General features: G+C 43.2%; 1 protein-coding gene across 2 annotated transcripts; it reads right to left on the reverse strand.

The window, feature by feature from the left end:
* Positions 1-23,369: 23,369 nt before the first annotated feature.
* Positions 23,370-111,891, reverse strand: LOC124720100 (zinc finger protein 234-like). Of its 2 annotated transcripts, none has more exons than XM_047245392.1 (10): positions 111,671-111,891; positions 111,278-111,347; positions 99,779-99,856; positions 91,108-91,176; positions 90,084-90,140; positions 88,880-88,948; positions 87,426-87,482; positions 65,204-65,263; positions 44,469-44,506; positions 23,370-25,035 (listed from the first exon to the last, which is right to left on the reverse strand). In XM_047245392.1, exons 1-10 carry the CDS (start codon positions 111,691-111,693, stop codon positions 24,348-24,350), a joined length of 1,209 nt encoding a protein of 402 aa, XP_047101348.1. In that variant the 5' UTR covers positions 111,694-111,891; the 3' UTR covers positions 23,370-24,347. The 2 variants fall into 2 exon arrangements, with proteins under 2 accessions (XP_047101348.1, XP_047101349.1); XM_047245393.1 differs by having other exon boundaries at positions 111,576-111,690.
* Between the last annotated feature and the right edge of the window lie 32,288 nt (positions 111,892-144,179).

Here is a 144,179-nt window from a genome sequence, read left to right on the forward strand (position 1 = left end):
TGCCACCAGGCGTGGCTTCACAAGTAGCCACTTTCCTGCTGGACTCCCCACCGGTACAGGCCAATCAAGAGGCTGCTGACCTGCCAGCAGAATCCCAAGAGGATGCGAACATTCCAGAGGCAAATCTAGAGCAATTCATTCTAGAAGAGGAGGCCATGGAAGTAGCTGTACCATCCAGAAAGAGACCAGCGGATGACGATGGAACGTCTGCAGACTCTTCTTCTGCCCACAGGTCCCAGCAGAAGAAGAAGAAGCCAATCGCGCCTGAGGGCGCCATAGCGGACGACGACGCCGCCCAAGAAGATGAAGAGGGGTTTGTCGTCCCGAAGCGGAGGCACACGGCCCGAGCAAGGAAGCTCGAGCAAGTGCAGCCGCTTCCGACGGCAAACTCGTTCGAGTGCGTGCCAGCTGAGGCAGAGAACGATGCCACGGAGACAACAACGGTTCCGCGAAAAAGGGCGGCACCTCCTCCAATTAATATTCTGTGGAAGGGCACCTTTCACGCCTTCCTAGCTAAATTCAATGAAGGTGTGTCCGCACCTCCCAAAGTTAAGACAGCGGGCGCGAGCTACTGCGAATCACGCTTGCCAATATGGAAGACTACCGAGCTACCATGAAAAAGATCAGGGATGAGGTGCTGTTCTGCTACACACACGACGCAGAACGACTTCCTCTCCTGAAGGTAGACTTCAGACACCTTCCCACGAGTATGGAACCATCGCATCTCAAAGAGGAACTCACCGCCTCGGGATATGGTGTACGCACTGCGGGTCTCATGAAATGGCTCAGGACGCGGAGGGACATGCCTCTGTTCCTGGTCGTTCTGGTCGATAGCGTTGAGGCATGCAAAATCTTTCAACTCAAAACGGTAGCGACGGGAAACGTAAGGTAGAGCCGCTCAAAGCAAAAGGAAGGAGGGCCCAGTGCTTTTCATGTCAGGGCCTTGACCACGTGGCTCACTTCTGCACTATGCCGCCCCGCTGTGTGAAATGCGCGGGATCGCATCAAAGTAGAGGATGTAAGAAGCCTAAAGAAGAGCCACCAAAGTGCTGCAATTGCAGCGAACCCCATGTAGCGAGCTACAGGGGCTGCAACCTATTCTGGAGAACAAACCGTCGAGGTCGCGGCAGAGAGCTGCGTCACGTCCGGTTCAACAGCGGACAAGTTATGCTGCAGCTGCGAAGGGCTCAGATACAGCCCACCAGCGGCAGCAGGAACCACCCCCCAACCCCACGAAAGCGCCTGTGGTAGTAAAGCCACTGCCAGCTGCCACAGCTGACCCCCAACCGTCCCCAGCAGACACCCAAGGCAGCAGACGGGGTCCAGAACGCCCCCTCCCCCCCCCCTCCCCCAAGCCACGCACGTAGACACACAGGTGGGCGAACCTGTGGCTACTGCCACACCTACACCGGCGGCTGCATCTACCACGAGGGCTGCCCCAGAGCATCCCATCAATACCGGAGTGGACAAGACACAGCTAAATGCACTTCTGCATTCTTTAAACTCTATGCTACATCAACTGTCCATACTTGTCCAGGCAGTCACGGCAGCCCTTCAGGCCAGCACCGTCCCAACGCGAAACCACCATGGATTATCCACACATTCGAGGTCTTTCAGTTTGCAGATTCAACGCAAACGGCCTGGTGAGGCTGCAAGGTGAGTTTCGCGACTTCCTACAGGAAGAGGCAATTGACATCTGTCTCGTCTCGCGAAACTCACCTTAAGCCTGGCGTTCAAGTCCGGGCAGCAAATTACGCCTGCTACCGGTTTGACAGGCCGACTGCCAGTGGCGGGACGGCAGTCTACGTACGGCACACTCTGAAGCACCACTCCATCCACCTCCCTGACGTCGTAGCCATGGAAGCTGCGGCGGTCAGTGTATCCACAGCCATAGGTCAGATCACCTTCATAGCGGCCTACAAGCCCCCACGTGTGATCATCTCCGATCAGGACGTCGACGCACTACTGGCAGTCGGTGGGCGGGTTTACATTGCGGGTGACTTCAATGCGAAGCACTCGGAATGGAACTCCCCCCTCACGAATGCCAGTGGCCGTCGCCTTCTCCAGCCTGCCCAGAGAAACGACGCCATAGCACTGGGGCCATATGAGCACACGATATTCCCTGCTCGACAAGGTCTGATGTCAGATGTGCTGGACATTGCTTGATAAAGGGCATTGGGCACCACATCTCTGCCTCGACACGTTGCGCACTGTCTTCGGACCACGTACCAGTGCTTTACGACGTGGAATTGTCGGTGCTGCCCTACCACCACGCCGCCCCAACTTTAGGCGCATGAACACAGAGCGCTACCAAGAGGAGGTCCTCACTCTCTTGGATGGTGCACCAGATCCTGCTGCAGTTGGCACAGACGCTGCTCTGCAGCACCTCACCCAAGAAATATTCAGGGGCGCGGAGGCAGCTGCTCCGCCGCCGCCACGGCAGCCACCGGTACACTCCCATCGCCCCCCGTCAGAAAACAGGGAGACGATCAGGGAGAAAAACCGACTCTTTAGAGAATAGCAACTAACAAGACAGCCTCGCACCATAGCCCGCCTAAATCACATGCACCGTGAGATAAAGGCAGCGGTAGAGGCTCACCGCAACAGTGAATGGGCAGACCTAGTGGCAACACTAGACACTGCAGACGGCAATGCGTGGCGCATCGCGAAGTAGTTTCTGAGACGTCGGCGTCATGCCCCACCTATCCAGGTAGGACACGACGTTATCAGCCACTCGGATGAAAAGGCGAACGTGCTGGCTGACCACTTCACAGCGTCTTTCACCCCAATGGAAGACGTTGTGGACGTGGAACACGTCCGCCTAGTTCAAACACAACTACCCACCTTCCTGGCAGCCAGGGAAGAGGGTGACGAAATAGAATCGGTATCGGTGGAAGAAGTGGCCGCGCAGCTGCCTCAGCCCCAAAACGGTGGGAGGGGATGACGGCATCATTGGTACCCTCTTGCGCCAACTTCCAGCAGGGACCCACCGGAACGTGACAGGCATCTTTAACACAATCCCGCGTACGGGGATCTACCCTTCCGCGTGGAAACGTGCGGAAGTGGTAGCAATCCCCAAGGCAAACAAGGACCCCAGACAAGTGGCATCCTACCGTCCTGTGAGCCTTCTGCCCACACTGTCTAAGGTCTTCGAGCGACTATAAGCAAAGCGGCTCCTCAGGTACGTGGAAGCCGAATACCTGCTTCCAGACGAGCAATTCGGTTTTCGCAAGGGCCACTGCACCGTACACCAACTCTTGCGACTCGTGGAGGAGGCCATGTGAGCCCTGGAAACCCGGGAATACCTAGGGGTGGTGTTCCTGGACGTTTCCAGGACATTTGACTTGGTGTGGCATGACGGCCTCGTGTACAAACTTTTTGTGCACGGGGTCCTGACGCCACACGCGGTGTTACTGAAATCTTATTTCGAAAACTGCACTTTCCACATGCGCTTGGAGGAGGGAGTGTCCACCCAACGCCCAATTCAGGCTGGAGTGCCGCAGGGGTGCATACTCGGACCCCTGCTGCACTCCCTCTACACTGCTGACGCTCTGTGAGTGGCACAAGTGCCGCTGGCGCTATATGCCGACGATACGCCACTACTCGTCCGAAGCATGAACATTCTCGAAATGAGGCGTTGACTCCAGCTTGGAAGATGGTCCACGAAATGGCGGCTCAAATTCAATGCCGCGAAAAGCCAAGCAGTCATATCTACAAAACGACTGCTCCCACCCGATCTTGAGCCGGTCACGATCGCGGGATGCCCCGTCCCGTGGTGCAAGACCGCTAGGTACCTCGGGGTTACCCTCGATCAGAGGCTGACGTTTCGTCCCCACATTCAGGATATAAAGGGTAGGGCTACAAGACGTCTACGGACCCTATACCCTCTACTTTACCCGACCTCGACTCTTCCCCCCCGCCATGGCATCACCCTATACCTGGCACTGGTCCGTCCAGTGCTGGAGTACGCAGCCATGGTGTGGGGCAACGCAGCTGAGACACATATTGCCGAGCTCCAGAGGGTGCAGAACTGGGCACTACGGCTCGCTCTCCGGTTGCCATGGCGCTGCCCAACAGCCCGATTACATGAGCCGACCGGGATCCCGCTGCTCAAGGAGAGATTTCGTCAAACGGCAAGACAGTTCTACCAGGAGACCAATAGGTCACAGAACAGGCTCGTACAGTCACTGGGCCACAACATCCACCGCAGGCCGACCACACGTTGGCCTGACCTGTTGCGAGACTAAAATCTCGTAACAGTCAAAGGATGCCATGCATCCAAAAGGCCAGTTCAAAATTAAGTCAGTTCCCTAAATTCCACAAGTCATGTTCTGCAGGAATAGCGCTAGACGCTCACCCTGCCATACCACGAGCATAGGACCGCTCGTTAGGAAAGTGAGTGAGTGAGCTACAGGTCAGACGCTGACGAGAGGCCGAAGCAGCCACTTCGGTGACAAGCTGCCTCCCCCAGCTCTCATCTCCTCTACGAAGAATGCCGAGAAGAAGAGGAAGACTAAGAAGAAGAAGTCGGCGTTGAAGAACCTGCAGCATACACCACACAACCTGTGTGGAAAGCAAAATTGTGTCGTGTAAGAGTCTTCGGACTCGCAGGTCCTGCAGCTTGTTGCAACTTCTTCCTACGTGGTTGATCTGGGAATTGTTCAGCAACAATTCGCAGAGCACCTAGGGAACGACGTGATCCGGGGCCCCCTTCATGTGGGACCAGCCCGCAGTCACTAGGCCAGATTTTCTGTAGCCCCCACTTCTACACGCCACTGTGGACAGGGATACACTAAAACCTCCCTCACCTTCTCCTGATGACTGTCTAGAAGACCAGAGAGAACTCCTCAGTGTTCTACAGGAAGCTGCCGCGGCAGAAGAAGTAGAATCACAGAACTGCTTCAGTGGAGTCGTGCTGCTGCTGCGAGGTACCTTCCTTGGGTTGTAGCTACAGGGAGAGTGATGTGTAATACATGGGCCTAGCCCTCTTAGCCTCTCCTCTCCTGCGGTCTTCTCCCCTTCACGTGGGCCCGCTGATTTTCGCAGAGTAGAAGACCGCACCAGGGGCTTGGGGGGGTTACCAGCCCCCCCTCGCATTATCCCTTTCAAGTTGGGGGCAGCATCAAAGTGAACACAAGTGGTGGCCCTTCCGCTGAAGGTGCCACCCCAGCTTCCCCAGCACCTATCCGGCCAACCGGCCGTGACGGAGATCCGATAGCTTGTGTAGCCTCTTTTGCCTGCAGTGAGTGCCACCGCACATTTACCACCAAAAACGGTCTCGGGGTCCACCGGCGCCGCCAACACCTAGCGGCCGCCAACGCGGAGATCATCACGGAGAGGCATCGCGCGAGGTGGACCGAAGAAGAAGTCCTATCGCTCGCCAAAGCAGAGGCGGAACTGTTCCTTGAGAGGGACGCACGGTTCTTCTTTGTCAACCAAGAGCTGACTAGGATGTTCCCCGACCGAACGCTCGAGGCAATCAAGTGCCAACGGCGGAAGGCTGCTCATAAGCAGCTGGTCCGCAACTTCATGGAGGCACTTGAGATCGGTCGGGGGGAAGAGCCGGCGTCCCGCCGGGGAGCGGAGAGGCCGCTGCCCGACGCGGGCGATGACGCTGCGCCGTCTACTGACGCAGCTGAGGACTTCGCGGCCGACACCACCAGGCCGCCATCGGAGGGGCCGACTGACGCCGCCATCTGGGAGCATCTGGCGGAGCTCCCTGCTTCCGCCCAGCGTTTCTCTGCTCTAGACCGAGTTATTGGTCTGGGGCGGGGCACGCCGCCTGATGTCATCCTGGGCATGCTCCCGGATGCCCTTGCGTCGGTCGGGTCCAGGGGGGAGAGGACGAACACCAGGACACAACGGCCGCGCCTGCCATCCAAGCGGCCACCTGCCGCTCCGCCGCTGCAGAAGCGCAAGCGGCGCCGCTGGGAGTACGCGCGGACGCAGGATGCTTTTCGCAGGTCGCGTGCACGTTGTGCGTGTGGCCTGCTGGATGGCACCTTGCTGCAGCCGCCACATGACATCCCCGGTCTGCTGGACTTCTGGGCGGACCTCTTCACAAAGCGGGCTTCATCCGTGACCGCCTCCTCCCGCACTCGGAGCCTGTCGCTCTTGAGTGCCTTTGGGGGCCGGTCACATACGAGGAGGTCACTGCTGCCTTGCCGCCCAGGGGATCGGCAGCCGGGCCGGACGGCCTTACTCCAGCGGAGCTGCGGCGCCTGCCGCACGAAGTCCTGGTGAAAACCATGAACCTCTTCCTCCTGGCCCGCGCCCTTCCTGAGCGTCTGCTTCGCGCGCGGACGTCACTTCTCCCCAAAACGGCTGCACCAACATCCCCCGCTGACTTTCGCCCCATTACCGTCTGCTCGGTCCTGGCGCGGGCCTTTCACAAGGTTCTCGCGTCACGCCTGATGCGTGCGTGTGCTGTGGACGAACGTCAGCGGGCATTCATCCCCCGGGATGGGATGTTGGAAAACACCTTCATCTTAGACACTGCTCTCACTGACGCGGTCCGCTCCTGTCGCTCTGTTTTCGTGGCGTCGATCGACGTCTCTAAAGCATTTGATTCGGTGGATCATGCTGCCCTCCGGTCTGTGCTGAGGGCGCATGGCCTGCCGGATTGCTTTATCGAGTACGTCGAGAGGTGCTGCGAGGGCAGCGCGACGGTGATAGTGGGCGGCGCGGGCGTGGGAGTGTCTGTGCAGCCGTCAAGGGGCGTACGTCAGGGCGATCCCCTCTCCCCCCTCCTCTTCAATTTTGCGGTGGACTATGTCTTGAGTCAACTTCCCTCCCACATCGGAGCTCGGATCCTTGGTCGCAGAATCAACGCTGCGGCCTTTGCAGATGACGTCTTGCTGTTTGCATCGACCGCGAGGGGCTTGCAGTCCCTCATCGACGCAGCCGTCGCAGCCCTCGCACACCTGGGGCTGCAGATCAACGCCCGGAAGTGTTTCACCCTCGCCTTGGTCGCGTCTGGACGTGACAAGAAGGTGAAGGTAGACGTAGATGCTACCTTCAAGGCAGGCAACACCACCGTGCCTGCCCTGCGTGTGGGTGAAACCTTCCGGTACCTGGGCCTGCAATTCTCCACCGCCGGTCGCTGCGTCTTCAATCCCCGACGTCACCTGGGGGAGCAGCTAGACGTCATCTCCCGAGCTCCGCTTAAGCCGCAACAGCGCCTCTACGCTCTCACCAATGTGCTTCTGCCTGGCCTGTACCATGGGCTGGCTCTCAGTCGCACCCGAGTGGGTGCCCTGAAAGCGGCCGACGTGACCATCAGGGCCGCCGTCAGGAGATGGTTCCGCCTTCCGGCGGACACTCCCCTGGGCTACTTCCACGCTCCTGTTGCCCAGGGGGCCTCGGCATCCCATCATGCCGATGGATGGGACCCATCCTTCGCCGGTCCCGTCTCCTGGCCTTGAAGAAGATGGGACCAGCCTTCGACGGTGCAGGCCTAGGCGAGGTACAGCGTGAGATTGAGGTGCTGGAGCGGCACCTTACGTGGGAGGGCCACCTCCTCAAATCGTCGACGCAGGTTGGAGAGATGTGGGCCGCGCGCCTGCACGTTGCCTTTGACGGTGCGGCGCTGTCATTGAACTGGAGGGGTGTTTGGTCTCCTGCGTCGGCGAAGGACCTTTCTACACTTGGTTTTCGACCCCGAGAACTGGCGGTACTCAGCACTAGGCTATTGCAGAGCTGCTGCACGAGCTATCGGATCTTCAAGCACATGACGGCGCCACGCCCGATGGAACGAGCCGGCGTCGGATAGGCTGCTGGTTATCTCTTCGCCTTGACTCCTGGGGCCTATCCACAGGAGGAATCATCCGTCTTTATTCTTGTTTTCTCTTGTCTTTCTATTTGTGTTTTCTTCCTCATATATTTACATTAGTTCTTATTTGGTGTCGCCCTGTAAGTCCCCACCCCGGTGGTAGAAATTGGCGAATTACATCGACCTAATATTATTACACCACGACTATGTAATATATATGTGTTATTCATGTCAAATGAATAAAGACGGCTAGAAATACGCCTTGGGGATCTACCCCAACCTGGCGTTTACTGCAGAAGAAGAAGAAGCAGCAGCAAGCCGACGACGGGGCGACCACCAGCATGGACAAGCAGCCTGCAGCCGCCAGCCAGCCGCAACCCCAATGGACATCGAGACGGAATCACGAAAAAAGAAGAACAACGAGACTCCGCCCGCCGCCCCAGCGATGGAAGACAAACCAGTGGGCAACTACAAGAGAGCCAAGGGGACAACCGACTCTGAGGGCTTCACTAGGGCCACCAGGACGGCGCCACCGTGCCGCGTCACGACCGCCGACCCGCCCCCACTAAGGAATGCCTTCCAGCCACTGGACACCAGCGAGCAGACGAACGGCAACACGCCGCCGGCTGCAAGCGCACTCACCAAGTCCAGGAAGCCTCCTCCCATCACGATCAAGTACGAGAAGCCGTACATTGAGCTACATGAGGAGATCCAGGAACTCACCAACGAACCAATCCCGTCCAAAGTAGCAGGCAATGACATATATCGCCTCCATACCAGAACGCTAGACGATTTCACTCGGGTCATAGAAGAATTGAAGGAGAAAAAGCTAGAATACTTCACCTACTCTACTGAACCCGTGAAAACGATCAATCTAGTCACGAGAGGGCTCCCTTACAGTTTTACCGTAGAAAACCTACAAGTGGAGCTAAAGAAGCTAAAAATCACGCCCAGGTCGGTGACCAAAGTCAAGTCGCCAAAAACCAAAAAAGATACTCCACTCTTCCAAATAATAGCAGCAGATACCCCTGAGAACAGGACAATCAGGGAAATCACCTCTATTAGGGACGTGGATGTCACTCTCGAAAAACCCAGAGGAAAACGAGGCCCAAGGCTATATTATAACTGCCAAGGGATAGACCACATAGCGAGAAACTGCAAGATGCAAACCAAGTGCGTGCGATGTGCCGGAAACCACGCCAGGGAAAACTGCACAAAGGACAAGAACGCTCCACCCACATGTGCCAGATGTTCCCAGCAACACCCTGGGAACTAGACTTGGCCACAGTTTCTATGTTTCGATACAGTGTATTGATACGTGGAACTGTTTCAGTGTTTCGGAACGGATGTGGTTCACTGTTTCGAAACAGTGGTGTTTCATTCTGCCCCTGTCTCGGATAACCGGCCCAGATTACGTCTCGAGCCAGACACAGAAACTGTATCGTTGTTTCAAAATAAGGCTGTTTCAGTCCACCAGTGCTTGGATCGGACTAATTGTATCGAAACAGTGATGTTTCATTCCGCTCTGTGTCGGACGAGATTCGGGCCGGCACAGATACTGAAACACAACATACCATTTCGTGAAACACTTTCTAGAGTGTCGAAATCTTTTTGACAAGCAATAGCATGAAGCTTAAGATATCCGAAAATAAAGCTTCGTTTGTAGCTGACTGTCCTATTCCGAAATGGCGAAACATCTGCTTTATAAACACTAACCAAACAATAAAACAACGCATGCTATTCACATTCTAAATAATAAATATTAGAAAATCATTCAGTTAAATTACTTTTTTTATAACATACGCTTCTCTGTTATGTACAGTAATCATATTAATAAACGCAACTAAGCATACAACATTTTGAATGAGAAAAGGCGTAGAGTGACACTTATTAGACATATACACAAATTTTATGTAGGTATAATTGCAAGCAATCTGTTTGACATATCACTTGCAGTGTAATGGTGAACGGGAAGCATGGTGAATTTATAGTAACGGTTCTAAACACCTTGAAAGTCAATTTTTTTCTGTTATATTTTGTTATTTATTCGAATTATTTGACGTTATTTGTGAGTCTATAGTCACTGTGCCTATTATCCACAATGATTCCCTTTGTGTGCATGGAAATTAGCAGGATGGGTATATTACTTGTACTAACGGAATGCGGGAATCCCAGTAGCATATCCGTTGTTTCTGCAGTTTGCTCCCACCTCCAGTTCCGTTCGTGGTGATTCTTCTGTCTTCAGCTATGGCTGTCAGCCAGTTGAAGTGTATGAAAGCCACACGACACGAAAGCACCGCATTTGCTGCAGAAATACGAAACTGCCAAGACGCCTAAGCGATAGTTTCATACTTTCTGCGACATGATTAGCGCTCTCGCACCTCATTTGTGCTTATATGGACATACTTCTACAGTAGACATTCAAGATGATAAAATGTGTAGGTTTATTAGATTACAAAACACAAACTGTTTCACTGTTTCGAAACAGCGTATCTAAACATTACATTGTATTGTTTCATTTGTTTCGAAACAGTTACGTGTGCCAGTTTGCCCATCTCTACTGGGAACTACCTGGGATGTGAGGCTGCAAAGGCATACAAAGCACGGCAACAGGCACCTGCAGCCAACCGCAACGCGGCAACACGGCTGGGATACACCTTTGCCAACGCTGCAGCACACAACAGACGGAACAACAGTCTCCAGCAGGCCGCAAACAGACCCGTAGCAGCTGCCAGACCGACAACCACCCTCACTGAAGCTGATAAAGGCGCACCAGCAACGACAAGGACAACCACTGCCAACACCACACTCATGGCAGCACCGCCGACTCTGACAAACAAGATAGCATCACCATCAAGGACCAAGCATCCCAAACGAACGCGAGCCACACCGCCATCGTGAGGAGGCGCCCATCACTAGCAGTCCGGAAAAGAAGATGGACACCTAACAAACCAACACACCCAGTACCAACCACTGCAACCAACTCGATGACCCAGGACAATGCAGCCGCTTTTCTGGAAGTCGTGCAAGTGGCTACGACAACCGCAATGGAGGCCATTGTGAAATATATTCCACAGCAGATAAGCGCTGCAATCCAAGCTGCCATGCAGGCATTCCCACAGACCAACCCAAGGAACCAACATGGGCACTAGACCACAAGGATTAAGACTATGCTTGTGGAACGCCAACGGAATCCGACAACAAGCGAGTGAATTTCGTGACTTCCTGCAAGAATAAGGAATTGACGTCTGCCTTGTAACAGAGACTCACTTAAAACCGGGAGTCAATGTCAGGGCAGCGAATTACAGAAGCTACAGGAACGATCGGCTTACAGCAGGAGGTGGTACAGCGGTCTACATCCGTGCACACCTCAAACACCACCAACTACAACTACCTGCACTGCAAACCATGGAAGCCACGGGGGTCGAGGTAAAAACCAGCAAAGGGCCAATAACATTTGCAGCAGTATACAGGCCCCCACAAGGCCAGCTACAACCACAAGACATTGACCTACTGCTCTCCATGCCAGGCAACCTCTTCCTAGGGGAGATTATAATGCAAAGCACACTGCATGGAACAGCAGGCTAATCAAAGTGGACGTCATCTTCTGACGGCAGCGGAGCGTAACCATGCAATCATAGTTGCGCCACACACAGCCACCATCTACCCCACAAACAGAAGAGAAGATGTCCTAGACATCGCAGTGGTCAAAGGACTCCCCTAAACGGTAACAGCCAGCACAAGACGTGTACTGTCCTCTGATCACATTCCAGTAATCTTTGACCTCGAGATGGAAGCCACACCAAGAGAGGAATCAAAGATGGACCTCAGGGGAGTAAACTGGGAAGCCTACCAAGAACTACTAGCCGACAAACTGGAAGCTATCCCAGACCCAGACGGAGTAGGAGTGGACACGACACTTCTGCACATAGTAACCAAAGCCATCGACACGATCGAAGCCGCCACCATGAGACAAACGCAGCCCAGAAACCATGCCAAACCACTACTGCAAGAAATAAGAGACCTCATCAGGAGGAAAAATAGATGCCTCAGGGAATGGCAGGACACGAGAAATCCAGCGACGAAAAGAGAAGCCAACAGAATGCAGAGAGAGATAAAAGCTGAAGTTGAGGTGCACCAAATCTAGTCCTGGGCAAGCAAAGTAGAAGCACTCAATCTCAATGACCAGTCAGTCTGGAAAACCACCAAACACCTGCTGGGGCAAGGTCAAAGAATACCCCCACTACACGTGGGGAACGACGTAGCCTGTTCACCCAACGACAAGGCAAACGCCCTGGCGGACATCTTCGAGAGAAACTTTCAACCAATCGAAGATCCCGTGGACCAGCAACACACTGAAATGGTGGAAGAAACACTCCCCAGATTCCTGGAACACCAAGACCACGACAACGTAATCGAACCGATTACGACAGAAGAGGTAGCTGCACAAATTGCAATACTAAACCCGAAGAAAGCAGGCGGACCAGATATGCTGACGAACAGCCTCCTGCTAAAACTACCGCCTGCAGCGGCCACCACGGTAACCAAAACATTCAACAACATCCTGAGTATCGAGCAATACCCCATAGCCTGGAAGCATGCAGAAGTAGTGCCGATACCGAAGCCCGTAAAGACCCCAAACCACCAAATAGTTATAGGCCAATCAGCCTACTACCGGCACTTTCAAAGGTATTTGAAAGGATTTATGCTGCGACACGTCAGCGACGAGAAGATACTGCCGGATGAACAATTTGGTTTCTGCAGCAGCCACTCCACTACACACCAGCTGCTCCGAGTCGTCGAGGAGGCACCGGATGCCGTAGAGCGCCGAGAATACTTCGCTGTGATCTTCCTCGACGTCTCAAAAGCATTCGACTGTGTGTGGCATAGGGGCCTCCAATTCAAACTACTTGATCTGGGGGTGCCCGTGTCGCACGTACGGCTGCTACGGTCCCACATCAACAGTAGAACATTCCATGTCCGGACACTAGATGGCAACTCGACCGTCAGAAGAATCAATGCCGGAGTTCCACAAGGCAGCGTCCTCGGACTGCTGCTGTACATATTATACACAGCTGACCTACCGTCGATAAAGAGGGTACACCTCGCCCTGTACGCCGACGTCACGGCCCTGTACTCAAGAAGCAGGAGCGCGACACACTTCCAGGAAAGGCTCCAAGGAGCATGAAATGAGCTAACCGTGTGGGCGACAAAGTGGCGCCTGTCTTTCAACGCCTCGAAGACCCAGGCCCTCGCAATCTGCAGGCGGCCCATACCGCCAAACGACCAAGAAGTCATCATACGAGGCACACCCGTATCCTGGACGCAGACGGCCAAGTACCTGGGAGTAACGCTAGACAGGTGCCTGACATGGCGCCCACACGTTGAAGACATCAGGACAAGGGCACTCAACAGACTCCAGGCACTGTATCCAGTGCTCAATCCCACATCAACATCCTGTTGCCCGAACAACTTTGATTCCACGCTGTGGACTCTGCAGTCCAGCAATGCCTGCACTTGGTACAGCACGTTTGTCTGGCCAGGGCACAGAGAGAATCCACAGGAGCAGTATTCCTGGATACAGAGAAAGCATTTGACCGCGTCTGGCACGATGGCCTAATATACAAACCAGATCACATAGGGTGCCCAGAACATCTCATAAAGATCATCGACTCATTTCTTGCGGAGCGTCACTTCATTGTAAGAAATGGGACAAGATCGAGCCAGATGTGACCTATTGCGGCCGGAGTTCCGCAAGGTTCGGTTTTAGGTCCCGTCCCGTATTCAATTTACACTAACGATATACCTGAGCAGGTCAGCGGAGTGATCGCTCTCTACGCTGACGACACAGCTATCTACAGGAGTAGCCGCAACCTCGATTTCGTACGGCTAAAGCCGCAAGCCCACCTCGACTCCGTAACACAGTCGTGCAATTTGTGGAAATTTTAAGTAAATCCGAGAAAAACCCAACTGATATACTTCACAAGCAGGCTAAAACTCCCAGACCAACAACTAACAATTGGTGGTCCGGACCTAGCCTGGCGAAATTGCATTACCTACCTCGGGACGGAGATCGACAAGACAACCGCCTCACATGGAGACAACACATCAATAAAGCGGCAAACAAAGGGTGCGCGCTCCTGTCCCAACTGAACCCCCTTCTGAGGGGAGTTCGAATCACCTCAAAATGCAAAATGCTTCTCTGGTGCCAACTCGTGCTTCCGGTCATCTCGTATGGCTCGAAAGTGTGGTCAATGGTGTCAGACACTTTACTCGCACGGCTACAACTGCTACAAAATAAAACCTTCCGTGTAATCACAGGTGCCGACAGATACGTCCGCAACACACAAATCAGAGAATTCTTAGATCACCCCACCATCTATTCCCTCATAAAGGAAAAATCTGCCAAACTTTATGAGAGGACACAAGCATCACCCCACCTCCTCATTCGAAATTTAGGCTGCGAACATCCAGACCTTCAGCATAAAAGACCTAAACAAACCGTTACGCGCCACTTTAGGGACATTTAAAACACACAAACATACACACAAAACAAACATTTACACAAAAACACACACACAAACCAAACCATCATCTTCACGAACCCCTTAGCGCATTCCTAGAAGTCAGACTGGCACAGCCCAGTGGCACTTCAGTACAAGAGAACAAACAGAAAGCCCGTGCCTGGCAGTCTCGTGTCGGGCTACCTACTTGCTACGTCGACGTCGCACACAGGGATGACACTACACTGTGCTACGACTGTTTACCGTACCGGACGTGGACTCTGCAGCCCAGTCACTGCTCTCGACCGAGCACCAAGTTGTGTTAGTATTGTGGACCTGTTTGCAATAAACAGATTTTGGAACTCACTGTGAGGTAACGAGCAAGTTGTGGCGCCCTGAAAATATTCTAAGTTCGGAGTTGGAGTGGCCACTCCGCAAGCCGGGGCTCGTCAGCAACCCCGTGGTGCCGAACATTGAGTGGAGCGAGAGGGTAGCCCCAGCGCACGGTCCAGGCCGACCCCGTGGCTGGGAATTCCACGTTGACGCTGTGTCGAGGACTGTCCTTTGTGTCGATGAAGGAGATTTGTATGCCAGCAGCGCCAAAGATGGCGGACTTTGTGGGCAGACATTTCACAGTTCACGTAGGAATTAAATAGCCAGAGGAATCATGATACCTTAAAAAAAAAAACATGAACATTACCATTATCTGCAGAACAATTTTGAGGGTGTAATCAGATTATCAATATCTTTATTAGTTTAAAGTTCACTATGTGACTCTAAATTATACAAGTAACATTGAGCATCAAGTTGCCAAAATCTAAACGGTTCATCCGATTTTGTCAATCGACATGTCTTTAGAAAGCTATTAGTGTAAACCTAAATTGGTATGAATTACAGGCATGTAACTTTAATAGCACACGAGTTATTGGAGGTCAAAGTGGCCCATTACTACTGATCGCATCAGGCCGTAAGTACTCCTGAGTTACACAAAAAAATGGTAGCAGCATGTTTGTAAATGTATTTATTCGTCTATGTCTTTGTTTATGTCTGACATATACTATTCATTAAGAAATTGGTCAAATATTTACGGTGTTTTAGAAAGCACATACACATTAGGCTACTGGCCTACCTTTTGTTCTATTCCTTTGATATATGTTTGTTCAATTTATTTATGTATTTAATAATGTGTGTTGGAGCATATTTATGGTCCCGCCGTAGGAATATTTATTTAATTTCAAGTTGTTTAAATGTAAATCCAGTATTTCATATGGGTCTCAATATGTTCGTGAGTGTGCATTGGCTTGGAGACATGGCGGGAGCGGTCTAGCCAGTCACAGCACTCCTTACTATGATAGGCGACTACCGAAGTCAATGGAGAGACTTTGTGGCAGTGGGGGAGGAGTATCGGGTTGCTCAGGACATGAGAGTGCTGGATGGAAATGTGTGATGGATGGCTGCAGGCAATACTTGGAGAGCGTTGAGCAGTTTGCACACGGTTGTCGGAGATAGAAATATTTCCTAGTGCCGACTCGTGCACTTGTGAGGTTTCCACGGATTCTGCATTGAAGACGTAGTATGCGTTTAGAAGTGAATATCTCGCAAGCTATGTTGTTGTTCGTAACTAATTACGTGAAGTAGGAATCTATTGTTTCCCTGTTATTCAACTTATATTTTATTTAATTGCTGGACCATCGACACACATAAGTGTTTTGCAGAAATATACCACATTGTCAAAGTACTTCTACTGTCGTACTCATCATTTAAAGTCATTAAAAATAGTACCTGCAGATTTTATTTAATTGCAATCTTTCATTTATAAATTCCTATGTTACATTGAAAATTCGCAATTGCCGAGTGGTAGGAACCTTCGACCATTCGATTCATGTGTATATTCATATTGTAGACTCGGCAGTATTTGGCTTCCAATGCAGCAACTACGTATCCCAGCCGCTAGACAACAAAACCAGCAACACTTAGTCCGAGGGTCACATTTTTTTTGAAAGCTCGCAGACACTTGCAAACACTGAGGTTATGCTTTCGCTACTAAATTGTTTCTCACAGTGAAAAAGGTAAGCACTAAAGAGGAAACAACATTATAGGCAAGGTTTGTTTCAATTACGAAGCAAGTAATGTCACGCAGACGAAGAGATTAGAAATCGTGTGTATGTAACTTTTGCAGGAACTTCAGAGGCACAGTGGACAGGTAGTGAAGTTTGTGAACTAAACACAACAATGTCATTTGCTGAAGTTCGTCTTTCCCTGATTTAGTTCACACAGTGTTGGCCAGGCTTAAAACATCCTTGCTGTAAGACCACATCCCCAGAATTAATCATATTATTTAAAGTCCAAAAAAGGTTGCAAACAAACAGCCCTCTAAGCAAATACTTAATGAAAGATTCCTTTCTATCGAGCTAATGTAGACTGAGCTACTAAATGTGTTAACGGTACATACATATATTGTAATTTTCTAATAGATAGTTATTGTTACAGGCAATGTCAAACTGCTGAACAGCATGAAACAACAACTTCTACACAGAACAGTTCCTTTAAAATTTACATCTTATACTGATTCTTCCGAAGTATGTGGGGGAACTTATGATACGAAAGTAAATATTCCAAGGAGAACACACAGTGCAGCTAGTTACCTTCTGGCAGAAACAAATGGAACACCATAAAAGTGTGAACCATTTCCAGACCTGAAAGAAATCATAAAAATGCCTGCTAGACAAGTTAAAAGAAAACTCTGTATGATATGTGATGATACTCCTAGAAAGCAAAAAAATGAAATAGAAAATCCATAATATGAACATATCATTGAAAAACAAAACTTCCTACTTGTCAATAGTTAAGCGTAGATTGTTGCATTGTAGGAGCTCAAATAATATTGCACATGTGCTCAGCAGTTTGTTTCCCATCTGATTACTCCAGGGCACTGGCCGCAATTCAGCATAAGAGCAAAAAACGTCCGTGGTCTTCTATTGAGAAAAATCTCTCAAATGTTGTTTCACAAATCTCCTGCAGCATATAAATTTTTGTGAAAATTTGCTATCTTATTACCTGGACTGTCCACTATTAGACGATGGGTTGGCGCCACAAAATTTCTATCAGGGTTTAACAAAAACCTTTTTAGTCAACTTAGCAAGAAATTTGAGGCACAAACCTATTTAGAAAAGGCATGTGTAGTATCTTTTGATGAGATGTCAATGTGTCATCTGGAATATGCAAAAGATCTCGATTTAGTAGGTGGTCTAGAAGATTTGGATGACAGGGGAAGGAAATCACTTCCTGCAAATTAGGCACTTGTTTTTATGATTAGAGGCCTCTACAGTAACTGGAAACTGCCCGTTTCATATTTTTTTTGTCTAATTCAGGAGTAAAACATTCAGATTTTGTTGGGTCTCTTACAGCAACTAATTATTTTATTGCAAAATGCAAACCTAGAACCAAAATTAGTTGTTTGTGATCAGAGAGCTAGTAAGTGTTGTGAAGCATTTACAGGTTACGCCTGAAAGATGTTACTTCATTGCAAATGGACAGAGACTTTTATATTTACGATGTCCCACATTTATTCAAAAGCATACGAAACAATCTGCTTAGTGGCGAGTACATTTTCAACAATGGCGGTGTTTCATTCGAAGACGTCAGGAAAACATATGACATCGATACGAAGGACAAAGAAAGCAGAATGTTGTTAAAGCTCACCGACAGTCATTTGCAGCCTGATTCGTTCCAGAAAATGAATGTCAAAATGTTAGTCCAGGTCCTCAGCCATTCTTTTGCTGCAGCTACCAGAACTTGCGTAGTGACTAAAGAATTGCAGAATGATACAGCAGAGAACACAGCTGCTTAATTTATAGACTTTATGAACAATTTGTTTGATATTTTGAATAGCAGGACAGCATTTTCCTCTACTCCATATAGGTGTGCATTATCAGAACAATGCCCAGTAGTAATGGAAATGCTACAGAATGCAAAGGATGTCTTAAGTACCATAAATAAAATTGACAGACACACAAAATAATAATACCACCATGCATTACGGGTTTAATTCAGACTGTATGCTATTGCTCAGTTTTTTTCTTGAGGAACAAACTGTCGGCATTAAATTTTTACTGACTGGCAGAATGAATCAAGATGCTCTTGAGAATTTATTTTCTGTGTACCGTCAGAAAGGAGGCTACAACCGCAATCCAACAGTCAGAACAATAAGGTGCTTGATCCGAACAAGCACTATTAACTGGCTAATGAAACCTTCTGACGCTTCAAATAGTGAGAATGATGCTGACAACATGCTATTGCCCCACGTGATTTGGGGTGTTATTGAACAACTGTGTTACCCTCTGCCAGGCACTTAAATGTGATTTGCAGAGTTTCCATGTAGATGTAACAGGTGATTAACTTCAGCTGTTGGAGAGCTCTGGAGACATTGGAATCCCGAACACCCCTGGTTCCTCTATGGATGGCAATTATTTTTCTTCCTCACAGCAAGACCTTTCCTCTGAATGGTGTTCAGTAGTTTATTGTGCTGGCTACTTAGCACAAGCATGCATCGAAAAGTGTGGTTGTTTGAAATGTAAGGAGACACTTACTTGTAGTGGTGAGCGTCAAGATAAGAGGGAAATATGAGGTTCATTCAAATGATACCTGGTCAGTGCGTCTACCTTTGCCTTACACATAAGGTGGCACCACATAACTGCGGGTACGGTGGCGTCATCTATTGGCAGAAAGACTGAGGCGTGCACACTGTTTGATGTCGCATAGCGCCAGAGTGGTTTCACGCCGAAGAGAAGGTGGTCACACGAGTTATCGGCCACTACCAAACGTGCAGGCAAATAGCAGGAACGACGAGGAGCGATTCGATTTGTGGCAGCAGAGGGAGTTGGAGGTGGTGAAATGTATCGACAGACGAAGGCTGTATACAGTGAGTACAGTCCGAGTTGTTCAAGTGTTGTGGAATGGCGCAAATGATCCCTTGAGGGGGCGTGAGTCACCGGAAGACGATGCTTGTCCTGGACATCACAACAGTTTCAGTGGGAAACTGCTGCAACATCCATCGTACAGTCCCGACCTTTCACTGTACGACTTTCACGTGTCTGAACCTCTAAAACAAGCTATTTGCGGACATCGATTCTCAATGGATGACAAAGTGTGTGACTGGGTCCAGGCCTGGATCCAACAGCAACCTACTAACTTCTTGAAGGATGGAATCGACCAGCACGTGTCACAATGGGATAAATGTGTCAACAATTTTGGCAACTATTTTTGAGTATGTGAACTGTGTATAACTACATTTTTAATCTAATAAAATCATTACCATTACTTTACACAAGTGACCGTGTTTCATTTGAATGCTGTGAGGGATCCGTGATCCACGAACACAGATATTAGTATCTACATCTACATCTATACTCCGCGAGCCACCTTACGGTGTGTGGCGGAGGGTACTTATTGTACCACTATCTGATCCCTCCTTCCCTGTTCCATTCACGAATTGTGCGTGGGAAGAACGACTGCTTGTAAGTCTCCGTATTTGCTCTAATTTCTCGGATCTTTTCGTTGTGATCATTACGCGAGATATATGTGGGCGGTAGTAATATGTTGCCCATCTCTTCCCGGAATGTGCTCTCTCGTAATTTCGATAATAAACCTCTCCGTATTGCGTAACGCCTTTCTTGAAGTGTCCGCCACTGGAGCTTGTTCAGCATCTCCGTAACGCTCTCGCGCTGACTAAATATCCCCATGACGAATCGCGCTGCTTTTCGCTGGATCATGTCTATCTCTTCTATTAATCCAACCTGGTAAGGGTCCCATACTGATGAGCAATACTCAAGAATCGGACGAACAAGCGTTTTGTAAGCTACTTCTTTCGTCGATGAGTCACATTTTCTTAGAATTCTTCCTATGAATCTCAACCTGGCGCCTGCTTTTCCCACTATTTGTTTTATGTGATCATTCCACTTCAGATCGCTCCGGATAGTAACTCCTAAGTATTTTACGGTCGTTACCGCTTCCAATGATTTGCCACCTATGGCATAATCTTACTGGAATGGATTTCTGCCCCTAGATCGATGGACTTTATCCAGTTGGGTGATGGGCCATGATCCTGAACTTTTGGAGCCCAGCCAAACGAAAAAAATTGTTTCACCTTTTCATGTGTGTCTGCCTCCAACAGTCAGCCAAACGAATGCAATAGCAGGTCCCACTGGTAAAGCCGCTACAATCACTAGCTCGCCTTTCAAGAAATCACTTTAAGGAAAGTTGCAATTGGAAGGCCCAACAGATAAGCCTAGACCTAAACCAGGTCCATCAAACGCAATATTAGCCAGAGCCCTGTCAGAATGTTTATCTTTGGAAAGGTGAACTGCTGCAGATCAACAACACCTGCAACAAGACAGAAATAAGGAAACAAAAGGCAGCGTTACTCATCTTCCTCCTCGTCTGAGGACGGTTGTGTTCCTCTCGTCTCCACTGATGACGAAGACAGTGTGGACAAGGAGTGCCTATATTGCAATCACACTTACAAATTAGACCCAAGTAGCGAACAGTGGATCCGTTGCACAAAATATCTTCGTTGGGCACACGAATTGTGTTCTGGCATTGCCAAGAAGGGATGGAAAACATTTGTATGTGATCGTTGTAATAAATTAAGCAAGTACTGCATGGTAAACAAATGAATAACATCTCTATGTTGTTTAAATAAGGTTCTTGTATGTTATTTAATAAAAGTATTTGTTCTTATATTGAAGTGTACTTAATCCTGACTATTATCAGATAATAGGAACACAAATTTAAAAACACCAAATTGCTTGTAAGTCAGATAATGTACAGTTTGAGACCAAAATAATATCAGTAATGAAAACCTTTATAAGATATATTTTATTGGGATGCTTGTGGCATGCAAAAGTGTATTTTATTTTAAAATAGCATGAAATAAAGTATGTCAAATATAATTGTAAAGAAAAGTAACCGATAATTGGGCACTCTCGCCTATACTGTTAACAATTAGCAAAAGTTTCATTAATTTTCTGCAAATGATTTCGGCACTTGAGCAAGTTAAGTGAAACACTGAATTCAAATACCACCCAGCTTTGAAAAATACTATGTGCGAGCATGGAAACTACTGGCTTTAAGGCTTAAATAAAACCCAAGACTCTCAGAGAAAGCTATGCTGCTGTGTATGTTAGAAATGTAAATTAGTCACAGCTCCAAACCCAACTACTACAAATACATTTTTTTTGTCCTAATTTTGGAAGTTAGAATGAAGAATAGTCTCGGCCCGCAATGAAACAATGCCCAGTGGGAAAAATAATCTTTGAAAAACAGTATAAATCTACTACATCACATAGATACACACTGTAGCATACGTCTCTGTTGAAATTGTGCAACCACGATATCCCTCTCAAAGTTAGTGGACAAACCTTCTGTTGCCGTTTAAGCAGCACGGCTTATTCACAACCACCTCATCACATGCATTTCTCAATAAGCTACAATGACATCCAACACTCTGAAAATAGTTTCTGGAAATAAAACCCCTATTAATTGTAATAAACATACTATTTTACGTTTTGTTCTGCAACCACACTGTCCTCCACACCACCGCTCGACACCCTCGAGAGTGGCACATTACCAAATCCAATCGAGTGAGTTAAATCACGCATCGATTGGCAATCTGAAGTTGCACAATCCCGCCACTTTGACCAATACCTTTTTATCATCACTGTAAATTCTGGGACTAGTTCCACTTAATAGTAAATAACTGTTTTACAACTTTTCAAATGACATGCCCTTTCCAAATATTTAACCGTTGGACCTTGTTGCTTGGGCTTTGCACAACACAATTTTAATGACACGAATGTAATGAAAATCAAAATATATACTATACTACCATCAGCTACTGGGCAAAGCCTTTACATTGCTACCGGTCCAAATTATGAAAAAACACCTCCAGACACAAGGAGTTATTGAAGTGATAGTATTCCTGTCAATAGGTACACTACGTTCAACCACACACTATGCAGTATAAAAAACACGCACTTCACAACAAAATCCAAACAGTCAGCCACGTTACAAACGTCTCTCAGCAACGTACAAACGCTTTAGAAATATTCAGAAGTTTGTAACACTTTTTTTTACTGACACGTTTGGATCTTCTGAACAAGCAGCAGAGGACGGTACCTTACGATTTTCTGTAATCATCCGTAAGCTGTAGTAAAATACAGGGTGATTCAAAAAGAATACCACAAATTTAGGAATTTAAAACTCTGCAACGACAAAAGGTAGAGCGAAGCACTATCTGTCGGCAAATTAAGGGAGCTATAAAGTTTCATTTAGCTGTACGTTTGTTCGCTTGAGGCGCTGTTGACTAGGCGTCATCGTCAGTTGATGCTAAGATGGCGACCGCTCAACAGAAAGCTTTTTGTGTTATTGAATATGGCAGAAGTGAATCGACGACAGTTGTTCGGCGTGCATTTCGAACGAAGTATGGTGTTAAACCTCCTGATAGGTGGTGTATTAAACGTCGGTATAAACAGTTTACAGAGAATGGGTGTTTGTGCAAAGGGAAAAGTTCTGGACGGCCGAGAACGAGTGATGAAAATGTAGCACGCATCCAGCAAGCATTTGTTCGCAGCCCAGGAAAATCGACTCGCAGAGCTAGCAGAGAGCTGCAAATGCCACAATCAACTGTATGGAGAGTCCTACAAAAAAGGTTAGTTATGAAACCTTATCCCGAGGCGATGGATCGGCCGCCAGGCAGCCCGTGACAGAGCACTTCATGACTGGCCTCCGAGAAGCCGTGATCTTACCCCTGCGATTTTTTCTTATGGGGGTATGTTAAGGATATGGTGTTTCGGCCACCTCTCCCAGCCACCATTGATGATTTGAAACGAGAAATAACAGCAGCTATCCAAACTGTTACGCCTGATATGCTACAGAGTGTGGAACGAGTTGGAGTATCGGGTTGATATTGCTCGAGTGTCTGGAGGGGGCCATATTGAACATCTCTGAACTTGTTTTTGAGTGAAAAAAAAAAAGCTTTTTAAATACTCTTTGTAATGATGTATAAGAGAAGGTTATATTAAGTTTCTTTCATTAAATTACACATTTTTAAAGTTGTGGTATTCTTTTTGAATGACCCTGTATATCTACTATATCACATAGATACACACTGTAGCATATGTCTCTGTTGAAATTGTGCAACCACGATATCCCTCTCAAAGTTGGTGGATAAAACTTCTGTTGCCGTTTAAGCAGCATGGCTTATTCACAACCACCTCATCACATGCATTTCTCAATAAGCTACAATGACAGCCAACACTCTGAAAACTGAAAAATTATAGTTTCTTGTAATAAAACCCTTATTAATTGTAATAAACATACTATTTTATGTTTTGTTCTGCAACCACACTATCATCCACACCACCGCTCAACACCCTCGAGAGTGGCAAATTACCAAAGCCAATCGAGTGAGTTAAATCACACATCGATTGGCAATCTGAGGTTGCGCAATCCCGCCACTTTGACCAATATATTTTTATCATCACTGTAAATTCTGGGACTAGTTCCACTTAATAATAAATAACTGTTTTACAACTTTTCAAATGACACGCCCTTTCCAAATATTTAACCGTTGGCCCTTGTTGCTTGGGCTTTGCACAACACAATTTTAATGACACGAATGTAATGAAAATCAAAATATATACTATACTACCATCAGCTACTGGGCAAAGCCTTTACATTGCTACCGGTCCAAATTATGAAAAAACACCTCCAGACACAAGGAGTTTTTGAAGTGATAGTATTCCTGTCAATAGGTACACTACGTTCAACCACACACTATGCAGTATAAAAAAACACGCACTTCACAACAAAATCTCGCACACAAAATCCAAACAGTCAGCCACGTTACAAACGTCTCTCAGCAACGTACAAACGCTTTAGAAATATTCAGAAGTTTGTAACACTTTTTTTTACTGACACATTTGGATCTTCTGAACAAGCAGCAGAGGACGGTACCTTACGATTTTTCTGTAATTATCCGTAAGCTGTGGTAAAATATGGCGAACAGCAGCCCTCTAGCGTCGCGCCTTCCTCCGCCTCTGGCGGAGCCCCGCATGCACGCGCGCGTGCAGCTTGAGGTGCGTGCGGCGGAAGAACAGCTTGCCGCAGACGTCGCAGCCGTGCCGCCTGTCGCCGGTGTGCAGGCGCGCGTGCACCCGCATGTGCGCCGCCTGCGTGAACGACTTACCGCACACGTGGCAGGCGAACGGCCGCTCGCCCGTGTGGACGCGCAGGTGGTCGCGCAGGTAGCGGCGCTCGCGGAACGCCTTGCCGCAGACGTCGCAGCGGAAGCGCCGCTCCCCCGTGTGCAGGCGCGCGTGCCGCTTCAGCTGGCTCGGCTGCGAGAACACGCTGCCGCACACGTCGCAGCCGTAGCTCTCCCCCCCGTGCAGCCGCTCGTGCTCCCTCAAGTTGTCGGAGCGCCCGAAAGACCTCCCGCACTGGCCGCAGGAGTACCTCTTCGATTCGGAATGCGTAGCCGCGTGCCGCCTCAAATATCCGATCCGGCTGAAACCTCTGCCGCATATATCGCAGTACAGCTCGAAGAATTTACCACAGACAGTGCCGCGGTCCGATCTTTTTCTTCTTCTTCTTCTTCCGTCGTGAGAAGAATTCCGTACCCACACCTTCTTTCTGAATTTGCACACTGCAGCTTCGTCGGTCGAGCTTTCCGACAGGTCATCTAGAGAAAACCGTTGACACCTGTGAAATAAAAACAGAGAGGAAATTGTTTAACACAGTGCTTGCCTCTTATTCAGGGTCAGGCGCGGCTCGTAATTAAAGGCTCTGAGGCGGAGCCGCCCCATAATATACACTGCTGGCCACCGTAAATGCAACACCCTGAAGGAAGCATCCGAATCAAGTGAAATTTACACCATGAGTTTGCAGCGATGAGATATGCGACTGATTAGAATTTCAGCGCAGACGCACATCACGCGCGCCTGTGGCGCCACCTCATAGCGCCACTTAAGGCTTGGCGATTTCGACGAGTGTACGTTCGGCACGTGTGTTTACCTTGTGGTTGTTTCACAAGACGATCAGTTATGCCTCGTAGACAACAGCGAACATCGTTTGATCAAGTATCCGAGTTCGACAGAGGAAGGATAGTGGCTTACCGAGATTGTGGATCATCATACAGAGAAAAGGCTAGTCGTGTTGGACGAAACCAAACAACTGTAATGCGGATATGTGACCGTTGGATGCAGGAGGGTACGACGGACCGACGTGGTCGATCGCATTCACCTCGGTGCACCACTGCACGTGCTGATAGGCAAATTGTGCGCATGGCAGTGACGGATCGCTCAGTGACATCCCGAACCATAGCACAGCACATTGCGTCTGTAACGCATCATCCAGTGCCTGCGCGTACCATTCGACGCCGTTTACAGCAGAGTGGTCTGTCCGCAAGACGTCCATTGCTTCGTCTACCATTGACGCAGAACCACAGACGTCTCCGTCGCCAATGGTGTGATGACAGACGGATGTGGACGGCAGAATGGAATGACGTTGTCTTTACTGACGAGGCACGCTTCTGTCTGCAGCACCACGATGGTCGGATTCGAGTGTGGAGACACCGTGGAGAGAGGATGCCGGACAGCTGCATTATGCACCGCCACACTGGTCTTGCACCGGGCATTAAGGTATGGGGCGGTATTGGATATTACTCTCGCACGCCTGTAGTACTCATTGCCGGTACTTTAAATAGCCGGCGCTACATATCCGAGGTGCTGGAGCCAGTTCTCCTTCCTTACCTTCAGGGCTCGGGCACAGCCATATTTCAACAGGATTGGATATTACTCTCGCACGCCTCTAGTACGCATTGCCGGTACTTTAAATAGCCGGCGCTACATATCCGAGGTGCTGGAGCCAGTTGTCCTTCCTTACCTTCAGGGCTCGGGCACAGCCATATTTCAACAGGATAATCGTCCGCCCCGGTAGCCGAGTGGTCAGCGTGACAGACTGTCAATCTTAAGGGCCCGGGTTCGATTCCCGGCTGGGTCGGAGATTTTCTCCGCTCAGGGACTGGGTGTTGTGTTGTCCTAATCATCATCATTTCATCCCCATCGACGCGCAGGCCGCCGAAGTGGCGTCAAATCGAAAGACCTGCACCAGGCGAACGGTCTACCCGACGGGAGGCCCTAGCCACACGACATTTCCATTTTTCAACAGGATAATGCGCGACCACACGTGGCACGCATTGTCCAAAGGTTCTTCGTCAATAACCAGATTGAAGTGCTTCCCTGGCCGGCTCGCTCTCCGGATCTTTCGCCGATAGAAAACATGTGGTCCACGGTTGCTCAACGAGTGACCCAGATTACATCCCCAGCTGCCACACCAGATGATCTTTGGCAACGTGTGGAAGCTGCTTGGGCTGCTGTACCCCAGGAACACATCCAACGTCTCTTTGACTCAATGCCGAGACGTGTGGCAGCGGTGATCTCCAGCAATGGCGGCTACTCTGGCTACAGATTCTGGCAGGAACCACATGTCACAGACGTCTGTAAACGTAATCATTTGATACTTGGTCAACATGTTATCTACAAAATAAATTTTGTTGTGCTACCTCTTGTCTTTCTTAGTGTTGCATTTACGGTGGCCAGCAGTGTATGTTAAAGTAAATTTCGCAAGAACATATTACAAAATTTAAATTATCAGGACGAATTTCGCACATTTCCCATTCCGATTAAAATAACGACGGTCAACGTTTTTTGAACTGTTTGTATCGATAGATGTTTTCCGAACGGTTAGTAGTGTTTAGGCTGCGCCTTGGAACGTCCGTAAGCTGCATGTAGTAGCTGTTTGGGGGCGTGGCTTCTACATAGTACTGCTCTTTATGGGCGACCCGAAGGCTCAGAGCACGGTATAATAAGGTTGGGCAGTAAGCGCTCTGCTCTGCTATTGGCTGGCCTAGTGACGTCAGCGTGGAAGCAAGCGCTCAGAAGCAGACGACACGGCATGCGTGTTTACGTCAAGTTTTTGGCGGAAGGTTTTGTTTATACCAGAATCGAGATGTCTAAACTGCTTTTCTGCTGCTAAAATATTACAGTTAAAACTGATGAGTTATATTCTTTCGCAGCTTATGCCTCACACATCGGTAAAATATCAGATCACAACCACACTGACACACACTTGAAATTCGAAACCTCGGCTCAGATAAATCAGAAACTATTCATTTAATCGCATTGAAATAAATTTAATTAAGAGCTCGAAGTTGCACACACTTGTTTGAACAGCGTTCTGAAGCCGCTATAGTATTCATCAAAGTAACTTTATCTGTGTCTGAAAAAAAAAAACTGTCATCTGTACATGTGCTCTTATTATGATGTTTCTTATTTGGTGACAGCTTTTCCAGAATTTCCAGAGACCTCTTATGTAGTTCTCGTTCCTTATACCGTTTGGTTCTGTCTTCTGTTGCGGGTGACACATTGACAGTCGCACTACTGCACGGCAAATTGCACGAAGGAACTGCATCTGGCTTGAGCATTCTTTTTCGGGGCAAATTAAGCAATTCAGACTGTAAATACCTTAAGTAATCTGTTTATGCGAAATGGCGAGAACATATTCGTGCAAGCGCAACATTTACACTGCCTTAACATTTCGACAACCATAGTTTTTGTAATGTTTCAATACGCGGGAAACTGTGATACATTACGTCAGTTCCCTTTGTGCTCCGGTTGTAGGAAAAACAGCCCATAACAGCACAGCCTGGCATTGCAAAAATTAATTTTCTCACTCACTTGTAGATTCTCCAATAAGAATTTCAAAGGACGAACCATAAACTGTAGAGCTGGCGAACACAATGTTGATCCCGCTGTCCACTATCGCTCAGTATTTCAGTTCCGAATCAAATATCCATTACAGCAAAAACCGTTAACACTCCCGAATTCCGAATGTTTCCGCTGTTGACTGAGTACCTCAGAACAAAGAACTCAATCAAAATACTCCTTCAAACACAAAACACAAGAAAACACACACAATTCGAACTGTGTACTGTTTGGCACAGCTGCTTCCACCGTGACGTCATGCGCACAACTGAGAAAACACGTTGCTTTCTGCGCATAGCTTTCTGCGCCCCCCTGGCTCAGAGCTTGCAGCCTAAGGGTGTCATACCAACCACCACACGTTTTTCACGTTCCACTATCTATGTAATAAAGGAATGCAGAGTGGCCGAAACTTCGCTATCCAATCTCTGTCTCTGCACATCTCTACTACGCTTCGATGCGTCATTAATCGACGTTTAGTATTATTGTTTTGATAATGTTTTACATAGTTGTTTTTTTTCTACCATTGGCTATTTTATCCACATTTACAATACGTTTGCAAATATCCCGCCAGAGTGCACTAAACGACCGTAACCACAGGCTCTCTAACCGTATCAGTACTGCCATCTAGCGAGAGTTTCATAAGTGATTAGAGGACAAAGCGCGCGAAATTTGTCCCATTACTTTACTTTCCTTGCTTGCTGATGCTGACTGCTTTTGTTGATATCGTGATATTAGCAAGTTTCTTTTTCGGAGTGTATTTTGCAAGATTTTAGTGAGTTTTACTTGCTTGTGAATATCTGCGACATACCGCGAGTGTGAAACCAACGCAATGTGAATTCAGTGTGCAATTTAATAGGTAAAAACTTGGAACACGGCCATAGGATGCAAGTGAAAGAACTTGGTGCACACAGACCCGATCTAACGATCAATCAAGAACAGAAACAGTGCAAATCTAGGCAAGGATACAAACGCAGTTTTAATAGAGCAATGTACGATGCAGCTGAATGGTTGTGAAGCGAAAAATGCATTTTTCTGTTTCACCTGTCTTCGTACAAATAGTACTGATAGTGCCTGGAATGAAACTGGTATCACTGACTTAAAGTATTTTCACGCAAAGGTCAAAAAACATAATTCCAGCGAAAAACATTTAACTTCGAGCTTTGGAGGTAAACTACAATAAACGCCTTATATTTAGAACTGAAAACACCAAAAATATTAAGCAGCCGCAAAGTTAACATTCATCGCATTAAAGATCTCTCCGAAACGCGTCTTTCCATATGATTTGCAGCAAAGCGTCAGAAAATGTAATGATGACGTATAAAAACATTAACCAAATATTTTAACTCGAAGTCAACTTCTAATGATATTTAATAAATTAATACCTGATTATAGAAGATACAGTACGTAAAATTATGGGTAGAGAGTGATCTGCCCTCCCCCTGAATTCTTAGTTGTTTATGTCAGACTAATCTGTAACGTAACCTGAGGTCTATATTGGCTCCGATTGATAAATGCCGCAGCCTTCCCCAGTATAGAAACCACGAGCCGCGCCTGTTCAGGGTGTATACGTGGACAAGGAAAAGAAAATCCCGGATTCCCCGGTTAAAAACACACTTTCCCCCCGAGTGAAAATACACTTTTTCCGTGTTAAGTAACAGTATACTTCTCCTCGGAACTGTAAAACTTATCAATTTGTCGAGATTGAAACGTGCTTTTGTAAGCCAGTCGTAGCTCACGTCACGTGATCTCGCCAGCCGATACAGCGGATATTCAAAGCACACGACACGTCATGTCGTCAGCCAATAGCATTATCACTGTTAAGTAGCGCGTACACACAAATAGGAAAAGTAAATGGTTTAAATTAATATACATAGTGTTGCTACAAGAAAAGAAAAGCTTTCACATACAATATTGGTATCAACGATTAATAAGCTGCAACAGAAGCTAAACTTTCAGGTATAGCGTTGATCATCTTTGCGCGTGTTACACTTTAAGATACATCACACGAATGTGCCACTAAAATTTTTAACAAAGACATACATGTCTGATCTTCTGGGCTCGAAATTTTTCTAAATCGTCATCCTCAAGAGCTGACTTTTAAATGAGAGTCAAACGCTCTGTGATTAAAGAAATTCATCGCACATAGCTCATCTTGGGTAAAAGGAAATTTACTTTGAAAGTAACGCTTTTCAATCAATCATTCGCGATATTTTCCCGCGACCTGTTAGAAAGAGGTCCGTTTCAGCAGTTGCCAGAGGGCGCCAGATAACAGGTTTCACACCGTTCGCGCAGCTACGATGACGCAAGAAGCCCGTATGTTCGTACGTGTAAAACATTGAAAGATCTTACGTTACGTCATAAAAGAAACAAGACATCAGAGGATATTCCAAGAGCATCGGAACTTCGTGGACCATAATAACGTCCATAATTCAGTTTAAAGTGCACATTCGGACGTCCACATTCGGTTGTAAATTTTCTTGGAGTACCAGTACTGTATTATTTCATTCTTGGTTATGACATAATGCCATACTTGCAAGAAGACGAAAACATGCTCTTTTGAAATGCAGAGAACAGTTGAAACTAGCCAATAGTGTGGAATTAAACATTTCGTACAAATATACTGCCTCAGCGGAAAAGATTAAAAAAACCACATTTCTTTAGCAAACCGACAAAAATACCTTCATTGTTCTGCAAGGCGATTGATGTTTGACTGAAATTGCCGCCCGGGGCAGATACCCCGGATCGCTCCCAGCGAATATGGCAGCTTGCGCGCGACAGTAAAATTTTTCCGAGTAGCATCTTGCTACTGCTTATACAGCTAATAACAGCCACACTTTTGTAGCCAGAAGTGGGAGAACGTACTACAAATACGCGACTCAACTGCGCATGCGTATGGGCCCGCATGCAACTGCTCACACGAATACAATGTAAACAGTTATGACGTTACGCTCATCGGAGGCAATTTGTTGTTATGAAGCATTGCATAGTCTTCCTAAAGCCTTTGACACATTTTGCTGCTGGCAGATGCTTGTGTGAGCACTGTGTTTTGTTGTTGTACATGGCGCATTTCCTTTGCACCTTAATTTTTATTTTAGTTTTTTTCTCTCGTTCAGGTTTTATTGTTGCAGTATTATTCTGCAGTAGTGGGGTACAGTACTATCCTTTGTTTGAATATTTCTTACCAGTCAAAATAACAAAAATTTACCGAAAACTAAAACAAAAAATCGCGGAATTCTAAAAAAAACCGCGGAATTCTAAAAAAATTCCCGGGTTTTTCCCGTTCTCTCCCGGATGAAAAAAATCCCGGGTTTTTCCCGGATGTCCCGGTTTGTATACACCCTGTTATTGTAAACAAATAATCATTCTAATAGTACAGAATCAAGCACCATATAATAAACCTTCGCGCCCAGTACTATGATGTGACAGTTTTCTATCGACCGGAAATCCGAGTCCACGCGATCGAATCTCTCTCTGCAAACCGCTGTAAACTATAGCGAGTATCAGGGTCTCTATGACATTCACATATAGCAAGAGAATAACCAATTAAATTCCTTTTTGCGCACTGGAATTGTTTTATCTTTTAACAGGCCAATAGGAGCAAGATGTATGGAGTTGTGGTATATTTCTACAAGGTGTACAACTTTGTTTCCGCCGTTTGCCGATAGGTGGCGACAACGTAGCGGTCGAAAGAAACAGATCGCAGACGCCAGGCAGTTAGCTTGGACCTCGGTCAACATAACCTCATTCAAACATTAGTTGATTTGCGTCTGCATCATAAAGTTGTTCTTGATTGCAGATGTCAGTTTACGGGCCCAATTCTCGTAATTTGCGGGAGGTGTTACTGTTTTGTTTCAGTATGAAGAAAACAGCTGCTGAGTCTCATTGAATACTCTCCGATACGTATGTTAAGGACGCTATTAGTGAAAGAATGTGTACTGAGTGGTTTCAACACTTCAAGAACGGTGATTTTAATGTCTTAGACCGGCATAGTGGTGGAAGAGAGAATGTGTTCGATGACGCAGAATTGGAGACATTGCTGAGTGAAGACTCACGTTAAACTCAAGAAGAATTGGCACGATTAGTGGGAGTGACACAGCAAGACATTTCAAAACGTCTCAAGGCTATGGGCATAATTCTGAAAGGAGGACTTGGGTCCCATGTGAGCTGAAACCAAGAGAAGTTGAACGGCATTTGTGTGTTTGTGAACAGTTGCTTCAGAGCAAAAACGGAAGGGATTTCTGCATCACATTGTTACCGGGGATGGAAAACGGGTTCATTATGATAACCCTAAATGCAAAAAATCATGGGGATATCCCGGCCATGCTTCCACGTTGACAGCCAAACCGAATATTCACGGCTCCAACATCATGCCCTGCATTTGGTGGGACCAGCTCGGCTTGGTGTACTATGAGGTGTTAAAACTGAGTGAAACAATCACAGGTGCTCGTTATCGAACGCAATTAAGCGTTTGAGCAGAGCATTAAAAGACAAATGGCCGCAATACAGCGAGAGGCACGATAAAGTGATTTTGCAGCAGGACAACACTCAACCTCACATTGCGAAAGAGGTCAAAACGTAGTTGGAAACGTTAAAATGGGAAGTCCTACCCCACCCGCCGTATTCTCCACACATTGCTCCCTCTTGACTATCACCTGTTTAGATCAATAGTGCACGGTCTGGCTGACCAACACTTCCGATCTCACGAAAAAGTCGGAAATTGGATCGATTCGTGGATCGCTTCAAAAGATGAACAATTTTTTCGACGCAGGATTCGTACACTGCCCAAAAGATGGGAGAAAGTAGTTGCCAGCAATGGAAAATACTTTGAACGATACACATGTAACCAATTTGTTTCATTAAAGCCTCAAATGTTGGGGGAAAAGACTTTAGTCCCATTTGGTATATATATGGGACTAACTTTTAGTCCCATTTGGTACAGGTCCTCCACTCTTGAGCAGTAGTCTAAAATGGGCTGCTCCATTGTTTAGTCATCAGTATACTCCCAGTATCCAACCAATGAAGTCAAGTCTGACAATGTTGCTCGACACAATCTACAGAATATACTCATATAGGAACATTATAAGTAGGGGTTAATTAATATTTACTTAATTTGTCTGCCCACCTGGTCTTAGGTGCTTGTATGATGTTTGTCAGAGACTCATAGGCATCAGGGGAGCAGTTAAATGCAACCAATAGGCAAGTAACAAGTTTGCTAGTTCTTGAATCACTGTTTACACAGTGGTTACAGATCACCTACAATGCACTCACAGAAAACCATTAACTACTGACGAGAAAACAATGACACTTCGCCAATTCTATGTTTTAAAAATTCAATCTGTGTTTATCAGTACCATGCGAACAACATGCTACATACAGAGGGTTCAGAAAAAACAGACACTGGTTGACAGTCAGTATTAGCAGATCAAAAGGACATACACTATGTGATCAAAAGTATCCAGACACCCCAAAAAAACACATTTTTCATATTAGGTACATTGTGCTGCCACCTACTGCCAGGAGTACTCTGTATCAGCGACCCCAGTAGTCATTACATATCGTGAGAGCAGAATGGGGCACTCCACAGAATCACACACTTCGAACGTGGACACGTGATTGGATGTCACTTGTGTCGTACATCTGTATGCGAGATTCCCACAGTCCTAAACATCACTAGGTCCACTGTTCCGACTTCATAGTGAAGTGGAAATGTGAAGGGACAGGCAGAGCACAAAAGCGTACAGGCCGACCTCATCTGCTGACTGACGGAGACTGCCGACAGTTGAAGAGGGTCGTAACGTGTAATAGGCAGACATCTATCCAGCTCATAACACAGGAATTCCAAACTGCATCAGGATGCACAGCAAGTACTATGTCAGTTAGGCGGGAGGTGAGAAAACTTTGATTTCACGGCCGAGCAGCTGCTCATAAGCCACACATCACGCCAGTAAATGCCAAACGACGCCTCGCATGGTGTAAGGAGCGTAAACATTGGATGATTGAACAGTGGAAAAATGCTGTGTGGAGGGACAAATCACGGTACACAATGTGGTGATCCAATGGCAGGGTGTGGGTATGGTGAATGCCCGGTGAACATCTGCCACAGTTTGTAGTGCCAACAGTAAAATTCGAAGGCGGTGGTGTTATGGTGTGGTCGTGTTTTTCATGGAGGGAGCTTGCACCCCTTGTTGTTTTTCATGGCACTACCACAGCACCTTCTTTCTTCCCACAGTTGAAGAGCTATTCGGGGATGGCCACTGCATCTTTCAACACAATCGAGCACCTCTTCATAATTCACGACCTGTGGTGGAGTGGTTACACAACAATAACATCCCTGTAATGGAGTGCCTGCACAGAGTCCCGACCTAAATCCTACAGAACACCTTTGGGATGTTTCAGAACGCCAATACCGTACCAGGCCTCACTGACCAACATTGATACCTCTCCTCAGTGCAGCACTCCGTGAAGAATGGGCTGACATCTGACATTCCCCAGGAGACCTTCCAGCACCAGATTGAACGTATGCCAGCAAGAGTGGAAGCTGTCATCGAGGCCAACGGTGGGCCAACACCATATTGAATTCTGGCATCACCGATGGAGGGCATCATGAACTTGTAAGTCATTTTCAGCCAAGTGTCCGGATACGTTTGATCACGTAGTGTACCATTACAATTCTTGCATGGGGGGGGGGGGGGGGGGGGTCATTTTGTGTGTTTAAAGTGAACCCCATTAGTAGCCAAACGACGTCGATGCTGCTAAACTGTTGGCCAAACTGCTGCTGTCAGTTTTGCTGGTGTGACAGCCACACTGGATGCCTCAATGGTTTCTCACAGCTCATTCAGTGTAACTGGCTTTGTGGAAACCACCTTTTTTCGAGGTCCCCCAAAGGTAGAAGTCAAAGGTGTAACGTCTGGAGACCACAGTGGATACTGAACAGCTTCTCTTTGACGTATTGATCATCCAGGTAGATTTACATCCATGTGAGTTCTGATGTCTCTGGGGTAGTGAGGCAGAGCACTATCTTGTTGTACATAAAATCTTGTGTTTTCAAACACCTCTCGGCTGGTAGATAAAATCAGTGGTTGCAACATATGAAGATACACCTCAACAGTTATGGTACCTTCAAAGTAATATGAGAAAATCAAACTGCACAATGACACCACACCGTACATCAACACGCAATAGATTGACTTGTTTGTCCACGTGAACGCGAACATTTTCAGGAGTCCAGTACATGCAGTTGTGGCTGCTTTCAGTGCCGTTCAGCTTAAATTGTGCCTCATCAGATCAGATAACCATCCCTGCAGACTGTTCACGCTCACAAAGCATGCCTTCAAACCACTCTCGGTACTCTATCCCTCAATCTGGGTCATCCTTTTTCATAGCATTCAGCAATCTTGTAATGTACACTTTCCACTTTACAGCCTTCAGAATTCACTGTACGCTTGATTGGCTTAACCCACTTTCATGTGTGCCCTGCTTTACAGATTTCTGAGGTGACCTAGTAAAATTTTGCAGCACTGGAAGCTAGACTTGTTTACGTTTTTGGTCAGCCACACCTTTTCTTATGCACATCCTGAACACTGCCGTTGGCTCCAAATTTATCACGAATACGATAAATTGCTGTACGTGATGGTGGCCGCACACATTTTGCCACTGTCGTCGTACCTCCATTACGTTTTCGTGCTTCCAGTACCACTTCAATACGTCCTTGTGTTGCTCAAACGACAATCTTACTTCATTCATTGCTACACTGTCATCTGCTGGAAGACCCATGCCACCATCGATTGAGGAAACTATACACTATGTTACTGCACAAAATTGCAATAATATGTCCTCATTTTCCTAAGATATTAACTGTCAAAGTGTCTTCTTTATCTGGACTCCTCTGTATACAAACAACAACCTTTTTATTTACAGCCACTTCTTGTAAACAAAGATGCTATAAATTTATTTTATACAACTGAGTGGCAAAAATGTGTTACGAAAAAATTTTAGATTATAATTTTGGATGAAGTCTGATGGCCCAAAATTATATATTTTTGAAGTTACATTCAATAAAAACAAAGGTGCCTGTATCATGTATACAGATGGAGGCAGGGTCAGCAAGAGAAACCTATTCAAAGGAAATAATCTGGTGCAAAATTAGAATGTTGGACTGCAATTTCATCCTGGACTAAAATTTAGTTTAGGAACTGCTTTTTGTTTCAACGTGGCTTAAGCTGCCAGTAGTCTAAACATTATTAAAGGTACCAGAGGTAACTGTCCTTTCACTGCCTCGAACATTTATTTAATACCTCACAATACAATATTTTGAGGGTTTCGGCTGTATCCAGCGATTTTACAGGGCGGCCAAATTAACTGTGGCGAAAAATATTTATAAGACTGACAAGGAACTGGCCCTTGTTAATGAATAGGAAATCTGCTTTGGACCATCCTAGTAGAAGATCAATGACTGTATGGACATTTTCACCAAAAAGGAGCAACAGCACACACTATCTCGAGGCAACCTCGTCGTGAGTGCACGAGGGGTTCACTGACTAGAGAACAATCAGTCGAGACAGTGCAATCTTATGGTCACTTCTATTGCCTTCTTTCTCTCCTTGTTGGTATTTACCCCACAACCAGAAGGGGCTGTATCAAGAAACCAAAAAGTATAAGATTCCCAAATACAATTACGTTCAGTGGCAAATGTGAAGAAATAATTAACTTAAGGGATAGGAGGAAGATAAATTTATTAGGAATAAGTGGAAAAAATGGAACAGGTGAAATCGTAGTACCTGGGGAATGGTAAGAAAAAGGAAGCTAAGAATGGAGTTTGTTTTGTGCATGAAGATACTGAAACCGTAACAGATACTGCATACATAAATGGAAGACTCCTCAGAGCCAGAGTGGAATTAGGTGATAATCTCACAGTAATCCACTTATATGCCTCACTAGAGAAAGTGATTGTGGCAAGAAAGAGGAGTTTTTTGGAAGTATGGAGGTCAAAGTAAAGGAAAACAATATTATGGTAAGAGGGAACCTTTTTATGTAATTGAAGGGGATCTTGCTATCAACTGCAGCAGGACATTACGCGCAGTCAGAGGCGACAAATTAAAATGTGTCCTGCTGCAGCTGACAGCACAATCCCCTTCACTTTACATATAATGTTTCACAGCTGTGGATTCCATGTGGTGGCTGTTCTTTCGGACACGTTCGAAAGAACAGACACCACGCATTCATATAATACGGAACATAACTGCTTGAGCTGGAGTCTGTACATCAGACTACAAAAATAAATAATCTGATGGTATAAAATATCTTCTTCAAGATACAAGACAGCCATAAAATAACTAGGTATGGCTAGGACAGAAGATCTAGAACAGTTACTGACTATGTGATAAGAGAGATAAATTATTATACAACACAAACTACTGGAAGCTGTGCTCAAATTGGACTTATAAAGTCCTGAGCAAGTTGCAGAAAACCTATCAGCATCCAATGCTTCAAAATACCTCAAGCAGAACAGAAATAAAAGAAGAATGTTTTAGCCACACTATCACTGGAGATGAAACTCTAATGGGTCCTGTTACATTAGAATCTAAATGAGAATCCATACAATGGAGGCATTTCATACCACCAAAGAAAGCAAAGTTCAGGCAAGCAATGTCAACCCAAAATAATGTGTACTAGATTTGGGGAAGGCTAGGGATGGTGCTTGTGGATAGACACAGTCCTAGTATGTGTCGACATCCCACACCACAATACTGTAGTATGGCACTAAAGAAGCCAAAGCAAAATGCCACAGCCCATCGATAGTACGAGGTATCGTGCAGTAATTCGTTTTCTGAATCTGAAGGGACACAACACAACAACAACCTGTGCCAAGTTGGCGCAAGTTTACAGTAACAGTGCAGTGGTTAGGTGATGCGGATGCTTCCGAGGAGTTCAAATAAGTCTGAACGACTAAGAATGAAGTGGCAGACCATTTTACTGTGAAGAACCAGAAGCCCCAACAAAAGTGGAGGCACAGTACTTAGACTAGCATACCATAAATCAAGGCGGATAGCTGAGAAACTGAAAAATCAGACAGAGGACAGTTTTTTGCATGACATTTTGTACGTTACGAATGTCAGCGTAAGCTGAGTTCCATTACTGCTCGCACTCATTCAAAAAGCCCACCACCGAGGCAGTAAAGGGAAAGTGAGCCAATCTAGATTACATCCTCGGCTGCCTAATAATCGTGGGCTAGTCGTGGCTACACCACTGTGACCCAGAGGCAAATGAGCAGAGGAAGCAGTGGAAATGTGCGAATTCACCACGGCAGGGAAGATCGAGACCAAAACATCATCCGACAAAGAGATGCCGAGTGTGTATTGGGCTGTCGCAGTGTGGGGCTAACAGATTATTCTCATAAGGGGTAAACTGCCACAGGAGCACACTATCAAAATCTCATCAGGAGGTTACGGGAGGCTGTGAGGTCAATGCTTTGCAGAAAAATGACTGAGGGGGAGCTTATTTCAACAAGAATGTCCGTCTAATTCTGCACCACATACAGTCTCACAGGTTGCTTGTTTGGGCAATCAAATTTTGTCTCATCTCACACATTCTCCTGACACAGCACCTCAGGCAAAAAGCCATTGCACGACAGGGATTTCCAGAATGGAAATTATGTGGCTTTTGGGGTGGAATGTTTCCGTAATAGCAAAATGCAGACTCCTACAACTGGAGCCTCCAAGTCATCCAGTATTGGGAAAAATGTGATGCACCAAAAATGAATATGTAGAGAGCAACTGAACCCTTAATGTGTCTCTTGGCTTTAACTCAATTTTTCTGATGCGGTAATTAAAATTATGACTACACCTCATTTCGTGAAACCTCAACTAAACTGTGCCGAATAATCGAACAAGATATGTGGCAAGCTAGGTGAAGGGACTTTTTTGGTTCCAGATAATGACCAGCCATATACAGCTGAAACATAGTTGGGACCAGCATTATCACTTCCCGTACAGCCCTGCTCTGCCACCTAGCACTTGAGGAAGCATTTAAGTGGTCGGCAGTGTAACGACAACCTCACAATGGTTGTTGAACAGTGGTCGCCCAATAAGGTAGCAGCTTTCTTATGATAATGGAATAAAGAAGTTGGCTGGTTATGATACTATGTTCAAAAGCACATTCACGAATAGGATTCCATGTGGTACTGAAACAGTTTTACACAAATACAAGTGCGTGTACGATATAAGGAAACTGTTTAAAAACACGCATCTGTTAACCCGTCACTACAGGTGAAACCCTTACAGCTCCTAATGGAAGCCTCCATCACCTCCAGAAATTGTCCCCACAAAACTCTTTTCTCATCTTCTATCCGTTCCCACCACTGCCAACAATCTGACCTCTACGAAGGTCTCACTTCAGAATAATGGCCTCACAATTGGCCCTCAGGTCGAGGTGACTATACGGCACTCCGGAAATACCTGCTTTTCTTTATTTGTTTCCTCCTACAGCACCCATTCTTCAGAGTCAATAGAAGTCTGTGTAGGTAATAAAAATGCTCTCCATATCTCCATCTTTCTTATCCACAGTGGTTAAGATTACAATCTGGTAAACTACTTTAACCTGTTTAGTATGCTGGAGCTCTGTCCGTAAACTAGCATGTGGCCCGAATTTTCATTTTTTGAAGTAACATCTCTTAGAGGACCGAAAATGTCTAAGCCAGCTATGACCACATTTTTATACAAAATTAAAAGGAACATAGATAAATTAACAGATTTTACACCGAAACATTACACTATAGCGATAAACAATTGTCAGACCATAAAGCGGTCATTTAAATTGTTGCGGGGTTCTAGAGAGGCCTTTTTCTCACTTAACACCTGTTTTCAATAATTATATGCCTCGAGTTGCCACAATCCTGCACAACTCAACGGGATGCTCAACACACTGGTTCATAGGGCATACTCGATATCGGACGAACAAAGTCTGTACAAAGAACTCAAACACCTAGAAAATGTGTTTCGCGAGAACGGATACAGTAAACGACAGATCCAGACAGCCCTCACAACGACGGAAACACTGCAGAAACCCAGATGAAGAACAGTCTAAAGATGAGGAAACAAGCCTTGCCTTTCTACTGTATTCAGGCAACGCGACATAAAAAATTGTAAGACTGCTAAAACAACACAAAACTGTCACGGTCTTCCTACCACCATCCAAGATACAGGCCATACTGGGGACAGTGAAAGACGGATCTGGCCTCAAGAAAGCGGATGTATATGATATTCCAAGTGGTTCCGGCAAATCCTACATCGGTCAAACAATCCGAATAGTCAAAGACCGCTGCAAAGAACGCCAACGCCACACGCGCCTAGGCCAGCCCACCAAATCGGCACTGACAGAACACTGATTGGAAACTGGACACAACGCGAAATACGAAGAGACCAAGACTGTGGCCCTTACCAGTTTCTACTGGGACAGCATCTTCAAGCAGGCCATTGAAATTCACGTAACGGTCAATCTCATAAACTGAGACACAGGTTTTCAACTAAGCAAGGCATGGCAACCATTACTTAACTCCAGCAAGGAGTCACGCCACAAGCGGACACAAGACCCTTCTAAGACGGCTGCAGAGGACACTCCACGGGATTCTGCATCTTTCACCATCCAGCGCGATGCCGGGGATGGTGCGGACCTGGGTCAGTGGCCGTAATCGAAGCGTTGGCACTCGCAAACGGAATGTCAGCGGCCGCAATCGGACCATCGGCTCAGGGAATCGAAGCTCGACTGACGGACATAAATAACGCTGACAATGAGCAGACAGACCATTCCATCAGAACCACTTGATGATGCCGGAAATGTTATTGGCCGAAATACTGTCACCAGTTGCCACAACAATGCCTACAGCAGCAGCAGTACCTATCACACTTCACCAGCAAGATTCAACAGCAGCAGAAGAAGAAGCAACCACCTTATCTCCTCAGTCACCAGATGCCACAACAGTGCCTCCAGACACCATAACAGCAGTTACATCAATTCCTCTAGTAGCAGCTTCATCTACAATATCATCACAAGGAGGGAAGAGTAGGTATACAACAGTGGATGTGCTACCACTCCAAGTGAACAATTTTTTAGTAAAAGGCAACAAGAGGCAGAAATCCAAAAGATAAGCCCTGAAAAACGTTTGAAAACCAATCACTATAGTGTTCAGTGTGTTAGCAATAAAGCATGGATCTTAAAATATGTTACCTTAACGTTCAAGGACTGAAAGATATAGAACTTATCATAAATGAGTTTGGACTTGATAACCAGTTTGATATTTTTTGTCTGAGTGAACACTGGGCTAATGAGAATGAACTTGCAGTTGCCAAATTTGACAATTTTAGTATAGTAAATAGCTACTGTAGGAAAAAGCACATTAGAGGTGGTGTGGCAATTTATTCCAACCAGTCACTCAATTGTACAACAACCAAACTAGACCTAAATTCCTTGTGTGATGAACAGTACTTTGAAGTTACAGGTATAATCATTAATAGTCATAAGCTAATAGTAGTATCCATGTACAGATCACCAAAGGGAAGCATTAACATATTTTTAGAAAAAATGGACATGCTATTGAGTGAATTAAGTAATATTAAATGGCTACATTATGATATTGCAATAGGAGGTGATTTGAATGCTGATTTTGATGTTACTAAATGTAAGGGTGGTGTTGCAGATCTGGAAAACTTGCTAAGACAATACAATTTACATCATGTTAATAACAGGCCCACAAGAAACAAAGCATGTTTAGATAACATCTTTGTAAGCTTCAAGACCACTGAAAACACATGCGAAGTTGTAGTGTTCCCATTCTCTGACCATGACTCCGTATCTCTAAATTATGCAAGTAAAATTCCCCTCAATAGGAGCAATGCAAACAGACCTGTCCCAACAGTTGTGATTACCAGACCCATAACTGAGGATAAAATTAAAACATTTCGTAATTCCCTTGCTGACAGAGACTGGTTTGGCCATTGTAGTGTCGATGGACATTACACATCAAGCAATGATCTGCCAGCCAAAATAATATTTGATAGATTTTTTAATGCATTCTTGACCCTATTTAACCATAGTATTCCCAAAAAGAAAATCAAAATAATGGACAGCAGCCACAAATCCAGATCTCAAAACAGACAAAATATATGGTACACTAAACAGCTGACAGAACTAAAGAAACAAGTTTTGTTACTGTACAACATATACAATAGTATGAAGTCTGACTGTGCCAAATCAGCCTATGTGGAATGCAGGAATGAATACAAAAAAGCCATCCTGCAAGCCAAAAAAACCTACAATGCCAACAGTATACATAATTCCACCAATAAATGCAAAACTGCTTGGAAAGTAATTAACAGTGCTGCCAGAGATACTAAAAAAGACAAAATTAATATCCCACCACAAACACTCAATGAGTTTTTTATTAATTCAGTGAGAGAAATAGGAGACACAATTATCAAACCAGACATTAGTCCATCAGAGTTACTCTCCCAAAATTGGGGTAGACAGTCACTAAATACAAGCACGGTAACCTTCTCCGAAGTATCGCCTAGATATGTACAAGGGGTCATAAAACAACTGAAATCATCTGATAGCTTAGATATATATGGCATATCATCCAACCTGCTAAAAAAAAGTGTGTGACTGCATTCTCTACCCCTTAACCCATTGCATAAACAAGTGCTTACTTGAGGGATATTTTCCTGATGAGTTAAAACTGTCTAGGATTGTCCCAGTATACAAAAAGGGAGATAAAGACTCTCCATCTAGCTACAGGCCTATTTCAATAGTACCCACATTCTCCAAGGTAATAGAATGCATCATGTACCAACAATTATCATCTCATTTTGAGAATCTTGGAATAATTAATGCTACACAATACGGGTTTAGGAAGAATCTGTCGACCATTGATGCAATCAACACGGTAGTCAGTTACATCCTCAAAGTTTTTGAGAACAAAGGCTTTGCTCAGGTCTCATTCTGTGACCTAAGCAAGGCCTTCGACTGTGTCTCAGACTATTAAAAGTCTATCTCAACAACTGTAAACAGGTAGTTTGTGTTGGTAAGGAAATGTCAAACATAGAAAATGTTAAAGTAGGTGTGCCTCAGGGATCTGTACTGGGGCCCTTCCTGTTTCTGATAATGATCAATGACCTCCCCTCGTTTATTAGATCCACCACTGTATTGTATGCAGATGATACGACTTTTCTCCATAGCAGTAACAGTCTTAATGATCTTAAAACCTGTGCTGAAAATACACTCACTCATGCAGCATATTGGTTCAGAGCAAATAGTTTCCTGCTAAATGAAAATAAAACTCAGCAGATAATCTTCACTCTAAGAGACAAGCCACTATCTGATGACCCTAGTTCTGTTAAATTCCTGGGAGTTTATTTAGACGAAAAGTTATCCTGGGGCCAACATGTAAACTATATTAGTAGTAATCTATCTAGAGTAATTTATTTATTAAGACAACTCAGAAATTGTGTACCTGAAACATACATCAGATCATCTTATTTTGCATTTTTCCAGAGTATAATATCCTATGGCATTATCTTGTGGGGTAACTGTAGTCATATACATGACATCCTATTATTGCAGAAGAAAGCCATTAGGATAATTACAAATTCTTCACATAAGGCTCACTGCAAACCCTTATTTACTAAACAAAAAATTATGACTGTAATAAACCTCTATATATACAATGTCTTAATCTTTACGAAGAAGAACCTACAAGATGTGAAACGTAGAGAAAATGTACATTGTTACAACACAAGAAGCATCAAACACATATACACGCCTTACCACAGACTATCAAAATCAATAAATAGCTATGAAGTCACAGGGCACAAGCTATTTAATAAGCTGCCACATGCCATACAGGATCTTCCTGAACATACATTCAAAGAAAGACTGCATGAATGGTTTATTGCCCACCCGTTCTATGATATCAATGAATTCTTCAACTGTAAAATGCAGTAATCCAACAGATGACCCACTGTACATTTATTGTAATATAAGCTAAAATATTTCAGTAGTCAATACCTTATCACACTGTATTATAAATTGTAGCTTCATTTGAAGTTGTCAATTGCTGTAATGGCCTAAAGACAATAAAATCTTTATTATTATTATTATTATTATTATTATTATTATTATTATCGTGGGACTTCAACGATCGCGTCCGGCTGGACACCTGAGAGCCCTGGAAACAACACAATGGATGCTGACAAGCAGCAGGTTTTATGTAGGAGGGAACTGCTATGTCTAAATTCGACATCTTGCACCTGCCTCCTAACACCCCCCCCCCCCCCCCCCCCCCGAAAAAAATGAATATTATTGGCTAGGCACAGAACTTACCTCCTCCTTGATGACCTCCTGAGTGTTGGACCTGGTGCCTGCAACAATTTGCAAAATTAATTCAGTCGTACGATGACAGACAACAAGCATATCACACTAAAAATGCACATAAGAGACGAATGCAGCCCCTCTCCCATGTTCTGGAATTGAAATTAAAATTCAGGGCGCAAGGACATCAATGCTACTAATTGATTACGGCACTGCTCTGTTCAGTTTTATACCAAAGAATTACAGGATTTGTTAAATAAACCTAACACAATGAGCACAGAATACGCAAAGAGTAAGCCACAGAAAGGTGAGTCATGGAAAGTATTAGAAATGTGGTTAGCATTAAACTTATCAACATTTTTTATTTGTTTTAGCATTTCAAAGAAAGAGACACATTTTTGAAATTACGTAAGAAAGTATCAATTTCATTCATTTTTCCATGCTGAACAAACTGTGTCAACACTGTCATTTTCTCCACAAAAAGTTTATGTCTTTTGTAAGCCATACCACAATAGCGGCTAAGCCTTCAGTGCCCAGACTAACAGCAAATGACTGAAGCTTTTCAAGCAGGTCAGCTCGAACAGATTTTTTTTTTTTTTTTTGTCCTCCACTCCCATAAGGATTCTTCAGGAAACAAAAACTTCTCATGGGGTTCACTTCCTTGCTGCTTATGATAAACACAGGATTAGTTTGATTTATTGAAGTTTTTTCTAGGGAAGCAATGACAAGTTCGATTAATGATAAATTTCATTTATCAAGGTTTGCATTAAACCAACTGTACTCTGGAAGGAGCATAATGCATGTCGGATGAAGCAAGGAGAACATAAGAAATACATTAACAGGACATGTACACAAGGGGGAGACCCAAAGGAAATGGAATTTTTGTTATAAAACATTCATTTGTGAACCTTTATACAATTCCTTCAGTCACCTTCAAAGTACTCTCCATCAGGTGTCAATGCACTTGTCAAGTCTTTTTCCCCACTGCTTGAAGCATGTCTGGAACTCCTTCAACTTTGAGAACGTCCAGTGCCATTTGTGAAGTTGTTTTTGCTGCCTCCACATCGTAACACTTCCCTTTTAACTTTTTCCATTTGCAGGAATAGGAAAAAGTTGCACGGGGCTCGGTGTGGAGAATATGGAAGGTGGAGTGACAGACCATCCATCAAATGCCAAAGAGAGTGACTAAACTGGACTGTGAAATGAAAATGGACTGTGTAAAAATTGGGGCTTTGTACAGGTGCTGTTGACCGCGCAGCTGAGCACTCCACCAACCAAACAGTGGGTCATTCGTAAGTGTGTGTGTGTGTGTGTGTGTGTGTGTGTGTGTGTGTGAACAGTGTCACAACGAATGAACCAGTCACCTGACTGCCAATGTTTTGAGCATTTCCTCCGCACAGCCTCTCGCAGATGTCTTAAAACTTCCAAATAAAACTAATGGTTAACAGTCTGCCCAGAGAGTAGAAATTCTCAATGTACAATTCCACGAACAACAAAGAAGATAATGATCATCTTCAACTTGCTAGGTTTCTGGGTCATACGTGTAACATCAACTCCCATCACCTGTAAAGACTTCGTTCAAAAAGTTTGGATCACTTCCAATCTCTCATCAAGTCCTGGTACACATTCACGTGCACGGCTTTTTGCTCCTGTGTGAAAATACACGGAACAAATTTAGTGGCAGGCCATCTCTTGCGCAAGTTTTCACTCAAATTTCACTGGCACAAGTTCCAACCCACACATGTCTGACAAAATTTGATCACTCGTGTAACAATGCTTCTTGATTTTTTTTTTTAGATTTTTTCAACATTTCCCCTAATTTGGCTATGTTGCAGGAAATCCAGAATGAGTTTGCTCTTCAACACTCGTCTCATCAAGTCAAAAGTGCCCAAACCAGTTGAAAATGTTCATGTGGCTCTTAGAATCATCCTGGAAAGCCACTGTAAGTGTCTGGAGAGTCTCCATTGTCGATTTCTTTAAAGCAGGAAACGAAATTTCACACACACTCTCTTCTCAAAGTTGCCATAACAACTTCACAAGCAGAGCACACCGAAAGTCAGAGAAACACTACACTCACATGCTCAGCTACACACTGATGCCGTCTGTACAGTTATTTTGTAAAGGCCTCTACTAACCCTGTCTGTTGGGAGAACTCTGCACTATGAATGATAGCACACTCTCAGTCCAATTTTTTTTTGTGTTACCTCTTACTACCAAGTGACTATCCTAGTACCTGCAACCCAGTAATAGCTGCAGGCAGGCTGCTGATCTAATGGCTTCCACGTGCAACAAAAATTTTATTTTCAATATTTTGCATTGTTATTGATCAAATTTAAATATTTAAAATTCTTTCATAATTCATCATTAAGAAATTCAGGAGATATGACATCAGACATTGAGATGCTTGGAAACTAGCTACTGCTTAAAATGGCTCGCGGTAAAACTTCAACGTCAGGCACAAAGTTTTAATTTATTACTTCTTTACTACTAACTGTATTCACAAAACACTTTGCGGGCAGTATTTACACATCACTGAACGTATCTGAAAAATTATATTGTTGTAAGAGACAGGTCAGGAGACAGGACATCAAACACTAAGATGCCTGAAAAACAGGAGAGTAAACTATCCTGACTGTATTACTCATCCAGTGTTTCTAATAAGAGTACTTAGCAACTTTCAACAAACTTTAAGCATAATTTCAAACCTTTTCTAAAGTTTTTCCTTGCTTACATGTGTAATATCAAGTATTTTAACACACTGATACATCTGTAAAGTAACCACAGGTTTGAAACTGTTTTACTGCACAGGAGTCCGACACTTCAAAGAATTGGGGAGGTTTACTGGTTTCCTACTAGGAGTCAATAAGTATTGAACACAGGTCTTAATTACAGAAAGAAATTTCTGAGAATGTATATTTGGAGCACAGCATTAGTGAATCGTGGACTGTGAGGAAGAAACGAATATAGAATTTGAGATGTGGTGTTAAAGGAGAATGCTGAAAATGAAGGCGGACTCCTAAGATAAGAAATTAGGAGGCTCTCCACAAAACTGGCAGAGAAAGGTGTGTGTAGAATACACTGAACAAGGAGAAGCTGCAAGACGATAGAATGTATTGAGGCATCAGGGAATATCTTCCGTGGTACTAGAGGGAGATGTGGAGGGTAAAAACTAAAGAAGGTAGATATTTGAGTATATCCAACAAATACCTGAACACGACGGGTGCAAGTGCTACTCTGACATGACGAGGTTGCATCAAATGAGTGAGAAAACTGATCATACACACACCAAAAAAGTTTTGCATTACCCCAGTTCCCACAACTCCTGAAGATAGACTTTAACTGCGGATATTGTATCACAGAGACAGCCCCTTTGACTGAGAGACAGAAACTGACACGCCTCGCTCAGGGCGCCCGAGGGCTGCTACTGCAGTGGATGACCGCTACCTACAGATTATGGCTCGGAGGAACCCTGACAATGAAGCCACTATGTCGAATTATGCTTTTTGTGCAGGCGCAGGACGTCATGTTAAGACTCAAACTGTGCACAATAGGCTGTATGATGCACAACTTCACTCCCGACGTCCGTGCCGAGGTCCATCTTTGCAACCACGACACCGTGTAGCACCGTACAGATGGGCCAACAACATGCCGAATGGACTGATCAGGTTGGCATCACATTCTCTTCACTGATGAGCGTCACATATGCCTTCAACCAGACAATCGTCGGAGGCGTGTTTGGAGGCAACCCGGTCAGTCTGAACGCCTTAGACACACTGTCCAGTGAGTGCAGCAAGGTGGAGGTTCCCTGTGGCATTATGTGGCACCGACGTACTCCGCTGGTTGTCACAGAAGGCGCCATAATGGCTGTAGGATATGTGAATGCCATCCTCTAAGCAATAGTGCAACCATATCGGCTGCATATTGGGGAGGCATTCGTCTTCGTGGACGACAATTCACGTGCCCATCGTGCACATCTTCTGAATGAATTCCTTCAGGATAACGACATCACTTGACTAGAGTGGCCAGCATGTTCTCCAGACACGAATCCTATTGAACATGCCTGGCATGGATTGAAAAGGGCTGTTTACGGATGATGTGATCCATCAACCACTCTGAGGGATCTACGCCAAATTGCCATTGAGGAGAGGGACAATCTGGACCGACAATGCCTCGATGAACTTGTGGATACTATGCCACGATGAATACAGGTATGCATCAATGCAAGATGATGTGCCATTGGGTATTAGAGGTATTGGTGTGTACAGTAATCTTGACCATCACCTCCGAAGGCCTCACTGTAAGGTGGTACAGCATGTAACCTCTGGTTTTTATGAGCGATTAGGACAGACATGATGTTACGGTTGCACATTTCACGATGGTAGCAAACTTCCAGTAAGTTTTGTCCAAGTAAATGTTGGAAAATGTGACAGAAGCTGAAAAATTGTTATTTTACAAAATATTACGCTTCTAAATAACATTTTTCATGGTTGATGAGAGGTATTAATCAAGAGATAAAAACTAAGATTGAAAGTATTTAAGAAGAATCTTTAAATTTTGGTGATAAGCAGTCGGTTAAATATTACTGTTAACAGGTTGTGAAGTGCCAAACCCAGATTAATTTTCTTCTTTTCTCCGACCTCTCGCTATTTGTTTTCATCATACTCTGATTTCACAGTTAAAATACATTTACAATTGCAATTTCGTGTTGTGGTAATGTCAGAATTCATCAACAGAGCATAAATATTAGTGGTCTTTGTGCCCCCCCCCCCCATGCTGAAGCTAGAGTCACCAGTCTTTCCTTTTCAAACCACCTCCTACCTATTCCCATCTCCTCCCCGAAGAAGGAACAAGTAGTTCTGAAAGAAAACTGTTTCTTGTACTTTTATGTGTGTATTTGAGATACTAAATTTTTGTCTCTTGAAGATGTGCACTGGCTGGCAAATGTGTACCTTCATTTTAAAGATCAGTCGTTTTCTGTGACAATAACATACAGACTTTTGGTTACCGTGCGTTACTGACAGCTTTATGATTTCCTGCTGACCTATACTGACAGAACACAGCTTCAGATATTTCAGAACAAATAGCTACTTTGGATTCCCAACAACTGGAGCAATACCAAGATATTAACGAGGCCATTTCTTGTACGTAGTGATACCTGCATCTAAAGGTCTGCCTCTTAAGAGTCACCGTGCAAATTTTCTCTAGTATATCAGCAAATACACACAACTTTATTTTTGCAATGTGTAGCTGGAATCGGCCAAGCAAGTATTGGCCACCACGTCTTACATGTGACAGCCAGCATCTATGGAAAGCAGCGGTTTCTTTCCCATTTTAGACAAAGTAATTTGCAAAGCAGAATTTTACGTGTTCATTCAATAGGGTAGTCTCAAATTAATCTAGTGCAATTTTTGTTATATTAACACGTATTGACAGGGACAGTAAGACACGAGGAATAACCAGTGCTGCAGTAGCGACTGGGCAGTGCTGCTGCACGGCGGCAGCAGTCAGTATAGGCCAGGGTGGGGCTGTCACTGCTCGAGTACTGGTTATACTTCCCATTTTTGTCTCCGTAACTACACTACTGGCCATTAAAATTGCTACACCTAGAAGAAATGCAGATGATAAACGGGTACTCATTAGACAAATATATTATACTAGAACTGACATGTGATTACATTTTCACACAATTTCGGTACATAAATCCTGAGTACCCAGAATAACCACCTCTAGCCGTAATAACGGCCTTGATACGTCTGGGCATTGATTCAAACAGGCATGCGTATACAGTGTACCTGCAGCTTCAACTCGATACCACAGTTCATCAAGAGTACTGACTGGCGTATTGTAACAAGCCAGTGCTCGGCTACCATTGACCAGGCATTTTCAACTGGCGAGATATCTGGAGAACGTGCTGGCCAGGGCAGCAGTCGAACATTTTCTGTATCCAGAAAGGCCCATACAGGACCTGCAACACGCGGTCGTGCATTATCATGCACGTAGGGTTTCGCAGGGATTGAATGGAGCGTAGAGCCACGGGTCGTAACACATCTGAAATTTAACATCCACTGTTCAAAGTGCCGTCAATGCAAATAAGAAGTGACCGAGACGTATAACAGATGGCACCCCATACCATAACGCTGGGTGATACGCCAGTATAGCGATGACGAATACATGCTTCCAATGTGTGTTCACTGTGATGTCACCAAACACGGATGCAACCATCACGATGCTGTAAACAGAACCTGGATTCATCTGAAAAAATGACGTTTTACCATTTGTGCACCCAGGTTTGTCGTCAAGTACACCATCGCAGGCGCTCCTGTCTGTGATGCAGCGTCAAGGGTAACCGCAGCCGTGGTCTCCGACCTGATAGTCCGTGCTGCTGCAAACGTCGTCTAACTGTTCGTGCAGATGGTTGTTCTGCAAATGTCCCCATCTGTCGACTCAGGGATCGAGACGTGGCTGCACGATCTGTTACATCCGTGTGGATAAGATGCCTGTCATCTCAACTGTAAGTGATATGGAGGCCATTGGGGTCCAGCTCGGCATTCCGTATTACCCTCCTGAACCCACCGATTCCATATTCTGCTAACAGTCATTGGATCTCAACCAACGCGAGCAGCCATGTCACAATACGATAACCCGCAATCGTGATAGGCTACAATCCTACCTTTATGAAAGTCTGAAACATGATGGTACGCATTCCTTCTCCTTACACGAGACATCAAAACAACATTTCACCAGGCAACGCCGGTCAACTGCTGTTTGTGTATGAGAAATCGGTTGTAAGCTTTCCTCATATCAGCATGTTGTAGGTGTTGCCACCGGCGCCAATCTTGTGTGAATGCTCTGAAAAGCTAATCATTTGCATATCAGAGCAGCTTCTTCCTGTCGGTTAAATTTCACGTCTGTAGCACGTTATCTTCGTGGTGTAGCAATTTTAATGGCCAGTGGTGTAAATATCGATAAAACAAATATCACACTAGATTCGTTTAAGATTGCTCTATTGGTTGGGCACATGAAATCCTGGCTTAAAAATAATTTTGTTTGTAAAGGGAAAGGGACCAATGCCTTCCGTGTACACTCGGCGACACATGAAAAGACGTAATGAACAATTTGTTCGGGCTTACTCCAGCTACACGACACTGCAGAAACAAAACTGCAAATATCGACGAAAACCCCAGAGAAAATACGCCCGGTGACTCCTAGCCGACAGACCCTCTGTCCTCCAGAAGATAGCTTACGTAATATGGCACAGAATACTTAATTTGCCAATACCATCTTCACCCTTGACTGTTCCATTTGAGAACAGTCTACTGGAAACGCATCAGTCAATAAGACCTCATACAAGCTCTAATTTCACAAATTTTTATCATCAGCATCGTTCCTGGAGAAATGTGTGGGAGAAAGAAATATGTTACTGAAGTACTCAGAAGGTAGGATCAGAAACATAATACTAAATCTCTGATTTACAGCGTGTTTGACTAGTGGCCCTTTAAAAGACCTATTACTCTTTTTTGTATGTTTATCTCCACCAGCAATCTTACCTGGTAAGGCACCAATGAGCAATACTCAAACTTCTGTAATGGACACGGCTCAGAAATAAAATGCACAGCTAACCACCCACAACGGGGATAGCCAGTACTGTCTAACTTGTGCAACTGTGCTCAATCCAGTAAACCCAGCCAACTTATTCTTGCATCAATTACTGTTGAGGTAAAACTTGGACAATATTGTTAATGGTGGAGTGGGATGTATTTGAAAAATTGATCTTTAACATCTTAAGTATCGAATCCACAGTTTTTTGGATGGCTGTGCTGAATGTTAAGTCCTGGTAATAGGAGTGCTGGTATGAATGAATGGGACTAGGAAATGCTTAGCATACCAAAGAATGGGGCTGAGGGCACAGAACAAAAAGGAGTGACATGTAAGCTTAGCTCAGCTCTGGAAAGCGTGAAGAAATTTATACTACACTTTGCACACGAAAGTACTATCATGTGCAGTATCACACAATTTGTTACAGGACTGAGGATTTCTCAATAGGGAGGAAACAGTGTGTCGACTCGAATGGAGAATCATTGGTGTAAGTAGAAATAACATAGTGCTGGCTGCAAGGAAGTGTGTTGGGGCCCTTGCTATTCGTGCTGAAACTAATGACTTCCCAGACACTATAATAGCAACCTCAGACAATTTGCAGGATTCAGTTACCTTTAATGATATACTATTTGCATATAACTGCAAAAATAACTAATCATTTCATGACAGGATTTCAAAATGGTGCAAAGACTGCCATTGCAGTTGAAATGTTCAATAATGTAAAATCATGCATTACACACTAAGAAAAAAGTAAAATCCTATGACTACATCATTGAGTCACAATACGAGTCTGATCAACTCAAACAAACACCTACCTGTAAGAACGTGTAGTGATAGGAAATGGATCGATCACATAAGCTCAGTTGTATGTAAGGCAGAAGACCAGACCTTGCATTATCCCAGTGTCCTGCAGTTAACCAGACAGTCCACAAAGTAAATAGGTTACAAACCACTTGAGGGCCCCGTTGTAGAATGCTGTTTATGATTATTGGTTTGTGGGGCGTTCAACTGCGTTATCAGCACCCATACAAAGTTTCAATTTTTAAACAGTCCACATTTTTGTCCAATCTAGTCACTGTCTCGAATAGCGAAGATGAAATGATGAGAACAACAGGAACACCCAGTCCCTGAGCAGAGAAAATCCCTAACCAGGCCGGGAAACGAACTCTGGCCCCGTGATCCAGAGGCAGCAATGCACACTAGACCACGAGCTGTGGACAGAATACTGTTGAAGTGTGTCTGACCCGTGTTGGTTACTACTAACAGCAGATACAGAACATATACGAACACTGGCAACACAAATGGTCACAGGTTTGTTACACCCATGGAGAAACATCATGCAGAACATGAAGAAACAGAAATGGCAGGTTCTTTAAGACAGATGCAAATCATACTGTAAAAGGCTACTAACAAAATTTTGAGAACCAGTATTATGTGAAGAAATTAGACCCTTCCTTAAACTCCTAACCCCTACTTACCACACCCGCACACACATAGCAGAGAGAGAGAGAGAGAGAGAGAGAGAGAGAGAGAGAGAGAGAGAGAGAGACATCCCTCTCATGCTTCGTATGCCGTGGCAACAGCCTAAACCCTAACATGCAGTAACATGCTAATTCCCCTGTGCTAATCACTATGGTGATTTACATAGTATGTTGTTGTTGTTTTGGTCTTCAGTCCTGAGACTGGTTTGATGCAGCTCTCCATGCTACTCTATCCTGTGCAAGCTTCTTCATATCCCAGTACCTACTGCAACCTACATCCTTCTGAATCTGCTTGGTGTATTCATCTCTTGGTCTCCCTCTACGATTTTTACCCTTTGCTGTCTCTGACAGAATTACAATGTCATCAGCGAACCTCAAAGTTTTTATTTCTTCTCCATGGATTTTAATACCTACTCCGAATTTTTCTTTTGTTTCCTTCACTGCTTGCTCAATATACAGACCGAATACATAGTATGTACAAAGACATAAATAAACATGTGGCTTACTACCTAGGAATAAATACTGTGAGGCTGGGATACACTTAGCACTTCAATTTGTGGGTCAAGCATGTAATCAAAACACTTGCAGTAATTTTAACCCCATTTGGTATGTATATGACATATTTTAATACCAAGTGTATAAGGCACCCCTGGCACCATTAGGAATGACAACGAGACACATACGAGCGTGGGCAAGCAAAGAGATGGCTTTTACAAGTAATAGTTATTTACAGAAGCTCAAAACCTGCACAAACTTCAATGCAAGTTAGTTTCCACAACGAAATTTTGTTTCGAAAGTTGGCAGAAAATCCAATGAGATTTGGCTGTACGAAGTATACCAAATGGCAAGACAGAACAGATACCTTCACCGCAAAGTAGTAACGGTAATGTTACCAATGACAGCATCACTAAAGTGGAATTACTTAAGACGGGTTCCTGAAATTCCACCACCAAAGACAAAGCACTATATATTCCAGAATTCAAGTCAAGAACAGCTGCTAAAATAACTCCTTTAGAAGTACGTATCTTCAGTAAGCAAAGCAACCGAAGTCAGATACACACAAATAATCTTTTCCGAAGTGTAATCCAATTAGGTCCCTTTCAGAGTATGGCGATGAAACAATGTCAATTTTAGCTGTTAGATACCACTGCTTGCTCTACAAAATGTGTGTGCCTGCTCACTAGAAAGACACACAGGTCACATCAGTAAGCAGGAAAGGAAACAGAAGTAATCCAGTGAATTATGCATTACTATCACTGACAAATTTACAGTAGTGTTTTAGATCAAACACTGTTCAAAGACTACAAAAACTGACTAAGAAAGTTATTGACACATAACCAGCATGAATTGCAAAATGAATTAGACAAGATACCAGCATGGTGCAAAAAACAGTAATTGCCCAGTAGTAATTACCCTAAATATAAGCAGTCTGATGTCCTCCATGTGAGTACTAAAAGAAATTCCATTAAGAATCAGTTACATGTAAATAAAGAATATAATGGTTGTAGATTTAAGTAAATTCCTCAGGATTACTGTTACAAACAACTTTAAACTGGAAGCATCACATACAAATTGTGGGGATGACATTTCACTGGCAGGGCACTATGATGCTACAACAAACCTAATATAGAGACTGCCTACAATACCCTGGTCTGTCCTCTTCTGGAGTACTGCTGTTCATGTGGTGTGTTCAGTAGATGAGGGCACTGAGAAATTTCAAAGAAGAGCAGCTTGTTCTATACTACCACAAAGTAGAGGGTAGAGTATCAGATATGTCAGTTGGTATGACAATCATTAAAGCAAAGAAGTTTCTTGTTGTGGCAAGATTTTCTCACAAAATTTCAGTCACCAACTTTCTCCCACAAAAATGAAAATATTTTGTTAACTCACATTTATACAGGGATAAATTGCCATTCGAATAAAGTAAGAGAAATCAGCGCTCTCGTGGAAGGATTTAAATTCCTTATGTTTTGAATGCTCCACTCTATAACAGCAAATGGGAAAAGAAATCTGAAGGTGGTTCTATGAGCCCTGTGCCAAGCAAGTAAATGTGAAATGCAGTGTACTTTAGTCATGTAGATACAGAAAATGTAGATACGTTTCATTCTTTTCACCATCTAATGTAACACAAATAGTTAAGAAACTTGATTACTGGCTATGAATCCAAGATATAGTATTACGAGTGACCTGGACGAAATAGGAGCAGAAACTGGGCACACAAATGTGGGGTTTGTGGAAGTCTTCCAGTGCCGTGATCGGCCCTGGGTAAACACTGCTGTAAGGCATGTTAACGCTAAGCTGAACAGGGTTCTCCAGACACCGGCAAAATCTCACAGAAGGGTTGATCCAGTTGATTCTATTGGTAGGAGGAAATACACTGCATGCAGCCTGCACCTAAATAGGAAGGGGAAAGATAAGTTAGCTTCTCTACTAGCAGACACTGTAAGGGGGGGGGGGGGCACAGTGACACAAGGGATGATCCCTGTGGTTAATGGGAACAGGCAGACAGGTTTTTAGGTTAAAGCCAAAGTCCACAGAGACAACAGTCAAGAAAAATAAAATAAAAGAAGCTTCATGTACTCTAAATAGGGATAAAGCTAAGGGTAGTATCAATTCACTTTATCAAAATATCAGGAGAATAAAAAAGTAGATGAGCTGTTAGTGTGTTTATATGATGTCAAAAATCAGAATGACGTTTATATACTTTGTCTGAACAACACGTAACTGTGGGAATGGAAATGACAGTATAAACGGGTATAATTTAGAGTCTTACACTTGCATATCTAGCAAGGATAAAGGAGGAGTTGCTATTGACGCAAAACATGGATGTAAGTACAAAACTGTAGAAGTAAGTAAATTCTGTGGCAATCAGCACTTTGAAGTTTGTGCATGTGAACTACAGTTAGATAATGTGGTGTTGATATTAGCAACAGTGTACAGGTCCCCATTAGTAGATTGGAAGCTATTCATAAAAAAAAGTTGACTCCATATTATGCTGTCTGTCAGACAAAAAGAAGTTATTAATCTGTGATGATTTCAATGAAAACATTCTGGGCATTCTGATAGGAAAAGTGAACTAGAAGTGTTATTAATGTCATAATTTAGAATCAATGATCAACTTCCCTACACGTATAGCTCAAGACAGTAGATTATGTATTTGTACAGCAAGAGAATGAAACACTAACACATGCTTTCCCTGTGATAAATGGATTATCAGACCATGATACACAATTTATTAACTTACAAAACCTAGCAGGGTGTACAGTTCAGAAACCTAGGATAATGGAATGCAGTCAAATTAAATCAGGTGATGCTGAAGGAATTAGATTAGACAATGAGACTCTTAAAGTAGTAAATGAGTTTTGCTATTTGGGAAGAAAAATAACTGATGATGCTCAATGTAGAGAGGATATAAAATGTACACTGGCAATGGCAAGGAAAGCGTTTCTGAAGGAGAGAAATTTGTTAACAAGTATAGATTTAAGTGTCAGGAAGTCAATTCTGAAAGTATTTGTATGGAGTGTAGCCATGTATGGAAGTGAAACGTGGACGATAAATAGTTCAGACAAGAAGAGAATAGAAGCTTTAGAAATGTTGTGCTACAGAAGAATGCTGAAGACTAGATGGGTAGATCACACAGCTAATGAGGATGTACTGAACAGAACTGGGGAGAAGAACAATTTGTGACTCAACTTGACCAGAATAAGGGACTGGTTGGTAGGACACGTTCTGAGGCATCAAGGGATCACCAATTTAGTACTGGAGGGCAGCATGGAGGGTAAAAATCATAGAAGAGACCAAGAGATGAATACACTAAGCAAATTCAGAAGGATGTAGGTTGCAGTAGGTACTAGGAGATGAAGAAGCTTGCACAGGATAGAGTAGCATGGAGAGCTGCACCAAAGCAGTCTATGGACTGACTGACTGACTGACTGACTGACGACGACGACGACGACGACGACGACGACGCCCCCACATGCAGGAGAACAAATTTATTCTGTTAACCAACTCTCTGCAAGGACAAAAAATTCTAAAATTATATGATGAAAATTATCAAGAAGATGAAGGTTTGGCATTGTACAGTATTAAAGTAATTTTTCCCAAACACACCCTGCTAGTGCTGAATGATGTCTATTTTGATCATCAGGTAAAGATTGCGATCGAGAAACTTCAAATGCGTTCTTACCTCATTGCGAGATTTGGCAAAATTAAGCATTACGCATGGTTCGTTGACCACGTGTGATAAGAGAGAACCTTTTATGAATGCAACTGAAGTATGTTTTACTACAGAAACGTTTTGAATCAACCCCATAATTCTGAATATGTCACATTCATAAAGTGTGCAAGATGCTCAGAAAATTACTGCTTCCCATTTTGCCCCAAAATCAACAACTGCAAAATAGTCTACATAATTAAAAATTAAATATTCGTCAGTAAGCTCATCAATTGAGAATAGCACAAAAAGGGTTCATAATAGCCCAGTAAGGTTTTAAGGGAAAGAAAAATTGGAAAAGTTGCTCAGAAAATTCCAAAATTCAGGAAAACATATAAGGGCTTTTTCCATTGGATTTTTCTATGAACTCAAGGCCAAAATTCACAATTCAAATGGTGGATATGTGTAATTCTTTTTATTATTTTTTGTAGTGACCCTGGAAAAGTTTAGGGAAATAAAATTTGGAACAATGGCAAAGGAATGTCTGAAAATTTGAACAAATTTCCGTATGCACACTGTATCTTAACTGATGATGGGCTACACGATGACTTACCTGGTTGATCATTTTTTTTGTTTTGTTCGAAATGGAAATAACTGATCAGAGTAGCTTGCATTCGCAATGACAAACAATCTACAAGGGCAGTCATTGATTATTTGCAACACTCACATGGGCAATTTTATGTCGTCTGTTGCGATGCCAGAAAATCAGATTTGTTTGTTTTCGCAGCAGACAACAAAACAAAAAATTTTGTTTATCACAAAGCACAGCAATGGACGATATGTCAGAGGAAGCCAATTGAAACGAGATTTCTTTGTGTTAGTTATTTATTTTAACACTGATCTTGCAGACTAAATCTAAGTGTAAATGGAGCATCTCGATACTCATTGAGACTTCAAATTTAATGGAAGAAAATAAATCATTTGTTTGACATTAAATTCTGACTTAATTCAATCAAGACTTAAATTTTGAAACAAAATTGTCTGGTTCCACGTTGATCACATTCCAACTGCATGACAAATTTGCCTCTTAATGCAGTTTCTACTTTACCACTGCCTTAGTGATGGTTAGGATATGTTCCAATCTGTTGTTGTGAAATGGATAACCGAAGATGATACTGAAGGATTTTACATGGTCCAGCAACATTAATCCTTAAGCAGATGCACCTAGGTATAAAGTGTACCAACTGAAATAATTGTTCTTGTACCATTCCATTCTTGTTTGACATTGTGAGCCCAAAGTTGTTCCATCAGAAGTACGAGTCAGCAGTGGTAATATAAAATAAACAGTGAGATACGTGAGAAAAAGTTTACAATCTGTGCGAGAAAACAACCTAGATTACAAGCTAGCAGTGCAATCCCATAGTGATGCAGTTGTCTACGAGATAATTAGCAATCTAGTAAGTGGTTGGCTGGGATCTGATGCAACTGCACTGTTTAATGCTTCAAGTGGATCAGTGAGTGGTAGAACTTGAACATGGCAACAGAGTAATATAGTAAAAGTTTATTTTGTTTGTTGTCTTCAGTCCAAAGACCGGGTTGCTGAAGCTCTCCAGTGCAAGCTGCTTCATCTCTGAATAACTACTGCAACCTACATACTTTTGAATTTGTTTACTGTATTGATCTCTGTCTTCCTCTACGATTTTTAGCCTCCACGCTGCCCTCCAGTACTAAATTGGTGATCCCTTGATGCCTCAGTACAAGACCTACCAACCAATCCCTTCTTCTAGTCAAGATGTGCCACAAATTCCTCATCTCCTCAATTCTATTCAGTACCTCCTCATTAGATACATGATCTACTCATCTAATCTTCAGCATTCTTCTGTAGCACCACATTGCAAAGGCTTCTATTCTCCTCTTGTCTAAAGTATTTGTCACCCATGTTTCACTTACATGCATGGCTACACTTCACAAAATACTTTCAGAAAAAGACTATGACACTTAAACCTACATTCAATGTTAAATTTCTCTTCAAAAATGCTTTTCCTACCATTGGCAGTCTGCATTTTATATCCCCCCTACTTTGACCCTCATCAATTATTTTGCTTCCCAAATAGCAAAATTCATTTACTACTTTAAGTGTGCCATTTCCAAATCTAATTCCCTCAGAATCACCAGATTTAATTAGACTACATTCCATTATCACCATTTTGTTTATATTCATCTTATATCCTCCTTTCAAGATACTGTCCAGCCCAGTCAACTGTTCTTCCAAGACTTTTGCTGTCTGACAGAATTACAATGTCACTGGCAAAACTCGAATTTTTTATTTCTACTCCCTCAACTTTAATTCCTACTCCAAATTTTTCTTTCACTGCTTGCTCAAAATGCAGACTGAATAACAGCGGGGATAGGCTACAACCCTGTGTCACTCCCTTCTTAACCACTGCTTCCCTTTCGTACCCCTCATATCTTATGCCTGTACAAATTATAAATAGCTTTTTGTTCCCTGTATTTTACTCTGCCACCTTTAGAATTTGAAAGAGAGTGATACAGTCAACATTGTCAAAAGCTTTCTCTACATATATAAATGCTATAAACATAGGTTTTCCTTTCCTTAACAAATTTTTAAAGTTTATTTTATCATTGTTTAATTAAATAGTGCTTTAGCTCATAATGTAAGCTTATTTTATCATTGTTAAATTAAACCAAGATTAAAATGTGATTTGCTCATAAATTTTTACCTCAGTAACAAAGGCAGCTATTCTCTACACATGTACGAAGTACGCCTTGCACCCACACTCGTTACGAAAATATGGTGCACCTGTTAAAGGATTAATGTGACCACTGCCCATATTCAATGTCAGCATGCAACAGCTACTCACACAGGGCAGACGAGAGCACTAGCAGTTGACGATACATAAAGTGTGTCGGGGGGGGGGGGGGGGGGGGGGATGTGAAAAACAGTGCAAAAGTTATCATAATGTGGAAACGGAGCAGTTAATCTGACATCGAAGAGAGAATGATCATTTGCTTTCAGGTCCAGATTGGAAGCATTTTTGAAACGTTTAAGTTTGTAATCTGGTTCCATACCACCACGGTTAAAGTATACTGTGCATGGCAAAATGTCACTTTCCAAAACCGGTGTCTGATAACTGGCACACCACAGGCGAGAAAAGCACATAACAGCTGCGGAGATATATGCAGGTGAATCGATGAGCAACTGACCACCCAGGTGAACAAAGGCGGCTATGGACAGTGTGTCTCCTCAATGATTTAACTTGTGATAAACCTCATTAATAGTTTGCAGGCAAAACTCCACATACTCCTACAATAGTTTCTTGTCGAACGTCTACGAGCAGTATAACCGAACCACAAAGTTCACAGTTTTTTAAGAATAATCGGGTACGTATGGAGCAGACACTGTCACTGGTTTACGCACGGCATAATCGTTTAACACTTATTACACTGTTAAGTTGAAGCATTGTTGTTATTCTAACCGGTACAGGTTACTAGTCCGATTCTCGGCCGTGGACTGACTGTTTCGTGGCCAAAAATCGGGCCTTTATACACTCCTGGAAATTGAAATAAGAACACCGTGAATTCATTGTCTCAGGAAGGGGAAACTTTATTGGCACATTCCTGGGGTCAGATACATCACATGATCACACTGACAGAACCACAGGCACATAGACACAGGCAACAGAGCATGCACAATGTCGGCACTAGTACAGTGTATACCCACCTTTCGCAGCAATGCAGGCTGCTATTCTCCCATGGAGACGATCGTAGAGATGCTGGATGTAGTCCTGTGGGACGGCTTGCCATGCCATTTCCACCTGGCGCCTCAGTTGGACCAGCGTTCGTGCTGGACGTGCAGACCGCGTGAGACGACGCTTCATCCAGTCCCAAACATGCTCAATGGGGGGACAGATCCGGAGATCTTGCTGGCCAGGGTAGTTGACTTACACCTTCTAGAGCACGTTGGGTGGCACGGGATACATGCGGACGTGCATTGTCCTGTTGGAACAGCAAGTTCCCTTGCCGGTCTAGGAATGGTAGAACGATGGGTTCGATGACGGTTTGGATGTACCGTGCACTATTCAGTGTCCCCTCGACGATCACCAGTGGTGTACGGCCAGTGTAGGAGATCGCTCCCCACACCATGATGCCGGGTGTTGGCCCTGTGTGCCTCGGTCGTATGCAGTCCTGATTGTGGCGCTCACCTGCACGGCGCCAAACACGCATACGACCATCATTGGCACCAAGGCAGAAGCGACTCTCATCGCTGAAGACGCCACGTCTCCATTCGTCCCTCCATTCACGCCTGTCGCGACACCACTGGAGGTGGGCTGCACGATGTTGGGGCGTGAGCGGAAGACGGCCTAACGGTGTGCGGGACCGTAGCCCAGCTTCATGGAGACGGTTGCGAATGGTCCTCGCCGATACCCCAGGAGCAACAGTGTCCCTAATTTGCTGGGAAGTGGTGGCGCGGTCCCCTACGGCACTGCGTAGGATCCTACGGCCTTGGCGTGCATCCGTGCGTCGCTGCGGTCCGGTCCCAGGTCAACGGGCACATGCACCTTCCGCCGACCACTGGCGACAACATCGATGTACTGTGGAGACCTCACGCCCCACGTGTTGAGCAATTCGGCGGTACGTCCACCCGGCCTCCCGCATGCCCACTATACGCCCTCGCTCAAAGTCCGTCAACTGCACATACGGTTCACGTCCACGCTGTCGCGGCATGCTACCAGTGTTAAAGACTGTGATGGAGCTCCGTATGCCACGGCAAACTGGCTGACACTGACGGCGGCGGTACACAAATGCTGCGCAGCTAGCGCCATTTGACGGCCAACACCGCGGTTCCTGGTGTGTCCGCTGTGCCGTGCGTTTGATCATTGCTTGTACAGCCCTCTCGCAGTGTCCGGAGCAAGTATGGTGGGTCTGACACACCGGTGTCAATGTGTTCTTTTTTCCATTTCCAGGAGTGTATATCGTCACAATAAACGGTACTGAAGCTACACGTTGTTTGAAGATAAATCTACAGAAGTTACAATTAAAACTTAACTCATTAAATTAACTGAGTACATCAAAAAATTGCGTCTTTAACAGCTCCGTTGATTACAAGGTTTAGGCCAAATTATTTGTTTAAATCACGAAATTAACAAATACAGTTATGTAAACAATACTTTTGACAAAACCGTTAATTAGTTTGGAATTAATGAAGAGCTGGTTTTGCTAACATGTTTTTGAAGAGATCGAAATAGATATTTTAAGATTAATAGCATTTCATCTTCCAAATATTTACAATTATTACAGAATTTATATTTGTTTATATGTCAACAATAGAATTTAAGTTACGAAACAATTACTGATTTTGCCCTATAATGAAAGTTACTAGGAATAACCAAAATAAATTATAAAATCAAACAAATACGTAAAACTAAGCACAAAATTAGATCTGGTGTTAAATCCTTTAGAACTGAGGGCCAACCTCTCTCTTATGAAAGTACAGATTATATTCACGTGTGATAATGGGGAACAGTTAAAAGTAACAAAATGAATTTAAGGAGATGCAGATAGCAAAACAAGAGAGGAATTAAAAATATTCCAGCTCGCTTCGTCACAATTCAGGAAGGGACAACAGACCGACAAGTACATATCTATTGTCAGTAACAATGTCAATGTGTACATGCAGTTTGTTTTTTCTCTGCCACAATGGCATCTACCAGCAGGACAATGCAACATGTCACACAGCTTATTGCACTGAAAATGTGTGGGTCGAAGAGACCAGGTGAGTTTACCATATTCCCCTGCCCACCAAACACGCTGAATTTAAATCCGATCTAGAATCTGGAGGACCAACTCAATCGAGCCATTTGAGCCGTGGATCATCAACCGAGAAAGCTGTCACAGCTGGCCACAACACTGGAGTCAGCTTAACTCCAGCTGACAGTACACTCAAGCTCTACCAGGTGTAGAAGTACGAAATGCAGATTTTTTTGTCTAAAATACATATTAAATTCAGGGGACTGATAAATAGTGCTTTATTCAAATTATGCTCCATTGTTTGTTACACATTTTTCCCATCTTTCGAGCAATTTGTGAAAACAACATCAGCAAAAATTTTCCCCTTTGCTGCGAACCATTCATCGAGCCATTTCTTCACATCTTCGTATGAACCAAAGTGCTGCTCAGCAAGTGCATGACCCATCATTGCAAACAAGTGGTACTCTGAAGGAGCCAAGTCTGGTGAGTAAGCCATAAGCTGCATGGTATAGAACGTTCCAGCTGAGTTTTGCCACATGTGAAGGAGCACTGTCACGAAGAAAAATGACTGTTGCCTCTTCAGGTTCTGTGGCCTTTTTTCAAGCAGTGAATGGGTCAAATCAGTCAACTGTTGTTGGTAACGTTAATATGAACTGTTTCCCAGGTTTTAACCGCTCATAATAGACCACGCCCCTCTGGTGCTTCCAGACACAAAGCATTGTCATTCTGCCAGAGCGATTCAGTCCCATGTTCGATATGGACGGTGTGCTCCTTTCACAATTTTTGGCACTTGGGATTCTCATCGTAAATCCACTTTTCATCCTCTGAAGTATACAATGCCAAAATGACTTCCCTTTGTACCGAGCAATCAAAATCACTCAAGTTTCTGCGCTTTTCCTTTTGCCTGTCGTTCAACCCATCTCTCGTACCCGACTGGGAACAGCTTGTCGACTAACACCCAATTGCGCAGCAAGTTGTTACTATGTTTGGGAATCATCTTCGTTCAACGATGCTCACAATTCCACATCTATTCCCCCCCCCCCCCCCCCCATTCTTTATCTGCAAAACTGAAGTCACCATTTTTGAAATGTCGAAACTATCACTGATACTTATCTTGTGATGGAGCATGTTTACCGTAAGTTTCTGAAGCAATCAGTTTTGATTCAACAGCAGTTTTCTTCATATGAAAACAAAAAGTTATTGCCGTATGTGAATGCTCTTTGTTTGAAATAAATTTCAACATATTGAGAACAACACAAGGTTATGCACACACTTTTCCAATTTATCACTCGTGTGCATCTGACACTTGGTGACAACAAAATGGCGGAGTGTCAAATCTTTAACTGCATTGGTGGAACATCTGTTGTCTGATATTCACATTTAATATTTGTATTCTATGATGGATTGCTGTACTATTTTGAAACTCTTCGGCTTTGTAGAAAGGTTGCACTTTATGAAGATCCTACTGAAGACCTGAAATCTGGATCCTGCTTTAATTAGGACGGATCCCATGTGTTTTTCCACGTTATATCCCCACCAATTATTACAATCAGTTATTTGTATGACTTAACTCTTACTGATATTCTTTTCTGGCTAGATAATTTTTATTTACAGTTCCATACATAAAATGAGACCAAAACATTATGTGGCAGTAGCCACAGAAAGCCAAACGAGTTACAGTACATGCAACAGACAAAAGAAAAGCCGTATGTTAGAGGTCATCAGGTAACTTTCAAACGAAAACTCACCTCATCTGCAAAATGCGGAGAATCCAAGTCTTTGACAGAGCCGTTGTCAATGTCACAATCCTGCAACAAACAATGTCTCAACACATCTAACAACATCCAACATTTCAGGTGCTTCAAGAGAAACACAAACTAGGTTTCTCAGCTTTCCATGGAAGCTGACTTCTGCACCTTGGATGCAAATTCATGTTTAATTTTCTTCTGGCAAAGAATTCTAATTAAATTGTGTGTCAAAATTCTGGTGAAACATTAGTCTGACCCCACTTTTCCAGCTGTATGCGTCACATGGCGCCAGTGTGTCACCACGATTTTGCTTTCTGGGAGTGTTTCCCCTCAGCTCTAAAAATGCAAACCGTTTGTCAATTTAGCACACCGGTAGAAAAGTTATACTACTTCCCTCAGACAAGAAAGGAAATGGTACAAAAATATATCCATAAAAATTGGTTGACACGAGCATAGTAAGTATAGTTTGCACTTTCAATGACATTTTAAATAAAAGTTGTGAGTTACTTAGTTCAAAGTATGCACACATCAAGAGTTAAAAGGTTTCAGCCTAAATTATCACGATATTCACACACAACTAGAACAAGTAACATCCCACCACCCAAAAGACGCAAGTAGCGAAAGTGCTGAAAGAGATGAAAATGTGCAAGAGTCCACGAATATGCAGATAAAATTCTCATTTTGTTTTACTATTCCATTGGAGGAACTTCTCAGGCGAGTGTCACAGACAGATTCAGTCGGCAAAAGTCCACATCACAACAGGTGCCGCACAAAGCTACTGACACCGTACAGAGTGCTGAGTGGGACATCTAACTACTCTGATCTCCTCTCTACCTCCATTTAGGTAATACAAATCACGGCTGCTTATTCTGCTCGGGCATTCATATAACTGAACAAAGGAAGTAGGTTACAATACACTTGTTCGCCCACTGCTGGAATACTGCTCACTGGTGTGGGATCTGTACCAGATAGGGTTGACAGAAGAGAGAGAGAATATCCAATGGAGAGCAGCGCGCTTCGTTACAGGATCATTTAGCGGCGAAAGCGTTACGGAGATGATAGATAAACTCCAGTGGAAGACCACAAGAGAGACGCTCAGTAGCTCAGTATGGGCTTTTGTTGAAGTTTCGAGAACATACCTTCACCGAGGAGTCAAGCAGTATATTGCTCCCTCCTACGTATATCTCGTGAAGAGACCATGGGGATAAAATCGGAGAAATTAGAGCTCACACAGAGGCACACTGACAATATTTCTTTCCACGAACAATACGAGACTGGAATAGAAGGGAGAACCGATAGAGGTACTCAAAGTACCTTCCGCCACACACCATCAGGTGACTTGCAGAGTATGCGTGTAGATGTACATGTAGATTTGCCTCTACAGGCCACGAATCCACCACCTTCAGTGCAGAAGCACAATTACGTTCGACCTCTGCAGGAATCTCAAACAAGTGAGTGTGGAGGGTAAGAAGCATTCTGTGGGAACGTGGGTCGGCACAGAGGCGTGCCGAGACAGTGCACACAATTGTGACAGACACTGTGTCTGCATGGCGCTGTGCTTAATGCGACGGCCTAGTAAGCAGGAGATACTGGGAACAACTCACAGTCTGGTACAAACGTTCACTTGTCGCCGCCAAATTCACGTAAAGTATTGATGCAACTCACAATAATTCCTGCCCTTTCCTTTCTCCCCCTCTCCACATTAATTTACATAATGTCTATTACAGGTGTGGATTCCATGTGATGTCTGTCATTTCAGACATGCCTAAAAGAACAGACACCGTGCATTCATATACACTACTGACCATCAAAATTGCAACACCAAGAGGAAATGCAGATGATAAACAGGTACTCATTGGACAAATATATTATACTAGAACTGACATGTGATTACACTTTCACGCAATTTGGGTGCATAGATCCTGAGAAATCAGTACCCAGAACAACCACCTCTCGCCCTAATAACGGCATTGATACGCCTGGGCATTGAGTCAAACAGAGCTCGGATGTCGTGTACAGGTACAGCTGCCCATGCAGTTTGAACACCATACCACAGTTCATCAAGATTAGTGACTGGTGTATTGTGACAAATCAGTTGCTCGGCCACCATCAACCAGACGTTTTCAATTGGTGAGACATCTGGAGAATGTGCTGGCCAGGGCAGCAGTCTAACATTTTCTGCATCCAGAAAGGCCCGTACAGGACCTGCAAGGTGCAATTGTGCATTATCCTGCTGAAATGTAGGGTTTCGCAGGGATCGAATGAAGGGTAGAGCCACGGGTCGTAACACATCTGAAATGTAACGTCCACTGTTCAAAGTGCCGTCAATGCGAACAAGAGGTGATCGAGATGTGTAACCAATGGCACCCCATACCATCACGCTGGGTGATACGCCAGTATGGCGATGACGAATACACGCTTCCAATGCGCGTTAACCACGATGTCGCCAAACACGGATGCAACTATCCTGATGCTATAAACAGAACCTAGATTCATCCGAAAAAATGATGTTTTGCCATTCGTGCAACCAGGTTCCTCGCTGAAGACACCATCGCAGGAGCTCCTGTCTGTGATGCAGCGTCAAGGGTAACCGCAGCCACGGTCTCCGAGCTGATAGTCTGTGCTGCTACAAACGTCGCCGAACTGTTGGTGCAGATGGTTGTTGTCTTGCAAACGTCCCCATCTGTTGACTCAGGGATAGAGACGTGGCTGCACGATCCATTACAGCCGTGCAGATAAGATGCCTGTTATCTCGACTGCTAGTGATACGAGGCCATTGGGATCCAGCACGGCGCTCCGTATTACCCTCCTGAACTAACTGATTCCATATTCTGCTAACAGTCACTGGAACTGGACCGACGCGAGCAGCAATGTTGCGATACGATAAACCGCAATCGCGATAGGCTACAATCCCAGCTTTATCAAAGTTGGAAACGTGATGGTACACGAGGCATCACAACGACGTTTCACCAGGTAACGCCGGTCAACTGTTGTTTGTGTATCACAAACCGGTTGGAAACTTTCCTCTTGTCAGCACGTTGTAGGTGTCGCCAGCGGTGCCAACCTCGTGTGAATACTCTGAGAAGCTAATCATTTGCATATCACAGCATCTTCTTCCTGTCAAATTTCGCGTCTGTGGCACGTCGTCTCCGTGGTGTAGTTATTTTCATGGCCAGTAGTGTAATTATCAGATTACATTATAGCAACTTTGACATTAACTCACGAACCACTGCTCCCATCGATGGTGTATTTTCACATGTGCACTCATTTTTCTCTTTGCAACGACGTTACCAACTTTTCTGAGCTGTGCCGGCTTTGCAGCTATCGATATTCCTTCAGAGGTGCAAACTTTTCGGCACCTGTGGGTCTGTCGCGAGGCGGTGCGGCAGTGAGCGGATCGACGGGTGAGCGCAAGAGCAGTTTTGGATGGGGAGAGGCGACAGTGTCTGATGAGGGGAGGTAACCGGGTCGGCGAAGAGGTGATTTGAAAACGAACTGTACAGGTGACAATTTTAACAGCTGTGTCTCGGGATGGTCTGCGCAGCCAAGCAGTCGGTGGCCGTTAACCGATTACATTTTATTGCGAGATTGAACTGGTGACCTACTTCTCTGATGCTGCTGCACGATCATTTCGCTGACCTGATAAGGTGACATCTTTCTATTTATGTCTTTCACTGGCCACGCACCTTCTGCCTTCCGTATTGGAAGTGTACCTCACCTGACAGTAAACTATCAGTGAGTGCTCACTTATGAAAATCTGTTAGTAATCCATGTTGTGGTCGGACAGTACGCAATTTGTTGTACCATTCTGATCGACCCATTGTTGCTCGGTGTCTAGTGACTTCAGCATTTTGCCTTACCATCCACACCATGGGGCTTATTGTGTATAATGTTTTAAAACTGAGTGTTTAGTTTGATCCAGACAATATTGTGCAGCTCCAACTGCACGATGTACCAGAGTACGCTAACTCCGTGATACACTCATGCAGAGGTTCAAATGTTGGCACCCACCAAGGCCTCGATTATCGTGGTGGGTCCGGGCTACATCTACATCTACATCTACATCCATTCTCCGCAAGCCACCTGACGGTGTGTGGTGGAGGGTACCCTGAGTACCTCTATCGGTTCTCCCTTCTATTCCAGTCTCGTATTGTTCATGAAAAGAAGGACTGTCGGTATGTTTCTGTGTGGGCTCTAATCTCTCTGATTTTATCCTCACGGTCTCTTCGCAAGATATACGTAGGAGGGAGCAATATACTGCTTGACTCTTCAGTGAAGGTATGTTCTCGAAACTTTAACAAAAGCCCGTACCGAGCTACTGAGCGTCTCTCCTGCAGAGTCCTCCACTGGAGTTTATCTATCATCTCCGTAACGCTTTCGCGATTACTAAATGATCCTGTAACGAAGCACGCTGCTCTCCGTTGGATCTTCTCTACCTCTTCTATCAACCCTATCTGGTACAGATCCCACACTGTTGAGCAGTATTCAAGCAGTGGGCGAACAAGCGTACTGTAACCTACTTCCTTTGTTTTCGGATTGCATTTCCTTAGGATTCTTCCAATGAATCTCAGTCTGGCATCTGCTTTACCGACGATCAACTTTATACGATCATTCTATTTCAAATCACTCCTAATGCCTACTCCCAGATAATTTATGGAATTAACTGCTTCCAGTTGCTGACCTGCTATTTTGTAGCTAAACAACAAGGGATCTTTCTTTCTATGTATTCGCAGCACATTACACTTGTCTACATTGAGATTCAATTGCCATTCCCTGCACCAGGTGTTAATTATCCGCAGATCCTTCTGCATTTCAGTACAATTTTCCATTGTTACAACCCCTCGATACACCACAGCATCATCTGCAAAAAGCCTCAGTGAACTTCCGATGTCATCCACAAGGTCATTTATGTATATTGTGAATAGCAATGGTCCTACGACACTCCCCTGTGGCACACCTGAAATCACTCTTACTTCGGAAGACTTCTCTCCATTGAGAACGACATGTTGCGTTCTGTTATCTAGGAACTCTCCAATCCAATCACACAATTGGTCTGATAGTCCATATGCTCTTATTTTGTTCATTAAACGACTGTGGGGAACTGTATCGAACGCCTTGCGGAAGTCAAGAAACACGGCATCTATCTGTGAACCCGTGTCTACGGCCCTCTGAGTCTTGTGGACGAATAGTGCGAGCTGGGTTTCACACGACAGTCTTTTTCGAAACCCATGCTGATTCCTACAGAGTAGATTTCTAGTCTCCAGAAAAGTCATTATACTCTAACATAATACGTGTTCCAAAATTCTACAACTGATCGACGTTAGAGATATAGGTTTATAGTTCTGCACATCTGTTCGATGTCCCTTCTTGAAAACGGGGATGACCTGTGCCCTTTTCCAATCCTTTGGAATGCTACGTTCTTCTAGAGACCTATGGTACACCGCTGCAAGAAGGGGGGCAAGTTCCTTCGCGTACTCTGTGCAAAATCGAACTGGTATTCCATCAGGTCCAGCGGCCTTTCCTTTTTTGAGCGATTTTAATTGTTTCTCTATCCCTCTGTCGTCTATTTCGATATCTACCATTTTGTCATCTGTGCGACAATCTAGAGAAGGAACTACAGTGCAGTCTTCCTCTGTGAAACAGCTTTGGAAAAAGACATTTAGTATTTTGGCCTTTAGTCTGTCATCCTCTGTTTCAGTACCATTTTGGTCACAGAGTGTCTGGACATTTTGTTTTGATCCACCTACAGCTTTGACAGAAGACCAGAATTTCTTAGGATTTTCTGCCAAGTCAGTACATAGAACTTTACTTTCGAATTCATTGAACGCCTCTCGCATAGCCCTCCTCACACTACATTTCGCATCGCGTAATTTTTGTTTATCTGCAAGGCTTTGGCTATGTTTATGTTTGCTGTGAAGTTCCCTTTGCTTCCGCAGCAGTTTCCTAACTCGGTTGTTGTCCCACGGTGGCTCTTTTCCATCTCTTACGATCTTGCTTGGCACATACTCATCTAATGCATATTGTACAATGGTTTTGAACTTTGTCTACTGATCCTCAACACTATCTGTACTTGACACAAAACTTTTGTGTTGAGCCGTCAAGTACTCTGAAATCTGCTTTTTGTCACTTTTGCTAAACAGAAAAATCTTCCTACCTTTTTTAATATTTCTATTTACAGCTGAAATCATCGATGCAGTAACCGCTTTATGACCGCTGATTCCCTGTTCTGCGTTAACTGTTTCAAATAGTTCGGGTCTGCTTGTCACCAGAAGGTCTAATATGTTATCGCGACGAGTCGGTTCTCTGTTTAACTGCTCAAGGTAGTTCTCAGATAAAGCACTTAAAAAAATTTCACTGGATTCTTTGTCCCTGCCACCCGTTATGAACGTTTGAGTCTCCCAGTCTATATCCGGCAAATTAAAATCTCCACCCAGAACTGTAACATGGTGGGGAAATCTATTCGAAATATTATCCAAATTATCCTTCAGGTGTTCAGCCACAACAGCTGCTGAGCCAGGGGGCCACTAGAGACATCCAATTACCATGACTGAGCCTGCTTTAACCGTGACCTTCACCCAAATTATTTCACATTTCGGATCTCCGTCAATTTCCTTCGATACTTTTGCACTTCTTATAGCTATAAACACGCCTCCCCCTTCACTGTCCAGCCTGTCTCTGCAGTATACATTCCAATCTGAGTTTAGGATTTCATTACTGTTAACGTCTGGTTTCAGACAACTTTCTGTCCCTAGTACTATATGGGTGTTGTGACCGTTTATTAATGAGAGCAGTTCTGGGACCTTGCTATAGACGCTCCTGCAGTTAACTATTAGCACATGAATATTGTTATTGTTCCCTGTTGCACTTTACCTACTCCTACCTTGCCGCATCTCAGAAGGTGTCTTGTCGGGCCTAGGGAGGGAATTCTCTAACCTAAAAAACCCACATGTGCACTCCACACGTACTCCGCTACCCTTGTAGCCGCTTCCGGCGTGTAGTGCACTTGTTCTTCCATCTGACACAATTGAATGTTCCATTAAGGTCTAAGTGCACACAATGACAGCCCTCTGAGTTAACCATTTGGGGGAAGTTACGTCAGATGCACCTACTGTACTTCGCGCCCTCTGTCAGACCGATAAATCAGGCCCGAGCGGCACAACCAGGTGTGGCCCGTGCCGGCTGCTCCGCAGGACGTTCATGTCCGCACTTGGCAGATGCAGTGAGCTGGGAACTATTTGTGAGGTAGTGTGTGATGTAAATTACTGGCTGTCTAGTTTGGAGTTCGTATGTAAGGTTACTGTTTCTTTTAAACGAATATATTTGGGCAAGGTTTCGAAACTGCCTGTAAGTAAACTTACAATAGCCCTTTAGGCGTCGAGTGTATTCTATTTTCTATAAAAATGGTATTACCTTTCGCATTTGAAAAGTTGTTATGCTTTGAAACTTCCAGAATGAGAATTTCACTCTGCAGCGGACTATGAAACTTCCTAGCAGATTAAAACTGTGTTCTGCACCAAGACTCAAACTCAGGACCTTTGCCTTTCACAGGCAAGTGCTCTACCAACTGAGCTACCCAAGCACGACTCATCCTCACAGCTTTAATTCCGCCAGTACCTCGTCTCCTACATTCCAAACTTCGCAGAAGCTCTCCTGCATACCCTGCAGAACTTTTATATTTTCTTTGGTATTTAAGGCCAACTGATGAGCTTCATGTACAAATGTTCTCTCACTTGAAGTTTATGATAATTGTTATTTCTGTTGATTGACTTTCAATAAACATTGTGAAGAATAAAAGGTGAATGCTCCTCTGCTCTACGGGCCAGTCCTTCCACTTAATCCTTTGGGCATTTTGTGATATGCTGAGGTAATACCGGTATCATTTCTGGTAACTAGTCTGGATCAACCTTTTCATATAACCCTTACATATAAAGTCTGTAAAAATTTGTTCAAAGAAATGAATTAAAAATGCTATCAGTAAAACATTTTGCTCCTCTCAAAGTTTAACAGAAACATCAAATTTCAGTTTATCAAATACTGATAACAGAGCACTTTCTCTGGAAACGAATGTTTTAAAGTAGTTTACATCACCATTTCTTATTTGAGCATCACTTAGTCTGGTCATTAGGAAGCATGACTATTAGCTTTACCATCTATCAGTGAAGTCCCCTTGCTTTCTTTATGCTAATTTTTAGTACTTTTAAGTGCTGATTTGTTTATATAAGCAAGAACTGGAAGAAGACAAGGTTAGTTAAGGTAGATATCAATTCATGCCTATTTAAAGACTGCCAAAGAAAAAGTGTACGGGTCAAAAAAAAACCTGCCGCAGGTTAAGACACATTCATTCATCCAGGGTGTATACGTGGACAAAAAAAAAAAAAATTCCCCGGATTTCCCGGTTAAAAATACACTTCTTTCTCCTGGGTGAAAATACACTTTTACCATGTTAAGTGACAGTATACTCTTCCTTGGCACTGTGAAACTCATCAATCCTTTGAATGTTTATGGTTTTATATACCGACGTGGAATTTCCTGGCACTTAGGAAACAAAACTCGGGACGGGAAGGGGGGGGGGCCACGTTCTGAAAAACCTTTGGTGTGCAGCAACTTGTATGCTGCACATTTCCATATTACGAAGGTATAAATTTGAATTCCACCAAATACCGTATGTCACTTTCCAAAGCATTGAAATCGAGATTGCAACGCGCTTTTGTAATCCAGTCATAGCTCATGTCATGTGATCTCGCCAGCTGATGACAGCATAGGACACACAACGTAGTCAGCCAATAGCAATATCACTCTTAAGTAGTGCGAACACACAAATAAGAAAAGTTAATTGTTTAAATTAATATACATAGCATTCACATATAATATTGGTCTCTAAGATTAATAAGCTGGAAGAGAAGCTAAATTTCCGTATATAATGTTGATCTTTTATTGCGCGTGTTACACTTTTAGACAGATCACACAAATGTGCCAGTAAAATTTGTAATAACAACGTAAATGTTTGATCTTCTGGGCTCGAAATTCTTCTAAATGGTTGTCCTCTAAGAGTTGATTTTTAAGTGAGTCAAACGCTTTGTGATTTTAGAAATTCATCGTACATTCTCGCATATAGTTCATCTAGCATAAAAGGAAATTTGGTTTCAAACCACCATTCGCAATATTTTCCCATGACCTGTTAGAAATAGGTTCATTTCAGTAGTTGTCAGAGAGCACCAGATACTAGGTGTTACCGCACTTGCGCAGCTACGATGACGTAGGAAGCCAGTATGTTCGTACGTGTAAAACATTAAAAGATCTCACATTATGTCATAAAAGAAACAAGACATCATCAGAGGATACTTCAAAACCATCGGAAATTCGTGAACCATACTAAAATGCATAATTTGGCTTAAAATGCATATTCGTATGTCCAGATTCGTATGTAAATTTCCTTGGAGTACCAGTACTGTATTATCTCATGTTTCGTTCTTTATTATGGTATAATGCCATACGAGCACTTTAAATGCAGCGAACAGTTGAAACTAGCCAATAGTGTGAAATTAAACACTTTGTTTCAAATAAATTGACTACCTGGTAGAAAAGATTAATAAAAGTCAAATCTCTTTAGAAAACCAACAAAAATAACTTCATTGTTCTGCAAGGCAATTAATGCTTGACTGTCAGGAAGGTGGAAATAAAATCTAAAACTAGTAACATATTTTACCTTCCGTAATTATTTGAACGTATTTTAATTCATTTGATAGCTACCAGCCGCAAAAATCAGTTTATCATCATTTAACGTGAGAGCAATAAACAAAGAGGAAGCAACAAAATCACTGAACGTAAACACAGGTCACGTGGCGACGACCCACCTCTCCACCATAACTCAGACTGCTCTGTGCATCAGCCCCAGATTTACTATATTTCCGAACTGAGGCAATATTAGATAGTGGCACCCAGCCACACTTCTGTAACCAGAAGCGAGAGAAGGTACTGCTCATACGAGACTCAATTGTGCATGCGCAAGAGCCCGCCCGCAATGGCTCAAACGAATCTAATTTAAACAGTTGTCACGTCACGCTCATCGGAGGCAATTTGTTGTTAGGAAGCACTGCATAGTCTTCCTAAAGCTTTTGACACACTTTGCTGTTGGCAGACGCTTGTATGAGCACTGTGTTGTGTTGTTGTATATGGCGCATTTGCTTTGCAACTTAAGTTTTCTTTTCGTTTTTCTTTCTCTCGTTCATGTTTTGTTGCTGCAGTATCATTCTGCAGTAGTGGGATACAGTAATATCCTTTGTTAGAGTATTGGTTCTTACCAGTCACAAAACACAAAAATTTAACTGAAAACTAATACAAGGAATAATTCTCAGAGTTCTAAACAATTCTCGGGTTTTTCCCGCTTTTCTCCCGGATGAAAAAATTCCCGGGTTTTTCCCAGATCTCCCGGTTGTCCCGGGTCGTATACACCCAGTCATCACATTCTGTTGACACCCAGTGGTTCAAATATGCTCTTCTATTTAAAGCAACTGTAGTTTCCCATGCAGTTTGCCTTTGCTACAACTATCAACAAGGCACGTGGGTCAATCACCTTGTGTGGCGATATTAAACAGCCCAAGCACTGCTGGGTGCTGCAGCTAGTAATTCTATAAATGTGGAAGAAGTTTCGTCAAATTATTTGCATGTTATCAAGAGATGTGAAATTTCCAGATATTATGTGTGTGGCTGTCATTAATACCACATGGGTATTTCAACATTAACAAAGTTACTGTTTACCGGATCTTGAAAGAAGTTTTATTGTGAGTCAGTCAATCAATTTGACCCTTCATACTGTAATTTTCAAATTAAATTTTACTTTGTGGGTAGACAGATTAACAGCCATGAACTGCTTAGGGAACATTTTACTTGTCTTGAGAGTTAAAAAGCTGTTTCCATTGAGTGACTTGCAAATCAAGAAAATTGTCAAGTATTAATCATTATAATCTTATGGAGTGGTGCGTAGGTTGGCTTCAGGCCCACAGTATAAGTAAAGAACTACCTACATATCTGGATGTAATCGCGAACTACTTCCTCTTAGTTGTCCAATAGCCTAGAAATTTGTTAAATAACTAAGAGGGCAGTTACAGTCTGTTAGTAGCTGAATTTCTAGGAGGGAACATGTTTGAGGGGCGAGAGAATTCACTCAGCAATTTACTGAACACAGCTGGTATGTTCCATTTTGTTCACTACCTATGTCCTTGGCAACTGTTAAGTTCGGTAGTTTAACCCTTCAACTGCTGGGGACGTTTTAACTCATCGTGCCTCACCGTTCCCTGGCGCACCTGACGTGTTTAAGTGCCGCCCTCAGATTCTGTACAGCACTAAGGATGTGTTGACACGTACCGTGCCACTGGCCGTTTCACCACTAGGGACAAAGGCACACCGAGTCACAGCTACCTGAGCGTGACAGACACGTAAACGCGCACAACTGTCTTTCCGCCCTGCTCTTCCTGTAGCTGTTCAGTGGTCTGACTGTATGGTTCGATAGTGCATACATGTATGTTGCTGTGTTCCCTCTTTGCAGAATTTGACTTCGCTTCCTGTATTTTCATCAGTTTTCTTGTTTTCTACAGGAGAAATGTCACATCGGTGTGGTTGCACAGATAGAGAGATCCTGGATATGCTCACTATGAGTGACAGTGAATGAATTATCTGACGTTGGTAGCAGTGATGAGTCTTCGACAGAATCTCGAAGCTGTAGTCCTCAGTCCTTTGCATCAGAGGGGAGAGCAAGAATTACAGTCATCAGTTTCTCTGAATCCGAGGAATCAAAGTGACAGTGAAACGGTTCAGAAAAGACCACACTTAAGTGACACGTTTGACTGGAAAGAAACTGATTTTCAGCCGTTAAACCATTACTTTGATGACGAGTTCAGGACAAAATGTGAACTAGATACTGACCTAAGCATTCTTTCATTTTTGTGATATTCATAAGTGAAGAACTCTTGCAATTTATAGCAGACAACACATCTCTTTTACATTTACACCAGAGAAAATAATACGGAATCTGCGAATTCTCAACTGTCAGAGTGGAAAGACACTGGATCTGAGGAAATTTATTTTTTGTTGCTACTTGCCTTCTAATGGCGCAAGTTAACAAGTTAAAATTAAGAGTTTATTGGTCCAGCGACACACTTTTGAACACACTATTTTTCAGCGGAACTATGTCCTGAGACCATTTTTGCCTACTTCTGAGAATGCTACACTTCAGTGATAGCCCTGCAAGTACTGGAAGTGACAGTCTATTTAAAATTACGACGATTGTTGACAACGTTCATAAGACGTTTCATAATTCATTTCGTAACAATCACAAGCTTTGTATAGATGAAAGTCTCTTGCTGTTTCAAAGGATGATTATCTTTTAAGCAATTTATTCCAGTCAAGCAAAGCAGATTCGGAATAAAGCCATTTGTACCGTGTGACTGTCAGAGAGGGCATATTTTGGATTTTATTGTATATACACGCACAACAGAAACTGGGTTCCACAATTTAGGGAAAAGTGGCAACGTAGTGGCAACTCTTACGGGACGGCATTTAGAATAGGGTCATATTCTGTATGTTGATAACTGGTACTCCAGCCCGGACCTCTTCTTCTGGCTTCACAACCACGGAACAGCCGCACGTGCCACTGTTCGTAAGAATAGGTGCAACATGCAAAAAATTCAGAAGAAATTAAAACGAGCAGACACAGAGTAAGTCCACTGACAAGATCCTTACCATCGAGTGCTGCGATAAGAAAGAGGCGTGCATGGTGACCATAAGTCACACGACACAAATGGTTGAAACAGAGAAGACTGACAAAAATACTGGTAAAAATTTAAAAAAATAAAGAAACCACAATGAATTGTAGATTACAAATAGAGTATGGGTGCAGTTGACCATTGTGACATGTTACTGAGCTCAGTGGGACCAGTGCGTAACACTGTGAAATGGTTCAAAAAATATTTTTTTTCACGTTCTGGATTTGTGCATTCTAAATGCTCATACTCACTACCGGTCGGTAACAGGGAGAAAAATGGCACTCGCAGAGTTTCACCTTTATTTCGTAACGGAGACTGTAGAAAAATATATTCTAAAGAATAGAAAAAAAGCTGGTAGGGGAAGGCGCTACAATGACGAGAATCCTCTGCGATTCACAGAGAGACATTTTGCAGCTATTGCTGTGAGTGAACATCCACAGAAAAGTATGCTAATGCACCAATGCGTGTTTTCATGAAACAGACAGTGTGCCGGGAAACTAAATACCAATGCAAAACTTGCAAACTTCCATTATGTGTTACTCAAACAATGCCCGACTTCTTCATATGTCTTAGTTTCATGGCAAACAAACTGATTCGGTGGTTACAATGGCGAAATATCTATACTGTGGCAAATTTAATTACACCGAGTAGATTGTGCCAGTAAAACAAAACCCATATATTAACCTACATACGATACACTTAAATTATTAACATGAAACATACACAGTTATATTCTTTTCTCGTTAGTAGTACAAATATTGATCACATTCCGTCTACTTGTATAAAACCTGTTTTCCGTAACTGATTGCAAACGCCTTTGATCAACAAGAAATAACATGCCAAAGTTAATTCTTAATACTTTGCCTCTGTTGTTTGCCAATACTGGAAATTAAACTCGCTGTTTTGGAGGGGGTGGGGGAGCTTAAAATGGGTTGTTCAAATGAGACTGGCTTTGAAGCAATAATAGAAAACGATATTTGTAAAAGAAGTATTGAATATATCCTGCTTTCATGTTTTCAGAACATTCAACATCTTTTCGACTAATTTATAGATTATTGGAAAATAGTTGGGGACTAAAATTTTTTATTCTGTATCTTTGTGCTATTAATCTATTGCACTCTAAATTTCATTTTCATCATTGTTTCATTCCAATAGATATGCAAATTGGAAGTTTACATTGTTTTCGGGGCTGATTATCACGCCCATATTGTTTTCAATTATATAATTTGAAATGTTTTATAGAACATAGTTTAGCAAAATCAGAATGGAAATACCACATTTTGACATTTTTAGAAAAATCTTCAATTTTGTACTCTATTTATTCAGTGCTGGAATGTGCTATGCAAAAATAAAACTTTAATATTTGAGAACCATGTGTTGTTAGGTTACTACATGCCAAGTTTCACATTAGTCATAGCAGTAGTCCAGGAGATACAAGAAGCCAAACTTTGAAGTTTTTTCGAGCACCTATTTTTTTTTTTTTTTTTTTTTTTCTGGCAAGACTACACCACTTAATCTGCTTAATTTTGAAGAAGGAAAGAATTCCAGAAAAATGGGAGGAATCTATCATCTGTCCTATACCAAAGAAAGGAGACCACATGTGATGTAGCAACTATAGAGGAATCACATTACTATGTACAACTTATAAGATCTTGAGCATGTTGTTACTGAAGTGACAAACACTACATGTTGAGAATGTACTGGGATTCCAACAAGCAGGTTTCAGAAAGGAAAAGTCAACTGTAGACCATTTACATACAATGTGGCAAGTGCTAGCAAAGAGCTGGAAATTCCGCAAAAATGTTCACTGCTTTTTTGTGCATTTCCAAATAGCATGTGATAGTGAGAGTAGACAAGAAATATGGCGAAAACTCCAAAAGGGCTCAAGATCCCACAAAACTCATAAAACTGACACAGATATGCACCCACAGGACAACATGCATGGTGAAAGTAAATGGAAACATATCAGCGAAGTTCTAGGTGATGACTGGAATGTGACAAGGAGACTGCCTCTCCCCTCATCTGTTTAACCTGGTACTGGAAAGAGCCCTGAGAAAGGTAGCAAGCCTGGAGACAGGAATACAACTGGGAACAAGGATCAACACTTTGGCCTATGTGGATGATGTAGTTTTAGCAGCAGAGAAAGAGAAAGTCCTGATTCAGATGACAAGAATATTAATGGAAGAGGCAATGAGAGCAGGCCTGAACTTTAATATGGATAAGACAAAATACCTCGTAGTTAGCAGAGAAAATGATGACAGACCCCCTGAAGGTGGAGCACAAAGACTTTCAAAGGGTAAAAGACTTTAAATATCTTGGGAATATACTCAGTGAAAGGAACGAGATAGACCAGGAAATTACCGCACAAATACAAGCAGGAAACAGGTCAAGGTTAGCTCTGGGAAGCTGTTAAAATCCCGGCTTTTATCGAGATCCTCAAAGACCGAGATGTACGGGACAATAATACAAACTGTAGCCTTATATGGTGCAGACACCTGAACTCCTGACATTTGAGAATGCCATCCTCAGACAGATTTTTGGGCCAATGAAGGACAGAGATGATTGGAGGAGAATAACAAACTGTGAATTGCAGGAGCTATACAAGTCAACGGACATTGTGGCAGTCATCAAAGAAAGAAGGCTTAAGTGGTACGGACACATAATGCGTTGAGAAGGCCAGATCATCATCAGGCAGGTAGTGGAGGAAGATACTAGAGGCAAAGGACCACGACTCCAATGGATCGATCAGGTCAGAGAGGATACGAGTATGCTGGGGCTGTCTGAAGAAGAATACACAGACCGAGGACACTGGACGAGGCCAAAGACCGACTGTGGTTTGTGTACCCAACACAGTAAGTATTTTTTGGCCAATTTTACCTACAATTTTCTGGCGCAATATGGCTCATAAAATTATTTTCATTATTATTCTTAAGGGAATATAAAGTTGTGCAAGATGGCCACATTTGATTTCTGTACAAAAACTATTGCCCAAGGTTTTACAGCTCAAAGTCGCCAAAACTACAGGCTGGCTCTGTGCAAGTCATAATCGGTCCAGAAATATTCAGCACAGGGCGGGTCGGACAGCGGGGTCGCTCCGGTCCCGGCGGCAGCTCCGAGGCACAGGCACGCAGTGCAGGCAGCCAGGTTACACGGCGGGCCGCAGCGCCTTAGCACGCCAAGCAAGTGGTGCGTCTTCAGCAATCAAAGGATTAAGTTACGCCACTGCCAGAACAAGATTACACTATCTTGGGACTGTCTGCAGCCAGAAATTTTTTGTATTATGTTATTTCGTTTGAAAGTTACAAGTTGTCTTTAAGGACTTTGTACCCGCGTCTTTGGATACTGCCGTCTGTCTTGACCTGTCAGGGTGGTTTGGGTTTCGGTTCCCTGACTCATTTCCCGGTGCAAAGTGTTCCGTGTGTAGGAGCTGTGCGGTGTTGGAATGGTAACGACAGTGTCGATCGTGCTGTTTACATCACATCTTACTGCAGCTAGCATATGTATTGGGCCATCAGCTATATGGCACAACTTCTTGTCAGTGTGTTGCGTACATGTCTTTCAGATTGACCATTTTTATGGGTTTGCATTTTACTGCATATTGGTTATGCCTACTACTAACTGTATTGACTTTAGATATGGTTTTTTAATAAAAGTTTGGGGTACTGAATGTTTATAAACACTCTTTCTATGCTCTATTTTATGGAAGAATCTTGTTGTTACTATGACTGTATACTACATTTTGCTGACAAGAGTTTCTGAGATTTTAAATTGTGCTGGGCACAATATATTTTATTTATAAAATTGTCATTCCAATCTTGAATAGCACGGCTGTCTCCACTTTTACCTCCAAGTTCGAAGTTATGTTTTATTAAAAATTAATGCACTACTACTATGCTGGTAAAAATATTAGAAACTAACTGCCTGTCGTTCAGAGGATGTAACGTACAGTTACCGTGACTACTATTTTGGTACATTTCTTATGTGGCTAGTGGATTTTACTGAAGTTGGTTGCACATTACATAACCGATGGCCTGTAAGCTGTGAATGAGCCAGGGAGTGAAGGCGACAATTTTGTGAAAACTGTTGAACCATACTATGTACATTATGAATGAGTGCTTTGTTTTAACTTACGATATTGGCTATCAAAACTTATATATATAAAAACAAAGATGATGTGACTTACCAAACGAAAGCGCTGGCAGGTCGACAGACACACAAACAAACACAAACATATGCACAAAATTCTAGCTTTCGCAACCAACGGTTGCTTCGTCAGGAAAGAGGGAAGGAGAAGGAAAGACAAAAGGATGTGGGTTTTAAGGGAGAGGGTAAGGAGTCATTCCAATCACGGGAGCGGAAAGACTATTCCAATCAACACAATCTGGAACCACAACACCCTAATTCAGTAGTTAACCTTTCCTCCAAACCTCTCTCCCAATCCGAAACTTCTGTCCTATCCAAAGGCCTCACCTTCAGCCCCACTCCCAGATTCAACCTTCGTCAAAGATTCACTATCCTACACTCGTACACTCTGCTGGAAATATCACTTTGCCACGAAGAAAAATGATCCTAATCCTACTCCTAATGTTCCAACTCCCCAAGACACTATCCAAATTGAACCCTGCCTGGAACAGTTCCGTCCTCCGTCACAGCGGGCCCCACCTCCTCTTCCTCAAAATCACCCTCCCCAAACCTTCCAGGAATTTCTGACTTCCAGCCGTGCATCTCAATCCTTCTTAAAAAAATCTTAATCCTACTCCCAACATCACCACTGCTGAAGCCCAGGCTATCCGTGATCTGAGGGCTGACCGATCCATCGTCATTCTTCCGGCGGATGAGGGTTCCACGACCGTGGTACTTTATCGTCAGGAGTATGTGGCTGAGGGACTGCGTCAGCTTTCAGAGAACACCACATACAAAGTTTGCCAAGGTAATCCCATTCCAGATGTCCAGGCGGAGCTTCAAGGAATCCTCAGAACCTTACGCCCCCTGCAAAACCTTTCACCTGACTCCATCAACCTCCTGACCCCCACCAACACCCCAACCCCTACCTTCTACCACCTTCCTAAAATTCACAAACCCAATCATCCTGGCCGCCCCATTGTAGCTGGTTACCAAGCCCCCACAGAACGTATCTCTGCCTACGTAGATCAACACCTTCAACCCATTACATGCAGTCTCCCATCCTTCATCAAAGACACCAACCACTTTCTCGAACACCTGGAATCCTTACCCAATCTGTTACCCCCAGAAACCATCCTTGTAACCATTGATGCCACTTCCTTATACACAAATATCCCGCATGTCCAGGGCCTCACTGCGATGGAGCACTTCCTTTCACGCCGATCACCTGCCACCCTACCGAAAACCTCTTTCCTCATTACCTTAGCCAGCTTCATCTTGACCCACAACTTCTTCACTTTTGAAGGCCAGACATACCAACAATTAATGGGAACAGCCATGGGTACTAGGATGGCCCCCTCGTACGCCAACCTATTCATGGGTCGCTTAGAGGAAGCCTTTTTGGTTACCCAGGCCTGCCAACCCAAAGTTTGGTACAGATTTATTGATGACATCTTCATGATCTGGACTCACAGTGAAGAAGAACTCCAGAATTTCCTCTCCAACCTCAACTCCTTTGGTTCCATCAGATTCACCTGGTCCTACTCCAAATCCCAAGCCACTTTCCTTGATGTTGACCTCCACCTGTCCAATGGCCAGCTTCACACGTCCGTCCACATCAAACCCACCAACAAGCAACAGTACCTCCATTATGACAGCTGCCACCCATTCCACATCAAACGGTCCCTTTCCTACAGCCTAGGTCTTCGTGGCAAACGAATCTGCTCCAGTCCGGAATCCCTGAACCATTACACCAACAACCTGAAAACAGCTTTCGCATCCCGCAACTACCCTCCCGACCTGGTACAGAAGCAAATAACCAGAGCCACTTCCTCATCTCCTCAAATCCAGAACCTCCCACAGAAGAACCCCAAAAGTGCCCCACTTGTGACAGGATACTTTCCAGGACTGGATCAGACTCTGAATGTGGCTCTCCAGCAGGGATACGACTTCCACAAATCCTGCCATGAAATGAGATCCATCCTTCACGAAATCCTCCCCACTCCACCAAGAGTGTCTTTCCGCCGTCCACCTAACCTTCGTAACCTCTTAGTTCATCCCTATGAAATCCCCAAACCACCTTCCCTACCCTCTGGCTCCTATCCAGACTGTGTTTGTTGGTAATGAGGATCACCCTGTGGCTAAACATGCCTCGGTGCACGGCCAGCACATCCTGGAACAGTGTTACACCGTCCGGGTTATCTGGATACTTCCCGCTAACACCAACCTTTCAGAACTCCGGAGATGGGAACTTGCCCTTCAGTATATCCTCTCTTCTCGTTATCCGCCAGGCCTCGATCTCCGCTAATTTCAATTTGCCGCCGCTCATACCTCACCTGTCTTTCAACAACATCTTTGCCTCTGTACTTCCGCCTCGACTGACATCTTTGCCCAAACTCTTTGCCTTTACAAATGTCTGATTGTGTGTGTATGTATGTGTGGATGGATATGTGCGTGTGTGCGAGTGTATACCTGTCCTTTTTTCCCCCTAAGGTAAGTCTTTCCGCTCCCGGGATTGGAATGACTCCTTACCCTCTCCCTTAAAACCCACTTCCTTTCGTCTTTCTCTCTCCTTCCCTCTTTCCTGATGAGGCAACAGTTTGTTGCGAAAGCTTGAATTTTGTGTGTATGTTTGTGTGTCTATCGACCTGCCAGCGCTTTCGTTTGGTAAGTCACATCATCTTTGTTTTGAGATATATTTTTCCAACGTGGAATGTTTCCCTCTATTATTATATATATATATATGAGGTGACTTACCGAACGAAAGCGCTGGCAGGTCGATAGACACACAAACAAACACAAACATACACAAAAAATTCAAGCTTTCGCAACAAACTGTTGCCTCATCAGGAAAGAGGGAAGGAGAGGGGAAGACGAAAGGAAGTGGGTTTTAAGGGAGAGGGTAAGGAGTCATTCCAATCCCGGGAGCGGAAAGACTTACCTTAGGGGGAAAAAAGGACAGGTATACACTCGCACTCACGCACATATCCATCCACACATACAGACACAAGCAGAGGGAAACATTCCACGTTGGAAATATATATATATATGTTCGTTCAAAACCGTGCATCTCCAAAAGTTCCGGACAGCTGCTTAGAAATTTTGACAATATGATGAATTCTAATATGGGTGTCTTTAGGTATCTACTACTTTAATTTATGTATGGTTTTAATGCATATATTATATAAATACATATAATGTATAAAATGGTAACACTTACAAAAAAAATCTCAAAATGTACTTCAAATTCTTACACGTTACTGTAATAAATGTTTAGACGCACAAATTAATATATGTCCATTTCCTCCAACCCCTGTGTCCATCTCCTCTCTCCACATCCTCTCTCACCTCAAGCCTTGTTTGTTATTGAAAACCTGGATTCTGTAGCAGTATTCAAACCAGAAATACAACTTTCAACTTTTCCGTTTGCTAACAGTGTTTCACTTCACTGTTTGTGTTTTGTGTGTGCGTGCTTGTGTGTGTATGTGTATGTGTATGTGTGTGTGTGTGTGTGTGTGTGTGTGTGTGTGTGTGTGTGTGTGTGTGTGTGTTAAAATGTTGAAAGTTATCTTTGCCTGACAGCGACCTTTCCTGAAGTCCAGTGGCGGCTAGCATGTTGAGCATAGTTGTAGCTCTGAAATGAGAGCAGAAAGGAGATGACGTGACCTGTTTTGAAATATGACGGGTGACCACTGCTGCTTTCACAGTAATTACCAAATGGCATTAGGAAGAATCTCATTCTAACTACACCCCTTTTTAAGTCAAAATTATTCTTTGAATACAGTTTGCCATAAAATTAACCTCTTACTGCAATACATCACTAATCTTTTCCAATGCCTGTTCATGGTAGAGGCTATACTTATTGTTCAATTAATAGTCTTGCATTTTAAAAACATACTGCTTCACAATTACAAGTTCAAAGTAATTCAGATTGATTACCTTAATTAATATTTGGGATTTATTGTAAGCAAAAAATCTAAATCTTGCATTTATTCCATAGTGTTAGCCATACTGCACCAACATGGCAGTAACAGTGAAATTTAATGGTATTCCAAATGCAAACACACACTTTATGAAACTGAATGCTACTAAGAAAAGGTGTAAGTGAACTAATCTATTGAAGCCTGTTTCATTTGAGGCTTGTATCCACTACCATGTAACTTCCACAAGCAGCATGTGAACAATTTCCTGAAGTGTTTACATTACATCAGAAGCTCGCACAGGTTATGTTCCAGGAACTTGTTGGGAATATTTGCTGAAGTGTGTTAGTTGAATAATGGGTAGACAAGAGCAAGGTTACAGTATCTTTCTGGGAATGTCTTACACAAATTTCAAATACCTCTTCTCCATTTTACGATTAAATAATTGAAAACAGGACACAAAAATGCAACAAGCTACTGTATACCACCAAGTGATCACCTTTCAATTCTTCATGCATTATGTTTGCGGTAACATATTAAAAAAAAAAAATCAACTAAAATTTTAAAACACCTGTACTGCTATTCTACTGCTTCTTGTAAAAAAAAAAAAAAAAGTAATTGGCAATGGCAAGTCACTTCTCACTTCATTGGCTGAACTGGCCATTATGTATGCTTCAGGGTTTCAATATTACATTCATTTTGGCCCATCCAACTTTTTGCTTTTCTCCTTTTTGACACAGAGATGTTCAAACCGATATTGAACTCTCAAATCTTCTGCAAGTGTGAGAAAACTTCCAGCAACTGACAGGTACTTGCAGCAAGAAAACACTTCCACTAACTTGCAGAAGTTACTTCTGGGAGTCTTGCTGGAGGGGGGCACTTCAACATCAAAAAATTTGCAGAAGCAGCTTTTCTACATGCACCTTGTGGAAGTTTACTTGAAAGAGGTCACATGCCTGACAGATCTCTATGGGGTAGTATTCTGACGCCGCCACCAGTCAGTTTATCGACTTCACATTCAAAATGCATAATAAAAATAGTTTGGAGTTTTAAACTTTTAGTATATTGCCCTACCCCACCCTCCCTCTCTTGTACTTGGCTACATTGGAATCACATGCCACTATACAAATCCTGTGCATAAGAGCAGTCTTATCACTAAATTTTCGTATAATAAAAATAAAAAAAGGCCCAAAAATCTGTGAGGTTCTTCAACTCCAGACCACCGATGACTATACACAAAGTGGACCACTGGTATTAAGATGCAGGATTTTTAAATTAGATGCCTGTAAATATTTAGCAAAATTTTCTGTACCACATACAGTTAGAAGAATATTACAGCGAGTAGAATTTAAGAAAATAAATAAATTGACTTTAATGAAATAAAATATTTCAAAGAGTAACAAACACAAAAGTACTTACAATTTCCTCTTTGATTATTATCTGTGCTGATTCAAGATCGTTCTGAAATGTAGGAACCTGTGAACAAAACAAATGAGTAGATTAGCCTCCTACAGAATTACAGCTGCTTTAACTGAAATGTAAGCAAATGCTAGAGTGTGGTAATGGTCCCCACCCCCTGAAATATCTGTTGTGATGGCAGCCTGATCTGTGGTGTAGAGTGTTTGGGTTAAGTTAGCATGTAATAAGTTAGTTATGAGTTGGTGAAGCTATAAAGGTTGTCAGGCTAAAGTCTAAATCAGAGACAGCACTGGTCACAAAGGTCTTTCCCTACTGCTCATAGGTTGGCAATATGTCAGCTGCATGTAACCAATGGGATGATAGTTTCACATAACCAACGAGAGGTGAGAAAAGACAATATATTTGTACGAGCTGCTTGGAAGTCTATAATATCGGTTGTTTCTTCCGAGTATGTCAAAATGTCTGAAGCGGTTGTTAAGATGGGACATGGGAGCACAGATTATTTTTCCATAGTGGATTTCACATCAATATTGACGTGAGAATATGGCAATACTCCTCCATACCTTGCTTGGAAAAATATAGTCTGCCCATTGTCCTCTCACTGGTGGTACAGGGACAGCAGCTAACACAACTCCTTTAGTCCCCCCCCCCAATTCGACCCCAATACGACACTGCGAGTGTTGAGAATACTGCTGCATATAGTAAGTATCAAGATAAATTGACATAACCTATATTAGATAATGGGTAAGTCCCGAAGGGTACTTTTATGCGTATTATTTACTTATATCATACGTAAACAATGGAAAATGGATGGGGCAATAGCCCACTAAATAACTTCTTCCAAACCAATGCACAATTCACAACTTAATAACTTTCTTATACAGGGCATTCATTTTAAGTAAAGACAATGAAATATCTCTAGAACTACAAGTCAGATCCAAAAATGTTTGATATGCTGAGCGAATACAACACTGCAGATGGGATTTCCAATTAGAAGTTATAGAATATTGGCATGTGCTACCTTCACCGCACAGAGGTGGGTCCACGTGCCACTGAATATTAAAAGGCTATTGAGTAACACGTCACAAATTACGACTGCTTATCCATTTCTATTCCTCCGATTACAGTGCCCTCTATGGAAAAATGAAGAAAATGCTTCAGACAAAACATACGTAGATTTTGCTGTAAAAATCTTAATCTGCAATAAAAACAGGGGTTCCCATTGAAGATTTCAAAGCCAGCCCCCTCACCCACATGCGTGGTGGTGGTGGTGGTGGTGGTGGTGGGGTGGGGGGAATTGTATCAGTGAAAGTCACCCTCCAAGATAAACAAATTGCAACTGTGCCTTTTTTTTTATCTAATTTTTAGTTTGAGATATTTCAATGTCTCCAGTTAAAATGAACACCCTGTATATTACATACACAAGTACTGTATCTGGAAGGGACATAGCTTACCTTGGCACTATTTGTATCTGCTGATACATTTGGGAGACCCAATAGCTCTATCACCTTATCACCAAATTCCTGAAACAAAATGTCTTTTCTCAGTAAAGGCTCAATCCTGACGTTGGCTAGTATCTACAAATTACACACTTTAAAATTGCACACCTTACGCGTGAAAGTTATGATAAATAGTTCATTTATTCATTCATCTGATTTATATTTTTATCACTAAACACACACTTGCAATCATTACTAGCAACATACGTGTTTTTGCACAGAAGACAAATATTGGAATAGTAAAAGTAACTACAAGCTAACACATAGTTACTTTGTCCCAGCACCACACCTTAAGTTGACAGTTATTTCTGAATAATGATATCGATCAAAAGCTTATCACTGATTTCAGCCGTATTTACATGTTTGTCAACAAATGCCTCGTCTACTGTGAAATATACAGTTAGCTTCACTTCTTGCATTTTGTCCTCCATCTAAAAGGAGTTCCACATAATGCTTCTTTATTTCTGCATGACTTCTGCAAAGGTGCAACCACTTTACACCAGAGAAAATACACAACTTCAGAGAGCTAAAGACAAACTGGACTTCAATACCCCAATACAGATCGACATACTGCAAACTCACATAAAATAACACGCTTAAAACTTTTTAGTAAACTTCCAATATCTGCTCAGCGCTTGCTATGTAATATTTTCAAGTTTCTGAATTACGACTTGTTACTGAAAACCCATTTTACAAGATATCAGAACATTTAAAATAAACATTACCAATATTTCTTAAAGATGTGGAATTGAACAAAAGAACCTCATTGTAAAGTTGTTAATTGTACATTTAATGTCTAAACCTATTCTTCTATAAAATGTTAATGGCGAATAAAGAATATAACTGAATTGAATACATTGTCCAACAGGTGTTGCTACCTTTTTACATATAAATATATAGTGAAGTATATACCTTTATGCCAAGAAAATTTGTAAATACACTTTTAAGTTCCCTAACACCACACCCTTGATGACTGGTGTTGTATACTGATAATGAGATTCACATTTTTATATAAGGTGTGCATAGAATTCATTTTAACAAAATTTTGTCACACAGTATTCAGTTGTGTTACATTACTTCACAGGGACCAGATTTACAGAAAGTAAATTAATAGAACATAAAATAAGAAATTGCAATGAGAAAACACAGCTGTACTTACAGTTTCCTCTTTGATTATTATCTGTGCTGAATTTTGATCATTCTGGCGTGTCGAAATCTGCAAACAACAAAACAAGAGAGTATAGTTAGACTGACACTACAGAATGGGAGCTTCTTTAACTAAGCTAGAATCAATGACAGGAGTGTGGTATTGGACATACACCCCTGAAGTCCTGGTTTTGGTGATGGAACAATCTTTAGCGTAACTGGTTGTCTAGGTTATGTTGGAAGGCAGCATTTGGTAGCCAGTTGGCAAAGCTGCAAAGCTGCAGATGTGAATATCACACTAACGTTCTCAGGCTAAAGTGTAGATCGGCACCAGAATCAGCCACAGTAGTGTTTCTTTACTGCTAACAAATTAGCAATCGTCAGCTTCACATACCCAATGGGACAACAATTTCACATAACCAAAGGGAGGCAAGAAAGGAGGCAAGAAAGGAGGCAACTTATTTCTATGAGCAGCATTGGAATCTATATACTTGGTAGCCACGAATACTTGGTTGTTTCTTTTGAGTACGTCGTGATTTCTAAGGTGGTTGTCAACAGTGCAATCAGAGCTTAGCTGCTTTTTTCACATACACAGCAGATCTCACATCTGTATTGATGTGAGAATGTGCCACTATTCCTTTGTCTCTTGTTTGGAAACATCTGCCCACTGTTCCCTCATTGGCTGTGCAGAGCCGGCTACTGACACACCCCCTTCTTCCCATCACACCTCTCAGTTAATGCTCACAACACTGTTGTGCAGAATACTCACGTACACCACTAACCTGAGCTATAAATTTCACCACTTTGCGTTGCAAAAACTTTTAAGGTCCAAGGTAAATTCAGCAAACCTATATCAGATATGGAAAATTCTCTGACAAGTGTTTTGATACACGTTTTGTACATGTATTGTATGTAAATTATAAAAATTGAAGTGTTCCACTACGTAATTCTTAATGAACCAATCTACTATTCACAACTTAATATGCTTCTTACGTATTATACACAGAAGTTCTAAATCCCGAAGGGACATAACTTACCTTAAGACCATTGGCATCAGCAGATACATTCTGGAGACCAAGCAGCTCTATCACCTTATCCCCAAATTCCTGAAACAAAATATATTTCCTTAGTAAAGGCTCACCCCCCTTACATTGGCTAGTATCTAGAAAGTATACACCTTATGTGTGGAAGCAATGGTAAATGGTTCCTTCGATCTTATATTTGTATATTTGAACAATTTAACATTCAGAACTTCAGAACACACACACACACACACACACACACACACACACACACACACACACACAATTTGTTCTGCATGGAGTACAAACGATGAGGAATGACGCTGAGCAAAAGCTCATTGGTGATTTCAGCCTCATTTACGTGCTTGTCAACAAACTCCACCTCTACTGGGAAGTAACTAGTTAGCTTTACTCCTTATACTTCATTCTCGGTCTGCATTTAATGCAGCTCTTCGCACCAGTCTGTCCTTTGCAAGCCTCTCCATCTCTGCACAACTCCTGTATGCCACATTAATTAGAAGCTGCTTAATGTATTCCAGTCTCGGTCTCCTCCTACAATTTCTACCCCTGCACTTCTTTCCACTACCAAATTAAGCATTCCTCAGTGTCTAAGAATGTGTCTTAGTGACCAACTGCTTCTTCTGGCCACATTGTGCTGTAATGTTGCTTTCTCCTCAGTTTGATTCAGAATGTCTTCATAAACTGAATTGGTTTGTGGGAAAAAGAACTGTGTAAATTTTTCTTACTTTTCATAAGAGACAAGAAACTGTTATTGTTAAACTACTTGACAGACTGAACTGAAATTTTTGACATTTGTTGCTCGCTACTCATACATACTGTGAATGAAAATAATTTTCATACCTTCTAAAAATACCTTATGAAAAAAAAATTGAAAATTTATAACATAGATCCTTTCTCCAGTCAACAAGGGACTTTAGCACTTTTATGACTATGTTCAAAATTACACATTCTGGACTAAAGCTCAAATTCATTAACTAACTATTTGAAAATTATTTTCAACTGAACATGAAAACAGCTGCTTCATAGAATTCAAAGTTCTGGATAGTTCATAATTTGTCATGGCAAGTTATCACTTGCAGTCTGTCATTTCAATATCTCTTCATAAAAAAAAAAAAATCTCAGAATCTTCTCCATCGATGTACTTAACCATTTTCTGAATATCTTCAGTTTTCTTTTTTATTGATTCTAACCTTTTTCCATCACATAGCCTTTGCAAGCCAATTTGAATCGAAGCACGTACAGTTTTTGCCAGATTAACGGAGTAACTGACACAGCTGTTTACAAAGGGCAGCATGTCACGACTCCTGGCTTTATTGCGTCATAACGAAATTCTTTGAACATTGCCACAGGATTTTTTTTGCCCCCCCTCCCCTCGTGACGAGGCGTATTGAGATGGGCCGTTTCCCTAGACTGTACATTTCTTTTGTACTGACGAAGTCACCATGTGTCAAAGTCCATTATGTCTTCACATTCCACCATAGCAGGAGAAATACTGTTTGCTATGATGTCCACATCTCTTTAGGGGTGTAAACTCTGTCACATTCTTTACAGACTAATGGAAAAAATGGTAGAAGCCTACCTCAGGGAAGATCAGTTTGGATTCTGTAGAAATGTTTGAATACGTGAGGCAATACTGACCCTACAACTTATCTTAAAAGATAGATTAAGGAAAGGCAAACCTACATTTCTAGAATTTGTAGATTCAGAGAAAGCTTTTGACAATGTTGATTGGAATACTCTGTCTCAAATTCTGAAGGTGGCAGGGGTCAAATACAGGGAACGAAAAGCTATTTACAATTTAGTTATAGGAGTTTAGGGGCATGAAAGGAAAGCAGTGGTTGGGAAGGGAGTGAGGCAAGGTTGTAGCCTATCCACAATGTTATTCAATCTGCATACAGACTATCAACTGTGCTAGGTTCCAACGTGCTGGTGGTCAAACGGATGCCACCATGGTGGATAGTATCGGGACAGTTTAAGACGAACAGCCGCGCAGATGCATAAACGAAACACTCAGTCTAGTTTCTAACAGATAAGGTGACGGTACAAACGCAGGAGGGTGGTTTGATCTGCTCCCCAGAAAGGACTGTTGAGGAAACTCAGGACATTGAGGGACCGCATACAGTGGGCTGCCAGGTAAGATACGTGGGAGGACCAAGAAAGTTTCCTATTCAGCAGGACCCCCGGGAATTTCAGTTTCAATAAATGGAAGAGCACAAGGACCAACATGTACAGGAGGTGGAAGAAACCAATTGCATCACCAGAAATTCATACAAACGGTTTTGTCAGTGGAGAAACTAAAGCCATTATCGATGCTCCGCGAATAAAGACTATAGATACATTGCCGAAGACGCCGCGAAGGAGAGAAGTCCGAGGAGAACTGCAATAGGTGGCAAAAATCATCAATGAAAAAGGAGCCAGAGATGCCCAGCAGGAGACAGGCCATTTGAGAGCTAGTGGCGATGGCAATGAGGACGACGGTCAGGGCGGAAACCTGAGGCACCACCCATGTGCACCTTGAAAACTCTGTCGTTCAAAAATTCCTTTAGAAAACGAGGGATGCTGCCTCAGAAGCCACACGTGTAGAGTACGGAGGATACCCGTCCTTCGGTAGGTGTCGTAGGCTTTGTCCAAATCGAAAAACACAACCACATTCTGTGATTTCTGCAGAAAACCGTTCACGACACGGGTGGACAAAGTGACGAGACGGTCAACTGCAGAACGGCACGCTCGAAAGCCACACAGTGTAGTAGTTAGTAAATTGCGAAACTCGAGCCACCGTACCAGCCAGGCATGAAGCATACTTTGCATCACAGTATTTCATTTGAGTTCACGGACGTATCGTGACACTGCACTGAACAGATATTTGAAAGTTGTGCAGCGTTAGTTGAATTTAGTGATACTAAACTTCTATTTGTTGTTGTTGTTTATAGGTCCCCTAACTCCAACTTCAGAGCATTTCTGCTCAAGCTAGAGAGGGTTCTTCATCCACTTTGTAGGAAGTACCAGAAAGCAGTTATATGTGGTAACTTCAATATTAATTTTATATATGATTGTGCAAGAAAAAGGATGTTGGTAGATCTCCTAAATTCATATGATCTGATGCAAACTGTATTGTTTTTCAACTAGGGTGCAGGTAGCACTGTCATAGACAATATTTTTATTCATTCTTCATTACTAGATGCGCATTCTGTTAGTAAAAGTGTGAATGGTCTTTCAGACCATGATGCACAAATTTTAACAGTAAAAGGCTTTTGTACTCAAACCAATGTTATATTTAATTGCAAACTATGTAGGAAATCTAAATCATTAATGGAAAATCTCATATAAAGATGTGAAACAAATACTAACAAGGAGATAGAGGGGCTGGCCAGTACTTACCTCAGCTCAGTACAGCCGATAGATACACAAAAAACAGAACCAAAAATTTACGTTCCTAGCTTTCGGAACAAATGTTCCTTCATCAGGGAGGAGAGAGGGGAAAGAAAGGGAAGAAGGGAAAGTGGGATCAGTTACTCACAACCCAGGTTATGAAGCAACAGGGAAAGGAAAACAGGGAGGGTAGCAAGGATGGAGGCATGGTTGTCAGAGGGAAGCCAAATATATTCTACTGTGGCAGCTTCAAACCAAAGAGGATGCATACAGAAGTAAAAAGGTATATATTATAAAGATAAACACAACTATGTAGGATGAAAAGACGCGTGAATGGCTAAAGAGGAAAGGGAAAGAGGAGAAGACTGAAGAGTTAATGGGAGTGAGGTTGTTTAACGTAGGTTCAGTCCAGGGGGATGGCGGGATGAAAGGATGTGTTGGAGTGCAAGTTCCCATCTCCGCAGTTCAGAGGGACTGGTGTTGGGTGGGAGAAGCCAAATGGCACATACGGTGTAGCAGGTTCCTAGGTCCCTAGAATTATGCTAGAGGGCATGCTTTGCTACTGGGTATTGGACATCTCTTAGGCAGCCAGTTCGTCTGTGTCCGTTCATGCGCTCAGCCAGTTTAGTTGTTGTCATGCCGATGTAAAGGGCTGTGCAGTGCAGGCATGTCAGCTGATAAATGACATGTGTAGTTTCACATGTGGCCCTGCCTTGAATTGCGCATGTTTTACCAGTAGCGGTATTATATTTTGGGGTAACTCTTCCCATTCTACAAGGATATTTTTGGCTCAGAAACGAGCAGTTCGGGCAATAAGTGGTGAGAGTTCATGAGCCTCTTGCCGATCTCTGTTCACGAGTCTGGGTATTTTGACATTTGTCTCTCAATATGTATATTCCTTATTGTCATTTCTTGTTACCAATATTAGTTCATTCCCAAGAATAAGAAGCCTTCACTCGGTTAATACTCGGCAGAAATCAAACCTGCATTTGGATCCGACTTCCTTAACTCCTGTGCAAAAAGGTGTGCAGTATACTGCTGCATCCATTTTCAATAATCTGCCACTCGAATTAAAAAATCGTAGCAGTAATCCACGCACTTTCAAATCGAAACTGAAGAGTCTCCTCACGTGTTACTCCTCCTATTCTGTCGAGGAGTTCCTTGAAAAATTAAGATGATTCTTATTGTATTGCTGATAGCGTTTACTTAAAACTTATGAACCGACTTTTTCCATGTTATGAACATTTATTTTTATCTGTTATTACTTTTATGTCATAATTTCATGTACTGACACGTTCCATGACCTTGGAGATTTGCTCCTCAATTTGGTCCAACGGAACTTGACGTGTAAATAAATAAAAAATAAATCACCTTCCAAACACAGCTGACCTTGCAAACACAGCCGATGAGAGAAATTGGGCGGTAGTTAGAAAGATGGTGTTTGTACTTACCAGGCTTAGGTACTAGTACGACAGTGGCTCCACGCCAACATCTGGGAAATGTGCCCTCTGCCCAGATGCGGGTGTACATATGAAGCAGAAAGTGCTTGCCCGCAAGAGAAAGGTGCTGCAACATCTGAATGTGAACACATCTGGCCCTGGGACGAAGGAACAGGATGAAGCGAGAGCACGATCTAGGTCCCTCATAGTAAAGGCGACATTGTAGCACTCACAACTGTAAGGAGAGTAGGGAATCGCCTGAGCCGCCTCCACTCTTTTCCGGTAGATGAAGGCAGGGTGATAATGGGAGGACCTCAAAATGTCTGCAAAATGGAGGTCCAAGGTGTTGGAGAGAGCAATAGGGTCCACTATGGTATTGTCTGCTACCATCAGGACGGAAATTGGGGAACGGATCTCGGTCACGGGGAGCTGTCGGAGGTTGGTCCACAGGATGGAAGAGGGAGTGGAACTGTTGAAAGAACTAGTGGATGAAATTCATCTAGCTTTTTTCCTATACCGAAGAATGCGACGACACTGTGCACCAACTGTTTTAATTAATGCATTTTGCCAACATAGAATGACGGTTAAAAACACGGAGAGCACGTCTCCGCACGTGTATTGCATTGTGGCACGCTTCAGTCCACCGATGGACAGGGACACGGTGTGGTAAAGAGGAAGTGCGAGGAACGGAATATTCCGCGGCAGTATGAATAAAGTTTGCAAGATATTCCACCTGGTCAACGCAACTGGGGAAATTTTGTTCATCGAAGGTTGCCAGGGAGGAGCAAAGCCTCCAGTCGGCTTTAGTAATCTGCCATTTGGGTATGCACATACGTGAGGTAGGAGTCAGCAAACGGATACCACACGGGAAATGGTCACTAATATGTGTCAGAGACAACAGACAACTCGAGATGATGGGCAAGCTGGGCAGTGCAGAAGGATAGATCCAGCTGGGAATAGGTGTGTGGAGTCTGAAAGGAATGTGAGTGCTCCTGTGTTAAGGTAGAGGTGGTTAAGTTGCTTGAAATGGTCAGCCAAGAGGGCACTTTTCTGACAGGTCCCAGGCGAACCCCAAAGCGGATGGTGCACATTAGAGTCACCAAGCAGCAGAAAGGGGTGAGATAACTGTCCAATAAGTAGGAGGAAATCTGCCATGCTGAATGTCGAATGACAGAGGGATGTAAGTGATACAAGTGAGGAAAGAAAAGGCGAACTGCAACAGCTTGAAGGCCGACAGTTAGGAGATGAACGTCATCCCATATGAGCAGTATGACTTCCCCAGGAGGTGGAATGCCATCCTCTGAGCGGGTGGGCGGAATGTGAAAGAAAGCTCAGAGGGGACAGTTTTGCTTGCTGTAGGCAGAGAACTAATGGATGTTGCAATTTTAAGAGAAGCCGTACATCCTCGTTGAAGGCCACAAACGTTACATTGAAGGAGTCATAATGAGGAAAGGGGAAGAAGGAAAAAATGAAGGAGTGTCACCTCGGCAGCTGCCAAGTGCCAGCCTTCAAAGACACTGTTACATGACATGGAGACTGGAGGATCCTGCTCCATCAGATCTACAAGACGTAGGCATTCTCCCTCTGTCGATATGCGAAGTCGAGGGCAGAGAAACGGTTGTCAGCGCACACCGGAGACAGGGAGGTCAGCCAAAAGAGGGTATCACGTGGCGACACTGTCAAAGAGGCTCTCCGAGTCGGAGAAGGAGAAGACCGTTTGACTTTGTTTGACTTCTTGGAACCTTTCGGCTTGGCAGACGAAGACTCAGATGTTTATTAGCTGGAGGGATGCAAGAAGTCTTTGAGGGAGTATTCCTTCTGTCCTTTCTGGCCAGTTGGTTGTGGAGCAGGAGACTTCACCCTGGGAGGCAAATGTTTGGTGGTTTATTGCACAACTGAACCAGGAGACAGCGATACTAGTGTGACACTGCGCAATTTCACATCGTCAGAGCTGAATTTGAGATCGCACCTCTGCGTGGCCACGTCCTCCGTGGACCGAAATCCATTAAGCACAATACTGTAAGTGCCAGATGGTAGAACACAGGGTTTGCAACTAGCCAGTCCTTGCGAGTGACAGGTACGGCACTTTTTCCTTTACCCAGATCACCTGAACAGCCCGCTCATCGAGATCCGTGGGACAATCTCGAGACGAGGCAGAACGGTCGTCATTACAGTTATGTGCAGAAATGGAGGTGGACAACCACCCTCGCGAACATGCCTACCACAGGTTACAGATTTGGCCGGGTGTCAACGAGACATTCGAGTGTGGTGGAAATGATGGTAATGGTAGCAGTGCATCAGGTTCAGAAAGTACAGTCGGACTGTGGTAACTTTGTAGCCTGCTTTGATGTTGGACAGAAGCACCACTCTATCAAAAGTGAGAAGTAGTGTGGGTTGGCACTAAGGAGGAATCTATCTGTTTCATTACCCCATGGACGGCAATGAAAACCTGATCAGAGAGTTACGTTTGGATTTCTGCCTCAGTCAGACCGTCGAGCAGTCTAGTGTAAAATACACCAAGGGAAGAATTCAGAGTTCTATGGGCCTCAACATGATCATAATAACTGTGGAGAAGTGGCAAGCAGTAGTTGTGCTTGAGAATCACAAGTAGTATCCAAAAGCAAAGTGCCATCGGTAAACGAGAGCAAGATTTCACAGGGCTGGCAATTACATCAACACCTTTCTGATTAAGAAACTTATTTCCCATTGCAAAGGACTGATGATCTTCAGTATGTGAAACCACGAGAAACCGTGGAACAGTTGGGAGGGTCTTTGAATCGTTAGCCTCATTCCACTTACGTTACGTAGCCACTGACTGAAGATGATTGGCTCAGACGCGTGGGTCAGCCTTTGGGAGAGCACAGGGAGAAAAAAAAGAGGCACCTCAAACCCTGAAGTGGAGGAGGGATAGGAGAAGGTAAATGAAGAAAGGAAAAAAGGAATGAAAAACTGGTGAAACTGTTCTTATGTCCACTACTGAAAATGGGGAACACATTCCCAAAAACACCCCAGACATGTTTCCCAATGGAAAAGGAGTAGTAAGAGGATAGATGGAAGTGAAAAGATGCTGCAAAGGCTGTGGGCGCCTCGGTAGCCAAGCACAAGCGATAATGAGCAGTGAACCCCCCTGGGGAGATCAAATCGATGATGATACTGATGTGGGACTTCGAGTTCCACTCTGATGATTGCTCTATTCTTGTGTTCCGTTGTCTCTAGGTTGACTGCTTCCAACTTTACATTGTGTTTGGCCACAATTCACCCATTTCCGCCAACATCGTTCGAATAGTGGCATTGCTCAAATTTCAATTTTGAGTGTTTTGACAATTACTCCAATTGGGTTCTTTGAGGCCAATTACATGCCCTGTCTCAAAGGGTGACACCTGCATATATTATTCACATACTTGTGTGTGAGGCATAGTTACTGTCCAGCTGAGTACACAGGATGAAATTCACGAAGTCCTTATGCCTTGGTATCAATATGTCCCCTGTTTACTATCCTTGCCAGTTGGGCGGTGAAACTGTGCTGCAGTATCACACATTCATCCATTGGCAACCACAGTATACAGTTTTACATCTTCCATCAATACCTTTACAATTATCAGTTTGTGACCAATTTGCGTAACTGCTTCATAGTGTGTATTTTTTTCCCTTCTTCTCAGAGTGTAATAGGAAAGAAGCACAGAGCTCATAGTTTAGTTAAAAAATAATTCAATACATTCCCTGCAAACATCCATTAAAAGTTACACACTAAAGACCTTACATATGTAAACTGATAATCCTACATCTGTTGAATACAATTATTAAACAAACAGCAACCTTTTGTGAAAAATTAAAATACTAATGTAGCGAACACATACCTCTGGTCTGTAATCTTCGAATTCCAGTTCTTCAAATTCCAGACCGAGTTCTTTTTTCACCGTCACAATGCCAGTATCCTAGAAAATAAGTTATTTTTTCCTGTAATTGTGGTGTGTATACACACACAGCAGTAACAGCAATCATATATTGATGAAACATTTGGCAACAAGGTATATTTAAGAGTATGTCATAATGAAACACAATTGCAGGGACATTTGCTGAACAGTAGATTAAGATACTGTTTTACAAAATTAATGACTGCACTTTTTTCAGTTACATTTTACCTGAAGTTTCACGTCTGAGGTACAAAAAGGTGCCTATGTGATTGGTGTATTGTATGGAAATATTTATTATAATGTCATTCTTTTCCAGATTTTTCTGTGACACTTCACGGAACATTTTTATTTTTAATTTTAAAAGAAATTAATTATTTTACAGGTTCCATTTGTTCAATTTGACGAGAAATGGTACGTATTTCACACTTTACAATATTTTGGTTGTGGTACCTCTTCTAACATTTTATTACCCCTTAAATCAAGAACCGTCATATCTTTCCAAAAGTAAACTCAATTTTTCATAATAAAAAATAAATAAATAAATAAAAATAAAAAAACAATCATATAGAAGAAAATACAAAGTGTGTATTAATTTGGTGATGGGACACTGTCAGTAATTTTTACAAAAGCTTTGTTTGAAAGTTACGTAGAATAACATAATTATTTTTACAAATTTTCTTATATCAAGAGGAATGTTTTCTTTGTAACTGTTCACTCATGGATGCACAAAACTATGTACGTAAATTAATTTGAGCAATTACCGGCTATGGAACAATCCATAACTTCATACTGAAATACATCATTTGTCATACACACCAAAAGCAAGTTAGTCTTTATTTTAGGCTGAAATGAGGCATACTCTGTCTACATGTGGAGTTTTATGTTAGATTCATCATGCTCTGAATGGTATGTGCTCTACATGTCACTTTTTATGTTGAAAACGGATTTATATTGAAAATGCATTTGAAAGGTTTTAAGAACTTAACTGAGGACAGTGATTAAAATGATATCTGCAGATGCTAGCAGAAAGACTAGTTAGCGATATGCAAAGAGCTGATGCATAGGTATCGCTGTTTGCCACGACTAGATGGGAAATAAAATGTGAATAAATATCTTCACTAGCCAGAATGAGATTTTCACTCTGCAGCGGAGTGTGCGCTGATATGAAACTTCCTGGCAGATTAAAACTGTGTGCCCAACCGAGACTCGAACTCGGGACCTTTCCTTCAGGAGTGCTAGTTCTGCAAGGTTCGCAGGAGAGGTTCTGTAAAGTTTGGAAGGTAGGAGACGAGGTACTGGCAGAAGTAAAGCTGTGAGTACCGGGCGTGAGTCGTGCTTCGGTAGCTCAGTTGGTAGAGCACTTGCCCGCGAAAGGCAAAGGTCCCGAGTTCGAGTCTCGGTCGGGCACACAGTTTTAATCTGCCAGGAAGTTTCATCTTCACTAGCATTCAACAGACCTGGACCTTCACATCATCCCCTAGAGAATTTAACATTTGAAGCCACAAATACATCCACAAAATAGGATGAGCATTAAAATATATCTCTCATTGTAAAACTACTTTAGAGATTTTTTTATAACTTTGCTGTGTCTTGTGCTATATAACTATAGCACTTTTAAAATTAGTTGCGACTCTTTACATTTGGCTACCTGGAGGGGGACATGACACCGTTGCCTATGAGACAGCATAGTTGAGCCAGCTTTCCCTAACAAGCTGCCAGTCGTTCTGCCGGTAAAGTGCCCCTGTTACCACACCACAAATAAACTGTACCACACGCATTAGATGCGTCAACATTCACCAGGTCTCAAAGCCGCATTTTGTGGCATTGGAATGCTCTGTTGTCATCAGGTATTGTGACTAAGTGTTTTGGATTTGATTTGAATTAATAACAACAGTTCAGTACATCTGAATATGATATTTGCAATAAAAGTGTCCTCCAGGAAAATGTTCACCAGCTGTGAAGATAACATTCTGCTGCGAAACATCCTCGGAATTCTCTGTTGGGAAATACGGAAGCGTCCGATCCCACCCGTCTGCTTTGACCCATGACGTCACAAATATGGCGGAAACGACCATAAATCACGATTCCAATATGGTGCACATAAAGTCGGTACGCACACGTTATAAGGACGAAAATACATCGAAAAACAAACACACACACTTTCCACAAAAAGCCTAATGACACTAACAGGACAAGGGCGGAAATTGGGGTGTTTTTGGGTGGGGGGCAAACTAAATATAAACAAATTTAGACACCCACCCCCATATAAAACCACACAAAATGACGAAAAAAACCACTTCACAAAACTCCCCAAATACCACTAAACACAATGTCATCTGGAATAGGACACTTCCCTTGACCTATATAGCTCAACAGCAGCTCCCAATCCCATAAATTAGGGTCCAATACTTCCCTTGGCCTATATAGCTCAAAAACATCTCCCGATACCAATATCAACATACACAGCCACACATTGGGATCGAACACTTCCCTTGACCTGCGCACTGTTAATTTTATCTGTCATATCCATTCCTGACAAAAACAACAATCGATTAATTCTACTGAAATTACCACACGATGTACAGCGAACAACATTAAATTAACCTTCACACAAAATCGTTAATTCACTGAAACGAATTCCACTACAAACACAGCCGACACACTAACAATTCTGGATAATGAGCAAAAGCAAACTGAGCCCATTACACCACACAAACGAAAACCCTGAACATACCACCAGAGAGCACAACAAACCACAACACGACGACATCTACAAACACGCCACACTCACAAACCAAACTCCGCGCCGTCATGACGTCACGGGTCAAAGCCGACGCGTGGGATCGGACACTTCTGTCGACCCCTCTGTTGTGATGTGTAAATCTCCAACAATGCTGTGGAGGAAAGTGGATATTTTGCTCTGGGTACAAAGAAATGTTCCACGAGATAAAGTTGAAATTAGCATGTACAAGGTGGCGTTCATGGAACCTGTAGTGCTGTACAAGCCAAAACTTCACACTACCAGGTCAACGAACTAGCTGTAGGCAAACTGTACAGTTTAATCAGGCTTCCTCTGTATCATGCTCATTTAAATCCGACAGAATATATGGGACTAGGTCAAAAAATGTGGCCAACAACAGCATAAAGTTTACATTCACTGAGGTCGAAATGCTGACGAAAGATGCCACTGCGAATGTTATATGACAGGACTGGTCTCAAGTTGTCAGCCACAGAATGAAGATAGTTGAGGAGACTGATTCATGAACGATTGTGACAAGTTTTGAGGGATACATAACTTCTCTTATTGCCATGTTAAATCTGCTTCTTTTGTCAAAACAAACTGGAGTTTAGAAATATTCATCCCTCTAACATCTAGCGCAGTTGAAACTGTGACAATGTTGAAAGAGTGTATTATTAAACAAACAACTGAGTCCAAGTCAGGTCAATAGTTTATGAAACAGCTCATTCTCAGTATAAAAATAAATAGGTGTCATTTATATTGTACAAAACCACAGCAGTTCTCATTTCACAAGCTATTGACGGTCCTCAATAATAATGCTATTTCATTGAAAAAATATGTAGTTACTCGAATGTCACGAGAGACACGGAAGTTTCGCATATTAATCATATGCCGAAACGCACTCGCCTTGCCCACTATCATCTACAAAAACCATTTATGAGATATTAGGAATTTATCAATATTTTGTTCTAATTTTTTCACCACTGCACGAGTCTGTGATGAAGCACTTTACATACATTCCATTTTCATGAGACTGGAAACAGACAACAATAGCCTTTCAAGTTTAAAGAATAATTCAATGTATTATCTAGACCTAATATGCAGTAACATGCAACCTAACAAGTACCAAACACAAATTCATGACAATACTTATTTTTCATTACAAAATAAGAATTTCTTGCAGTAGTTTACGTACTATCGAAATATCACAGTAACTGTGACCATTAAAGAAATGAGACAGGGTTCACCACAAAGCTGACGAATTAAACCATAAGATGCGCGAGAATAAGAGTTTATTACTACATAGCTTCTTTAAAATTGTTTGAGAAAGATGGGAGATCGGCCGGCTAGCACGGCTTGCTGTTCATGTAGTCAAGCGAACATGCCTGGTTCTGTGCCGAGTAGGCCTGGCACTATATTTAGGAAAGATATCTGAATGGTCCGAAAGTGCCAGTTGGCCGTAAATATCTAAGAGTGTGAGGTCATCCACATGAGTGCTAAAAGGAACTCGTTAAAATTTGATTACACGATAAATCAGTCTAATCTAAAAGCCGTAAATTCATCTAAATACCTGGGTATTACAATTACGAACAAGTTAAATTGGAAGGAACACACAGAAAATATTGTGGGGATCGCTAACCAAAGACTGCATTTTATTTGCAGGACACTTAGAAAATGTAACAGACCTACTTAGGAGACTTCGGGAGGATGACGGTTCAATCCCGCGTCCAGCCATCCTGATTTAGGTTTTCCGTGATTTCCCTAAATCGCTCCGGGCAAATGCTGGGATGGTTCCTTTGAAAGGACACGGCCGACTTCCTTCCCCATCCTTCTCTAATCCGCTGAGACCGATGACCTCGCTGTCTGGTCTCCTTCCCCAAACAACCCAACCCTACTAAGGAGACTGCCTACACTACGCTTGTCTGTCCTCTTTTAGAATACTGTTGCATGGTGTTGGATGCTTACCAGACAGTACTGACGGAGTACATCAAAAAAGTTCAAAGAAAGGCAGTGAAATATGGGAGAGAGTGTCACTGAAATGATACAGGATTTAGTCTGGAAATCATTAAAAGAAAGGCGTTTTTCGTTGCGACGGAATCTTCTGTCTTCTCAAGACATTCCAATCACTAACTTTCTCCTCCGAATGCAAAAATATTTTGTTGACTCTGATCTACATAGGGAGAAACGATCACCACGATAAAATAAGGGAAATCAGAGCTCGTACGGAAAGATATAGGTGTTCATTCTTTCCGCGCACTATACGAGATTGGAACAATAGAGAATTGTGAAGGTGGTTCGATGAATCCTCTGCCAGGCACTTGAATGTGATTTGCAGAGTATCCATGCAGATATAAATACTGCAGTCACCTGCTGACATGCCCAGCACACACTGGCAACTACACTTCCCTCCACTCGCACCGTACTGGACTTATTGTAAACACACTATACACACATTCATAGCTATATGACTAACTTAAAAATACATTTAATTAGCATCAAATGTTGTATCAATGATTTCTAAATGGACATGGGGAGCTGCAGCATTAAAATGTCTACAGCCAGCCAAATCTTTAATATGAGAAAGGTTGCTTACAACATATGGGAATTCAACTAGCAAACTTATACCACTCACAAACTTCGAGAAGGTGACCACTATTAAAATATGGTAGCTTTTAGTAAATAAAAATTGCTTTTTGGGGGGGGGGGGGAGGAGGAGGGGGGAGGGGGGGGGGGATTTGCCTTATGGTGCAAAAATGATGAACAAATAAAAAAGGTGCTTCTGCTGAAGAATCTAATCTTAACCGACAAGTTGAGCACTAAATACCAAAAGAAGTGCAGTGCAGTTGCACAAGATATTGAAAATGTAGTGTTGCACATCAAAGGCAAGAAACTGGCACCACTGAGTACTTCCAGATTCCTCAATTATTCTACAATTATGGGCAACAACAACAACAACAACAACAACCACATCATTATCCCTTTGTGACCTTTCATATTGGTAGAAGATTATTCAGTTCTTTCCTGTTTTGTCTGAATGCCTCCAATCATGAATTCCAAGCTCTGAAATCCAAAAACAGGTAATGTCATCCAACTTCTACCGTGCCCTCAGAAAACATCTGAAAGGCAAGTTGTTGCTTGGGAAAGCTAGTTAAGATTTTAGTGAGACCAGGTATTGTAATCTGGACAGTATCATAATTTGATGAATAGCAAGTTGGCATATTTGAAACAAAGCTCTTGAGACAAATTCTGGGACCAGTGGAAAAAATGTGTGGTGGTGGAGATTCAAATACGGAGAAAATAATGTGTGCAGAGAACGAGATGTTATTAGTTGCACTAAGATTAAAAGACTGGAAAGGGCACGAGTGGTACTCGGAGCTAAGGATAGAATGATTAAGACAATATTAAATGCAGTGTGTGAAGGAATCGCAAGGGTTTAAAGAGCAAGCTGAGGTGGGAGGAATGTGTCAAAGAGGAATTAGCCAAAAATTGGAATTCGTGATTGGAGGCATTCAGACAAAACAGGAAAGAACTGAATAATCTTCTACCAATATGAAAGGTCACAAAGGGATAATGATGTGGTTGTGGTTGTTGTTGTTGTTGCCCATAATTGTAGAATAATTGAGGAATCTGGAAGTACTCAATGATGCCAGTTTCTTGCCTTTGATGTGCACCACTACAGAGGTTGGCAACTTGCTCTAAATGCAAGATTTTGCACTTCACAAAACAAAGAAACTTAGTACCCAATGGCTATAATATCAGTCAGTCACTGTTGGAATCGGCCATCTCAACTCGTACAAATACCTGGGTGTAACACTTTGTAGGGATATGAAAGGGAATGATCACATAGGCTCAGTCATGGGTAAAGCAGGCTGTGAACTTCGGTTTATTGGTAGAGTACAAGGCAGTCTACAAAGGAGATTGCTTATAAATCACTTGTGTGACCAATTTTAGAATGGTGCTCAAGTGTGTGGAACCTGTACCAATCAGAACTAACAGGGTATATTAAACACATACAGAGAAGGGCAGCATAAATGGTCCCCGGTTTGTTTGATCCATGGGACAGTGTCACAGGGATGCTGAAGGAACTGAATTGGAAGACGCTTGATGATAGATGTAAACTAGCACGAAAAAGTCTACCAACAAAGTTTAAAGAACCAACTTCAAATGATAACACTAGGAATAAACAGCAAACCCACACATATCGTTCACATAGGGGTCGTAAGGAGACGATTAGAATAATTACTACACACACACACACACACACACACACACACACACACACACACACACACAGAGGCATTCAAATAATCATTTTTCCTGCACTCCATATGTGAGTGAAACAGAAAGAAACCTTAGTAACTTATACAAGTACCCTCTGTCGTGCACCTCACAGTGGTTTGCAGAGCACGGATGTAGATAGATTCTCAAGACAAAAATTTGTTCTTCCAGAAACCAAGCTCGTAAAGATAATTTCAAACTGACAACCTCCTCCTAACGAACAGCTCCACAGCTTCATGGCTGAAAAGAAGCTTATTTGTAGGGTACTCCTGGTATTGATAAGCAAACCCACATCTGCACATTGCATCCTGCTTTAATATGCCTATCTTTGATATGCCTATCTTTGTTATCCACATATCTTAACCTCATTTCTGGCCCGGAGTTTCCAGTGAAGAATGAGCTGATGTTCTTTTGCCATTCATATTTTCCTTTCTTTCCTTCTCCTTCCCAATTCTCAGCAATATAGATTGCTTTCCTTCTCCTTCCCAATTCTCAGCAATCTAGATTGCTGACCGTAAGGAGCAGCAGCCATTCTGTAACATTCCGAATCAGACTGCCACTACTGCACACACTGCAAAATGACTGCACACAGAACACAAATTCATGACTTGGTCCACGAATCGGTATCCCGCTTCCAATGTTCAATATTTTCGCAGCCGGTGAACGTGTTCTTAGATGACCTCTCTTATTGAGAATCGCACATTCAGACATGCCGCACTGTTATTACTAACGCAACACCAACACAAAACACTTGTCCACAACACCTGATGACTGCCAGACAATTCAATGTGAAAATGAACAACTACAGTAGAGCTGTTGAACATAGGTGTATCACTTGGTTCTGTTTATCCACAGCATCGCAACAGTGGTGCACTAGCAAGCACACCGACAGCAGCGCGGTACGGAAAGCAGACATGCCATCAGTGTTACCTCAGCTAAGGCATCTCGTCTCTTCCTGTGAGCCAGAGGTCAAAATTTGGAACTTATTTTAAACGCACTATACAAATTCCCAGGGTTATGTACAGACAATTTGTCAAGCCAGTGAGTGGAAGTAACAGAAGGTGAGGCATCGCCAGAAGAGGAAGAAATAGCAGCACGTGAGATGTGCAGTGTAGCAAGCAGGCAAAAGCAGTGGTTCCATCCCATCTTAAGGATTTTGTAACCTCAAGCTTAAAAAGTAGGCGACCACCACAGACAGTACAACTAAATGTTAAACAGTCTTCCATCAAATCATAAAAAATAATGTTCAGCCACGAGAAGTACATTTGTGAACACTATGTACTTCACATGAAGAAACAAGCAGCCTTAGTTGCAGTGATCAAATTTTTTATTATTTCCCACTGACTCATTTCATCTTTATTTAGGCACCATCCGACTGCCCTAACCGGAAGAAAAACAAAATTTCATAACAGTGGTATTAGCCCATTTAGTGAGATTGGATTACCAAGAAAGCATATAAGAACTTACTAGCATTTGGTAGATACTTTGGGATACAGTGCACAAAATATCCCAGTATGTAAATACCCTTGTCAAAGGGAACAGTACTATAAAATAGAATAAAACACTAGATGATCTAAAGGGTTTTTTTTTTTTTTTTTTTTTTAAAAAAAAATGTGTAACCTGCTTTGTCCCCAAAATGACAATCTACACTAGAAATAAGAAGAAAGCAGCAGATTACCATATTATGCCATATGGCACAGTCCAACGCAAACCAAACAGTATCAAGCTTACAGTAAATCTTTACATCAAAAACATGCCTACAATGTTGTGCATATTCTGGCTGCATGCATCACACTGGATATGGAAACATACAAGGCCCCTAAGACCAGAACATGTGGCCCTCAGCAGATGGCACCTGCTGGTTGTGAGCTATGATAGTGTTCAATTGCTAAATCTCATCATAAAAGCAAACCATAACAGTAATTACAGATGACTGCTGTTCTAAAAATTGCCGATAAGATGCTTACATTAACAACGAGAACAATCATGGGGAATAAAACGAAAACCATAGCATATAAAGAATACATTGCCATAATGGGAAAGCATGAAAGTACAGGGGGAAGCTCTAATTACCAATTTTGAGTGTCTCAAGTAATATTATAGCCAACAACATTGTGCATACCCGAATCTCCCTAAAACCAGACTACACCCCTCACCCCTTCCCCCGATGCAGGAGTTAGTGCCACACTAGCTACACGTCACTACTGACTAACAATGTCAATGCTTTGTCCAGATGCCAAGCAAGTGCAGCAGCTACGTCGCAAAATAAACATCCATGAGATGCTGATAAATGCAAATACAAACATACAGTTCAATTGTACACCTTACTGACCATAGGTGGACAGTAAACGAAATTCTGTATTTAGCTTTAACCTCATATGAATTTGCATCTTTCCACAGTAGATTCTCCTTGAAAGGTAGGGGTTCAATCGTCTACTCTTACAGACAATGTAGCAACAGGTAAAGACAAGAATAAATGATTATATATAATGATCAAAATCTATGTCTGTTAGATCATCTGCATCAGATATTAGAAGTAAAAATGTATGTAGAAATATGTAGAGTGGGAGGAAGTGTATGTTGAAATAACAGATAAAAATGTTTTACTGTCCATATTTAAATTAAAATTTGAAGAGAAATTTCTCAAAACATTGCATTCCATCCCAACTTCAGAGAGAAATACATGGATGAGTAGACGTATCAACAAATCCTCAAACACTTATTTACCTCACTTCCATGAAAACTAGTCTCACAGACACAGCCTTTTTGCAATTTAATGAAATCTTTGGGAGATTTTATAGTAAGCTACTGCTATCCACTAAAAAACCTTACAAGCCATCAATACTATTTATAACAGAAACTAAAAGTAAAGAAGCCTGCAATATTAGAACATAGAAAACGGCAAGATTGTGCAAACAAAAATTAACAAATTAAAAACAAAGACAGTCAAACCATCCAAAAGAAATAGCAAACTTTGTGAATAAGCACTTCAATAACATTGTTAAGAAATTAAAACAAATTTTCTGACACGTACATCTTACCCACCCTGGATCAGCAACCAATCTCAGTTGTAGTCTGTCGAGAGAGAGAGAGAGAGAGAGAGAGAGAGAGAGAGAGAGAGAGAGAGAGAGAGAGAGAGAGATATCGTGGTGGGGGGGGGGGGGGGGGGGGGGGGGTGACAAGAATAATATGCTAACTAAAAAATAAAAATAAGAGGTCAACTGGTGTTGCTGAAATCCCAGTTTGTGTCAAAGAATGCATGAATACCATAAAAGTCCCACGGACAAGGATGTTACCAATTTCCCAAGGTTCAGATGCTGAGAAAGAATACAGTTTTCTGATGACAGCAACATAATTAGCACAGCTAAAGCTCCAACACAACTCACAGAAAATTCTAATGCAGCCCTGAAAATGGCCTCACCTGCTCACTAAAAAATAACATACCTTTAAATCTAAAAGAAAACTGATTCTATATGCTTCTAGTTCAATAAAGCACACAATGATCATACAACAAGTACAAAGGATGATGTATTGGATTGAATTTAGACTGCTAGATTTCAACAGAAAATGTAAAGGCTTCGGTAAAAAAGACTATCCACAGAATATTATGCTCTGTGAATCCTTGCACCAGTTTCCAATATTTCATGCCCCAAAGTGACCTATTTTTGTTACAATACAAATACTTCAGTTATACGGACTCTTCAAGATACAGAAAAGGTCTCTGTGTATAACAAATAGTAGCAACAAGGCCACTGTACAGGTTCATTCAAAAATCTAGAAATTCTGACTGTACCATGTGAATACATCATCCAAACAGCTGTTACATTGTGCATGAGTATTTAATGTAACTGTAGACAGCCAGTTAATATTCCTGTATACCCCATGAATTAAGCAAGAATACATTATTATAAATACTGTAAGACTAATTAAAGAATCCATGAAACGTTTATCAGATAAGAAATATTGCCCCCCAATTGATGGCATCCATACAGCCTATGTATTGATCTAAACGTGGATAACTATACCAAAGTTTCTCATTAAAACACAAATGAAGTATGAAATGTTCTATACCCAAGCATCATATGTTTCCATAGAATAAAAAATAAAAAATTATTGTTGAAAGTGGTGGCGTTCTGTGCATACATGGTTTACTCTACCATTAAACCACAACAAACAAATTTGCTGCTTGATTTTTCAAATTGCTTCGCCAGAGGGGAGTGCGGTCCGTTGCGAAGAAACATTTTGTGGTAACGAAGTGAAAATGGCTACAACCAAGGCGGTCCCCATCCTCAATCTAAGCAATCCACCTGTTCATATGCTGAATGTGATTTTCAGGAAGTTACAAATGTCCCACAACCTCAATATCTAAGCCACATAGTTTAATTAAACAAGCTCATCCCGCCACTAAGGATGTGAAAACATACCATGTCCTCCTGTTTCACATAACCCATAATGCCTTTAGCTGAATGATCGTTCAAACCCGCGTTGAACATTCTGAAACAGAAAAAGACAGGTGTAAGATTATAAATGGGTTTACAATATGATATCGTCTGCAAGTAAAGACGTATAATTTTCACAAAACAATCCTCGATTTAGTCAACGCGTTGAAACCGATTCCTAAGACAACGCGGATACAACTTTTACATCTCACTGTTACTTGGACATGCTGAAATCTTTAAATGTGCCTCTCATAAATCAGGATTCCAGCTCAACTATACTTACACGCAAACACGAAAACAACAAACACACAAAGACTTGTAGAAGAAATCAGAACAACAAAAAACCACACGAACTCAACCAATTTTTAAATATCGAACCTTCTGCTACTCAGGTACGGCATGATCCTAGGAGTTCATTTTCAGGTTAGCCACACTTTCGGGTCTAAATTTCACGGTATACTTCTAAAATTTCTTCGCGTATCAAATGTACACCGTACTAACAGGAACAGGGAAACAATCACATTTACAAGTATAATGTTCACAAGTATCCAAAACAGATACCAAACGACAAATCTGCTGAAATCATACAAAGAGATTGTGGCGACGTCGTTTATCCACTGCGCCAAAAACAGCGGGTGAAAGCTGGAGCTGATAGATATCTATCTTTGCCGTAGTCGGCTTGGTTACGAGTTGTTCATTCTTGTTAGTTTTTGATCTGTGCTTGGAAAATAAAATGTTTTCTCATCCCATGAAAAAGCTGTTACTTCATAAAATATAAAGGCTCCCATAGTGGTGACCCCGAAAAATCGTAGCAGAAGCATAAAGAAAATATATATACCGACGAGAATAATGAATTCAGAGACAAAAGCATGGGGCAGTGGAATCAAGATTGAAGACTACAGTCTTTTCGACCAAGGATCGCGGTCCACGCCCTTTGATTCGCCACAAAACGGAACGACAGATGTTAACGCAAAAGACGGGAGTACCTACGCGCGACACGGAAATGTTAAGCTTTCCGCGTTCTTGCCGACGCGCCCCCAGCTTTGGTTTACGCGGGCTGAATGCATATTTAGGCAGCGTGGGGTGTCTAACAACATTGACAAATTTAATATAGTGGTTTCACATCTAAATTTAGAAGTGATAGAGCAAGTAGAAGAAACCTTGTCGCAACAAAACTACTTTGTGCTAAAGGAAGCTCTCATACAGCATTATACGTTGTCACCAGATTTGCGACTACAAAAAATTTTCGCATGCGAAGATTTGGGCGACAAGACTCCGTCACAAGTACTAAAAACCTTACGTACATTAGCCAGCCCGGAACTCCTACCTGAAGAGTCTTTACGTCTAATATGGCTTCGTAAACTTCCTGCCAACATCCGTGCCGTCATTGCAGCAGAAACAGACTTACCATTGAAAGTCTTAGCAAAAAAGGCAGACACCATCGCAAACACCTTAACCGAAGTTTCTGCGAGTTCCGAATTCAACTATAGCCAGGAGGCCCAAGAACGTGTAGTGTGATGGAATCTGACGTCAGTGAGCCAGGAACATGCAATAATACTTCCCAACAGCAGTGCTTATCGACCGAACCCACCATACAGCAACTGGCAGCACAAGTGGCAAAACTCAACGTGCAAGAAACTTCACACCACCAGCAGCTACGAAGTCGCAGTTGGAAAAGACGAAGAAATGCTATCCAACAGGATTTGACAGATCAATAGTGCTGGTACCACAGACGCTTCGGTTACACTGCCCGTCAATGTATTCAACCCTGCAGCTACCCAAGCTTAAAAGGCGGGCGTTAAAGGGCGCTAACGTTCGTCAACAACAACATAGGCGCCCGACTCATAGCGTGATTCAAAGAGGTGAAAACGCCACAGTATCTGCAGTCAACCAATCACACCGATTGTTCGTGTTGGACCTCTCTTCAGGTGAGAAGTTTCTGATTGACACAGGTTCAGAAGTCAGTGTTTATCCAAGAAAGAGAGGTGATAAACTCACGACAACAACGCAGCATGTGCTGACTGCGGCAAACAATTCCAGAATATCTACCTATGGTGAGAAACAGTTGGCATTACATCTGAATTCCAACTTCCATTCAAAATGGATTTTTGTGGTTGCTGATGTGCCGAGTCCTATAATTGGAGCGGACTTTTAACGGAACTACCGACTTATGCCCGACCTGGTTAACCGTTGTTTGGTGACAGTTCCCACAGAAGGGATATTACCTACTGCGTCTTCCGCGTCGGTTCAAGTGCAGTGCGATGTGCACGTGTATTTCCGCACGAAGATTTCCGGCCCCTCTACCGCGTCAGCCGCGTCGGGATATTGTGATACGATTTCGTACCCGCAACTAAGCGGGGCGCACACGTGTGCGTCACGCAAGAAGACAGCCGACAGTCGTAACGATTCGTATACTGTAGGCAATATCAGAGTACTGTCGGAGGAATCACTTTTTCGTAAACTGCTTCAAGACTTTCCAGCACTTACCGAACCCGTCAACACAACCAGGAAATGCAGACACAACACTCAACACCATATCAGCACGACACGAGGTCAACCCGTTGCCTTCCGCCCGCGGCGTCTGCCTCCAGAGAAGCTGCTCGCGGCGCGAGCTGAGTTCGACAGACTTCTAAAAACAGGCATTGTAAGTAGGTCTGATAGTTCATGGGCATCTCCAGTTCACATGGTCCGTAAAAAAGACAATTCATGGAGAGTATGTGGAGACTATAGGGCGCTCAATGCCCGCACAACTCCCGACCGCTACCCAGTACCCAATGTGACTGATTTTAGCAGTACGATTAGCAATGCCAAAATATTTAGTGTGATTGATTGCGTCAAAGCATTTTCCTACATGCCCATGGCTCCATCTGACATTAAAAAAACAGCAGTTATCACACATTCGGTTTGTTTGAGTACAATTTTATGCCATTTGGCCTCAGAAACGCTGCCCAAACATGGCAAAGATTCATGCACGAGGTACTTCGAGAATTACCATTCGTATTTTGTTATATGGACGACATTTTGGTATTCTCTGGTTCTGTATACCAGCATGTCGAACATCTGCGGCAGCTTTTCCGCCGTCTGACAGACTATGGCATAATTATTAACGAAACAAAGTGCACGTTTGGAAAACGCGAGGTTAAGTTCCTGGGATATTTGGTTTCAGCAGCAGGCCTGTCACCTTTGCCTGAGCGGGTTGAAGCAGTGCAGCAGATGCCCCTTCCCACAACTTACAAAGGACTTCGCAGATTTTTAGGCATGCTCAACTACTACAGACGTCACTTACCTAAATTAGCTGCCGCCCAAGAGCCACACACAACGTTACTTGCAGGTAAAAATACAACAGGAAATCGTAAAATTCCATGGAGTCCAGATGCTGAAGCAGCTTTCCATGACTTAAAGAAATGTCTTTCTCGGGCAACACTACTGGGACATCCAAGATTGAGCGCTCCTTTAGCGCTCATGATTGATACGAGCCAAACAGCAGTGGGTGCAGCGCTACAGCAAGAAGTTGATGGCAGATGGCAGCCGCTCGCATTTTTCTCTAAAAACCTGACTCGACAGCAGCAAAAATGGAGTGCTATTGACCGTGAGTTGCTTGCTATTTACTTAGCCATAAAGCATTTTCGCACGTCTGTCGAAGGGAGGCACTTTGCAGTTTTTACCGATCACAAGCCGTTAGTAGCTATATTTCGACGAGACACAGAGCTCAGTTCACCACGTCAGTGCAGGCAAGTCGAGTACATTGCACAGTTCACAACTGACGTGCGTCACATTTCAGGAAAAGACAACCTGGTCGCAGATTGCCTGTCTAGGAATTGTGCCAGTTTAAACTCAATTCGTTGGACCGAGTTACCGTCTAAACAACGAGAAGATCCTTTCTTGCGTCGTCTAATAGAGGAACAGAGATCTGGGCTGCAGCTCAGACGTGTGTCTGTCCCAAATGTTCCAGACGGAATTTGGTGTGATGTAGCAAAAGGAAAGGAGCGACCTTACATACCAGAACAATATCGTCGCGAGATTTATAGTGCACTACATAACCTATCACATCCAGGAGTACGAGCTACAGCAAAGTTAGTTTCCTCCAAAGTAGTGTGGCCTGGAATACAAAAAGATTGTCGTGCATGGGCGCGTGCATGTCTAACATGCCAGCGTAATAAAATCAGCAGACATGTCTTTGCACCTATTGCTGACTTCCCGACGCCATCTGCAAGATTTTCACATATACAGGGCTATTACAAATGATTGAAGCGATTTCATAAATTCACTGTAGCTCCATTCATTGACATATGGTCACAATACACTACAGATACGTAGACAAACTCGTAAAGTTTTGTTCGGCTGAAGCCGCACTTCAGGTTTCTGCCGCCAGAGCGCTCGAGAGCGCAGTGAGACAAAATGGCGACCGGTGCCGAGAAAGCGTATGTCGTGCTTGAAATGCACTCACATCAGTTAGTCATAACAGTGCAACGACACTTCAGGACGAAGTTCAACAAAGATCCACCAACTGCTAACTCCATTTGGCGATGGTATGCGCAGTTTAAAGCTTGTGGATGCCTCTGTAAGGGGAAATCAATGGGTCGGCCTGCAGTGAGCGAAGAAACGGTTGAACGCGTGCGGGCAAGTTTCATGCGTAGACCATGGAAGTCGACAAATAAAGCAAGCAGGGAGCTAAACGTACCACAGGATGGTGTTCCACCGCACTTCCATCATGGTGTTCGGCATTTCTTAAACAGGAGAATGGAAAACCGATGGATCGGTCGTGGTGGAGATCATGATCAGAAATTCGTGTCATGGCCTCCACGCTCTCCCGACTTAACCCCGTGCGATTTCTTTCTGTGGGGTTATGTGAAAGATTCAGTGTTTAAACCTCCTCTACCGAGAAACGTGCCAGAACTGCGAGCTCGCATCAACGATGCTTTCGAACTCATTGATGGGGACATGCTGCGCTGAGTCTGGGAGGAACTTGATTATCGGCTTGATGTCTGCCGAATCACTAAAGGGGCACATATCGAACATTTGTGAATGCCTAAAAAAACTTTTTGAGTTTTTATATGTGTGTGCAAAGCATTGTGAAAATATCTCAAATAATAAAGTTATTGTAGAGCTATGAAATCGCTTCAATCATTTGTAATAACCCTGTGCATGTGGACATTGTGGGCCCGCTATCATGCTCTTCAGAACAACGCTATTTGCTCACAATCATTGATCGTTTTACCAGGCGGCCAGAAGTAGTTGTAATACAAGACATTTCTGCGGAGTCGGTTGCAAAAGTACTGTTGCAGTCATGGTTTGGCATTCCGCAAAACATAACAACAGATTGCGGAAGGCAGTTTGAAAGCCAACTTTTCAATGAACTTTTACTACTGTGCGGGTGCAACCACCTACGCACCACAAGCTATCATCCATCTAGTAATTGAATGGTGGAATGACTACACCGCACGCTCAAAGATGCATTAATGTGTAGTTCCACTTCATGGTCTGAAGCACTACCGCTGGTCCTACTCGGATTGAGAACGGCCGTGAAGGAGGACTTACAAAGCTCTTCCGCAGAATTGGTTTATGGCGAACAATTGAGGGTTTCTGGAGAATTTATCGTTCCAGCATCTACACAGCCATTCGCCCCTGCGCTATGCACGCAATTCGCGAGACAACTCAGCGTTAGAATGAGAAACATCAAACCCACTAACCCTGTCAGACATGGAGACCGGAGAGTGTTTGTACATAAAGACCTGCAAGCAACGTCCCACGTGTGACTTAGGGATGATACGGTGTGCCTGCCGCTTGTTTCGCCTTACTCTGGACCATACAGGGTAATCACAAGGGGAAGCCACAGCTTCAAAATCGATAAGGATGGTAAAGAAGAGACAGTCTCAATTGAGCGGTTTAAACCTGCTCACACCGAAGAGGGTACACTCCTTGACGGTCTTCAAAATCACCCTCAAACGTGGAGGCCAAAGAAACAGCAGATAGTCTCGCCGAGCCCTCGGTTTCAGAAGAGGACAACGAAGCAGCACGTGCAGAACAGGAGCAGCCATTGCCTGCACCAGATGTTTTCACGAGAGCTGGTAGGAAAATCAAGTGCAAGTTTCCCCACATACCTGGTGCATCCGGTTTCAAAAGGAGGGGGGCTGATGTGGCGACGTCATTTATCCACTGCGCCAAAAACAGCGGGTGAAAGCTGCAGCTGATAGATATTTATCTTTGCCGTAGTCGGCTTGGTTACGAGTTGTTTATTCTTGTTAGTTTTTGATCTGTGCTTGGAAAATAAAATGTTTTCTCATCTGGCTCCCATAAGATAAAGGCACATTGCTAATTTTTTCTGACACTGTGTATGTAGGTGATACAGTCTCTGACCTGCGGTCTACACTCAAGACGGAATATTCGACGAGGCGCCAAATTTAGTTGCACATGTGAGTAACGCCTTCAGTATAGGAGCTAAGGCATTTAAATGTGAGAAAAGAGAGCACAACCTACACGTACTCTACATCTATGTCCACATCTATACTCTGAAAACGACCGTGAAGTGCATGGCAGAGAGTACGTCCCATTGTAACACTTAGGGTTGCTTCCTGTTCTATTCACGAAAGAGTGCAGGAAGACTTATTGAATGCTTCTGTGCTTGCAGTTATTATTCTAATTTTATACTCAATATCCCTATGTGAGCGATACGTAGGGGCTTGTGGCATATTTCTAGAATAATCACTTCAAGCCGGTGTTTGAAACTTCGTTAACAGACTTTCTCGGGAAAGTTTACGCCTACCTTCAAGTCATCCAATTCAGTTCGGTCAGTATCTCTGTGACACTATCCCATGGTTTAAACAAACGTGTTACCATTCGTACTGTCCTCTGTATACGTTCAATATCCCCTGAAGCCCTATCTGATAGGGGTCCCATACACTTAAGCAGGATTCTAGAACCGGTCACACGAGTGATTTGTAAGCAATCTCCTTCATAGACTGACTGCACTTCCCTAGTATCCTACCAATAAACCGAAGTCTACCACCTGCTTTACCCACGACTGAACCTATGTGATCATTCCATTTCATATCCCTACAAAATGTTACACCCAGGTGCTCTCATAGTTTTTGTGGCGCAGTGGTTCAGTGGTCACAGGCACAGCCAGGATCATTTTTATTTCCCTTTTGTTTCGCGGGATATCTGGCAGTGTGACCTGATATAGGGGCCATTAGCTTCCTATGTCGCCCATCTGCTGTGCCTAACCATTTTTCTTTTGGTATTTATTGCTGTGTCGACGGAGTGCTCATTACACTCATTTATTAGACCTAAATATGAAAATCAGACAGTCTTTGCATATGCCTACTACTGTCAATACAGCACTGTCGTAACGATACATTCCATTTGAAAACACACGTGGAACTGTATGCCGTAAGTGCACATTTGCACTATTGTTGCTTTAACTTTAATGAATATGTTAATGGTTTAAATACCTACCTTGCAAAATTCACTCAAGTTTGCTATATAAATGACTGGAATGATCAACACTTTGCATCTACTAAATTTTGCTGAGAAACTTTGTCATAAATGCTTACACTTGTGTGCTTAGCGGTAGCCTCTAGCCTGCGGTCTCTACAGACGGAATACGCGATTTAGCCACAGCTAGGACGCTGGGCAACAGTACTTCCGCCTCTATCAGTGGTAAATAAAGGCGTCGGTGCCAGATCCCACCCTTCCTCCACTTGCCCTAAGTCCGCTCCTGCTTGCCAGCGCCACCAACAACCTACCAGGCTACATCGCTTCCCTAAGTAAAGGCAAGCAGACGTCCCATCTTCCAATCGAAATCCACCCCAAATCCACCCCCTCGTCTCAGCCCTTCACCCGATCTTAATACCTTAAACCCCCCCCTCCCCACACACACAAGTCCACCTCATCCAAACAGCGGCGTGCAACGAAGGACTGGAAGGAGAAGCACTCCACCACCCCCGCCCCAACCACCCTCTGACCCTCTGAGGAACGTGCTCCCTGTAATGGTACTTTGACTACGGGCTCGTCCACACGCAACGATCCGTCTGCGCAAGTGTCTGCGCACATCACATCTGCGCAGACAGATCGTTGCGTGTGGACAGAAGATTTGCACCGACCTGAGGTGTGTGCAAACCTGGAAGTTGGAGGTTTGAGCGAAACCTCTCAAATCTGTGGGTTCAAACCACATCTGTGCAGACAAGTTGGAGCGTGTGGACAGGAGATCGCCGCAAATCTAGCGCGAAACAGCTGTTTGCTCAGTCTAGTGTTTGTATTTGTGCGCACAGGGCATTAAAATGGCCGATACTCGTTAGTGTTCTCGAGAGTTTGTAAGTGAATTCATTGAAATATACAGAAACCACCCATGTTTGTGGAACATTAAAGTAAAGAATATAGTGATTGAGACAAAATGACTGCAGCATACAATGCTCTAATTTAGTTATCCAAAGTTCAGAAATCTAGATCTGGTGTAGGAGTAGATCAAGTATACCAGCCAAAGTTATGGTATTTTGATCTGCTTGGCTTTCTTAGTGATCACGAAACGCCAAGACCAAGCAGGAGTACAATTGAAGATGAAATTGGAGTGTCAATGTTACCGCCAGCCGTTCATGAGGAGAAATTGCCCTTCTCATACAAGTATTTTTCTCATAATATGAGGGTTTACAAGCTTTAAGAGATAATTATAAGTTTCGACATCCATCCGCAAATAATTTCGCCAGTCGTTAGGTTCGTCCTGCAACTCTCTCAGTAAATTTACGTGAGAAAACTGCTTTCGCTTTAGCAGCCACTGTCTACACCATTTTGCCCGCTTTCTCTGTTTCCTGCGGTTGGTCTGAATGTTTTTTGCGACACAAGTTGCGAACACAGACCACAACAGAACTTCCTCCATTTCTATATTTGAAAATAACTGAATTAAGTGTTTGACGTTTACGGGGAGCGTGGTCGCTTGCCACTGATATTTCTTTTCTACACCGACAGATGGCGGGCGAGTAGTAGATTGGGGTTTGTGTCGTGTGAACACACCAAATTTACAGCGATCTTTTGCATGTACAGACATCTGCGCCGATGTCTGCGCAGACAGATCTTTGCTTACCGCGCTTCCGCCAATACAAAGATATAATTCACGATCGCGCACGCAGAAGAGCGCTGCGCCAGCGACCGATTTTTATAAATAATTTTGTTCTTTTTTTTTTACTTTTGCGTAGGTGTTTATTTTTTAACAACTAATTGATCACTCTCTCTCTCTTGTCTTGATACGAAAGACGTGTATTTTTCCGCGCAGTGTTGAATGTGCTTTTGGGTGGAAATTAAAATTATATTACAAAGCGAGGTTGTTTCAATAGTGATTCGAGGTGGTTATCGCCAAATTTGTGAATTGATCATGACAGTGACAACTTGAAGAAGTTTTCAACAGACGGAGAAAAGTGAAAGACGGGTCGTCCTACAAGGGAATTAGGATGACAGCCATGAAGACTATGTTGTAATTAGTACTGCGTTTCTAACAAGATTATAAGGTAAATTTCCACTAGTTTCTGATGCTATTTCCGTACAGCCGCTTTTTGTAGTGTTGCCGACCCGATCTGCCATGCACGGTCAAATTACAGCACTATCTCAATCAATAATACGAAGTCCGCCTTATCCGTAACTGAAACCACCAAAAATTCAAAACCCAATCAGATTTTCTATTTTATATTTTCACGGCAGAACCCCGAGGATGGGAAACACTACAGCCCCCAACAGCACCTGTTGTCGCCCTGGGAGGGGACGAGGAAAAAACTGCCCCGGAAGGGAACCACGTAACCGGGCAAGACTCGGATTGGTGAGGAAAACCTTTCACCAGCCGAGGCTTCCAGCGGCTCGGGGAGTGGAACCCACCCCGAACAGTTTCCGGCGGTGGCTGATGAGCCAGAGACATCGCATAACACAACACAAACACAAAACCGTGTCACCCACCACCTCCCTCTAATTGTCGCAGAACTATGAGGAACTCTTCAAGATGCTAAAAACAAAAATCGGGGGAGACATTTTCCAGGCAAAACCTGCCAGTGGTGATTAAATCAAAATAACAGTACACACACTTGAAGACTACACCACAGTCAAAACACTTTTCAGCAACAAAAACATACCCCACTACACATTCCCCACAACAAAAACACGAAACAAGAACATTGTGATCAGAGACCTCTCAAGACGACTGTCCACCCAGGCGGTCAAAACAGACTTGACTGTCCAGGGGTACGTCGTCAGGGCGGCACAGGAGATGGGCGACGTAGGAAGCTAATGGCCCCTGTATCAGGTCACACTGCCAGATATCCCGCAAAACAAAAGGGAAATAAAAATGATCCTGGCTGTGCCTGTGACCACTGAACCACTGCGCTGCGAAAACTAGACGGTGCAGTGCTTTGGGTGTCAGGGCCTGAATCACATTGCAGCACACTGCACCATGGCAGTAAGTTGCAGAAAATGCACCGAGGCCCATGACACAAGGACATGCACACTAAACATACGGCCCCACAAATGAGGTGCACACTGTGTGGTAAAAACCACACAGCGCGTTAGCAAGGTTTTGAGGTCCACAAAAGACACTCACAGCAGGTAAAGAGCGCTAAGGCCACCCCCCACACACGCAAACAAAACGCCACCAACCCATCCAGTCACACGAAGAAACAAAACATGACAACACACACGGACAAGACTTGGGTAAAACCGAGACTGGACACACCAAGGGCAACATACACAGAAGTGGTTTCTCCTTCGAGAAGCCGTGGAAACGTAGCCCCATCACCACAACACCAGACACAGTCACAAGAACAGCACCGGGAAACACACAGCAACAGCGACCAGGTCCACCATGACAGAAATCTCTAGGGAACCCCACACACAGCCCACACCCTCGGATCAGGTGTTAGGCATCATGCCCTTCAGGCAGCAGTCCAGCAGTCGCTCCCCTCTGTGACTTCCTCAGAAGTTTCAAAACCCCAAAACGGATAGATGACCGTACATCCGAGGCCTGACAATGTGCGTCTTTAATGCAGACGGCAGGTCGAGTTCAGAGAACTCGTGAAGGAGTTCCCCATCGACATATGCATTATGGGGGACACCCACCTAAAACTGGGAATAAAAGCGACAGTTCCCAACTATGTTATCTGCCGTAAAGACAGGCCAACCCAAGGCGGAGGAGTGGCCATATACATAAAAAGAGGGATCCCCCACCACCAGGTATTCTTACCAGCTACCAACAAAATCGAAGCAGTGGCGGTGGAAGTAGCCACTGCCAATGGACCCCTAACAATTGTTGCAATTTACCGACCCCCACAGGACCAGATAGATGAGGGAGACATAGCTGCTCTAGGGCAAATTGAAGGCAAACTCATAATAGGGGGAGACTTCAATGCCAAACACCCTGATTGGAATTCTAGAGTAACCTCCAGAGCAGGCGCCAAACTGCAACAACTAGTGCACACCCACCACTTTGAAACATGGGGTCCGGTCGAGGCCACACATTTTCCAAAAAATGGAGGCAGGCCCGACGTGTTAGACATAGCTCACTAAGATCACAGTGTTTGTGGCCGCAAGGACAATCAACAGAATGTCCTCCGACCCCAACACAGTGATTCTGGAGGTCGATGTGGGAGAATGGGTTGCACTCCCACGGTACCAGACTTCTTACAAACGTACAGACTGGGAGCGATACCGAGAAGCTGTCGCCTCTGATATCGCTCACGCTCCGCCACCTACTGTCGAAGCAGTAGAACAATCGCTACAAGACTTACAGGCACCATCTTGCAGGCAGTGGAAGAGGCCACCCCTCCACAAAGGGATGGCCCACCGCCGCAAACACAGCTCCCGGAACACTTGCTGGCTCAAATTCGACATAAGAACACAGTGGCAAAAGAGTGGAAGATCACCAGAAATCAGGCCACCAGGAGGCTGCTCAATCGTCTACAGAGAGAGCTGAAGGTAGCGCTCAATGAGCACAGAAACCAGCAATGGCAAAACCGCCTCACAGCTCTCAAAGTAGGCGATCACACACTTTGGCAAGCAACCACACAATTCACAAAAAGACGCGCTAGGATGCCGCCACTGCATGGCGAGTGGGGACTGGTCTACAGCCATGCTGGGAATGCCAACACCCTCGCCGACTCCTCCGAGAAGCAGTTTCAAGCGGCAGAACCCCAGGATGAAGAGTATGAAGAGGTAGTCAGTCGTCAACTGGCTGTCTTCCTCAATGCTGAGGACGACCCAGAGGACGAACCCCCACTTTTCGCCCCCGAAGACATGGCAATAGTAATTAGGATCCTCCCCACAAAAAAGGCGCCAGGACACGACAGTGTCACCAATCAGTTAGTCCCACCCACATATTTTCCATTATATAAAAGAATATCATATTTTTCATTGTATAAAAGAGCATCAGATTTTGTTATTATGTATGAATTCACTTGTGCTATAGAATGCTTTCTCTTTCAGCCATGTCTCTACCACCATTTTAAAATTATTTTCATGTAACTCCCTTGTGCCATGTGATACAGTGTTAAAAAATATTTTGGCAGCATGTACACAATTATTTTGGACTTTACTCAAATGCGGCCAAGCAAAGTCTAATAAGTTTCTGTTTCTGGTTTGATATGAGTGCACGTCTGACCTGCTTTCATACATGTGGGCATTCTGTTTGGCTTGCATAAATGCTCTGAGTATGTATAGATGGGGATCATAAATATTCTGTGGTCAATAAAATACTGTCTGTAAGAAGTTAATTTGCTCAAACCAAAAATACATCTAATGGCTTTCTTCTGCCAGAGGAAGACATCTTTTGCCCCAGCAGAGATTTCCCAAAGAAGTATTTCATAATGCAAATGTGTATGGAATAAGGCATAGTACGCCATAAGCAAGCACTCCTTAGTGACACAGTCCTTCAGTTACGTAAGGAGATATAAAACTCTTTCCAACTTACTGCGGAACTCCCCTGTGCGAGTATTCCAGCATAATTTAGTATCTATATATATGCCTAACAGTTTTACTGAATGTCTGTGCTTATTTGGTCCATTATTAATATCTCTAAGGGAAAAAAGGATGTGTTCAGTTTTGTTTTTATTTAATGACAGTCTATTTTCTTGGAACCAATGAGCTGCTTTTTCCATCATTGAGTTGTTCATTTGTTTGGCTACATTCACCTCACTATATGATGTGATAAAAGTTGTGTTGTCGGTATACATTACAGATTTATATGGTAATAAACTGGGCAGGTCATTCACATACACAATAAATAAGAAAGGTCCCAGTACAGATCCTTGTGGGACTCCATATTTCACCTTGAGATGGTCAGATTTGTTATGTGAGTTTAAAACTACCGTTTGGTTTCTGTTTGTCAAATATGTTTTCAGTATCATTTATTCCATATTTTGCAAGTTTTTTAATTAAAATGCTATATGGGACAGTGTCAAATGCCTTGGTTAAATCAAGACCACCTACAATAATTGTAGGTAGTCTTGGTTAAATCTACTAAAGTTGCATGGGTGTGTTCCCTATTTTCAAAACCATGTAATATTGATAATACAACTTCCTGAACTGCCTTTATTGTTGATAGCCCATTTCGGAATCCATATTGGGCCCTATTTAGGAGGTTGTAAGACTTCAAAAAAAAATCATGTAATTGGCTTTTTATTGATGTGTCAGTAATTTTGCATAATGTAGGTACTATTGCAATGGGTCTGTAATTTTGGGGTGAATTTCAGTCTCCTTTTTTTAATATGAGCAAGACAATTATCAGTTTAAGGTATCTGGAAATGTTCCTTCTGTGAACATCCTATTGATTAAGTAAGACAGTGTATTGCATATATTTTCTTTATGATCAAATTAGATAAACCATAGATTTCCTCAGTTCTGGAGTTGCTCAATGATTTGAATACATTCAGTATATCCTTAGGAAAAATAGTTTTCCATCCTAATTTTGGCAGGTCTACTGGCAACTCTGTTTCCCACAAACTGGGAAGTCTGTATGCATTGTCCTCCAAATTTCTTTCATTTGTTATAGCTAATTCCCCAGAATTTATGAAACTATTATTTAGTTGTTTGTCTGCACTTATAGGGACAGGTAAATTTTCTGCAATTGTTTTCCATGCTGCTTTACATTTGTTACAGCCCTGAGAAATATAGTTGTCATTTGTTTTTTTCTTTGCAGAAATGATATCTTTTCTGTAAAGCTTTTTTAATTTGGCGTATGAATGTCTATATTCATTATTTGAGCAAGCATTGTCATAGTAAATTCTTAACAGAATTCTTAAGTTGTTTAAGTAAGGTATATACCAGTCGGTTATATTACTCTTCTGTTTTCTCCTTGGATTTAGTCTATTGTGTTTAAAGATGAGGGGGCAGTATTAATTAAAGACAGTGGTGATGGTATCTAAGAAATAATCAAAAGCATTACTTAAAGGCTTAATCCCCATGACAATATTACACAAATCAATGGTCAAAGGTCTTTGTGTGAGATTTGTTACATTTGATGGATTTAATTGCCCCACTGTCCAGGGTTATATTGGTTAAACATGATTTCTTTTGAACGCCATCAATTCCAGGAAAATTCCATCATGGTCAGAGAGCATTTAACAACATTAAGACTACATCATCTTTGTCAGTGTATGATATGACATTATCTAGACAGGCGTTCTGCCTGGTAGGCTTATGGTTAAGGCAATTTTAACTGTATGATTTGAGGACATCTAGCAGTATCTAAATTAGCATATTTCATCAAAACATAAGAGGTATTAGAGATAAAGTTAGTGAACTGCTAATAGATGTTGACTCTGAAATTATTGGTATATCAGAGCGCCACCTAAATAATTTGATAATTCAGATGCTTCCATTACCAGGCTGCAGATTAGCTGGCTGTTTCTCAAGGTTTTCCTTGCGGGGTGGGGGAGTGGCTCTGTACGTAAAAAACAGTATTTCATTTGAGTCCATAGATGTATCATGACACTGCAATGAACAGATATTTGAAAGCTGTGCAGCCTTAGTTGAATTTATTAAAACTAAACTTCTAATTGTTGTTGTTTATAGGTCTCCTAACTTCGACTTCAGAGCATTTTTGCTCAAGCTAGAGAGGGTTGTTGATTCACTTTGTAGGAAGTACCAGAAAGTAGTTATAAGTGGTGATGTCAATATTAATTTTGTATATGATTGTGCAAGAAAAAGAATGTTGGTAGATCTCCTAAATTCATATGATCTGATGTAAACTGTGTTTTTTCCAAGTAGGGTGCTGGGGAACAGTAGCACAGTCATTTTTCATTACTAGATGGGTATTCTGTTAGTAAAAGTGTGAATGGCCTTTCAGACCATGATGCACAAATTTTGACACTAAAAGGTTTTTGTACTCAAACCAGTGTCATATTTAATTACAAACTATGTAGGAAAGTTAACCCAACAGCAATAGAGAGTTTCTTAAAACTTGTCAGGGAACAAGAGTGGCAAGATGTTTATAGTACCAATAATATAGATGATAAATAAGATGCTTTCCATAACACATTTCTCATGCTCTTTGAGAGTTGCTTTCCATTAGAACATTCTAAATGGGGTACTAGCAGTAATGGACAGCCCGGGTGGCTGACTAGTGGGATAAGGCTATCATGTAGAACAAAGTGTGAATTATATCAAAATCTCAGAAGCAGTCACAATCAAGCTACAGTAGCCTGTTACTAACAGTATTGTAAGGTGCTTAAAAATGTTATTAGGTAGGCAAACAGTATGTGGTATGCACATACGGTCAAGTGGGGGGTGCCCCAAGGATCAGTGTTGGGGCTACTCCTGTTCCTTATTTATATAAATGATATGCCCTCAAGTATTACAGGTAACTCCAAAATATTTCTATTTGCTGATGACACTAGCTTGGTAGTAAAGGATGTTGTGTGAAATACTGACTCGGTTTCAAATAATGCAGTACATGACCTCAGTTCATGGCTTGTAGAAAATAAACCAACGTTAAATCACAGGAAGACTCAATTTTTACAGTTTGTAACACACAATTCAACAAAACCTGACATTTTAATTTCACAGAAAGGGCATAGATTAGTGAAACTGAACAGTTCAAATTTCTAGGTGTTCGGATAGATAGTAAGCTGTCGTGGAAAGCCCACGTTCAGGATCTTGTTCAAAGACTTAATACTGCCATTTTTACTATTCGAATTGTATCAAAAGTAAGTGATACTTCGACATGAAAATTAGTCCACTTTGCTTATTTTCATTCACTTATGTCGTATGGTATTATATTTTGGGATAACTCTTCCCATTCTGTAAGGATATTTTTGGCTCAGAAACGGGCGGTTCGGGCAATAAGTGGTGTGAGTTCACGAACCTCTTGTCGACCTCTGTTCACAAGTCTGTGTATTTTGACATTTGCCTCTCAATATGTATATTCCTTATTGTCATTTCTTGTTACCAATATTAATTTATTCCCAAGAATAAGAAGCTTTCACTCGGTTAATACTTGGCAGAAATCAAACCTGCATTTGGATCGGACTTCCTTAACTCTTGTGCAAAAAGGTGTGCAGTATACTGCTGCATCCATTTTGAGCAGAGAGAGGATGGATAGGTTTAGACATGTCCTCACTTATTTCAGTTGGGACCCACATTTTATTAGGCTTCAACACTAGTCAGCTGATATTGTTTTCACCAAGTTTTTCTCCATATTTTTAAATATATTTGAAAAGAACATCCCTCTGAAAAAATGTACAGTGAATATTAATAGTAATTACAAGAAAATGAAAACGAAGGAATGGTATACTCCACAGTTAGGGCAATTGAAAAATACTGTTATGCTGTATTCTACTTTGTACAAACCCAGTAAATCAGAACTGCATAAAGAACTGTATGCTAAAGCTAAATATAAGTACGGGAAGGCAATAAATAAAGCAAAGAAACTGCATAACTTAGTAAACATTGAAAAATCTAACTATAAATGCAAAAAGGCCTGGAGTGTTATAAACTCCATTGCTCACACGAAACACAAAGAGGAAATCGCCATTATCCCAGAAGAATTTAATAAATATTGCATTCAGTCCATTGAAGAAATCAGTAGCCCAATAAACAAACCCCCTGAAAATGCATTTAGTATTATGGACAGCGGCTTTGAAAATTTTCCCCCAAGCACCTTCACTTTCACAGAAGTGAGCCCAAATAATATCCTAAAAATAGTGAAAAATTTCAGACCTTCAGTTAGCATTGATTATTATGATATGTCATGTAATTTATTGAAAGATGTTATTGATTGTGTGATTTATCCCTTAACTTTTTGTATTAACAAATGCCTAGTGGAAAGTAAGTTCCCCGACATACTAAAAATTTCTAGAGTTGTGCCCATATATAAAAAAGGGGAAAAGAACTGTGCTACTAGTTACAGACTTATATCCATAACCCGCATTTATTCAAAAATTTTATAAACAATTGTGTATTAGCAAGTTAGTGTCTACTTGGGTAAACTAAATATAATTAACGATAAACATTTTGGGTTTAGGAAAGGTAAATCCACGACAGATGCAATGGACTCCCTCGTAAAATTAGTACTAGATGTGTTCGAGGCTAGGGACTACACCCAGGTTTCATTTTGTGACCTGAGCAGAGCCTTTGACTGTGTACAGCATGACACTGTGCTGAATAAGCTAGTTTACTGTGGTTTTTATGACAACAGTATAAATATGTTCAGGTCTTTTCTAGAGAACCGTCAACAAGTCGTGTGCATTGGTAAGGAGAAATCAAATTTGGTTAATGTTAGGTACGGAGTGCCTCAAGGGCCAGTGCTTGGACCTTTACTGTTTATACTAATGGTTAATAACCTGCCCTTATTCATAAATTCTCACACAATATTAATATTGTATGCTGATGACACAACTTTTCTACATAAAAGCTCTGATCTAGGTACACTGAAAACACTAACCGAAAATACCCTTGCTCAGTCCTCATTATGGTTCAAAGCTAATGGCTTCTTACTAAATAAAAACAAAACCCAGACACTGTCAAATTTTTAGGTGTTACTATTGATAATAAATTGACATGGGAACCACTCATTAAAAATATATTGGCTAGGCTTTCAAGAGTTATTTATCTAATTAGAAATTTAAAAAGACATGTTCCCAATGACTGTGTGAGATCAGCACATACTCTGGTTTATGTGGCTGACTGATTCTGTGCTATATACCTACCATGGCCGAGTATATTCTTCTGATCTGTACCCATTGGAGTTTCTCAAGTTGGCTGACTCATCGTACACTTAGGCTCCGAATTTTTTCTCTTCTCTCTTTAAAATTTTGAAGGTGTGCTTTTAAGGGTGTAAACTTGCAAGTTGTAATTCTAGTAACTTACATTGTCTCTCTATTTCTATAGTTGAGTGTTGTAGTATTGACTTTGTACTATTTGTCCTGTGACGGAATGTTCCACAGATCTGAAAATCTGAACGCCATGTCCTGATATATGTATAGATTATGACTTGTTTCGTAGATATTACTCTTATGTTTTCTATAATATGTTATGTATCAGATACTTCTATCTTTTGGCATCATATTGTACACCGATTGGCAAACCTTATACTTTCTCACAAAATATTGTAAATACATTGTTTCCAAATTTTGTGAGGAGAATATTGTAAAGGGACTCTCCTCTAACATTACCTTTCTTCAACAGAAGTAATCGATACTAAAAATATTTTCGGATCTCGTATATGTTAATATTGTCTCGGCTGTTTAAATAAAAGAATTTCATATGATTTTGTACACGATGTGGTATATTTCAGACTAAAATGTATAAAAAGTATTTTATTTGATTTGTCGTACTCGATATGTATTTGCTCTAGTACAGTTACAATTACTTTTTTTTTAGAAATATTTCAAATTATGAACTATCTGGCACACTTAAAATTCATATTATTAACTGCACAATCTGACAATATTTACTGCATTTATTTCTGCATTCATTTATAAAATAATGACATAAATTGGTGGATGTTTATTCGTCAGGAAAGTCTGCAAACCCTTTAGAATATAGTTAGTACCGCAGAATGAGTTAGTAGTCGGGCATGCCTCTGATGTGATTGGACGTGTTTTTAATTATGGAAATAACAATGTAATTTTTTATTTAAAATTGGAGATTGTAAAGACAGTGTGATATAGAAAAATGTGATATAATAAAAATCACGGAAACATAAATAACGGAACAGGCTTACTTCGGAATTATCGTGTCATTTGGAACTTACAGTGTCAAAAATTTCAGCCTCAAGAATCAACCCCTAGACGTGACAAACTGGAGCCAACTACGAGAAAAGAAGATAAGTAAAAAAGTTTATTAGTAAATCTTACTCCTTTTGAAGCTTATTAAAAGAAATTAATTAGGAAACGAGTGACAATCAACAGGTGAAGTGAGGGTGGGTAAGGTTAGAAGCAGCAAGTGCTTTTGAAGAAAGAGCAACACCGCAGGTGGTGCCGGTTGGGAGCAGATGTGTTCCGGAGAGCTCTGACACGTGTGAATCCAGAGAGACAGTCTGCAAGCAGATCAGTTGGAAAAATGTTACAGGGGGGGAACCATTATTACCAGTCATAAAGTGAAATGTATTGTAACTTGCTCCCCATTACATTCACAATTTCAGCATTCGGGCAAAAGGCGTTATAAAAATTTAGGCATCGAGTTGTCTCGACTGCCCGGTATTGCATCCACACGTTCTACGTTTTACGGGTAGGCCACAGGTAGCAATGTTGCAGAACTGTCCTAACAAAATTGCCACAGCCTTGAAGTCTTGCCAGATTTTTGCTGATATAAAATTGAGAGAATTTATCAGGATGACCAGTTTTACTGTCTGATGTGGGATGGCAGGCAAGTAGTCCAAATGGTCATTACTTTGTTATGTCTTATGAAAAGACACTTAAATTGTCTGTAGTTGCTTTACACCTACCTTTGCCATTTACAACACCCTGAATACTTTAGTGGTCAGCCAGAGAGAAATGGAGAATGTACTGACCATAATTTCCATTTTGAAAGCCCACATTACTCTTCATGCTCACAGAAAGAAAATGTTCGGTATATTCTGCGAAAGTTCACATGCACAAAATATAACATCATCCCTAATCTACATCTACATCCATACTCCGCAAACCACCGTCAGGTGCATGCCAGAGGGTACATCTCATTGCACCAGTTATTAGGATGTCATACCATTCCATTCACATATACAATGTAGGAAGAATGATTGTTTGAATGCCTCTGTACATGTAGTAATTATTCCAATCTTATCCTCACGATCTCTATGCGAGCGACATGTGCGGGATTGTACGTTCCTAGAGTAATCATCTAAACTTGGTTCTTAAAACATTGTTAACCGATTTTCTCGGGATAGTTTAAATCTATCTTCAAGAGTCTATCTATTCAGTTCCTTCAGTATCTCTGTGACACTCTCCCACGAATTAAACAAACCGATGACCACTCATGCTGCCCTTCTCTGATATGTTCAATATCCATTGTTAGTTCCATTTGGTATGGGTCTCACATATTTATAGGATGGGCACACAAGTGATTTGTAAGCATTCTCCTTTGTGGACTGATTGTACTTCCCCAGTATTCTACCAGTAAACCCAAGTCTACCACCTTCTTTACTCATGAGTGAACCTATGTGGTCATTCCATTTCATACCCCCTGCAAAGTGTTACAGCCAGATATTTGTATTAATTGGTTAATAATAATACTAATACTAATAATAATATCCCTATTGGAAACAGCATGTCCAGAGCCGACCCCTACAGGAAGTTGCTAGTGAAATGGTCTATCACCCTGACGTCTAATCACCGAAAGTTAATTGCTGGCCTTAAAAGTGGAAAATAATCTTTCCAATTGTCACTCAGTTTCATCAACACAAACAGTTACTTCCAATAAATCTAAGTGAGCCATGACAGTGTACAGTCCTCACGAGTTCACTTCCTACTTTTACTGAACATCCTTCAACTCTACCCAGCTGTGACGTCATCCGAGGCACAGAGCAAGGAGTTGTTTGACGCAAACAGATTGATATCTCAGAGCGAAATGTCTCTCTACATCTGCCTCTCTGGCTGTATTTATATACAATCCCAGCAGATTGGTAAACGGAACATCTGCCATCGACAGCCACTCGTACAGATAGCAGTGTCTAAATGGCCCCTATCTCATACTCATATTACTTAATAGCTCTGTACTTTAACAGTTTACAATCTTCTTAAATTTTATGTAGACAGAGGTTTGTCTGCCTTAGTTACTGAAAAAATTTTTGTTCAATTGCATTTAAACATTGCTGGCTAGAATTTGTAGAATGGAACCGATAGTAGAACATGACTTCTGAGCCGCCTCTTTGAGATTCATTGTAACCATTGTTATTTACAGTAGTCTTGAAACTCTGTACAGCTGTATTATTGCATGAATGTAATCAAGTGCTGTTATCAGAACTTTCTATTACAAATATAAATGATACTACACCATTAATAATTGATTTTTAGTAAATAACTTGAAAATCAATAGAGGTAGTTTATTGGTGTCACATATTTAATATTTTTACATCAAACTGAGTCTGCATACAAATTTTCATCTTTCCAATGCCCTCAATTTTTCATAAGAATGCCGATTTTGACCAAAATATTGCTCCGTTAAAGTTGAGACCTGTAACATTTAATTGTGTCTTACATTCACATGTTTAGTTTTCTAGTTTTATGATTCAGTGACACTTCTCTTTTTCTTGAGATCATACATTTTGCCTAACATATTCATTTGATCATTCCGAGACCTTACAATGTTAACATTAATATTCTGAAGCCTGTATTGACGAAGTTTGGAAAAGTTATTTTAATTTTTAATTTCACTCTTAGATTCTGGTGCAATCCTTTGAATGTTAAGCACAGGCACATCATAACAGTGTGGCGCCGGCAGCAGTGAACTGGGGTAACCCCCGGCACATGCGCTCACCTCTGTACTTCTTATGACACAGTGCTCGTTTTGCCATAGTGCCACAGACATATACCCTGCGATGGCTGACCAAGCTTTTTCTTCCCCCAGAGTGTGTACCTGTTACCATAAGAACCTCAACAGAGTAAAGGGATTAATTTTTCACCAGGACCCTGCAGATGGACAAAGAATTACACAAACATATGGAGAGGTGGGGGATCCACTTCATACACTGAGGCCTGGCAGGCAAAAGGCAGACACTGGTGCACTCCTTCTCACTTGTGGAGGGATTTACTAGCAGGAAACAACAAAATCATGCGCTAGTGCTGTAATATGGGACTGTATTTACCATACCGAGCAGTCTTTAAATGACAGCACTTTTGGCATACGACTACAGTTGTTTGTATAAGTCTCAACAATATCGAGCTTTGCCACTACTGTGGCCGTGTTGGTAGCAGTACCAGATGTATTTACTCCCTCGATATCGATATCTGTTAATCGCACAAATAATCTTCACCGTGGGGACAAAAAGGCGTCCCCTCTCACCATCCATTCATCACCATCTTTGGGAACTACACCGGAGCAGCAGTTCGCCCCTGGGGCATGTGTCGATGACAGGGCTTTCTCTCCCTGGGAATTGACAGATCGGAGACCTAACGCCAGTCAGTGGCTGAAAGAGCCACAGACTGTGAATCCTGAGGCTGCCTGCTCTTTTTCCACTCCTACACACGAAGAAGATAGGCCCTCACAAGAATACCACCTGCCAGGAAAGAGGAATCTACCTTACGGCGGTTAGCAGAGGTTACTCTATACAACTACTAGTCATTTCCTTTCCTGTTTCACTTGCAAATAGAATGAGGGAAAAGTGACTGTCTGTATGCCTCCGTGTGAGCCCTAATTTCTCGTATCTCATCTTTGTGGTCCTTACGTGCGACGTATGTTTGACGAAACAATCACTCTGCAGACAGCTTCAAATGTCAGTTCATTAAATATTCTGAACAGTGTTCCTCGAAAAGAAAGTCACCTTCCCTCCAGAGATTCCCATTTGAGTCCCCGAAGCAACTCTGAAACACTTACATGTTGTTTCAACCTACCAGTAACAAATTTAGATTGCTTTGATATCTTGCTTTAACCTTACCTGGTACAGATCCCACACACTCGAGCAGTACTCAAGACTAGGTCATATTAGTGTACTATATGTGGTCTCCTTTACAGATGAATCACACTTTCCTAGAATTCTCCCAATAAATCAAAGTTGACCATTCACCTTTTACCACAATCCTCACATGCTCATTCCGCTTCGTATCGCTTTGCAACGTTATACCCAGATGTTTAAACAATGTGGCTGTGCCAATCACATCACAAATAATGCTGTGTCTAAACATTACAGGTTTGTTTTTCCTATTCATCTGCATTAACTTACTTTTTTCTACATTTAAAGCTAGCTGCCATTCGTTACACCAACCAGAAAATTTGTCCGAGTCATCTTGTGTCCTTGAACAGTCACTCAACTTTGACTCTTTCCCATACACTACAGCATCATCACCAAACAACTGCCAATGGCTGCCCACCAAATCATTTACACGAGTGTTCCAGCTCCTATTGGTGTAATTGATCTTGGGCCGTGACCTGCTCACCAGGCCCCTTCATGCCTACTTAGGACACCATCAACTTGATGATCCGATGGGGCTGAACAGGATCTTATTCTCACCTTCCAGAACTACAATTGATTACCTCTTGTTCTGTGATCTGTGTCACTCTCAAAGAAGCAAAGTCAATTGACATTTGTTCCCCATTTCTTCTAGGTTACCCTTCATTCAATTGGAAGTGTACCATCCCAGAGAGGGCACCTGGAGGAGGGTCCATACATCGGTTCGTACAGATGTCATCAGTGAGTAGATTATTATCCTTACCACATCAGACTTAACAGCAGTGAGAACGGAAACGACACTAGCAATCATCATCGGTAATGTTTATTTGCTTCTGGGTAGCGCACTGACTTACCTTGAGATGACCACCTTGGTCCAACAGATTTCCCCGTTTTCTCCAACTTGGATATTTCAATGCACAGCACTTCTGCGAGGAAGTACCACTGTCTGGTAGCAGGCTTGTAAATGACCAGCTCCTTTCTGTTGCCGGTCTGTGTCTCCTCGATGACAGTATTTGCACCGACGTCTGTGCCACCTTTACAGCTACAAAACTTACTCTCTCTTTCCCCAACCTCGTGACTTCACTACAACGGTTGGTACACAACAAGCTTTATGCTAGTGAACACTTTCCGGTGATCTTGTCGCTTCCTTGTCACCACCCGATGGACCAGTTACCACTCAGGTCTCCACTGAGGTTGTGGGAGACGTCTCCAATAAGATTACCCACACTGCTGGAACCCCATTTCCACTTCCTGCTGGCCCTCTCCATCACCGACTGGTGCTCTTGTGGACCAGAAACATTGCCACAGCTTTTTAGGATCGTTGAAGAGCCCTGCAACTTCTTAAATGATATCCTGCACAGCCCACCATCCTTACTTTTAAGCGCCTTTGCGCCAATGCTCGCCATTTAAACGTAGTGTGCTGGAATGCTGGCTGCCCTACATTGGCTCCTTGGGAACACAGCCCTTTTCATCCTGCATGTGCCCCAGGCTCTGAGATAGTCTTCTGGGCATCCAAAGAGCAACAACTGTTCCAGATCTCTTCCTTAAGGGCACTATTTGAACCAAAGTGTCAGTTCTCGCTACACGCCTAGCGAACCATTTTGTGACATCACTGAGGTCTTCTGCTTACCTCACTTCCTTTCAAAGGCATAGACAAGTATTCTTCACCCTGCACCACACCAAATAATAGAATGAACTTTCACTGACTCGCTCTCGACTTGTGAACGATACAGCCCCAGGCTCTGATTCACAGCCCCAGGCTCTGATTCACTTCATCATCAGATGACCCAACACCTGAATGTCACTCGCAAGCTACGAGGTGCACTCAAGTTCTAAGGCCTCCGATTATTTCTCTAATTAACTACTCACCCGAAATCGATGAAACTGGCGTTTCTTCTCGACGTAATCGCCCTGCAGACGTACACATTTTACACAACGCTGACGCCACGATTCCATTGCAGCGGCGAAGGCTTCTTTAGGAGTCTGTTTTGACCACTGGAAAATCGCTGAGGCAATAGCAGCACAGCTGGTGAATGTGCGGCCACGGAGAGTGTCTTTCACTGTTGGAAAAAGCCAAAAGTCACTAGGAGCCAGGTCAGGTGAGTAGGGAGCATGAGGAATCACTTCAAAGTTGTTATCACGAAGAAACTGTTGCGTAACGTTAGCTCGATGTGCGGGTGCCCAGGTCCTGTCCAGTTGGTTCAGCAGCATCTTCAGCTTCGAAATTTTCGGTCTTGGTGAATAATTGTGGAGGAAGACTGGCTACTGGTGTCTTTCCGAGTAGTCCCGTTGACGTGTCCTTGTCGAAGTGGGGATCTTCCCTCTTCAGTTCCTCTGTCAGGATCTTTACCTAATCTTACAACCTGCTCACGTCCTCCTGCACCCTGCTGAGGGCTCGAGTTGTGCTGAGCCTAATTGAGGTGAAAGACAAGCTCAGATTAAGAATGGATGAAGTTTAATGTAAAGTTACAGATCTGGCTAATCAGATGCAAAATCAGCTAGATTTCAGTTGGGAAGATATGCTCGAACTAAATGATTACAGATTTGATGATGTAATGTTTCAGACGATTGATTATGAAGTTTCTTTTACGGAAAGGTTTCAATGCCACCAGACAAAAACTTGATCAAAGAATCGAAGAGGTTGAAAGGAAAGAAGAACAGGAATTCAGCTGCAACCAGAAGCAGCCATATCTCAGATTAACTGAAACTGATGGAATTACGAAAGAGGCTGAAAGAGGTCTTGCAGTAGTTGGATGGAAGTTGGAAGAAGTTACTATGGCATAACAGAAATGCTAGTGAAGTCACTGAAAGATACAACATTGACAATTTAGGAAATGATGGTCCACCTGGAGAAGAAGAATCTGAAGATATCCAGCCACACAGACCAGGTATTTGATGAAGTCGACAACGCATTTCCGCGGAGGATAGGCAAGGCGTGTGACAGCGTACAGCATGGACTACGACTGATGCTATCGGAGGATAGAGGATGTGGCAGGAAAGGAGAGAATTGTATCAATGATAGAAAGTTGCTTGAATTACTCAAATAGTAGTTAGTTTGTTATTTTACATACTCAGTTCAGTTATTTTCTGTTACATTAATCTGGGAAACAGAAATTTGTGTCAGTATAAAATGTAACGTCACCAGTTTACACCGATTCAGAACTTTAATAATACAGCCTCTAACTTTTGTTATAATCTTACTTAACAGGACAGATAAAACAATCTCCTCATCAAGCAGTGGTAGAACACACACAAATAAAATGCTGTTGTGATTGGCAAGCTTTCAGAGCCAGTGGCCCCTTCTTCAGGCAGAGGGCTGAAGGGTAAGGAAGAAGGTTGAATGAAAAGGACTGGAGAGGTCTGGAAAAGGGGTAGATTTTGGGAAAGTCACCCAGAACTGTACATCGGAGGAGACTTAATGTACAGGATGAGAAGGAAAGAGTGCTCTAATCTGTTAACTGTGGCATTCACGTGTGTGCAAGTGTTACAATATTATATAGCTGATAATAAGTGTTGCAGTTTTAACATTTTTAAGCAAATTATAACCACTTCAGGAATCGAAGTAAAGGAAATTTTCAAATTTGTGAAACTAACAGTGTGTATTGTAATATTTTCCCTTCTATTTGTCAGTAGACTGTTAATTTGGATGTATTACATTACGCCATCAACATCTACATACATACTCCACAAGCCACCATATGGTGTGTGGTGGAGGGTACCCTGTATCATTACTAGTCATTTCCTTTTTTGTTCCACTCACAAATAGAGCAATGTGAAAATTGTGTCTATGCCTCCATATGAGCCCTAATTTCTCGTATTTTATCTTCATCATCCCTATGTGAAATTTATGTAGGTGGCAGTAAAATCTTTCTGCAGTCAGCTTCAAACACTGGTTCCCTAAATTTTCTCCAGAGTTCCTAGAGCATGGCCTTGCCTCCAGGGATTCCCAATTGAATTCCCAAAGTATCTCTATTACACTAGTGTGTTGTTCAAATCTAACAGTAACAAGACTGACAGTCTGCTTCTGAATTGCCTCAGCATATTCTTTTAATCTGACCTGGTACGGATCTCAAACAGTCAAGCAATACTCAAGAAAAGGTCACACTAGTATTGGTTGGTAGGTTAGTTTAAAGGCAGGAGAAGGGACCAAACTACGAGGTCATTGGTCCCATGTTCCTAATAAAACAATGCCACAAGTGTGAGAATAAAATGGGCGAAACATAAACACAAAACGGAAAGAAAGGAAAAGCCACAAGAACAAAGGGAAGGCAATGAACACTACAAGGAACAAAAGAGGACAAGAAAACAACAGAGAGACACTAGAAACAGAAGAGAGTAAAACATGAAAGCAGATTACAGTGGCTGGCCAACCACGGGAATAAAAATGGAAAGTCAGCCATTCTGCAACACATTAAAACCTCCACCCTAAAAGCACTAGGGTGGAGGACACAGAGGGACAAAGGACATGCGCTAAAACCTACATAGAAGTATAAAACCCACTCTCACGGATAAAACGTAAAACTAAAGCTGCTGTGGATGCACTGTCGCCCAACACCGAAGGCAGGGTGCTGGGAAAGTTAAAAGTCTGCCGCAGAGCGGCTAAAAGTGGGCAGTCCGCCAAGAGGTGGACGACAGCCATTTGGGAGCCACAGCGAAACAAAGGTGGGTCCTCGCGACAGAGTAGGTAACCGTGCGTTAGCCACGTACGGCCAATGCAAAGCCGGCAGAGGACAACTGATTCCCTGCGAGAGGCCGACATGGACGACTTCCACACATTCATAGTCTCCTTAATGACACGTAGTTTGTTGTGCGTGCTGTTATGCCGTTCCGTCTCCCAAAGACCGAAAACCCTGGGGTGTAAGACAGAATGCAGGTCAGCTTCAGAGATGCCCATCTCCAGAAGCAGTTTCTGCGTCGTCTGTTTGGCCGGCCTGTCAGCAAGTTTGTTGCTGGGGATTCCGACGTGTCCCGGGGTCCACACAAACACCACGGAGCGGCGGGACTGTTCCAGGGCATAGATGGACTCCTGAATGGACGCTATCAGAAGGTGGTGAGGGTACCACTGGTCCATAGCTTGTAGGCTGCTCAATGAGTCAGCACACAGAAGAAATTACTCCCCAGGGCACGAGCGGATGTAGTCAAGAGCACGAGATATGTCCACCAGCTCTGCAGTGAAAACACTGCAGCCTACCGGCAAGGAGTGCTGCTCAATATGTCCTCCACGAACATATGCGAAGCCTGCGCGACCATCAGCCATTGAGCTGTCGGAGTAAACAACTTCAGAACCCGAGAACACGTCAAGAATCGAGAGGAAGTGAGAGCGGAGAGCGGCGGGGTTAACGGAGTCCTTAGGGCCGTGCAAAAAGGTCCAGACGAAGCTGCAGCCAAGGTGTACACCGCGGAGGCGTATGTGAACGGGTCGCAAGCAGAGGTGATAAAGGGAAAAACTCCAGTTCAGAGAGAAGAGACCGCACGCGAACTGCAATCGTTAGCGCCGATCTGGGCCGCTGACGCGGGAGACGGACTGCCGCGGGTGGGAAAAGCAGACGGTTATTCGGATGTACAGGGGAACTATGAATGTGTGCTGCATAACTGGCGAGTAGTTGCGCATGTCTGATCTGGAGTGGAGGGACACCAGCCTTCAGCAGTACGCTGGTCACCGGACTCGTCCTAAAAGCTCCTGTCGCCAATCGAACCCCACAATGGTGCTCAGGGTCGAATAAATGCAATGCTGAAGGCGCTGCTGAACCATAAACCGCACTACCACAGTCAATTTGGGATTGGACAAGGGCTCTGTAGAGCTGCAGCAGTGTAGAGTGATCTGCACCCCAGCTGGTGTTGCTCAAGCAGCGGAGGGGCATTGAGGTGCTGCCAGCACTTCTGCTTAAGTTGACAAAGATGAGGGAGCCAAGTCAATCGAGCATCGAAAACCAGTCTTAGGAATTGATATGTCTCCGCTACAGTGAGTGGATCATCATTAAGGTAAAGTGCGGATTCCGGATGAACGGTACGACGCTGACAGATGTGCACGACACACGGCTTTGCGACTGAAAACTGGAAGCTGTGGGCTACAGCCCATGACTGCCCCTTGTGGATGACTCCCTGGAGGCGCCGCTCAGCAACAACAGTACTGGAGCAGCAGTACGAAATGCAGAAGTTGTCTGCATACAGAGAAGGTGAGACCGAGGGCCCGACAGCTGCTGCTAGACCGTTAATGGCCACTAAAAATAGAGACACACTCAATACAGAGCCCTGCGGGACCCCATTCTCCTAGATATGGATGGAACTATGGGAGGCACCAACTTGGACACGGAAAGTACAGAGCGACAGTAAGTTTTGGATAAAAATCTGGAGCGGTCCCCGGAGACCGCACTCGTACAATGTGGCAAGGATATGATGTCGCCAAGTCCTGTCGTATGCTTTATGTAAGTCAAAAAGGACGGCAATCGTGTGTTGCCGTCTGGAAACGGCTGCAAGGATGGCAGACTTGATGGACACAAGATTATCAGTGGTAGAGCGACCCTGGCAGAAGCCGCCCTGACACGGAGCCAGCAGGCAACGTGACTCCAGGACCCAGTCCAACTGCCGACATACCATATGTTCCAGCAGCTTACAAAGAACGTTGGGGGGCTGGTGGGCCGATAGCCATCCACATCGAGCAAGTTTTTACTGAGTTTGAGCACCAGATTTATGTAACTTTCCCGCCATTGCAATGGAAAGATGCCATCACACCAGAGCCGATTGAAGATGATGAGAAGGTTGTAGTCAGATGAGAGATGTTTAATCATCTGGCTGTGGATGTGATCTGGCCCAAGAGCTGTGTCGGGGCAATGTGCAAGGGCACTGAGGAGCTCCCACTCTGTAAGTGGGGCGTTGTAGGATTCACTGCAACATATAGTGAATGAGAGGATGTTCCCTTCCAGCTGCCGTTTGAGTGTGTGAAAGGCTGGGGGGAAACTCTCCGGTGCAGAGGCTCGAAAAAGTGCTCAGCAATCGCATCGGTACATAACTCGCCATTTATGGTAACACCGGGGACAGCTGTTGGGGCCTAGTGAAAGTTCCCCAGTCGACCTTGTTCAAATCCCATCTGGGCAGGTGTCCGTGTGCCTGACGCTGGGGCAGTGACAGGAAGATGGGGAAGTGGTCACTACCACACAGGTCTTCATGTGCTCTCCAGTGTATAGACAGGAGAAGTAATGGGCTGCAAACTGATAAATCAATGGCCAAATAACTACCGTGAGCCACAGCGAAATGTGTGGCAGCCCCAGTATTTAAGAGGCAAAGGTCGAATTGCGACAGTAAAGTTTCTACAACTCTGCCTCGGCCAGTAAGCATTGTACCACCCCACAAGGGGTTATGGGCATTACAATCTCCCAGTAGTAGGAAAGGTTTTTGGAGTTGATCAATCAGTGTCGGTAATACATTCAGGGGTATTCCACCATCTGGAGGAAGATATATATTGAAGACAGTTATTTCCTGCTTTGTCCTTATTCTGACAGCCACAGCTTCAAGAGGGGTTTGAAGGAGCACATGTTCACTACAGACCGACTTTAGGACAACGCAAACTTCACCTGACAGTCGATTACAGTCGCTACGGTTCCTGTAAAATTTATTATAGCCACGGAGGGCAGGGGTCCACATTGCTGGGAATCAGTTCTCCTGGAGGGCAATGCAGATAGCAGGTGTAAAGCTTAACAGTTTCTGTAGCTCAACCAGGCACTGGAAAAAACCACCGCAATTCCACTGGAGCATGACATCGTGAGACTGGGAAGGCACGGAACATTCAATGAGGCAGTTTACGCCTCAGTCACCTGCTGCCACCGATTTATTGCCTGATCAGTCTATATCCATTGTGTCTGAGGGTCTGGCGGGATCTAGGTCCTCAGCAGATGCGAAAATCTCCACCCCGTCCTCAGCCGCAGAGCTCGTAGGTGGTGGTGGTGTGGGTGCCACTGTAATTTCCTCGGTATTAGGGGTTTTCTTTTTGAATTTCTCTTGCTGCTCCTAGGGTTTCCCTGGCTGGGAGGACTTCACTGGCTCAGTTGCAGGGACTGAGGATAAGCGTGGCGCCCTACGACCAGCTGCTTTTGGACTCTTCAGCCACTGGCGGGTGTCATCTTTCCCACTAGCAGAAACCTGGGAAGGGAGTGACCCAAGGGACCCCCTCCTAGAGAGAGATGCCAAAGGAGACTTACGTTTCTCCGGCTTAGAAGGGAGGACGGATGTCCCCGATGGTTGGGGGGTTGTTGCTCCCGAAGTAGGTGCAGGAGCAACAGGGCGGAAGATGCCCCCACCGTCGAGGAGGCAGGTGCAGTCTTCCGGCTCTGAGAGGTGAACTGGGTTGGCAGAGCTGATGGTGCCAGAACTGTTGTAGCGGCGGCGTAAGACGATGTCATATGCACATGTTCAAATTTTCTCTTAGCTTAAGTGTAAGTCAGTCGGACCAGGGTCTTGTACTCCACGATTTTCCTCTCTTTCTGGAGAATCCTGCAGTCAGGCGTGCAAGTCGAATGGTGCTCTCCGCGGATGACACAGATAGGAGGCGGGGCACACGGAGTGTTGGGATCTGATGGGCATCCGCAATCTCGGCATGTGATGCTGGAAGTACAGCGGGAAGACACATGGCTGAACTTCCAGCACTTAAAGCACCGCATCGGGGGAGGGATATAAGGCTTTACATCACACCGGTAGACCATCACCTTGACTTTCTCAGGCAATGTACCACCCTCATAGGCCAAGATGAAGGCACCAGTGGCAACCCGATTATCCTTTTGACCCCGGTGGACATATCAGACGAAATGTACACCTCACTGCTCTAAATTGGCACGCAGTTCATCGTCGACTGCAAAAGAAGGTCTCTGTGACATATGATACCCTGGACCATACTTAAGCTCTTATGGGGCACGGTGGTTACAAAAACATCCCTCAGCTTGTCACAAGCGAGTAACTCCCTTGACTGGGCAGACAATGCTGTTTTGATTAAGACTGACCCAGATCTCATTTTGGACAAGCCCTCCACCTCCCTGAACTTGTCCTCTAAATGCTCAACAAAAAACTGAGGCTTCATCCTCATGAAAGATTCCCCATCAGCTCTCGAACATACAAGGTACCGGGGCGAGTAACATCCGCTGCCACCCTTAGCCTCACGTTCCTCCCATGGTGTGGCCAGGGAGGGGAATGACTTGGAGGCGTACTTCTGTGCATTGAATTGAGCTCATGATCGCTTAGAGACCGCTGGTGTTTCACCACCAGCAGGAGATGATGGACTACGCTCCATCGTGTGTCATCTACTCTGATGTCACCCACTCCAACCAGGGGCCCTCCCTATGGGCGCCACCCAGCCACAGCAAAGGCCACCTGGCAGGATGGCCATTGCCGGGAGTCCCGATGCCCCAGGGGGATTGGCATCTACCCCTTGGCATACGTGGGGAGTTAACGGCATAGGCATCAGCAGAGCGATCCCTGTGTGGTCCGGGGGCTACAACCAACAGGGTATATGGCGGCGCCACCACAACGGACTGGCTACCGTGCCGGATATCAGGTGCAAAGAAGTCAATGCTCATCGTCAATGCAAAAATCGACACTGCACAGTGCATGGTGGAAAACGCACCCAGGAAGGTGTCCTCGCCCAAGAGATGGAGAATGGGCAGGGCTGCAATGCAACGCTGAGAAAATGGGCTAAAGATCTCAATACACAATGGACACGATGCACCTTGTAAGGCGTCCTTCCCCAGTTGGCTCACTCTTTGCGGAAATTTTGGAGAATGGATTTCAAACCCTACAGGGGACCATCACATAAAGGCCGAAACGTGAGAAACT

Source organism: Schistocerca piceifrons, chromosome 11 (assembly GCF_021461385.2).
Source record: "Schistocerca piceifrons isolate TAMUIC-IGC-003096 chromosome 11, iqSchPice1.1, whole genome shotgun sequence".
NCBI lineage: Eukaryota > Metazoa > Arthropoda > Insecta > Orthoptera > Acrididae > Schistocerca > Schistocerca piceifrons.

Bases quoted from the DNA above. Each gene is read 5' to 3' on its own strand.
- LOC124720100 (XM_047245392.1), bottom strand. From the start codon at position 111,693: ATGCCGTACCTGAGTAGCAGAAG. The intron at 90,141-91,107 runs GTAAGTTATGTC...TGTTGTTTGCAG, and splicing joins CTGATGCCAATGGTCTTAAG to ATTTCGACACGCCAGAATGA. The intron at 87,483-88,879 runs GTAAGCTATGTC...TTTTGTTCACAG, and splicing joins CAGATACAAATAGTGCCAAG to GTTCCTACATTTCAGAACGA.